Genomic DNA, 142,043 nt, shown 5'->3' with positions numbered 1-142,043 from the left:
AATTAAAAATTTATGTGGTCCAAGTGCTAAAAAAAAAGGTGCCTATTGAAAATAAACCACATGAGGAAGAGGATAAACAGAAGAAAAGAGATAGAGAGGTTAGGAGCTGGCACTAGGGAATCCATTCCCAGATGGGTTTATCCAAGGCTCCCGGAAATGACACAGTGCACGGGCATCTCGCATGTGAATGGTTTTAGAACGAGCTACTCTTATTTTTAATAAAACTACTGCAATATGTTGACACCAATAATAGACTAACCTTAACTACAAGCAGTTCATGCTGTCATATAAGTACATGTATCTAGTTAGTTGCGGTAATAAGAGCATAGAAAGTCGTGCAGTCGTCCAGGCAATAGCACACCTTTGTGCAGAGTACGCCAGCCACTGAGAAAGCACGCTCTGCCTCCAATGAAGTAGGCAGCACACTCACGCAAAAAATGCTGCCAAACTCCATCGTTTTTAAACTCGACAAACTCGGCCATTCGTACGAGGCTTTCAACACAAACAACTGATGTTCTGATTGCCGACTGGACCCGAACTCTGCTCCAGTTGGAAACTTGACACCAGCCTGCACTGTCAATAACACGTGCCACAGACATCAATGAAGTCTGCCCCGTCTTGGCATTCATGAGCTGCAGAATGAAGACTCCTCCCAGTCCACTGTGCTAAGTCTTAGTGGGAGCCGGGAGACTGACTGCTGTTGGTCTGTTGTTGACTGAATTAATCAGCTACACACTACACCGTGGGCCAAAAAACTGTGCCACTTAATTATTTTCAACTATAACTCAAGTTATTTCTTGATCGATTTGTATACTTTTACACACTATATATGCAAGAGTGGCCATTCTCGTTCACCCGGGAATTACAGCAGTTTCATTCCCGGGAATGGATTCCCTAGCTGGCACTGATACAGGGTGTTATTAGAAGAGATTATTAGATTATTAGAACAATCTAGACGAGAACAGGCCATTCAGCCCAACAAAGCTCGCCAGTCCTATGCACTTGTTTCCTCCAAGAAAACATCAAGTCGAGTTTTGAAAGTCCCTAACGTCTTACTGTCTACCACACTACTTGGTAGCTTATTCCAAGTGTCTATCGTTCTTTGTGTAAAGAAAAACTTCCTAATGTTTGTGTGAAATTTACCCTTAACAAGTTTCCAACTGTGTCCCCGTGTTCTTGATGAACTCATTTTAAAATATAAGTCTCGATCCTCTGTACTAATTCCCTTCATAATTTTAAACACTTCAATCATGTCACCTCTTAATCTTCACCTCTGGTTTCCGCAGCCACCACATGATGAACCACCACCCAAATTACCACACCTGTTCGAATGGACTTGAGCAGTGGGAGGTTTATTTTACGGTGGCTGGAGTTCCAATCCTGCCACCAACCCCCAAGTTTGAGGACCTGCTTGCAGGTTAACATTGTACCCAGGATGGAGCCATTGCGTGGTTAAGGGCCTTACTCAAGAACCCAACAGAGTAGAGTCACTTCTGCCATTTACTGGATTCAAACCGGTTAGCCTCATAACGTGTCACACAGTACAGGGCCATGTCCCCCTCAACTAGGAAAGGTACAAAACGGTGATGTGGTAAATAAATAACAGCAATAATAATAATCTCTTCCTAAGTGAAAAATAAAAATTACAGAAAACAAACGGAAAGAAATGTATTAAGGAAAAAACATTATTCCTCACAAGCAAAACTATTATTAATTTCAAGAGGGAAGGGAAATACATTTTACAAACTGAGATTTCTGAATAATGCCAAGCCAGGGATCTCCTCCAGGTAGAAACTACTGATTACTTTTGGGGTTCAAAATGTCTTCTGGAACTCCTGGGTCCATCATCTGAGCAATAGCATCACAAGTGTGGTAACCAAGATCAGGTTACGACCCCCACAGGCCCCTGGGTGACTTGATGAACAGAGCATCTTAACAGAGAGTAGATCATACTTTAGCAATGTTCAACATGGACACCCAGCCATTTAAAGCAGCACGGTAATCCCTACTATTAATGATGCATAGACACTCAATCATTTCATCGAGCGAGGAGAGGGGTCCCCTCAGTGGTTTCCCCCTGAAGCACTGCACAGACATTTTATAGGCAGTCATTTGGGTGTCATTCCCCCTCTGATGGTGTCACCTGGTACACCCTGCTACTGACACCACTGCCTCTGAGAGCACCACCTTCAGGCCTGTGAGGTTCCTGCAGCACTGACCTCCAGCTCATGCATAAAGGAACAGGCATTACTAATATTACTCTTGTAATTCTAGAGGATACTTATGTGACAGGGTGAAGATAAGAGCACCTGATCTGAATTACAATCTGATTATTTAGGTGGTACCCTACCAGGTAATGCATGTGGTTGATCAGCCAGTCAGCAAACATCCACCATGCCCTCTCAGTTGTGAAAAGCCACTCACTCAATTAATATCTATCTATCTATCTATCTATCTATCTATCTATCTATCTATCTATCTATCTATAAACATAAATAGTTATAGGTTTAATTCCATGGCTTTCTAATCCTCTGAAATTTTATATATGTCCAATTTAATATAGATTTACACATTTTTCAATGGACGAATGAATAGATGTGCTGTCCAAAATTTAAATATGAATCTGTACCTACAGATACAAATTTGTTCTTAAGTCTTGTATTTGCAAGCATTGATATGACTTTCCTTATCCAATAGATGGCACCAGATAGCAAATATAATATAACAATATTCACATTTTTTTGCCTGATGCCCCCTTGTGGCTACTTCTGTTCATTCTACTTAGTTTCTCATCAGACATGAATTATTGTGTGATTTTGTATCTTTGTTTAGCAAGAATAATTCATTTTCTCTATTTGTCAATTAAATTTTAGGGAAATGTCTGTGACTAGAATTTGTTCTTGAATATACATTTTGTCAATGTTTTAAATCAGTGGTTCTCAATGTTCAGTCCTGGTGGCCCCCTGTAACTGCAGGTTTTTGTCTCTCCTATTGGACCTTTACCTCCATTAAGTAAGTCTTTATTTCTGTATTTTTTTTTTTAAACTATCAGGAAGTTACAAACTGGTGATGCTATATTTGTACTGCATTAAGCGGAAATTTAGATGTTTTATATAGAAAAAGATGATCCGGTGTGGCAACCCCTAACGGGAAAAGAAGAAGAAGAAGAAAAAGAAGCTGATATTTAGATGTGTTCGATGTATAAAAATTCATTCTTTTTCCTTACATTATTTTTCCCATTTGTTAAAATTCTGGTTCTTTAGACAAACAGTGAGCACACAAGTGGATGACACTGAGGTAGCTGCTCCTTTCAGAGTATTCTCTGCTGGTATCTGCTCTGCTTGACATCAGTTGTCTGTATTCAGATACAATTAAGAAAGCAAACTCCACAGAAAAAGTTAATTAAAAAATAAACAAAGTAAGCATTTAAAGATACAGAAACCATTCAAATATGTCTTAATTTTAGATAAGTGTAATTCTGAGACCACTACACTTTTTGAAATGCAAAATAAAAACACGAAACGGGTGGGCACATCTCTCTATATAAAATCTAATGTCTGTCTGTCTGTAGTCTGTCCACTTTTCACAAGAAAACTACTTAACAGATTTAGATCGGGTTTTTTCTATAATTTGCTTGAACATTCCGGTTGATTCTGCGAGTTCCCTCATTGTGCTAAGTATCAGAGTTCGCTTGTGGTACCGAATAATTTGCGAGAATCCGAGAGACACGCAGTGGGCTGAGGGTCCTCCTCACTCAGGCACCAGCCTTGGGGCATAACTTACAACTGCTTAGCTAGCGAACGAGAGAACTACTTAATGGATTTAGATAAGGTTTTTTTCTACAATTTGCTTGAACATTTTGGTTGATTTTGCGACTTCTCTCATTCCACTAAGAATCATAGTTTACTTGCAGGAGCGATATATTCGTGCTAATCCGAGAGACATGTAGCGGACCGAGGGGAGAGGGTGAGGCCAGCCAGCCTCAGGGCGTATCTTGCATCCGCTTAGCTAGTGAATGAGAGAATTACTTAATGGATTTAGATCTGTTTTTTTTTCTATAATTTGCTTGAACATTCTGGTTGATTTTGCGACTTCCCTCATTGTGCTAAGAATCATAGTTCCCACCTCAATCACGTGCCAGCCTTGGGGCATACATTACATCCGCTTAGCTAGTGAACGAGAGAATTACTTAATGGATTTAGATCTGCTTTTTTTCTATAATTTGCTTGAACATTTTGCAGCTTCTCTCATCGTGCTAAGAATCATAGTTTGCTTGCAGGAGTGATATATTCGCGCTTATCCAAGACAGAGGCTGCGGGGAGGGGGAAGCATGACATCAGGAGTGGGGAGCCAGGCAGGGCCTTCCTCACTGTCCTGTTTTACTACTATGGAGGCAGAGACGCGGGGGACTGCTAGTAAATATATATATATATATATGTGTGTGTGTGTGTGTGTGTGTGTGTGCATGCCATATGACTACCTCTTCAGTTTAGGGCCAGGCTGCTAAATATGCTGAGGCCCAATAAAGTTTCCAAGTGAAACCCAGAAGACCTGGGGCCTCATGTATAATGCCGTGCGTAGAATTCACACTATAACATGGCGTAAGCACAAAAGCCGAAATGTGCTTACGCACAGAAAAATCCAGATGCAGGAATCTGTGCGTACTCCAACTTCCACGTTCTTCTGCTACATAAATCCTGATCAACGTGAAAAGTAACGCTTGCGCACATGCTTTATGTAACACCCCAACTACTCCCAGAATTATGCCTCTTTGAATATGCAAATGAATATAAATCGCCCTTAAACTCAGCATTCTGTGAAAAGACAATGGGCAAAGCAAGGGGGAAAATATAAGAATTTCAGCGAATACCAAGTGGAGGCAAATGAAAAACATACTATTTGTTCAAATAAGCCGTGGTATGATCAACAAAAATAAGTTGATCGAGTGACATAGCGTGTTGGAGAAACTTGAAAGCTCACTTTCACAAAATCGCACAGTGCCGGAAATAAAAAAGAAGTCACATATCAAAGTCGCCGTGAAAAGGCGAGTTGTAGCCCACTGTCTGAGTGTCATATGAAAGCTTATTAGGGTACAGAGAAAAAAGGCAAACGGTTGGGAAAAAGCACAAAATGTCAACTTCAATCTCGACATTTCCACTTTAATCACGTAGTTTATTTTGTCATTAAAGTAGAACATCATAAACTTCATCTTAAAATCGTTTAATTAACCAGTTTCTCAAATCACATCGTAATTAAAGTAGCACGTTAAATGCTTTGTTTTGTATTTGATCTTCTACTCGTATGTGATCTATGTGTGTGAATCACTACTTGCTTCTTAAACCAGCTCTCTTCCTCCAACTGGACACAGAGTCCATTACATTCGTGATATTACAGCTCTCTGAATAACTAAAATACTGAGATGTATACGTGATATCATTTTTATGATAATAGGAGTTAAAGCACGTTATTAAACATGGGTTTCACTTCGATTAAATAATTTATTGCAGCAGTACTCAGGGGCGGCTCTAGGCTTGTGGTGGCACTGGGCAGAGGAAGAATCGGTGGCTCCTTCCCCCGCCCGTCAGTAAGGTAGCTTATGCACGGTGGATGGCCACATCCGTTGCAGACACTGCACAGCCGCCTTGTGCTCATGACACAAGCATTTAACTTTTGCCGAAATTTGTCGCTGCGTTTTTAGCTGTGTTTTTATTTTCTCTTTCTGTTTTATATTCAATATATATTGGCATAGCCACTGCAATCCTTGCTTTTCTTTCCCCAAGTAACCGATCGCCACACAATTAGCTCTGTAATAAAAAATTAAGCCATCTGTAAGCTTAGCGCAGATTCTTCAAAACGTTTAAGGAACATTGAAATATCTTCGTAATACATGTTTAATTATTCTATCCTTCACGACACTCCCAGTGAAGGATATAGATTATTTAAATGAAGTTAAAGTTTTATCTGTGTTTTATCTGTATAATTTAAGAAACATATTTTGCTGCATTTCATCTTAAAAATGATATCATCATCATATGTAAATACGCGCTTAATAAAGTGGCTCAGGTTGTGCGATATTATAACTATAGTGCAAGTTTACTTTGGGTTGATTGTACCTTATAAGTACTAACAGTTCTACAAGGTGCAATTGATTGAGTGCGTTTAAAGTTCTTGGGATGAAACTGTTTCTGAACCGCAAGGTCCGTACAGGAAAGGCTTTAAAACGTTTTGCAGTGGCTGAGACAGCGTGTCCTTGAAGCTGTATACCGATAATTCTTTTTCTGATCAGCTGCTGCTGTGATTTACACTCAGATACAGTGATATAAATACTCCGAGTCGTGCAGTGAGAGTAATATGGAAAAAGATGATCCGCTGTGGCAACTACTAACTGGAGGAGCTGAAAGAAGAAGAAGGTGCAGTAAGAGTAACAACGCTAAAGCAGTTATGGTATTTGGAATACTATGGCTGTTCCCTGGACCATTATATTGTTACAAGTTAATTACAATCAGATTTGTTACACTAATAAACAATATGCGGTTAGTTTCAGTATATTTATAAAACCGCGTCAGGAAAATAAGGTGTAACCGAGCGGAGAACTTGCGTACAACAAGGTATGAGGTACCGTGGAAAAGTGCGTGGCTTTACGCCAAGTGTAGGTTTTATACATCGCGATTTGAACGTGGAAAAGTTCTTACGCAACATTTCTGTGTGTACGCACCGTTCATACATGAGGCCCCAGATGATGAGACACAGAAGTGTAAACAAACAGAGCAGAGGGTGTTTTGGATATCTGCTGAGTTGTCTGCATGACCGTCTGGCTGTTACGCTTAAATAATTCAGTAGCTTTCTAATGCTATATAAACACAGTTTTCATCCAGCCATTTGTACTTGGTAACAATAGCTGAGTAAATAAAGAAATACCACAGGTGACCAGCTGGAAACACACAACTATTAATAACAAAAATAAAAATTAGGGTTGCCTAGATAGCTCTTTTTAATGGTAGTGATTTATTACATAAATACTCATAGGACAGATAGAGTGGATTTAAAAATTATTCAGACCCTTTTTTTGTTTCAGCACGCTCTATTGTGTTGTAGATTTTATTTTAAACTAGCCATCCCCCGCATCTCCACCCGCATAGTAGTAAAAAAGGACAGTGAGGAGGGCCCCACCTGGCTGCCTACTCCTGACATCATGCTTCCCCCTCTCCTCAGCCTGCTGCCTCTGTCTTGGATTAGTGCAAATATATTATATGATTCTTAGCGCGATGAGAGAAGTCGCAAAATGCTCAATCAAATTATAGAAAAAAACTCAATCTAAGTAGTTCTCTTGTTTGCTAGCTAAGCAGATGTAATGTATTCCCCAAGGCTGGCACGTGAGTGAGGAGAGCCCTGCCCACCTCCCCTCGGCCTGCTGTGTCTATCTTGGATTCGTGCAAATAAATCGATACCGCAAGCGAACTGTGATTCTTAGCACAATGAGAGAAGTCGCAAAATAAACCAGAATGTTCAAGCAAATTATAGATAAAAACCCGATCTAAATCCATTAATTCTCTCGTTCGCTAGCTAAGCGGATGCAAGATACGCCCCTCGGCTGGCTGGCTGGCTGGCCCCGCCCCCTCCCCTCGGCCTGCTACATGTCTCTCAGATTAGTGCGAATATATGGCTCCTGCAAGTGAACTATGATTTTAAGCACAATGAGAGAAGTTGCAAAATCAACTGGAATGTTCAAGCAAATTATAGAAATAAATCCGATCTAAATCCGTTAAGTAGTTCTCTCATGAAAAGCGGGCAGATATACAGACAGACAGACAGGTGTTGGATTTTTACATACTGTATATAGAGATAGATAAGTTTGACACTTGTACCCGTGTGTTTATAACTTGATTAAGATGTGTCTAGAGCTTGATTGGAGTCCAATGAACTGATCCAGCAACATCCCTTCATCTTAACGGTGAATCTCGTATTCGAGGACACCAGTGGGAATTAAGGGGAAGTCCATTTAGAACTGAAGCCAGGAAGAGTTGTGGGAGTCTGAAACAAACTACTGAGACATGGAGTTGAAGAGCAGAAACCTTGGCAAACTTTATAAAGAATCTGAATGAGATATTAGGACAGCTTAAATATTAGCTAAATAAATGGGCTTGATGGATTGAATGTCCTCCTCTCATTTGTCTCTTATGCACATTGATTAGAAAGGCACATGTGTGTCTTTATATAGGAAGTCCTACAATTCACACTCTATAATAAGACAAAAAAACAGCCCATGAAGTCCAAGGAATGTTCTGTAGACACCCAAAATCCACAAAAGAGAGACAAACTTCTTCATAATTGCTTCCGCGACCTTTTGAGGTGTTTTATAATCACCTGTGTTTTGAACCCGTGATTGTGTTTGTGTTGATTGTGTCCAGGGATTGGGCACAATCTATCACACCAGGTATGTCAGCTCAGGACCACAAAGCACTGAGGAGTGTGGTGAATTTCGAAAGAGTTCTACTGGTACCCAACCACATTCTGTGTGGGATATGGACATCATGTGCCGCCTTATAAACCTGTTTTGGGGTGAATCATAACTCTGATAAATTTCAACCAATCAGATCAGTCCATTTACAAAGCCATATATGTACCAAGAAGATCACACATGTCGTTCATTTCTTCTGTAGTACAGCCTAAAAACCTGGGTGTTCCCTTTCTGTTCCCCCAAATTCATGGTTGTGCTGCGAGTAAAGCTTGAGGCCCGGCTGCAGAGCCAATTGCTTGTTTAAAATGCTAAGAAAGCATTGCTGTTTGCCATCATCTCCTTATTCCTCCCATAGCAGCTACTTTGTGCTTACATATTCTATTTTTTTATTTTAAATTGTGACTTTCTCAGATTGACCTTGACACCGGATATATTAATGAAAAACAAGCCCTATTGTCTATAACAAGGTTTGACTTCCCTGCCATGTAAATTTAGGATGTACAAGAACAACCCGGTAAATGGAGAATGTATTATAAAGAAAGGTCAATGTGTCCTTACACTTTGACACCACAAGGGGGCACTATAACATCAGGAAGAGGAGCTGATTTCACGTTGCAGCCAGCTTCTTGTACGTATATAGCTGGAGAGGCTGAGGGATATAATTGTGAAAACGTACAGTGTGTTCCTTTTGAGTGAAACAATTAGCCTGGCCACATACATTGAAATGATTCTCAATCAAAGAATTTTCTTCTTTTCTTGTTTTAATGAGGCAGTTCACTTTAGAAATCATCTGCAGGGATCGTTTGGATCCTGACCATACAAAAATGTCTCATTTCAAAATTTTTGGAGTGCAGAGATGTATGTGGCTCTTGGAGAAATAAAGTAGGAAAGTATGGCATGAAGACAGAAAGATATTAATAAAATGTAATACCAGTCTAGAAAATGAAAGGTAGAGGGAGAAAAGTCACAGGACGGCAGAAGTGCTTGGAAAATAAATAAGAAAAGGAAAACAAACAAAAAAAAAAAAACAAATGTGCGCTTCTCAGAACAATATTATAGAAGGTTACATTTCTAAACAGATCTTGTAGAAGAAGAATGTAATGAGAACACATGACAATGATAAAGAGCTGGGAACACCACCCGGTGACCCTGTGTAATTGCAGAATAAAAAATTGGGAGTGGTCTCCCTTCGGCTTTCTCGTATACTCAGATATGGGGATGGATATATGAAGAGTAAGCCGCAAGGCAATGATTATATTTTTATATTATGTGCATTAAAGAACCATCAACAACAAATCAAATCAAATTAATAATATATTGAACAATTATTCTAAAAGTAAAGTTGAATAAATCGGACCCTGCAGCTGCATGAATAAAATGTAAAGTACCACTTCCAGTTAATGGAAGTAGCCCAAAAGTTGATAGAAATCTACGTGGTGTACCTAATACTTGTATGCAAAATTTGGTTGACCAAAGTGAAAGCATCCTCAAGTTATCGTGTTTACATACACACACACAGACACACGGACTAATTTCAAAAATTATATTTTCGGACTAAAACATCGAGATTCATCAAAATCTCGAAATTGAACTTTTGGAGGATTCCAATACTTTCCCAAAACTTTGTATGCAAGAAAGTAAGGGAGGTCTGAAATGTCGAGATTAATCAAAATCTTGACATCGAATCTTTGGACGATTTCAAAACTTTCCCTATACTTCGTATACGAGAAAGTAAGAACAACCAACTTTCAACAGAAACTGAAAGAACGACTTTTCAGACATGAGTCCACAAAAGAATTGAATTAAAGATGGCCGTGCTCTGGTCTTATGAGTTCCTGGGCAGGAAGGGCGAAAATCAGAAATGATGTCAATGGTGGAATGGCAGTTACTCCTCCGTTCCGTAGAGGGAGGAAGAGAAAGAACATTGGACAACAGCGCCACCACCTGGTTATGTTTACATACAAACATTCTAATGAACCATTCTGATTTACGTTATCATCACACCACTTTTAAACTTGTCTTGTCTAGATTGTGCTGCCTTCCACGCTTTGCAGGGTACCATGTTGTGCTACAGCATTACCACTAGAAACCTGTAGGCAGCTGTAGTCAGCTTATACGCCTTATAGAGAGTTTTCTTTTAACTATAGCATCTTTGTAAAAGTGTTGCCAATCAACAGCACTGCATAAATTGTAATTAACAGCTTTGGACTGTAAAAGCTCATTCGTTTGGAGTGAAACATCCATATAATACAAAACTAAAAGTGAAGCCCTCTACCGGTTCTATTTGGAAGCTAAAGTGCAGCTTCAGCATCACATAACTGAGTATCAGACATCTCTCTATATATAAAATCCAACATCTGTCTGTCTGTGTGTATGTCTGTCCACTTTCACGAGAGAACTACTTAACGGATTTACGGATAACGGATTTCACATACTGACCTCTAAGGATTTTGACACTCTTGATATCCTTATGCTATGAAACATTCTGACCTGTCATTGTTTACACACGTCTTAAACAACTATTATCATACACTGATAATTTCTGTATTATCTATATCTATTATTTATTTATTTATTATATTACATATCTTACATATCAATATTGCTGCTACTTCTTTGTCCTATCTTTGCACAATGTCTTGTCTTGTTTGTGTTTTAATTTTTAAATTTTTATTCTATTTTTAATTTACTATTTGCACTTCATGTTGTTACACTGTGGACCCTGAGCTTCGCAATTTCGTCTGTATGTATACTTGTATATGGTTTAGATGACAATAAAGTTCACTTTGACTTTGAGATCTGCTTTTTTTCTAGAAATTGCTTGAACATTCCAGTTGATTTTGTGACTTCATAGTATCATAGTTCGCTTGCAGTACCGATTTATTTGCACAAATCTGAGAAACTCACAGCGGGCCGAAGGGAGGGGGACGGGGCCCTCCTCACTCACGCCCCAGCCTCAGGGCGTACCTTACCTCCGCTTAGCTAGCAAACAACAGAATAACTTAACGGATTTAGACCGGGTTTTTTTCTAGAATTTGCTTGAGCATTGCGGTTGATTTTGAGTCTTCTTTCATTGCACTAAGTATCATAGTTCACTTGTGGTATCGATTTATTTGTGTGAATCCGAGAGAGATGCAGCAGGTCAAGGGGAGGGGAGCGAGGCCCTCCTCACTTACGCGCCAACCTCGGCGGGGTGTGTATCTTACCTCCGCTTAGCTAGTGTCAGGGATGCCAGGGGCCATGATCCGGCCGGGACGCCAGGAGGGACCGGAAGAGGGTCAGAGCCCTGCCTGGATCACGTGGGGTTTGCCTTTCAGGTTGCTTTGGGGGCCACGGGTCAAGGGTATGGAAGCCTTTCCCTGTAGGGGCCCGTTGTCACCGCCAGGAGGTGCCCCGATGTCTTGGAGACTTGTTGCCTCAGCACTTCCACCACACCAGGAAGTGCTGGGGGGAAGATTAATGATGGCGCCCGGAGAGCAGCCAGGAGGACAGCCGGCACTTCCGCCATGCTGGGGCGTGGCCAACGGAGGAATGCCGGGAACACCTGGGACTCATCCGGGTCCTCTATAAAAGGGGCCGTCTCCATTCATTCGAGGCTAAAGTCGGGTGGAAGGAGGACGAGGCAAGAGGAACTGTGGAGGCGGCCCGAAGACAAGGCATTGTGGCCAGGACTGTGACTGTTTGGGGTTTGTGCACGTGACTGAGGTCTGAGTGACCATTGGCTGGGGTCTTTGTGACCATATTATTGTAAATAATTGTGTTTAATAAACGTGTGGTGGTTTTAAGACAACATGTCCGCCTGTCTGTGTCCGGGCCAAGTTCACACTAGCAAACAACAGAATAACTTAATGGATTTAGATCGGGTTTTTTTCTAGAATTTGCTTGAGCATTGCGGTTGATTTTGAGTCTTCTTTCATTGCGCTAAGTATCATAGTTCACTTGTGGTATCGATTTATTTGTGTGAATCCGAGAGAGATGCAGCAGGTCAAGGGGAGGGGAGCGAGGCCCTCCTCACTTACGCGCCAACCTTGGCGGGGTGTGTATCTTACCTCCGCTTAGCTAGCAAACAACAAAACTACTTAACGGATTTAGACCGTTTTTTTTTCTATAATTTGCTTGAGCATTGCGGTTGATTTTGCGATTTCTCTCATCATGCTAAGAATAATAGTTCGCTTTCAGGAGTGATATATACACGCCAATCCATGACAGAGGCTGCAGGCCGGGGGGTAGGAATGGTGATGTCAGGGGTCCTCACTGTCCTGTTTTACTTCTACATGGGTGGAGCCGTGGGGTACGGCTAATAAAGAATAATCAAGTTACGCCATAACCCAGGCGAAATCATTAAGGTTTCTGTAAATTGATGAATATGACATTTATTGTCTGAGAACAGAGCCCTATAGTAACTTGGCCTAAAGATCAGTGGATTCAGAAAGTATTCAGACTCCTTCACTTCCTGAGCACATCATTGTATAGTAGATTTCATTTTAAATGGATTCATTGGTCGTTTTTCTCCACTCAACAGCCCATAATGACAAGCTAAAAACCATGTTTTCAGAAAGGTTTGCAAATTTAATAAAATTCAAAAACTGAAATCTCTCATTCATGTAAGTGTTCAGATCCTTTGCTAATGGTGGGCAGGTGCATCCTGTTTGCTTTTATTCTCTTTGAGATGCATCCACAACTTGACTGGAGCCCACCTGCGACAAACTGAATTCATTGGACATCATTTAGAAAGGCGCACACCTGGCTATATAAGATCCCACAATTCACACTGCATGTCAGGACAAAAAAACAAGCCATGAAATCCAAGGAACTCTTTTGTAGACCTCCTGGGTCAAATTGTGGTGAGGCATAGATCAGGACAAGGGAATTAAACCATTTATGAAGCTTTGAGTGTTCCCAGGAGCACCGTGGCCTCAATTATTCAAATTCAAAATAATTCAAAAGAAGTGAATTAGCAGTAAAAACAGGACACTAATTAAGAAAAAGGTTAGAAAGAAAACTTGCCACCACAGCGGCCCTCCAGGACCGGAGTTGGGGACTCCTGGTTTAAAGGGTTTTGGGATATGCTGAAGATAACTTGACCTAATTTGTAACATATTGTTATGAAGATCACAAATATGCATTCATTCTACAGATTGAGCTGACGTCATATTAATTAATGCTTCAGCCTGTAGAAGCTGAAGCTAGAAGCTACATTACTCTCCAGTGAAACCAGTACAACGGGCAAGTTTCCCAGCATCTAAGCACTCTGCTCCCTAATGGTCGTTAACCCAGTCCTGACAAACAGACTACAAAACAGCCCAAACATATCTCTATGCTTGCATTTTTTATGTGCACCAGTTTAAGAAAGACGATTGCCTTGCCAAAAAGACTTTTCACTTCCTCTTTTGTTGCAGCCACCACAACATGCAACAAAGATCACACCCAAAACTGCAAAAAAAAAAAAAAGATGTAAAGCACAACAGAAGAATTTGAATTTACTTACACCATCTCAAGGCAGGAAGGAACGACACACGCTAGCTAAGGTTCTGATGTGGTTTTAGCAAACCTGGCCTGCAGAATGTTTGTTGAACTCGATAAAGGAACCCTTTTGTAAAAAGACCAAGTTGTACAAATTATCTTGAATGATTTAGTCAGAAGCTCAAATATATGCCAATACTGGAATAATTAATAGTGACTCCCAATATTTTTATTCAGGCAAAGACTGAGCCTCTGATTAGTGTAGAATTTCTTTGAAATAAAAGGCTGCACGGTTACTCTTCCTAATTCAAAACTCCTGCTGTTCATACATGTAAGCAGCAATTACATTGTCTCCCTGGGCAATATGTATCATTAATCATCTATCTATCTATCTATCTATCTATCTATCTATCTATCTATCTATCTATCTATCTATCTATCTATCTATCTATCTATCTATCTATCTATCTATCTATCTCTTATACAGTGCCTTTCACATCTATCTATCTATCTATCTATCTATCTATCTATCTATCGTCAAGCATGTGCACTTAGGTAACAGCTTCACAATTCTGAAAAAGTGAAGCAATACCACCCCAACAGAGAGGAGGCGCTACCAATAGTACCGTCTCCTTTTCCATCCTCAGTTCAAATGCTTGCCAGCCAAAAGACATTTGACCCAACTTACAACTTAATCAAAAAGTCAATGCCAGTTTAAGAGCATTTGGACACCTAGGCAGGGTTGACAGACATGGCCAATTGCCTTCTGAGTGCATGCCCCTTCAATAGCACAGATGGTGCACACTTTTTGCATATTTTGTGGACTCTAAGGAGCATATGCCCCTTGATGTATGCAGCATGCCAACTTTCAATATTATAAATGGTGCCCTGTGTGTAACATCCACTCAATATCATCAGAGTTTGATGATCTTTGTCCCCTCTCGGGTTTATTTTCATTAACTGCAGCTACTCATTATCATCATAGTTTGATGACCTTCATCTCAGTGAATGGAACAAGGGCCCCTTATGTCACCTAATGGGTTGACCGGCTCTGGTCAGCACTAAGAACCCATAAAAGCCACTGGAATCCTGCATTCATTTGAAGACCAGCAATTAAGTTGGAAGGATGAATACCTTGTCTTTTCTTTTTGTTGTGGCGGATATCAGTTGTTTTCACAGTTGAGTGCACATTTCTTTGCCCCTTCTTCTTGACGTCTACAAACCATGCCACATAAAAAAAGGGTGGGAAAATGGGAAGTGCATGCATACACTCTTAAAATTAAAGGTGCCAGAGCAGATCTTCAGAGCGATGCCATAGGGGAAACATTTTTTGGTTCCCAAAGGACCCATCCACATGAAGGTTCAAGAAAGAACTTTAATTTGCTTAGATCCATATCATGCTCTATACAGTAAATAACTATGAACAGACAGAATTATGAAATACCAATGGGTTTCTGATTTTAAAAGAACTCTTGCTGCATGTAATCACACAAGCTCAAGTTCAGGTGTTCTTAAAATTATAGTGTACTATTATACTATCTATCTATCTATCTATCTATCTATCTATCTATCTATTGAAAGTCAAATTACAAATTGAAAGTCATAGCAGACAGGGCCCACTACTCAGTTCACTGGAAAAAATTCATGTGTCCTCATTTTAATGACTGTGCCAACAGACAGACAGAATTTACTTAAACTTATTTAGTGCAAGTGAAGGCAGAGTTTAGAAAAAAATAAAGGCCTGAAATAAAAATGTTATATGTAGCCTTTTAAACAACTGATGAGGTCTGCTTCTTCACTTCTTGACATGTTGGACAGTGCAGAGGGGTGAGGGTCTGTAACATCCGTGCAAATGACAGCATTGTAATAACGTTAGCCTAAATGATTCCTCTGGTTCTTGTTATTTCTATAAATGACTTGAGCCTGTTGATATATATATATATATATATATATATATATATATATATATATATATATATATATATATATATATATATATATATATATACACACACTCACACACATATACATATGTTTATATATAATATATATATATATATATATATATATATATATATATATATATATATATGTATGTAATACCTTCGCTTTAGACAATAGTGGGTGTACAGTGGATGTCACATTATTCTTTTGTTTTTTTTAAGCGGTCACCTTTTGTTACAACCCTTTCTTGCGGTATTGGATTATCAAGTTGGCAGATTTACTGTGCTGAAGAACACAACTCTAACTTAAACCCAATTGCATTTATAGGTGGCACCTTGCCAGACATTCCTGGGCCAAGAACACAGCCTTAAAGAGTTTGATTGCTTGATGATATGGAATGAAAGAAAAAAAAAATAAAAAACCTTAAAAACTTAATTTAGAAGACCCTCAGCTACTTGGAATCGAGTCCATATAGAGGCAGAATCTGGGTAATGGATACTTCTAGAGCCCTATGGCGTTATGTACAGCAAGTTTCTGAAGGGGCAGTTTTTCATTGCTTGCTTTCACCTTCCATTAGTAAATTATAAGTAGGAAGGTCAGTTCAAAGATGGGTTTAAATTACTAATATGGTGCTTTGGAATAAGAATAAAAAAATAAAAGAGTGAAGATAGTTGTGTTTTCTGTTTCTGAGTTCATCCGACACTGTATCAATGTTCAGTTCTTGACAAAGTGTTTTGGGAACACCCCAAGGTTGAAAGGTGATCCATAAATGCCATCTCTTTATCTTACAATACATAATACCCTTGCTGAAAGGTTTGAAGTAAGTTGAAGTGCACACAAGCTGAGGTGCAGAGTGGTGCAGCAGTTAGCAGTAATGCTTCATAACTCTAGGGACCTGAGTTCAGTTACCAGCCTAGTCCATGTCTGTGTGGATTATTCCTGTTCTTTCAGTGTCCAAGTGGATATTCTGGTTTCCTCCTGGATTCCATAGTTTTACATTAGTTAAGGCATTTGATCATATCCAACATGATCTCCTCATAGAAACCCTTTCCAAAAAAAATGTCAAGTCTCATAGCCATCAAGTGTAAGAAACAGCAAGGGTTTATGAAGACAGATATCAAACGAGAACATGCATTATCAGCACAAAGAGACTTGTGCCAAGGCCGTGTTCCGTCCTCACTGCTATACAACACCTATGCAGTTGACGTTTTAAGAATATTTGCAAAAATGTTAGAATTTGTAGCAGAAGATCTTTATGGAACATTTTTTTTGTGTTAAGCTTTTTAGTTATGTTTAGTTTAGTTAGGTTCACTCAAGTATCCAGCTGAAGGTTGATAATAACTTGGGGTGAAGGGTCAGGTTCCTCTATATAACCTAATACAAGATGATCAACTGCTCCATTTATGGACCTGTTTGTAATAGATTCACATGTCACTATGCCAAATATTCTCTTGTGTATTCATACTCTATAATGGCTTGTCAGCATTCCTGTGACCACAATGGAGTGCTCCAATGATATCTTTGTTTAAATAAATGTCTTATACATTGCTAAAGTATAAAGCTGGCACAAGAGATTTTTCCTTTTCAGATTCCCAAATATAAATCTAAGATCATGCATAAACTATGCAGATGAAACAGTTTTGCTTGCTGAATCAGAGGAAGACCTCAACTGCGTACTTAATGAAGTAGCAACAAAAAAAAACAGAAAGGAAGTCTCGGTCCAAATATACACAGACAGACAAAAAGGTATGGTTGCAACAAATAAATGGAACAAAGAAGTAAAAAATAATGCCAGAAAATGAAAGAATAAAGTAAGTAACCAACTGTCGATATCTTGGAATATGGATCAGTAAAAACCTAAAGAAAGATGTCACAACAGGAATCACCACGGCCATGCAAAGTTCCTGGAGAAATAAAGATGCAGATACAGAAGCAACCTCCTTCAAACTCAAAGAAAACGTTGCTACAAACACAAGTCTCATCCTTTCTCAGCATGGAAACATTTACAATATCAATAAAAAAAGAAGATCATAAGTTTTGAACTACTGTAAGGTGCTACGGGAGGATCTCGAAAATGAGTTGAATGGACATAGTCATGAATGAGAAGGTGCTGCAAAGAGTCATTCAAGTGTAACCATGTTTGTTGGAAGGAATATTGAAGAGAAAGTGGCAGTTCATCCAACACATTGCAAGAGTTAAGCAAGATAGGCAAACAAAACTGAAATAAACGAGTGACTGTGACACTCAGTCAGAAGGTTTCTTTTTTCTTATTTTCTTTCATTCTGCTGTGTATACAATATAATGTGTGTGTGTGTGTATATATATACCTATATAATATATCATTATATTGTGACAACTATAGGGGTGTGCCAGCCACCCAATCCAACACTGACAAATACCAGAGGCACACTGACAAAAACACAAATGTTTTTTTTATTTTTCATCACCTCGTGGGAAACACCTTCCTCATTTCTCACAGGCACAACACAGTCCAAAGCACAAAACACTTCTGTTGGCTCCTTTTATACTGTACGTTACCTGGGTGTGGTGAAAGGATCACCCATATGGGCTCAGGAGCAGCTGCAACGCCCCCTGGCAACATCCCTGGATCCCAACAGGGCTGTAGACAACTCCATCTCCCATGAGGCCCTGAGGGAGTCTAAGGCACCGCTGCAACCAATGGGGGCTGCCATCTAGCATCCCGGGAGAGGTACTGTTGTGACCACGCTTGCTCCCCCTGTCCTTTTGACGATGAGGACACAAACAGGCAGACACCGAATGTCCCAAAACACGCGTGTTTATATACAGGCCACAATAATAATAAAGCTCCTTTCACTCTCTCTTCTGCCGCCTCCAACTCCTCCCTCACAAGCTCCGTCCTCTTCCACCCGACTCTGGCTCCTTGAAGGGAGTGAATCAGCCTCTTTTAATACAGCACCCGGAAGTGCTCCAGGTGCTCCCCAATTCACATCTGCCACATTCCGGGTGTGGTGGAAGTGCTGCAGTTTCAGAGCTGCCCAGGCGTTTCCTGGTGGTGGGTGGAGCTCCCCAGGTCCGTGGCCCCCATACAATCCAGGGTGACTGCCCTCTTCCATTCCAGGGGAGACACTGCCCTTCTCTCCGTCTTTCCCTTCTCACGGCGTCCTGGTGGGGCAAGGTCTCTGGACGTCTGTCACAATATACAGTACATATATTTAGTTATTTATTTTTTTAAAGAGCTTCTGTAAAAAGCCTATCTATCTATCTATCTATCTATCTATCTATCTATCTATCTATCTATCTATCTATCTATCTATCTATCTATCTATCTATCTATCTATCTATCTAAGATTATGGATTCAGCCCTTCTCAGACATCTGGTGGAGTAGATGGTATACATAGTAGCTGTGTAAAGTCAGCCGTAATGATTTTAGAGCAATCCGGACAATCCTTTGGAGGAGTTTGTGATCCTGGAAAGTCATGCTACCCAATCACACCGTGATGCGTCTGGATACTTTCAATAGTGCATTGGTAGAAGTTCACCAGTATTTTGGTTTCCATCCCAAAGCTCTTTAGCATTCTAAGGAACAAAGAGTCTTTCCTGAGTTTTCTTTTTTTAGGATGCAGGTGGTTATGACATCTACCAAAGGCAGTCAGTGATCTGGACAACCTGGAACCTGAAGCTGCTAACTGTCTGGACAGTGGAGTCTGATGTGGAGTGGAGTGTGACTGCCCTTGTTCTTGCTGAAGTCAATGGCTCCCTTTTTTTTTCGAAACATTCAGGGAGAGGTTATTGTTATGGCACCATACAGTCAGACTTTTTACGTTCGTGTTGTAGGCAGACTCATCACTATTTTTCACAAGGCCACTCATGGTGGAGTAATCTGTGAACTTGATGGTGCTGTTTCCCCTCATGATTTGCTGCACAGTCATATTTGAAAAAACTGCAGAGCAGTGTGAAGACCTTGTGGAACATCAATGTTGGTATACAGCATGGATGAGTTATTGTTACCAATTCACACTGACTGGGGCCTATTTGTTAGAAGGTCAGACAACAAGCCATAGAATGGAGCTGTTCAGGCCAAGCTTCAGACTGAGCTTCAACAACAGTAATAGTTTTTACTTAAGAGTAGCTTCTGTCTGATTTTTAGACTGCTGCTGAGATGATCGTCCTTCCAACAGTTTCTTAGTAGAGGACTGTGTCAAAATGACCATAAGGTTCTTGGTTCCATCTCCTATCAAGTCCTTCTTGACCAGTTAATAAGTTTGGCCGGATGTCCAACTCTGGGAAGAGTCCCAGTGGTTCCAAACTTCTTCTAGTTTCACAGTTATTTAAGCCACAGTGCTCCTTGTAATTCCAAAAGCTTTATAAATAGTTTTATACCCTGCCATGATCTATGCCTCACCACAATTTGATCGTGGATATTTACAGAGGGTTCTTTGGACTCCATGATTTGGATTTTAACCAAACACAAAGTGTGAATTGCGGGACCTTATATACAAAGGTGTGTGTCTTTATAAACGATGCCAAATCAATTCAGTGTGCCATAGGTGGACTCCAAGGAAGTTGTAGACATATTCATGGAATACTGAAGCAAACAGGATGCACCTGACCACAATTTGGAGTGCAACAGTAAATGGTCTGAACTGTGCCGGACCTGCATTTTTGAACCGCTATGGGGTCCCCTTCACAACCATCAACGGGGTCTGGTTAACCACTGCTATCTTCTTCAGTGGGGTTGTTCCACAACAAATCACCACAAAATTTTAAAAAATGTATCTCAGACTTTGATTAGAATTGCTGTACTGAAACACACTATATTATTATTTCTTAAAAACCCCTTCTCATACAGTGGACACCCAACTAAAGTCACTTCTGGCATCCCTCATGGATTAGGCTTCATTAGTTTTATAGTAGATTTGCTCCTGGGTCTTAATGCATATACTGTATAAATGAGAGATTTAAGTTTTCAGTTTTTAATAAATTTGCATACCTTTCTGAAAATATATTTTCACTTTGTTTTTCTTTGATGGAATCTTTTAGAACATCAGAATATTCGAACAATCCAGATGAGAACAGGCCATTCAGCCCAACAAGTCCTATCTACTGAATTCTTGTAAAATAATATCAAGTCGAGTTTTAAAAGTCTCTAAAGTCCGACTGTCTACCACAATACTCCAAGCGTCTATGGTTCCCTGTGCGAAGAAAAACTTTGTAATGTTTGTGTGAAATTTACCCTCAACAAGACTCCAACTGTGTCACCGTGTTCTTGTTGAACTCATTTTAAAAGAAGAGTCTTGATCCTTCTGTGCTAATTCTCTTCATTGAACTAATTCCCTGAATATTTCCAGAATTCATTGTAAACAGAATATGTAATATAATATTCCAAATATCAAAGATATTTACCTGGATTATTATGACCCAAACAGTTATCTCAGTTTCTGTTGTTGTGGGTATCCTCTCATTTCCAGAAGACATGTCTGTTCGGTCAAGTGGTGACTCTAAACAAGCCAGATTTTAGTGAGCCCCTTAACACTATGACAGAGTTTGGTTCCAAACAACCTAAAACGGAATTAAACAAGTCCAGTAAAGCAATGCTATGCTGCATGTCCATGATTATGATGAAAAATATGCATCCATCCATGTTTTAGCCTGCGTACTAAGTTTAGAATCATGGAGAACTGATTTTTAACCCAGTAATGCTAATCTCGAGGTGGAAGCCAACCCTGCATGAAAAGCTGAAAAAACGTACGTGAAGATTAAACTCATTTATACTTAGCTTACACTGAATTTTGAGTGCACGATTATTATATAAATAAGGATGATGGTATGGATACAGGCCGATAGCACTCCTTTTCTTTAACATTAACATTTTGTGAAGCAAAGATACGTAACATTTCACGCGCTAACTACAATACTTACAAAAACTACAATCAAGTTCAGATGTTTTGCTTATAAAATTTATATTTTTTACATACATATTTTTGCCCTTGCTTTGATTTTTACAGACCCCTTTTTCCCTGCTGATGTGACAAGTACCTTCTATTCACTTGAAGCATTTTCAGATGCCCTAAGAATGTTATATAGCAAAATGACTCCGCTAAGGTGATAGACGCTCAGTTTTCCTGTGAGAGACACATTCAGGAATGCTGACTTCAAAGATGTCTGTAAATAACATTAGCTACCCCTTAGAAATATACCAGCCTTCTGAAGTTTCCCTTTGTTGCCCACAAATGGGAGTCCATAGAATTTTGCTTGGTTGGCTGTCATGATTCACAGTTAAACTGAAATCAGTTCATAAAAGGTCCACCGCTATGATGCATTGTGTCTTCTTTAGCGCCGTCTCACAATCCAATGACATCAGATGAACATGTACCGTCGTTCACATAAAGCCATGAAAAAATAAACATGATAGCCCTTAGAGCCCAACGTTGTGAAATATCCCAGAGGCAAAAGGAGCTTCTATTATCCATTATTACTAGGAAAATTACTGAATGTAAACACGATTGCAATACAAGTCTAAAGATTTGTGTTTAATGCACAAGAATAGAATTGCAGATTGGTTGACTTACAACTGAACCACTGATTGAATGGGTAAAGTGTCCAAAATTGTAAGGGTGTGATCCTCAGAGTGCATTTAGACCGTCATATAACACTGCAATTCCTATGGCTGAAATCATCCTGAAGGTTAGAAATGTATTGTCCCGTAAAATCAAATGGCCATAGAATTCCACCTAGGAAAGAAAACATTTCTCCCCATTCTTCGATTCAGTTATGGTTGTGTATATAGTGAGCAAGATCATCATTGAATCAAAAGTAATGATTGTCCTTTGTCATTTTTTTCTCAATTGAGGTACCGTGATAGAAGTGTTAGACCTTCTGGGGAAGTCCATCGTGCCCTTCCATACTAGTAACAGATGTATGGCGGGTCACCTCATAACCCTCATTCTTACAAAGAGAGAGTGATTAGAACAGCCGAAGTTCTAACAGAATTTTTGATTTCCTAATCTTCTATTTACAAGCTATTCTTCAAGTATGACACTGACACAGAGTTAATCCCATCACCCCAACATGTTTCATCCCACTATCAGGTAATGATGCGCCATAGAATAATCCCAACATTCCCAAAGTCATTCCAGTCAGTTAACTCTTCCACACCTGGTCGGCTTTTCCATGTTAGCTTCCTGAAGTTCCAGGTGTCTTAGAAGATCGTCCTTTGGAGAGTGGGGTTATTTTTAAAAACTCATTATTACTTCAGTTTCATTACCTCAGCCACAAGAATGCCATCACTCTGGAATGGACTGTTTGTTTGTGGCAATGTTCATTTCAACTGAATTGCTTTCTTTATGAGAAAAGAATACTGAACTCTTCCCACCACACTTATTCATCATATGTAATAAACAACTGGCCACATTTAATGACCACATTTTAAAAATGACCAAAAAATCTACTTTTCCTTGAAGAATTGGCAACGGCTGAATGTGTTTTCTGGGACATTCCAAACCATGAGTACATCACTTCATTTTTTTCTTGCATGTTTTTTACATTTTTGCCATTATTATTACTTTTTTTTTCACTTGTCTCAAGACATGATGCAATCCTTCTTTCCCTTCTTGTGGTCCTTGGATCTGCTTGGACTTGGACTTTCCTTTCCTGTAGAGTAAGAGAAAAGAGATGGATGAAAGTCTGAAAAATGAAGATTCAACAGCAGTGACCACATGTCATTCACACCTACAAATAACTCGCAACTTATTACTAGGGGATAAAATGATCAATTTTATATCACTAACAAATCTAACATTCTATCTTGTTTTTATTTTATTGTTTTTGCAAGAAGCAATGTTTGTGTGACTGACTCAGACGTATTTAAATAAGAATGGAATAAGGAGACAGATTGTGGTTTTACTAACAGGCAAAAATTGAAACAAGGAAAACATCCCAATCACAGAAAAGACTTTTATTACCATTAGAGAAACCAGGACATGGTCTCTGAAAAACCAGGCAAATACACGTAGTGAAGCCAGCACTGTATGATGGATTAACACTAGAATTACCTAAACCTACGAAAAAACTTGTAATCCCAGCCCACCTTAAATCCCTTTGCACCTCTCCGTCAGCGTCTTTTGTGTTGTAAATGTGTTGATCAGCACAAGCACCAAGCAGCCTGCTATCCCACCTACCCACCAACGCAGAAAGGGTAGAAAGTTCTCTCAGCTCAAGTTTGTTTACTTGCGTGTGAGTTGCCTATAGTTGTAGAGGGTAAATAATAGATCATTATTTGGAATACATACATTTCATGTGTGTTCTGTGTCTACAATAATCTATGTAAACACATTGTTGAAACAGAAATGTTTTTCATGTTTTAGAAATAATCGACAAAATATTGACATGAAGTGTATAATATGTGAGGCCTGAAGTCCAAATATCAAATAATCACTTTAACAAAAGGTACAAGTAAAACAAAACAAGTGCACTTTTATTCAAGAATATAACTGCACAAAAAGAACCCGCGTTAGGGTGCGATATTGACACACCCTTAATACGACCGCTTTGGTAGTGCAGCGGTAAGAACTGCTGACTGGTAATCAAAAGGTTGCCGGTTCAATCCAGATGCCTCCATTTTGAGAAGTGAGCTGCTCTTATTCTTACTGTTATAGAATATAAACATACATTTCATTCGAGTCTGTAACTGCTGGTGTAAATTTATAGTACTTGTAAAGGTTAGCATTTTTTAATTTTTTTTATTCAGTTTTATTCTACCAGTCATGCTCACGCTCTCCCCTATCTGACACTGCTGTTTTCACATAAAAACATGCTTTCACTGAGGTGAACTCAGATGATGATGAGGGTTCTACATTGGAGAAAGAATGCACGTCGCACTTTTGCCATCACTGTACTTTGTATATAAAAGACAGATTAAATGCTATTTACCTTGATTTATTTACTTTACAGCGTAAAGTCACAAGTAGAGTCCAGAGCTTCCTCTGTCTGATCGACGCGGGTATGTTCAAAAAATGCATGTGTAATGCCATGAAAAGTGCATGCTGACACTTCAGTACACAAGCAATGCAGTCAGACTTCTTTTTTGGGCACATAAACCACCCTGATCTAAACACTAGTGTGGAGAGTCGCTCACATACTGAAGAGTCTATTGCTGCAGGTGGAAGCTGCCAACTCATTTGTGCCTTCACTGTATTTTGTCAGCATGCCCGTGTTGATCAAACACAGGATGCTCTGCAGTCTGCTTGTGACTTTAAGCTGTAGTAAGATAAGTAAATAAATCAAGGTAAATAGGTAATTAACATTCGATCTGGCTTTTTTATACAAAGTACAGAGACGGCAAAAGTGCGACGTGCATTCTTTCTCTAATGTAGAACCCTCGTCCCTATCTGAGTTCATCTCTACTATAGCATTTCTTTATGTGAAAACAGCAGTGTCAGATCAGTGGGAGCATGAAAATGACTGGGAGAATAAAACTGAATAAAACAAAAAAAAAACACTAGCCTTTACAAGTACCATAAATTTACACCGGCGGTTACAGACTCAAATCAAATGTATGTTTTTATTCAAATAGAAAGAATAACAGCAGCTCACTTCTCAAAACAGAGGCATCCAGGGTCGAACCTTTTTGATCACCAGTTATAGTTCTTACCACTGTGCCACCAAAGCGTTCGTATTAAGGTTGTGTCAATGTCGCACCTTAACGCGGGTTCTTTTAATGCAGTTATATTCTTGAATAAAAGTGCATTTGTTTTGTTATGCGTGTACCTTTTGTGAAAGTTATTATTTGATATTTGGACTTCAGGCTTCACATATTATACACTTCATGTCAACATTTTGTCAATTATTACTAAAACATGAAAAAAGTTTCTGTTTTAACAATGTGTTAACATAGATTGTTGTAGACACGGAAAACACACATGAAATGCATGTGTTCCAAATAATGATATATTATTTACCTTATAGAACTCTAGGCAACTAACACGCAGGTAAACAGACTTGAGCTGAGAGAACTTTCTACCCTTTCTACGTTGGTGGGTGGATGGGACAGCAGGCTACTTGCTGCTTGTGCTGATGGACACATTTACAACACAAAAGACACCGATGGAGAGGTGCAAAGGGATTTAAGGTGGGCCAGGTTTACAGATTTTTTTGTAGGCTTAGGTAATTCTAGTGTTAACGGGTATGGTGAGTTCAGCCACCCGCTGACTCTGCCCTTTTTTTTTTCTTTTTTCTATTTTGTTTTGTGAGACATCACAAAGAAGAGACGCTCTTCGGTTACAAAGTCCAAAACACCCACCCACATTTCTTATTCTTTATCACTGCATTCTGTGCATTGTACTCACGTATGGGCATTCATTGGATGTCAGCTCTCACATACTCAGAGCCCATCCCTACAACTAAAGACAAAAATCAAGCCAGTAGTTTCAGTGAGTTGCTGGGTATATCAAAGTACGTGACTTGGCTTCACGGGTTGGCACCTTTAACTCACTAAGATTATGTAAATGAAGGCTATAGCCTGTCCACATGTACCAAGATATTTTTTAAAATGGGAGTTTTCCTCCTTCGTTTTTTAAAAATGTCCCATTCACACGCGAACCATTTAAAAAAATCTCCATCCACATGAAAACGTAAAAATCCACTGTCAAGAGCAATGAAACAGGCATAGATAACAAAGGGAACGTCATTTAGATCAATGTCCATCGCTACTCATGTGATATGAGTTGCCCATGTCTGGATGAAGAATAACAAAGAGACAGAATATCTGAGAGTGATACAACAGAAGCAAAACCAGGCTGTGTGACAGTAATAAAATAATATCATCATGTATGAGTGAAAGAACACGATCAGAAGTTCTTGAACAGAAAAAACATGTGTGGGACTTTAGGGCAGAACCTGGGTGAGTGTAGATGACAGAACAGATAAATGGTAACTGAATGAGTGTGAGAGACATCAAAAAGTAATTTTTCATCCTATTTCAAATACTCTTAACTTTTGTGTTATTGTATAATGGATACAGTCCTTACCATCTTCAACCAAAGAGGTCAAAGTTTGCACTGAGCCCTCTAATGTCTTTCCAGGTTTCGCTTTGCCATCTGATTTTGGAACCTCTTCCTTCACCACATCAAGACTTTTTTGGCTTCCACTGGCCTGGCTGATGTTGATGGTGGGAGTGTTTTGGTTGTTCTTTGTGCTTTGTTTGCCGCTGAATATTTTAAGAATGAAAGACTTCTTCTTTACTGAGCTGTCCCTCCTTCCTGTTTCTGGACGTGGTGTGGCTGGCGAGGGCGGTACATTTGCAGAATTCTTCTTGGTCTCGGCCTCACTAGTCTGTGCAATTTCGGGAATCTTCTTAATGTCTGTGTCACAAAGACTGGCAGTAGTTGTTTTGCTGTCTTGCAGGAAGCGGCGCATGATGCCAGGAGAGTCAGCATTTCCGACCGATCCTCCCACTTTGGCCAGATTCTGGTAAGAGTTGCGTAAGGGATTCCCAGTGACCAAGTTGTACTTTGGGTTGTTAAATTTGTATGCCGGGGCAGCAATGTTTAAAAAGCCATTGTTGGCTGCCGCTGTCTCAAAACGAGATGTGACTTTTGTGCTGGGCTTAACATCCGCCTTGGACTCTGTTTTTACTGGTTTGGGTGGAACAGGGATTCCTAATTCATTAAATATGTGCACAGTCTTTGAAACAGCATACAATTCCCGGAAATCCCGGTTAAATACATCTGCAATTTGTCCATTCATAACTGTAATGACGTTCCGGTCAATACGAGAAGCCATCCATGTGAAACTGAAATAAAAAAGAGACATTTCATTAATTCATTCATTCAATTTCAGACCTGCATATTCCGATATAGGGCGGCACGGTGGTGCAGTGGTAGCGCTGCTGCCTCGCAGTTAGGAGACCAGGGTTCGCTTCCTGGGTCCTCCCTGCATGGAGTTTGCATGTTCTCCCCATGTCTGCATGGGTTTCCTCCCACAATCCAAAGACATGCAGGTTAGGTGGATTGGCGATTCTAAATTGGCCAAGGTGTGTGCTTGGGTGGGGTGTTTGTGTGTGTCCTGCGGTGGGTTGGCACCCTGCCCAGGATTGGTTCCTGCCTTGTGCCCTGTGTTGGCTGGGATTGGCTCCAGCAGACCCCCGTGACCCTTTAGTTCAGATTCAGCGGGTTGGAAACTGACTGCCTGACAGACTGACTGACTGAAAACACTAGGGTTGCAGTGTCTGTGAAGGCAAACATGGAAGACTGAGGGGCCCTGTTCTTGGTTACCAGCATCTCAGCAAGGAGTTCAGCCCTGTTCTTTTGGACCGTTCTGACCATCGTGAGGTTTCTCTTTAGAAGCTCCTGACCCAAGTTATAGCTTGTGAAAAATTGTCACAGGTTATGTTGTGCCCTCTGAGAGCTTGTGCCATAATAAGCATGACCCTCATACCCGATTCATTTTGGGGCTCCTCAAACCAGCTTTCCAGTGTAAACCTGCATGTTAAATGCATAGCTGGTGTTTGCATCACATGCTGCCCAGATTTTTATGCTGTATTTTAGCTGGTTTGGAAGGCATATATTGCCTAAATGGACAGCAACCTCTGAATGGCACTAATCCACTGTGACATTAGGGCCTGTGTTATACAGTAGTGGAGGTCGCTCTACCCACTTGTCCCACATTGTCCTAATAGCTTCCAGCTTGTCTCTCTCCCATCTGACAGCCCTTGTCTCTCGATTATCAAATCGGATTACTCTGGAGAAAATATGAAAAGTCTCCAGAGACATTGTGGCACTAAATATAGCCCTGCCTGTCTCTGCATCCTACAGACTGGCTTTTGATTCATCCTTTGACTTATAGATCCCAGCCACCCCAAATATGCATGTAAATGCATTTTGTCCAGTTCCTTCCACTTCTCCCCAAAACATGCCTTCCTTCTAGATTAGTCATTTCGAGAAGGATTTTTTGAGTTGGGCACAACCAGCTCAAAAGCTGACTTGATGTTTGTCACACTAGTCACTGCCATCCTAGTAGGCCATGGCACTGTGTTTATTATGTTTTCTGCAGACAGTTTTGCCTGAAGTATATTTGGGGATGAAGACCGTTGTATTTCACTATTTTTGATGTGAATGTCTTGCTTGGAGGACTATGAATAGCAGTTTCCTCATTTGGTTCATAATCAGAATCATCAGACTCACAAGTGACCTCCTCTATTTCACTGTCATGGTCAAAGATGAGTTCCAGAGCCTCCACGGCTGTCCTCCTGTTTACTTCTGCTGCTCATTTTGTTAAGCTCTGACAGAGAGGATATCATATGTATCTGCAGAGTGTAATGTTGGTAGGACTCCCTTGCAGAGAACCTTTATATGTGTTGCTCCGCCCTGCTGAGTGTCCACTCAATGTGGGCGGAGTTTGGCCACGGAACAAAAAGGTGCCCGTCAAAAGTCATAGCAACACCTGCATTCTCACACTTTACAGATGAGGTCAATTGAATAGGGAGAGTATGAGTGTGTGTGTGTGAGATTGGGGCGAAATATGTCTCACAGTTGCAAAGAAACAAATAGTATTTGACACTTCTGACCCCTTTAATCTCCACTTTGACTGCCAGGTCGAATGGACCTGAACAGTATCTATGTAATATAAACTTACAATACAATACAATGTATTTTTATATAGCCCAAAATCAGAAGTGCCGCAATGGGCTTTAACAGGCCCTGCCTCTTGACAGCCCCCCAGCCTTGACTCTCTGAGAAGACAAGGAAAAACTCCCAAAAAAAACCTTGTAGGGAAAATGGAAGAAACCTTGGGAAAGACCCCTTTCCAGGTAGGTTGGGCGTGCAGTGGGTGTCAAAAGAAGGGGTCAATACAATACACAGAACAGAACAAATCCTTAATACAGCATAATAATCAAAATTTTAGAAGCATGGAGCAGAATTTAACAGAAGATGATATCACGTAATAAGATTTGGATATTTTTAGAGTCCTGGAGACCTCATCCATGAAGCTGCCTCCCCATTTGGCCATTCCATGGCTGAAACGTTGCTCGCCAGCCAATCCGATGAAAGGACCCCTTTTCCCATAATTCCTGTGATCCTCGATCAGGGATGACTTTACCATAGGCAGGCAAACAACTTGGCAGGTGGGCCGTGGCACCAATTGCCACATTTGAGTACCGAGAACAGAAACAGAATAGGTGAAGGTTAGTAACAAATTATAACAATCATGTTACTTATGTTTTAGTGCTAATGACTAACAACAGAGATGCAGTCTGTACAGTTAATCAGCAGCTCTAGTCAGGATATGCTAAACTGAAGTAGTGAGTCTTCAGCCGAGATTTAAAGGCTGAGACCGAGGGGCATCTCTTATGAAGCAGGAAGACCATTCCACAATTTAGGGGCCCTGTAACTAAAAGCTCAACCTCCCACTGTTATTTTATTAATCCTTGGAATCATAAGCAGACCAGCATCCATCCATTCATTATCCAACCCGCTATATCCTAACTACAGGGTCACTGGGGTCTGCTGGAGCCCATCCCAGCCAACACAGAGCAAGGCAGGAAACAAACCCTGGCAGGGCCAACCCACCGCAGTAATATAAACATGTGCTTTGCAAATATATGAAATGAGCCGTTTCATTTTATATGTTGTTTACACTTATTAAGCCAAGCAGAAGAAGTTTCATACTGAAAAATACTTTTACCTATTCTTTGTAGATTTTTAACATTAAAATGGGTCAATTTGACCTGCAACATAACAGGAGGGTTAAGGACATTCTGGATACAGTCATTGAGTTAGCAGGCCACACTTTGCACCGGCAGGACAGGATGGATTATACCTGAATGTCAATAAAAGCTGTTGAACTAACACTGAACACCACAGTTGACATTTTCACTCACTGCATAAGCGTCACCTGTTGCTGCATTTTTTCACTGCGCATAGTTCAAGCATAAGAGCATCGTTCAACTCTGGATCATATTTCTCTCAAATTTAGCTTTTGAACACTAGAACGTCTGCAGTGGGTTGGCGCCTGCCCGGCTTTGTTCCTGCCTTGCGCCTGTGTTGGCTGGGATTGGCTCCAGCAGATCCCCGTGATCCTGTGTTAGGATATAGCGGGTTGGACAATGACTGACTGACACTAGAACATTCAAAGTTAGAACTGTTCAAGTACGAGGCACCACTGCATGTGCTTCTCTTCAGCATGGTCTTGAAAGTTTGTCAGGGTAAAATGAATGCAAGATAATAGTGGATGGATGAGAACTACTTATCTTTAAACACCGATAAAACAGAGATAATTGTTGAGGGAATGACGCTGATCACAACAATATTCTGTCATCATTTAACTCAGTTGGAATCCCCATTAACTCTTTGAGGGCTGAATATTTTTTCAAAAAACAGTTTCTGAAAAGCAATGGTTTCACACAGAAATCAAGATAAAACGTCTGTTGCCGCATGCTGTGGCAGCCAGTTTGACAAGAATGTGCAGCAGGCTTGCTGCCAAGCTGTCTTCACGTGGCTGAGGCAGCAGCAGCAATGATCATGGTCACAGTGCATTGCAATGTAGTTTCTACCTCTTATCATTGTTAAGTGGCACTTCTCCATGGCGAACATTGCCATAGGTGCATCAGCTACATGAACCCGTTCAGCACCATAATTAGCTGGGGACCAGTCAACTGAAGCTGGAACCTCACATTCATTTTCGATCACTTGTATCGAAAGTCATAGTCATAGTCCAGTTCAGAGATAATAGGCAAAACGTCGTCTATGCAGTAGTTTGCATTATGCAATCATTTTGATCTCTTGCCAGATGTCAGTGCCATTTTTGCTGTTGTTTGCACCTTGCTACTCACACGAGCGTAGGAAATCTTGGTCAACCCAATGAAGCTAACTTTCCATCTAGCAACAAGAGTCCAACTAAAACATAACGGTTGGTTTTTTACAGTGTACAGTTGATTACCATCATCAACTCCTCCTTTTGACAAAAGTCAACATCAGCCCTGAAAGAGTTAATTTTACTGAATCAGTCCATAATCTAGGAGTTCTCTTTGACTCTAGCATGTCATTTAAAATGCACATTACAAAGTTGTCCAAATCATATTTCTTCCATCTTAAAAATGTTGGGAAATTAAGGCTGCTTTCTAAATAACAGGATTCTGAGAAATTAATTCATGCATTCATTTCTAGTAGGATTGACTACTGCAATGCAGAGATCACTGAATGTTCAAATTGTTCTTTCATGCAGCGTCCAGTTAACCCAAAATGCTGCTGCAAGAATTATTACAAGAACAAGAAAATACGAACACATAACCCCAGTTCTTAAATCTTTACACTGGCTCCCGGTTTAAGTTTAGGGCAGATTTCAAAATCCTCCTATTAACGTATAAAATCTTAAATGGCTGAGGTTTGGCTTACTCATCTGAACTTATCATGACTCACAAACAAGAGCGCATTAAGATCTCAAGATTCCAGTCTGCTTAGGATTCCAAGGATTAATAAAATAACAGTGGGAGGTCGAGCTTTTAGTTACAGTACCCCTAAAGTGTGGAATGGTCTGCCTGCTACTATAAGAGATGCCCTTTCGGTATCAGCTTTTAAATCCCGGCTGAAGACTCACCACTTCATTTTAGTACACCCTGACTAGAGCTGCTGATTAACTGTACAGACTGCATCTCTGTTGTTAGTCATTAGCACTAAAACATAAGTAACATGATTGTTATAATTTGATACTAACCCTCACCTATTCTGTACTCAAATGTGGCACTTGGTGCCACAGCCCACCTGCTAAGATGTTTTGCCTGTCTAAGGTAAAGTCTTCACTGATGGATGATTGCAGGAATCAGCGGGTAATGGCGTCCTTTCATTGGATTGGCTGGCCCACCGCTGTCTGAGGTCTCTAGGACTCTAAACAAATCTAAATCATATTATGTGATATCATTTACTGTTAAATTCTGCTCCGTACTTGTAATTTTTCTATTTTTACACTGTATTGAGGATTACTCGTGTTCTGTTCTGTGTATTGTATTGATCCCCTTCTTTTTGACACCCACTGCACACCCAACCTACCTGGAAAGGGGTCTCTTTTTGAACTGCCTTTCCCAAGGTTTCTTCCATTTTTTCCCTACAAAGGTTTTTTTGGGAGTTTTTCCTTGTCTTCTTAGAGAGTCAAGGCTGGGGGGCTGTCAAGAGGCAGGGTCTGTTAAAGCCCATTGTGGCACTTCTTGTGTGATTTTGGGCAATACAAAAATAAATTGTATTGTATTGTATTGTATAATACAGGGAAATTATAGTGGAAAATGTAATGCAGTCTACACAAAACCTGCACCTTGGGAGAAGATTTGTTTTCCCACAACACAACAACCCCAAGCATAAAGCCAAAGCTACACAGGAATGGCTTCAGAAGAACAATGTTAATGTCCTGGAGTGGCCAAGTCAGAGCCCAGATGTCAATCCAACTGAGAATTTGTGGATGGACTTAAGAAAAGCTGTTCACTCCTGATCCCCATGCAACCTGACAGAGCTTTAAAGCCCAAAAATGTCAGAGTCCAGATGTGCAAAGAGACTGGCTCAAGGCCTCCACTAAATGCTGAGGAAACGACATGAATATGTATGCGACCAGTTATTTTGTGCTTTATATTTATAATTAGTCAATGACTAATAATATAATATATATACAATACCTCTATATATAAAATCCAACATCTGTCTGTCTATAAGTCTGTTTGCTTTTCATGAGAGAACTACTTAAAGGAATTAGATTGGGTTTTTTACTATAATTTGGTTGAACATTCTGGTTGATTTTGCGACCTCTCTCATCACACTAAGTATCAATTTATTTGTGTGACTCTGAGACAGAGGCTGCGGGCCAGGGTGAGGGAGCATGATGTCAGACGTGATGAGCCGGACGGGGCCCACCTCACTCACACACCAGCCTCCGATCGAATCGCTCTTTCTCTAGCTACATTTTGGAGCGGACCTTGACTCCGCTTAGCTAGCAATACCTGCTTGCTTATTGATTTTTAAACTTTGTCCTGTTTCACTCCTACGCAGATGTAGCCACGGGGAACAGTTAGTATATAATATAATAATGATGAATAATAATCAGTAATTAGAGTCATTGGAGGCTTTGATTGGGGAGGAGTCTGAGTGTCTGGGCTTGTGAGTAACCAAGATCCAGGCCTTTAATGACCTCCTGGGCACAGCTGTCAGCAGTGTCTGTCTGTGGAGAGAGTGTGGACCACGTCAAGAGGTTTACTTACCTCATCAGTGACATTCATGTCTCTGGTGACTCTTCCTATCAAGTCAGTAGACAGATTGGGAGAGCATGGCGGGGTTATGATGTCACTGGGAAGGAGTATGTAGTGCTCCCGATATCTATGCAAAAGGACGAAGGTCCAAGTCCTTAGAGTCCTGGTGCTTCCTGTGTTCCTATATGGTTGTGAGACGTGGACGCTATCCAGTGACCTAAGACGAAGACTGGACTCCTTTGGTACTGGTCTCTTCAGAGAATCCTTGGGTACTGCTGGTTGATCATGGAATTCTAAATGAGGCACATTACATACATTGTGAGGGAGGATCAGTTACGGCACTATGGCCATGTGGTGCGATTCCCCAAGGGTGGTCCGGCTCACTGGATCCTCATTGTTGAGGACCTGAGTGGCTGGACCAGGCCAAGGGGACACCTAAGTAACACCTGGCTGCGGCAGATAGAGGATCATTTCCGGAGGGTGGAACTGGACCATGTATCTGCCATCTGGGGGGTTGCCAACCAGGATCCAGAGCTGTTTTGTCATGTGGTGGGTACGGCAACACGCTGTACCAGTGCATGCTCTCCAACCTGACCTGACCTGACCTTAGACCACTTTATGAAAAAATTCAAAGTGGGGGTACTTTATATAGGCATTGTATCAAACCCAGGCTCCTTGTGTAGGTTATATGTTTGATGTATCTCATTGTTTGGGGTAATTTTTTTAACTGGATTTAATTTCATTTCACTTTAGGACTGAGGGGGTCTAATTTATTTTTTGCTCCAAGGTCCTTCAAATTGTAGTTGTGCCACTGATTCTGTTTATTACAGCATGCAGTAATGAAAAGAAAAGGGAAGTGAAAGATAATAAGAGAGGATTTCGTGAACAGGCTGTTCAAATGCACTTTCTCACAGGCGGGGAAAAGAAAAGTAATGTGTCACAAAACAAAAGTAAATGACCAAAAAGTTGTCGTATAAAGAAATGCAATTTCATTTCAGGGTCATATTTCTTAACCTTTGTTTCTGCCGTTTTGTTTTGCCTTTCCATAAAAATCTTTTGTGATCACTGAAAAACTCATCAAGATAGTACATTACAGGGATGAGTAAAGAAATGAAAGAATAACAAAGCAGTGGTGGAGATAATGGAGTCCGGTCATTACCTGTATGTTCCGGTCATGACCTTGTCACAGTCCACCAGCATGAATTTGCTTGATATTTTTCCTGGCACTTTCCCACAGGAGAGGTACATCCCAAAACCTTCAACTTTCCTGACCCGGATGTTCTGCAGAGGAAAGAGAATGAGAAACTAATAAAGAGGGAAATAAAGACAATAAAATGTTTACTTTAGACAAGAATCAGGTACTGCAGTGGGCTGGTACCCTGCCCAGGGTTTGTTTCCTGCCTTGCGCCCTGTGTTGGCTGGGATTGGCTCCAGCAGACCCCCGTGACCCTGTAGTTAGGATATAGTGGGTTGGATAATGGATGGATGGAACAATCAGGTAATGCAGTCTCAGATGCAGGTCTTAGAAGCAAATGTCTAATGGGGAGCTCACAGCTGTTCAAATCTTGTCACAAAAACCGCTGTCAGGTATGTGTTGGCTAACGGCATGCACGACATGTTCACTCAGTGCCAGCTTTTCTTCAGAAAAAGCCATACTGCTGAACCACACTTTGTCACTTGTCACACACGTTGCGCATGGGAGGCAGCTAAAGGGCCTGAATAATGGCAGTTTTATGCCAGACCAGGGAGTGGTGTGGTGCACTGACTTTCTCTCTTGATCCTCTGCAGACCATCTACAGGATATCCCACATGGCCAAATTACATAGTATAATCTCTCAACTGAAACCCTCCACCTGCGTCCTTGATCCAATACCAACCAGGTTTTTCAAAGAAATATCAGGCGTGCTAATTGACAATATTCTGGACATAGTTAATTCGTCATTACATACGGGGGTCTTTCCAGACTGTCTTAAGACTGCTGTAGTTAAACCCCTGCTCAAGAAAAATAATCTTGACCCCTCTGCCTTTGAAAATTTTAGACCCATTTCTAACCTACCCTTCTTAAGTAAAATTCTAGAGAAGGCAGTCATTATGCAGTTAAATGACCACCTCAATAAACATGCTATTCTTGATACTTTTCAGTCAGGCTTCAGAACAAATCACAGCACAGAAACTGCACTTGTTAAAGTAGTAAATGACTTGCGGGTAAATGCAGACAGAGGCCATTTATCTGTTCTCATCCTCTTAGATCTGAGTGCTGCATTTGACACCATTGATCATAATATTCTTAGAAATCGCCTTAGTCAATGGGTGGGCCTCTCTGGCAGGGTCTTAAATTGGTTTGAATCCTACCTGGCAGGTAGAAAATTCTTTGTGAGTTGTGGTAATCAAATCTCAAAGACACATGATATCCAATATGGTGTTCCACAAGGCTCTATCCTGGGTCCGCTGTTATTCTCAATCTACATGCTTCCGTTAGGTCAGATTATCTCAGGTTACAACGTGAGCTACCACAGCTATGCTGATGACACACAGCTGTACTTATCTATAGCACCTGATGACTCCGACTCTTTGATACACTAACACAATGTCTTACTGGTATTTCTGAATGGATGAATAGTAATTTTCTCAAACTAAATAAAGAGAAACTGAAATTTTAGTAATTGGCAATAATGGATTCAGCGAGGTTATCAGAAATAAACTTGATGCACTAGGATTAAAAGTTAAGACGGAAGTAAAAAATTTAGGGGTAACCGTTGACTGTAATCTGAATTTTAAATCGCATATTCATCAGACCACTAGGACAGCATTTTTTCACTTAAGAAACATAGCTAAAGTTAGACCTCTTATATCATTGAAAGATGCTGAGAAATTAATTCACGCTTTTGTTTTCAGTAGACTAGATTACTGTAACGCACTCCTCTCAGGACTACCCAAAAAAGACATAAATCGTTTGCAACGAGTGCAGAATGCAGCTGCTAGAATCCTAACTGGGAAAAGAAAATCCGAACACATTTCTCCAGTTTTGATGTCACTACACTGGTTACCTGTGTCATTCAGGATTGACTTTAAAATACTGCTTATGGTTTATAAAGCCTTAAATAATCTCGCTCCATCTTATATATCGGAATGCCTGACGTTATATTCCAAATCGTAACCTTAGATCTTCAAATGAGTGTCTCCTTATAATTCCAAAAGCTAAACTTAAAAGAAGTGGTGAGGCGGCCTTCTGCTGTTATGCACCTAAAATCTGGAATAGCCTGCCAATAGGAATTCGCCAGGCAAATACAGTAGAGCACTTTAAAACACTGCTGAAAACACATTACTTTAACATGGCCTTTTATAACTTCACTTTAACTTAATACTGATACTCTGTATGTTCAATTCTTCATAATAACTATTCACAGTGGCTCCAAAATCCATACTGACCCCTACTCTCTCTTCTGTTTCTTTTTCCGGTTTCTTTGTGGTGGCGGCCTGCGCCACCACCACCTACTCAAAGCATCATGATGCTCCAACATTGATGGACTGAAAGCCAGAAGTCTACGTGACCATCATCATCAGGTCCTTCCATGAAAACCCTAAATACAAAGAGGACTGTTTGACTTATGTTAGGTAGAATGCCCAGAGGGACTGGGCGGTCTCTTGGTCTGGAACCCCTACAGATTTTATTTTTTCTCCAGCCTTTGGAGTTTTTTGTTTTTCTGTCCACCCTGGCCATCGGACCTTACTCTTATTCTATGTTAATTAATGTTGACTTATGTTTATCTTTTATTGTGTCTTCTATATCTCTATTCATTTTGTAAAGCACTTTGAGCTACATTTTTTTGTATGAATACGTGCTATATAAATAAATGTTGATTGATTGAATGTTGATGGCTCCGGTGCCAATGATGATGTCACTTCCGGTTCCGGTGCCAGCGATGATGTCACTTCTGGTCTCGGCCTTCAAAGCCACCATCTTCACACCTCTCAATCAGTTCTGTTTTGGACTCTGGCCGAATAACATTTCCACAGACTTACCCATTTGCAGACAGGGCATAATATATGGGTGGCTGCCCCAAACCTTTTGATGTTTCTTGGTGATTCTTGTGACACGCTGTACCTCATATAAAGCAGTGTAGATCAGGGGGATGCTACTGAGACACATACGTGGCGACATGGCACTTAAAGCCGCTTTAATGACAATGTCAATTAATATGCAAAAGTATTACCCAGAAGGTGATACACAATAAATCAGTAGGAATTCGGCAAAAACTGTCAAAGTGCAAGTCCAAAGAAAGTCTCTGAAAAGATACAGAAGATCAAAATACATGAATGGCCCAATTACCCTAAACTAAAAAATTAAGTCAAACCACACACACATAGTAATAAATAAAAAAACTCTTAGTTACACAAAGAGAGCTCTAGGTACTGGCTATCACAAAGGCTAGGAAGCAAATGGTCAAGCACTGCCTAACAAACTTTGCTAGGACCCTAGTCTCATGGGGTCAGATGTGATTCCCAAATGAGAATACACGTCTGGGGACAACCCATTAAAAAGTGTGTCATGAATAGCAGCAAAATCCTGCACTGCAAAGGCTTCAAACACAGGGCTTCTTCCTATAACATCTGCCCCCCAATTCCTCCAGTCCATGCATTTTAAACTACTGCTGAGGTATCATGAAGAAAGTTCAAAAGAAACTGAACAATAACTGCCCTTTCCACAGCCAACTTTGTCAAATCATATTGTGGGACCCCAAGGTGTTCCCAGGCCATCTGGTAAATATAATCCTCTCTGCAAGCCCAGGGTCTCTTTACTCTCAGTTGTGCCTGGAATACCTCAACAGGGATGCGTCCGGGAGGCATCCACATCAGGTTCAAGTCCTCTGCCTTCGACTGCTGCCCAGGTCACATTACAATTGGCCAATGTTTCTTATGCAGTTGGTAGGCCCACAGGAGGAAAATCCCATGATGCAATATTGGGTTGAGCTTGACCAGGCCCTGTGGCAGGACAGGACACAAGGTGCTCACCCACAGGCACTCCCCCAGGCATGGCTCCAGTAACAAGCCCCGAAAAACCCGTACTGGGCGAGGTACTATCTTTACATTTGTGCCTCAGCTTCATTAGGGGCTTTGAATCACTCTTTGTCTGACCCCTCTGCTGGGGCCAATTTGCTTCTGCTCACAGCGTCACACAAACCTCTCCAACACTATGAGGTAGCGATTCCCAGAGAAGTATATAGAGTGTGAACTGTGCTAATTGGATATTCAGGACTTAAATGTTAAAGCTCTGATTTAGCATTAATGCTAATAAAGACCTCCTTTCGTTAAATTAAAATACTGTAGTTTTTTGTTTCCACAGCTAATAACTGGAGGAGCTGCCTGTTCTCAGTAAAGTGGACCTGCTTTAGTGTCATATTCTTTCTTTATGGGGAGGTTGGGACTGGCAGGGGATAAGATTTCTATTCACCTCATGCACACAACAAGAAGGAAACCCAAGAATCTATTGAAGGACCCCACAGACACTCCACAAAGACAGCGACTCCATTACAGCACTGCTGCTTTTGCCGTATTAATATATTACAATAAATTCCTATCCATTTAAGTCTCTTTTGGATAAATTCATAATTTTGAAGTTGTGATTTCAGCTTCTCTTCGGGAAATGGTGTATGGAAAAAAACATAGGTGGGTAATTTATATTGTGAACTCAGCCTTGCATTTATTTTCTTATTTTCTTTCAGTTACCTTCAAGTTCTTATATATCTATTCTCACTTTAAAGGATCCAAATACTTTTTGTCTTCTCCTTTATTCATTTCAGGATATTATATAACAAAATGACGGGATAATTGATCGTACAATAAGCAATATACTATTTCATATCAACTTAAAATTTGAAATTTTCCCTAACCCATTTTCAGATAACCCTCTGAGGAATCTAAGTACTCAGCAGAGGCCTAGTGTACCTACTTAAGAACAACATTCAGAAAATCCAGCCCAGTTCTAAACAAGTGTTTTTTGGTCCCTCAAATGGGAAATTCATTTTTTTCCTAATTTACAATAAAGTAGGACATTTCTTTCCTGGCTGAAGCTGGTGGGTCACCTGTTGCAATTGCTTATAATAGGAGCCATACAACATGCACTTCAGAAAAGGCCATCCAGCTGAAGGTGAGCATGCTTCCTTGGATAGGAGACCATCTAGGAAAAGCATGTGTTGCTGCTGGAAGAGGTGTTGGTGACGCCAGGAGAGGGCGCTTACCCTGTGGTCAGAATGTGGATCCCAATGCCGCTGTGCAGTAATGAGGACACTGTGCTGTACAAATGACATCATCATTCGGATGAGGCGTAAAATCGAGGTCCTAACTCTCTGTGGTCATTACAGGTTCCTGGGTATCCTTCATAAAGAGTAGGGTGCATGTCGATGTAAATTGCCTACCACAGCCTAGTGGTTCTCTGTGTCTAATTGGCTATCTATCACCACTTCACCACTAGCAACTCATGTGTGGTGAGCATATTGGTGCAAAAATGGCTGACGTCCCATCATCCAGATGGATGCTGCACATTAGTGGCGGTTGAAGTGGCTTCCTGCTCACCATGTAAATTTCTTTGAGTAGTGAGAAAAGTGCCACATAAATATAAAGAATGAATGAATAAATAATAGTGGTCGATCAGGGTCAGTCAAAGCAGGTTACAAGATTGCTGCTCTGACAGTCGTGATGAACCCCAACCTCTACTCTGACACAACAGACCATGGGAGAAATTGGAACACAACACAAGGAAAGTTGAGAAACACTGGTCTGATTCATGGGTGCCACTTTAAATTTCACAAATTTAAATCTTGTACATAAATTCCTAAATGTGTTATATCGTAAAACAACAGCGTATCAGAAAAGGAATTCAGTGAGTATGCAGAAAGTAATAAACACAACCAGAAACTCCCATTTGGACATCCAACATACTGAATACAGATTTGAAAGCTGATGCAAATATACAGTGCATCCAGAAAGTATTCACACTTTTCCACATTTTGTTATGTTATAGCCTTATTCTAAAATGGATTAAATTCATTTTTTTCCTCACAATTCTACACACAACACCCCATAATAACAACGTGAAAAACATTTACTTGAGGCTTTTGCAAATTTATTAAAAATAAAAAAAACTGAGAAATCATATGTACATAAGTATTCACAGCCTTTGCTCAATACTTTGTCGATGCACCTTTGGCAGCAATTACAGCCTCAAGTCTTTTTGAATATGATGCCACAAGCTTGGCACACCTATCCTTGGCCAGTTTCACCCATTCATCTTTGCAGCACCTCTCAAGCTCCATCAGGTTGGATGGAAAGCATCGGTGCATTTTAAGATCTCTCCAGAGATGTTCAATCAGATTCAAGTCTGGGCTCTGGCTGGGCCACTCAAGGACATTCACAGAGTTGTCCTGAAGTCACTCCTTTGATATCTTGGCTGTGTGCTTAGGGTCGTTGTCCTGCTGAAAGATAAACCGTCGCCCCAGTCTGAGGTCAAGAGCGCTCTGGAGCAGGTTTTCATCAAGGATGTCTCTGTACATTGCTGCAGTCATCTTTCCCTTTATCCTGACTAGTCTCCCAGTTCCTGCCACTGAAAAACATCCCCACAGCATGATGCTGTCACCACCATGCTTCACTGTAGGGATGGTATTGGCCTGGTGATGAGCGATGCCTGGTTTCCTCCAAACGTGACGCCTGGCATTCACACCAAACAGTTCAATCTTTGTCTCATCATACCAGAGAATTTTGTTTCTCATGGTCTGAGAGTCCTTCAGGTGCCTTTTGGCAAACTCCAGGCGGGCTGCCATGTGCCTTTTAATGAGTAATGGCTTCCGTCTGGTCACTCTACTATACAGGCCTGATTGGTGGATTGCTGCAGAGAAGGTTGTCCTTCTGGAAGGTTCTCCTCTCTCCATAGAGGACCTCTGGAGTTCTGACAGAGTGAGCATCGGGTTCTTGGTCACCTCCCTGACTAAGGCCCTTCTCCCCCGATCGCTCAGTTTAGATGGCCGGCCAGCTCTAGGAAGAGTCCTGGTGGTTTCGAACTTCTTCCACTTACGGAAGATGGAGGCCACGGTGCTCATTGGGACCTTCAAAGCAGTAGAAATTTTTCTGTAACCTTCCCCAGATTTGTGCCTCGAGACAATCCTGCCTCAAAGGTCTACAGACAATTCCTTTGACTTCATGCTTGGTTTGTGCTCTGACATGAACTGTCAACTGTGGGACCTTCTATAGACAGGTGTGTGCCTTTCCAAATCACGTCCAATCAACTGAATTTACGACAGGTGGACTCCAATTAAGCTGCAGAAACATCTCAAGGATGATCAGGGGAACCAGGATGCACCTGAGCACAATTTTGAGTTTCATGGCAAAGGCTGTGAATACTTATGTACATGTGCTTTCTCAGTTTTTTTATTTTTAATAAATTTGCAAAAACCTCAAGTAAACTTTTTTCACGTTGTTATTATGGGGTGTTGTGTGTAGAATTATGAGAAAAAAATTAAGTTAATCCATTTTGGAATAAGGCTGTAACATAACAAAATGTGGAAAAAGTGATGCGCTGTGAATACTTTCCGGATGCACTGTACGTGCTTAAAATATTATTACTGCCTTTATCGTCGTACTCTATTTTGGTGAATAAATGTGGACAATTTTCTCCACCTTTATTGTGTGACAAGCTTTACTTTTTTTGAATGCTTTTTACATATAGCTAACCATATGTCATTTGCTAAGAACCATCAGCGAGTGCAAAATTTAAGGTAAATGTTCTTGATACAGAAAAGCAAGATGAAGTGTTTGCTCAAAATATTGTCTATAAGGTAGCATTTTCTGGTTAAATACGTTGTTCAATACAATAACAAGTTACACAAGCATGTAAGCATACTTTATATACAACAAACATTTAAGTCATGTTGCCTCCTGTCTCACCCCTTTTGGTCCAGCCACAATTTAAACAAACCAGCAACCGGTAATCAGTGTTGACTCTTGAACTGGCTTCAGTCTAGGACCAATCTCTACCAGTTGAAGCTGTCACAGCCATGGATCCTAGACGTATCACTTGTTAACCATGTTTGTGCTCCTCCTTTTTTCCCCCAGAAACCATTATTAAACGGGGGCATCCTTTGGGATCCTTTGTTGTGGTTTTGTTGTATCTTGTTGCAGTATACATAGAAGTATGTAAGCGTGAAGGTTGTTTATCCATTTTCTCATCCTTCTTTTGTGATTACAGCTGTGCACCCATCCATATAGAAAATAACATCATAGCCATAATTTGAAGCATGAAAACATTAGAAAATTAGTTAGCCTCCCACCGTCACACTAACGATGCTACCCAACGCGACTTTAGAAGACACAACCCCAACAACTAGCAACTCACCACTGCATCGGAAGCACAACATAACAGCAAATGATTCCCCAAATAAACAGAAATAATTATCAAAACAACAACGCAATAATTTATAAGTAAATAATACACAAACAACAATATTCAATAATGGAGGAAGTAGCACACTCATAATACACTGTATTCTTTGCTTGCCATTCCCTTCGAATTGGTCTTTCCTGTTTCGTACAGATGATGCAGAGCACATACATGCACACACCAAGCACCTTGTGGGAATGTGCCCAATATCGTCTCTGTCATATCCAATCATGCATGTTTCAAATGCATATCAAAGCACAAAAAACATGTGGAAAACACAAGTCTCTGCATATGCATGTATCAGGCTGTGAATTCAAAATATATACAAAAATAAAAATTCTTGTTTTGTACAGATCATGCTGAGCACATATACAACTGTAACAACTGGCAAAGTGGGCATCATACTAAATGAACATACAGCTTATCAGAGTTTCTGTATGTGACAGGAAATGATTCCAGTGATTTTTTCTTTTATCTTTAGAGTACTTTATTCAAACACAAAATGACAGGCTGAAACATGCAGAATTAGAGCATGAAAAAAAACATAAACATAATGCATGCATTAATGCATGTTTAAAATGCACTTCAATTCACAAAAAACACACAGAAAATACACGTGCTAATGTGCATCTCCGGATATGCATAGGTGTGAATCAGGCTGAAAGTTCAAAATATATTTAGAACAAAATTCTGTGAGCCAGTGGTCATACTGCTATAGGAAAACTCCATAGCGAGCAAGCATGGACAAGGAAATTGAGTAGTTAACTTTTCAGCTAATTTCTTTAGACTGAAATGTAAAAAAAAAAACCTACAAATTAAATTAAAAATTTTAATAAAGAGTGGTTCTTTTATTCTCATAAAGTTTGTACTTGGGCATGTCTATTTGTAAAGAACATTCTCATGTTCAGTCACCTGCAGGTGATATTCAAATTTAGGAACAGCAGAGACCAGCAGGACTGAAAACTACTTGTGCAAATAGAAGTGCTAAAGAGGCCAAGGATACAGCTTGGCACTCAGGTTAGTACCTCATTAATTAAAGCAGCTCTTTAAATTTGCAGTGGTAAACAAAAAGATTAAACTATTATGCAATCTGTCATAACAGTGTAACATTACAAGGATCAAGTAAAGAAATGCTACTTAATAATAATAATAATAATAATAATAATAATAATAATAATAATAATAATAATAATAATTATTATTATTATTATTAGCGCAATGTAGCACTGCTGCCTCGCAGTTAGGAGACCTGGGTTCGCTTCCCGGGTCCTCCCTGCGTGGAGTTTGCATGTTCTCCCTGTGTCCTCCGGGTGCTCCGGTTTCCTCCCACAGTCCAAAGACATGCAGGTTAGGTGGATTGGCGATTCAAAATTGGCCCTAGTGTGTGCTTGGTGTGTTTGTGTGTGTCCTGCGGTGGGTTGGCACCCTGCCCAGGATTGGTTCCTTCCTTGTGCCCTGTGTTGGCTGGGATTGGCTCCAGCAGACCCTGTGTTCGGATTCAGTGGGTTGGAAAATGGATGGATGGATTATTATTATTATTATTATTATTATTATTATTATTATTATTATCACAATTCTCGGCCACTGTAGTATTGGGATTATCATGATATAATCTAACAAAAAAATAACATTCTGACACCCAGTAAATCCAATTTAAGGTGGCATAATAATAACCCTAATAATAACAATAATAATAATGATAATAATAATAATAAAAAGGGCATCATGGCTTGCTTCATTTAGTCAGTAAAGAAAGACACACACTGCTCTATAAAAAAGCACACTCTGGCATTTGAATGAGGTTAATGGTACCTAAACTGGTTGCTTGGTTATTCTGCTCAGGAAGTCATGGAGCTGAAATCAAGTGATCCAGAAGAGCAGCAATTCACCCAGTTTTCAGAAGGTGAAGCTGATTTCTCACTCAGCTCACACAGTGGGACCAAAATAAAAATAAAAAAAAATCCTCACGATCTCAGCTAGTAAAGAATGTGGTAGAATAATAATTCTAGAATGGAGGTGTCTATGCAGTCATTATTTTTTTTTAGATGGTATACACAAGGGGAGGCAGCAGCAATCTTGCCTCTGGGAGACTGGGCTTGAATCTCTGCAATATCTGTGGGGATTTTGTTTTTCCCTGTATTTACTTAAAAAAATCTGTACTTCGAAAATGTGCACGTTTATGTTTACTGGCATCTAAACTGGCCACGTGTGATTTAGTTTGCATCTGCAGAGTGAATTCTAATGATGATTTCCATGTTGCACCCAGAGCTGCTAGTTTAAGTTTGTGTCTACTAAGGCACTGTATTTTGATTAAGCATGTCTGGAACGGGGTGGATGGAGAGGTGGATTCTCAAGGGGGAAGTACACATGGCAAAAAAACAAAAAATGCATATGCAAAAACTAGAAAAACAAAATGAAACAGTTGTTTTACTTTAATTTAGGGAAAAGAAACCTAATTATAGCTTGAGCAAAATTTACTTAACAGGATTTCTTAAAACAAGCTAAATAAGTTTAATTACAAATATTTAGAAAATTCAATAAATCTTTAATGATAAGGAAACTAAGATGTAATGACTTTTCACATGCTTAGATTTGAAGGCTGTCATCAAAAGAGACAAACTGAGCGAGTATCCTCCTGGATTCTAGCGTCACATTCCCAAAATATAAAGCCTTGAAGAGTAAAGTCAAATAAAGTCTGGTGCCAAAAATAATTCACAATTATTGAATATGGTCCTACAATAAGTATATATGGCAGCTCAGTGTTTAGTGATGCTACCCAATAGTCTTGTAGCCAAGACTCAAATTCTTCACTTGTTTGCTGTGTGTGTGTGGAGAGTGCATGTACACCCCATAATGTTTTATATATATATATATATATATATATATATATATATATATATATATATATATATATATATATATATATATATATATATATATGTGTGTATTTTGGAACCCTGGGGCACATACAGCTGCCCTAACCCAACACAAACAGGCAGAGACACGAGTTTGCCACATAGCACACGTTTATTCACGTCAGGAAGTGCTTTTTCCCTGCTCCCCACAGCACAGTACACAAAGCAGCAAACGCACTGTCCAACACAATAGCATTTCCTTCTTCTTCTTCTTCTTTCTCCACCTCCACTCCTCTCCTAACAAGCTTCGTCCACTCCTTGTGACTCTGGGTCTCCAAGTAATGGTGGTTGGCTCCTTTCACAGGGCATTTAGAAGGATTCCAGGTGTGTGAGCAGCTTCTTTCGGCAGCATTTCCAGGTGTGGCAGAAGTGATGCTAGATAGCTGCAAGCCAGGAGGCTGCCCTCTAGCGTTCCAGGGGAGATAGTGTCCGGAATGAGCTGTCTCCCTGGGTCCTTCCATGATCAAGGTGTTCTGGCTGGGTAAGGGCCCCGGTTATCTGCCACTATATAGGCCGAGCATGAGAGCAAGAGTGGCCAGAGCGTTAGGGATGCTAGATGGCAACCCCTTTGGGTTGCAGTGGTGCCTCGGACTCCCGCAGGGCTTCATGGGAGCTGGAGTTTGGTGCAGCCCTGTTGGGATCCACAGGCTCCGCCAGGGGGTGCTGCAGCAGGAGCTGCTGAGCCCTTATGGGCAGTTCTTCTGTCACACCCGGAAGTCAAGCACCTGGAGTACTACCGGGTGCTTTATAAAAGGAGCCAGCAGCCACTACTTGGAGAGCTAGAGTTGGGAGGAGGACGAAGCTCGACCAGAGTGGTGAAAAGAAGAAGAGAAAGAGAAACAGAAAAAAAAGTATTGTGTTTGTGCTGTGCCTTGGACTGTGTTGTGCCTGCGGAGAATAGGAAAGGCGTTTCCCACAAGGAAAAAGAGAAAAAATAAAACGTGTGTGCCTTGAACTTGTGTCTCATGTTCGTCTGTGTCGGGTTCAGCTGGCAGTTCCAGCCTGGGTGGTCCACAATATATATACCTGCACGTCTTTTGGAACCTGCAAGAAGAGTGTAATACTCCAGAAATTTCATATGGAAAGTGGCCAGGATAGGAATTAACCCTGGGTTCTTAAAACTATGTGGCTATGGCTTGAGTTTAACTTAAGTTCATTTATGATAGAATGTAACAGAGAAATTCTTGTATGTCTGATTAACACATAACATGTCGCCAGTGCCACCCCTAATCAATTCAAAATTTCACATTCCTGCTACAAAATCTTTAAAGGAATGACAACACATTGCTCCCACGAGATTTTATCCGACAGGTGGCTGAATTCTGAGGATTGTTACCTAACTCTCGCTTTGGGGACTCTGTTGGGAGAGTTAGACAGGTCATGTCTTTCATGTATGAGCAACAGAAAACAAAATACTGTATTTACTTCTGTACCACACACCCTCATGTAAGACACGTACCCTAATTTTTACAAAGAAAATCGTGAAAAAATCTTTTACCTCATGTACGACACGCATTGTGATTGTATAGGAAGTGAGTGAGGTTGGAGTAAGACACCGACGTGAATGACTGTAATGGAGAATAATTATGTCTTGTTTAATTCTTTCTGCACATGATACAGTATATTGTACTAACTGTAAGCAGTACCCCTGATGCAGAACGTTCAGTGTTTGACGCACCATGCTGCGAAAGGTGGGAATGACAAATAGCCCTGTGAAATGAGAAAAGAAAGAACCGTATAGAGACAATCGGTAAAGGACTGTAACGGCAAGTGGAAAATTATTATGCTCACCAGAATATTCCAGTTTAATCATCATCTTCCGATTCGCTGCTGGATTCGCACACCGCTACTGACGTCCCATACGGTACACGGTACACCGCTGCTTCTCTCTGCCTTTCGTACGACACTCTTGTCTCCGACTGCATTAACAGTAGTTTTTTTATTTTCTCAAAATAAATTGCCGTTTGATCAGCATTACCGATTTGCCCCATTAAATACATTTTCTGCTGCCTCAACTGAATAACGTATTTTTGGAAAGCTAGTAGCTTTTCTTCATATGCGTCTGGTAGACACTGCGAAATGGTCGTGCAGCGTCTTATTGATAAGTCATTCCTTCTCATGAAGCGCGTAACCCATCCGCGGCTTGCTTTGAACTGAGTGATGGGTATTCCACGTTCTTTCGCTATATCACAAGCTTTCACCTGAATCATTTCCGTAGACACTGCATATCCAAGCTGACGCCTGCCTTGAATGTAATCAGAGAGTGCAACTTCAACTTGTGTGAACTGGGCATGTTTTCCGCGAAATGCCCGTCTGTTTATGTTGCATGCCGAAAGTTTTTCTTTCCTCTGTCGCCCATCGCGAACACATGACTCTGGAATACCGTACTTACGACCTGCTGCCCGATTTCCTATCTTCTCTGTTTCCAAAATCACTTTTAGTTTCTCTCCCGTCGTGAAGGAGCGTAAACGCTTACTATCCATGCTGAATGACGATGCCAAACTCATTCAAAAACAAACCTACCTCCCTACCGTATTCCTTGTGTATGATGAGCACCATTTCCTTGTGTATGACACGCACCTGATGTTCTAATGCTCATTTTCGGGAAAAAATGTGCGTGTGGTACACGAGTAAATACGGTACATGGACAAGATGGCAACATCCCAGTGCTGGGTGCTCCAGGAATATGCCCAGCTTGGACTAAACAAGGCCCGCTCTTACACCTCATACCCCATGTCCTGATAAGAGAACTTACTCTCAGTTGTAGTTCACTCAGCTCAAGTTGCCGACATGTCTGGATGAAAGATGAGACATTTTCCATGTCAAGGAGGATGTAGACTGGCACTTTTCTTTTAGAACTGGCATCCACAAGGTCCTTCAGGATGTGAATATCTGTAAACTCATCCATTACTATGGCCACCACCTGTAAAAGACAGAACAATCACATTTAATTCCAATGTTAAAATTTTGTTCTTAGAAGGGCCTTGCTAAATATTCTTGTGATTCTGCTCTATGAAACAGAGTAATCATTTTTATATCTCTCGGGGATGTGAAAAACAGAGCAGTTAGAATGCCCATCTGTAGAAAACACTTCCATGGCTCCACTGCAATCAGATCATTTTTATTTTTGAATTTAGATAATGACACCCTGCACACCATACAGTGATCTGCTCCCTTGCTGTGAACTGAATGGCTTGACGGCAGGCCTTTATTTATTTATTACTCACTGTGACAAGTACTGGATTGGCCAAGTAAATGTCAGGTAAACAGTCTTCTGACACAAAGCCAGGATAAATGCTCTTAAGGCATCAAACGATGAAGAAGAGGCGGGGATGACACCGGTTTCCCAGGACTGACAGCATGCATGAGGTTCTATAGGGAGCATGTGAAATGTAAAGACGTCAAACTAGTTTGTGTTTATGTTAGCATTAGGCTTTTGGGGCTGTAGAGTGGATCCGAATAGACTCGTTGAATGGTTTAGCTTCACCCGTTCCTGCGCTAGACATCAACTGACGTAAGGGACAATGAAAAACAGAAGGGGGTTGCCTAGTCAGTTAATGTGTGTGGGCTAGCGTTACCTGCAAAACGACTTATGACTTCTCTGTCTTAACACTGTAAAGAGTTACAATGAAATACAGTAAAAACAAATATATGCATATACATTAAAATTAAGCAAATATATATTACTAGGAATAGCTGGTAATTTGCAGTTTATTATTCTTCAGGCAAAATAAGGTGTACGCAGGGTATCTGAGGCAGCTGGATGACAAATACCTAAAAACTTGGCAATAACAAAGAGTGACACCCTACATATAGGACAAGGTAGCAGGCTGCAGCATGTGCTAATTAATTAATGCAGGTTTTCATGCATGACTGTTATAGCTGGAAGATGTATAGTACATTATGAAATTGTGCTGTAGGAATAGCAAGAACATCTTGTTGGGCTTAAAGGGGCTGCTCTTAACTGGTTCAGGTCATATTTAACTGGTAGGCACTTTTCAATGACTATAAATTCCTCTTTTTCATCTACTGCTCCTCTTAAATATGGTGTTCCTCAGGGATCCAATTTGGGTCCTATCTTATTCTCTATATACCTTCACCCTATTGGAGCTATATTTAGGAAATTTAACATTTCTTTTCACTGCTATGCTGATGATACTCGGGTTTATATTCCTGTCTGCAACTCTGTAATAAATTAACTGCACAACTGCCTGTCTGAACTAAGATCCTGGATGGATAATAATTTTCTTGATCTGAATCAAAATAAAATGGAGGTGCTTATAGTGGGTCCATCAGCTAAAGTCCAAACTGGTCTTGGACTTCTGGGCTCTTTCTCTGTCTTTTGCAAACCTCAAGTCCACAATTTACGTGTTACTTGAGACAGTAACCTTTCTTTTGAGAAACAAGTAAATTCTGTAGTCAAGAGTTTCTTTTTCCAGCTTCGTCTGTTAGGCCTTGTTCACACGGGCTTTAAGTTTTTGGATAAGCGAACTTGCTCTGAACGTCCTAGATGTTTATGTTGCATTTTGTGGTGGCGATCGATTGACTTCTACACCGGCATTCGTTTGTCTCTGTCTAACGCCAGCCTGCAGCCCAAATTGTAGTTTGTGTGTTAACCTGTGGAGGCAGTGTCAGGAACTGGATATGAAAGCCCTTGTCGTTTTATTTGAGGTGCCTCCTTTCAATATGGACCATTTTGCTATGTTAGATATTAATCTTCTTGTTTTAAAAATACTCGTAATACGGCGACGTAGGGAGAGAGAAAATTTCCGCCGCTACTGGGTTCATCCTCTGACTGCACAACGTCGGGTTAAAGGAAGTTTTTTTGTGCTTTATGAAGAAATGCGAAAATTTCTGCGCAAGTTTTTTAATTACTGTCAGATGTCGGTTTCCACTTTTGATTGTCTGCTGCAGCTGGTGCAATGCCACATTGCACGCCGATCAACCAATATGCGACTTGGTGTTAGCCCCGAAGAGAGACTACTTGTCACTTTGAGGTAAGGAAACAGTAGTCGAGTGTGCGCTTACACCGGTGTAATGCACTGAAATGCCCCCTCCCCACTCCTCCGAAGCGTAAAATAAACGCACAGAAAACGAACTAGAAGCGGTTTCCTTGTTCGTTGGGTTTTGAACGCCAAGAAAAGTTGCATGCAACGTTTTTGATGCCGTATAAACGCGCAGCCGGACAAACGCACGTCACCAAAGCCCGTGTGAGCACTCTCATTGACTCCTACGTGTAGAAAACACTCGGCGCTTGATCTGCGCTCACCGGACGCTACGAACGCAAAAAAACTCTCGATTTTAACGCCCGTGTGAACAAGGCCTTAGGTAAGATCAAGCCTTTTTCATCTTCTAGGGATCTTGAGAAAGCTACTCATGCTTTTATTTTTTCTCGCCTCGATTACTGCAACCCGCTGTATTCTAGGATTAGCAAATCTCTGATACACAGGTTACAGTTGGTCCAGAATGTTGCCGCTCACTTTCTGGTTGGGGCAAGAAAGTCTGATTCTGTTTCTCCTATTTTAGCTTCTTTACACTGGTTGCCTGTCAGTTTTCGAATTGATTTTAAAATCTTGTTGCTAGTTTTTTACATGGACTTGCTCCTGCCTATTTATCTGAATTGTGTGTTTTACACCAGCCATCTAGAGTGCTTAGATCTTCTGGTCAGTTGTCTCTTGTTGTTGCTTGTACCAAATGTAAAACCAAGAGGGACAGGGCTAATGCAGCTGCTGCTCCTCACCTATGGAACTCTTTACCTCATCAAATAAAGGAGTCGTCTACAATTGAACTGTTCAAAACGAGATTAAAGACTCATTTCTATTCATTTGCATTCCGTGACCTTCAGTAATACTGGTGGTTTTCTCATTGTGATTATGCAACATTACTTCTATTTATTATGTATTTTATTTTATGTTCATATATTTTATTTCTATTTATGTTATTTGTTTATTTTCTTTTATTCTGTTATTGTAAAACACTTTGGCCACAGCATTTCTATGTTGTTTTAAATGTGCTATAGAAATAAATTGACATTGACAGATCACCAGATAGCAGAATTCTGAGCAGCAAACTATAATATATGCTGTTCCTTATACAATTTCAGCAAGGGAATCTGTACCAGGATGGGTTAAAACACTCCAGACATACAAAGGATTACCAGCTCTACAGAGTCTAGTTCACCTCATGGCTGCCGATGTCACATCACAAAGCATTCCAGCATTCTCGTTGCTCGTGCTAATCCTAGTACTGTACTAGTAAAAGCAGCCCACTTTCTCTGCGGTAAGCAATAGGAGTTCACGTATACTAATGCACTCCGGGATGTCCTCTAAGCATTGCATGTGGAGTGCTTCCTGGTGATATCAGCTGAGCACTTTCTTACTCTACCCGCCCTTTATGTGCAACACTGCCACTACACTCCACCCTTCCACAGTGTAAATCCCGCTGACTACGCCAAGTGTTTTGTTGTAGGAGACACTCAACATTCTTGCTAGTCGAAGAACTAAAAAAAACTTTTTTTGTCATTCATTAAAATCTGCTCTCATTTAAATTTCTAGGGTAAGGAGATTTTAGAACATTATTTAAATATGTGATATACAGTACATACTCTACCTGTTGCATGAATCAGTGGCTACCTTTACAGTTGATTGGTTGAATAAAAAATAACTGTTTTTGATGCACTTCTAGGAACAACAAAAGTTCAGCAGAATTCACTGCATCCATTACTGGCAAAAACAATTAAACTAGAAACCTGATGCTGTTGGGTTAGACTCCTGTTCCCCTCTGCTATGTGCTGGTTTGTCTGGATTTATATTACTTTAAATTTTACACTCAACTATCACAGGGGTTTATTTTTGTTTTGGCACGGAACACACCACAATCCTTCCCATTTGGGACATTTGTACTGTGATAACTGTTGGTGCCTGGCCTCAAATTCAGGATGTCTATATTACAAAGACCCCCAGAAGCAGCTCAATAAGAGTTCACATACACTCATGCACACAGGGACTTCTTCTAAGCACTGTATGTGGAGTGCTTCCTGGTGATATCAGCTGAGCACTCTCTTACTCTGCCCCCACTTTGTGGGAGTCACTGCTACTACACTCCACCCATCCACAGCGTAAAATCCTGACCACTACGACAAGTGATCTGTCCTGGAATCACAGTATGATCCATATCATTTTTGACATTAGCACTGTGGTAGCAACCAGTGGCCAGCTGCAAACACGCAATGCCTGGCATATAAAGGCTTTGGTGGAACTGAACTTATGGAACGCTTAGCATCAAATCTTAAACTTTCCATGCTGGAAGGACCGGGGAAGAGAGCATATCCAGAGCATTACCTCCCCTGGGGTGCTAGATGGCAGCCCCCCTGGGTTGCAGCGGTGCCTCAGACTCCCGCAGGGCTCCATGGGAGTTGGAGTTGGCTACAGCCATGTTGGGATCTGTACGCATTGCGAGAGGGTGGTGTAGCTGCTACTGAGCACTCATGGGCAGTTCTTCTGTCAGACTCGGAAGTGCTGCCGGAAGCAGAACATCGAGCACCTGGAGCACTTCCAGGTGCCTCATAAAAGGAGCCAACAGCCACTATTCCGGGAACCAGAGCCGGGAGTAGGTGGACGAAGCTTGCCAGGAGGAGTGGAGGAGAAAGGAGAAACAGAAAAGGAAGAAATTGTGTTGTTTCATGCTTGGTGACTGTGCTAGACTTCTGGGAAACGGGGGAAGGTGTTTCCCACAAGGTAAAAAGAACAATAAAAAACCTGTATGTGACTAGAACTTGTGTTCCACGCTAATCTGTGTCAGGTTGGGGTGGCGGTGCCCGTGTGGTGGTCCGTGACATATTGGTACAGATTAATGAATCCATTTGTGGCTTTCATGGATAGGATCTTAAGGTCCAGCCAATGATGTGAGGGTGGAGAGGCTAGAGGTAGCAGGTGATATTGTCCTCTTTGCCTCATCTGGCTGTGATCTTTGGCTCGCACTTGAATAATTTTCACCTGAGTATATAGCGACTTGTATAAGGATTATCACTTCCAAGTCTGAGGTCATGGTTCTCTCTTGGTAAAGAGTGGATGGCTCTCTCTGGGTGAGGGGGAAACAACTGCCCTTAGAGGGGGAGTCTTAGTATCTCAAGTTGTTGTTGACAGGTGACGATCAAAGGATCAAAGATCAACAAGTGGACAGGAGTGGTGTTAGCTGTCCTACCGGCGCTGTACCAGTCTGTGGTGGTGAAGCGAGAGCTGAGTCTAAGAACAAAACTCTTGGTTTACCAGTAGATATACCTTCTTGTCATCATCTATAGACATAAGCAGTAGGTAATGACTAAAAGAAGGAGATTGTGAGTGCAAGGTTTCTTTGCAGAGTGGCTGGGCTGACACTCCATGATAGAGTAAGTAGCTCATGTGACTGGGGAGAGTCTCAGAATAGAGTCCAGATCAAGAGGAGTCAGTTGAGATGGTTTGGGCACATCATAAGGATACCCCTTGGCCATCTCACCCTTGGGCTGCTCCAGGCACAGCCCACTGTGCATAACCCCTGAGGCAGGCCCAGGACACACTAGAAGGATCGTATCTCTTGTCTGGCTTGCAAATGCCTGGAAATTCCCCAGGAAGAACTGGTCAGGGAGGTTGGTGCTAACCTGTTTGGCCTGCTACCACAGCAACCCTCACCCTGAAAAGAGGTTTCAGAAAATGAGATAAAAAATAATGGAACCCAGAGGAGTTGAAGCCTTTCCCAGGAGCACATCTCACAGTCCAAGGCAAATCAATGCTCAGAAAATCCTTGGCTCATACTAGGCCAGATCAGAGTCCCTAAGTAACCAGACGTGCCTGTTTTTGGAATTAGGAAGTTAGACTGAAGTACTGGGGAAAACTGACACGGGCATAGGGAAAGCATTTAATCTCTTCACAGACACTACAAGTCATGTCTGATTTATACATAAAAGAGCATATATAAAAATCCAGTTAATCCTGATAAATGTCATCACCCCATGTGAAGGAAGTGGCTGGTCATTGTTGGGACTCCTTTGACAGGTCATCCATTAATTTCTTGCTGTTTGGTGCTCAAATGTTTATAGTTCACAAGCCCGGGACTAGTTAATGTCACCTAACTGGAATGACAGGTCCCCTTCGTCTCACTGCTCTTCGATTTCAGAAAATGCCAAAAGGCAATTCATTGTTTCCTTCTGCAGTTCTTTGTTCAGTTGTTAGCAAAAAGAAGCAAAATGTTTGAATTTCCTGAAGAAGGAAACAGTGAAAGCACAAATCATCACAGCGGCGCTTATCAGTAGCGACATCTCATCACCACCACCCTTCATTTTTTAAGTAGCCCCGCCTACCACACCCTGCCCTTCTAAGATACCTAAAGGGAATATCTAAAAACAAAGAGAAATTTCCATTGTATACATTGGCTTGCAGAACTAAATCTAGTATGTGAGAGTTTAAAATGTCTCAACCAACCTTGACAGCACAAGCACTCTGTCAGTAAGCACAAGCTGAATGGTCACCATTTTACAAAAACAGTATTGAACAGTAAACATGAGGTGATTGCTGCAGTGGTCAGTGCTGTGGTCACGCAGCTCCAAACTATTGGGTTTGAATTCCAGACCTTATCCTGTCTCTGTGGTGTCTGTTTGTTCTGCTTTGGTTTTTTCCTCCCATAAACCAAAGACAAGCAGGTCAGGTTTTCTTAGCAACTCTAAACTGGCACTATCTGAGGGTGTGTGGGTAGGTGCGCCCTGTGATGGATCAAAACACATGTTCTTCATATGAGTATGCTTGTGAGTGTTTATCTTTCTCTTTTCCCTTTTTGACTCTCTATAATTATTTAACGTCCCTCCCAGTTGGGTCATCTAACTGGAACTGGTGGAGTGGTGGCTCTATGGCAATCAGAAGGTTGCCGGTTCAAATCCCGTAAAATGCCAGAAATGACTCTACCTCTTTGGGCCCCTGGGCAAGGCCATTAACCTGCAATTGCTCTGTCCTGAGTATGACGTTAATGTACATCCAGCCCTACAAGCAGGTCCTCCAACTTACAGGGGAACCTTGAGAGTTGGTAGCAGGATTGGCACTTTGGTCACCAAAAAGAAAAACCTCACACTTTGCAATATGGTGCTGGGGTGTCACTCGTTGTATGGCTGCACTCAGGTCCTAATCCAGGTGGTCTGGTGTGTGTGGCAATGTGCTGTAATCAGTGCAGGCTCCAAAACTCTAACTGGCATTGTTATTGTACAGCTGACGTTAATGGCTGGACCTGTGAGTGGTGTAGTCGGAGGGATTTAATAGCCTGCACACTTTCCGCTTCTCCGTGGATGGAAGTATGAGACAAGTTATACTTTTGATGTGAGTCTCCAACAAATTCTGTGCTTATTTGGAAACACTTGTCAAACGAAAGAAGCACTAACTATTCATATTGTTTACCCATCCTTCTATTATTGAACCTGCTTAATCCAACAGATAGAGATTGATCAAATAAAAGTATTTGCTACCAAATTACGATGGTCTTAACACCATCACCAGACAACTGAAGACGCGTACAAATGGAATGACAAACGTAAACAGCAACAGGTTAGTAATGTTATAAGTAACACGTTTTTGTATTTTAATTGTTGTTAGGTTTTTCATCATCAGGACTCCATTTCTGAGGATTCTTTTTTAATTTCAGGGGTGGACTTAAACCATTAGGCAAAGGTAGGGCCCCAAAGTAGCTCAGGACCCCATGATAAAATGCATTTATGCACTTTTTTCTGTAATTTTAAACATACTTTATTAAACTTGCAGTTATGGCTTTTACTTTCTACGGCCTTCTGTCAATTTTGGACTCCCCTATTCAGAACAGACTACAATGGACTATCCATGTTAAGGCCACAATTAACCTGCAATTGCTCTGTCCTGAGTATGACGTTAATGTACATCCAGCCCTACAAGCAGGTCCTCCAACTTACACTTGGCACTTCGGCCACCAAAAAGAAAAACCTCACACTTTGCAAGAGTGGCTCTAAGAGTTGGAGTAGTGGCTCTGAGGGGGCGGAGTAGTGGCTCTGATTGTGTGGAGTGCTGGCCCTGAGGGGGTGGAGTAGTGGCTACTGTGCAGTTGGAAGGGAAGCCTGAAAGAGTAAACGTATAGCATGGCTAAGAAAAGAGGCTTGTAAGTGTAGCAGGGTCAATGACATACCAGTGTGTTCTACAAATAAACAAGGTAATAACTAGAAAACGGAACAAAAATACTCAAGTGGAGCAGAAAAATTAAAACAAGGAAGAAAGCCAAAACAAATGTTGCAAAGTTCCCAAATATAATTTCTTTCTCTCTTAAAATAAGTAAGCTGTTGCTCTGAGGGGCGGAGTTGTGGCCCTGAAGGGCAGAGTGGTGGCTCTGAGAGGGTGGAGTGCTGGCCCTGAGGGGGTGGAGTAGTGGCTCTGAGAAGGTGGAGTAGTAGCTCTGAGTGGGTGGAGTAGTGGCTTTGACGGGGCGGAGTGGTGACTCTGAGGGGACGGAGTAGTGGCTCTGAGAGGGTGGAGTGCTGGCCCTGAGGGGGCGGAGTGGTGGTTTTGAGGCAATCAGAAGGTTGCCAATTTGAATCCTATGAACACCAGAAGTGAGTCTACTGCTGGACCCCTGATCAAGGCCCTTAACCTGCAATTGCTCCATCCTGGGTATGATGTTAATCTGTATCTGGTCCTCCAACTTGCAGGGAAAACTTGAAGGTTGGTGGCAGAACTGGCACTCCAGTCACCATAAAAAATCTCTACCTTTACAAGATGTTCAGTGTGGCGCTGAGGTGTCACCCGTTGCATGGCTGTGCTGACAGTACTCCATCATTATACACAGGTTGATCTCAATCCAGGTGGTCTCACCATGTGGTGGTTATACCTTTCATTTAAATCAAATGAAGTTTCTCCGCCATGAGCTGTTAATTGTTGGAGTGCATGCTTCTAACCACTTAATTTTACTGAATCAGCCCGCAATCTCTTTGACTCTCTTAAAATAACATGCAGCTTGATACTAAATATATATATATTTATCTCTAGTAGGATACTACTGCAATGCGGTGTTCATATATATATATAAAATGCCGCTGCAAGAATTATTACAAGAACAAGAAAATATGATAACCCCAGTTCTTAAATCTTTACACTGGCTCCCAGTTAAATATTTCAAAATCCTCCTTTTAACATATAAAGCATTAAACGGCCAAGGTCCAGCTTACTTGTCTGAACTTATCATGACTTACAAACCTATTAAGATATATAAGGATTAATAAAATAACTCGAGCTTTTAGTTACAGGGCCCCTAAACTGTGGAATGGTCTTCCTGCTTCCATAAGAGATGCCCCTCGGTCTCAGCCTTTAAATCCCGATCACTACTTCAGTTTAGCATATCCTGACTAGAGCTGCTGATTAACTGTACAACTGCATCTCTGTTGTTAGTCATTAGCACTATAACATAAGTAACATGACTAACCCTCACCTATTCTGTTTCTTTTCTCGGTACCCAAATGTGGCCAGTGTCAAACACCCACCATCACCATGTCATCCACTTCTAAGAGTAATAAAGAGGGCCTGTTAAAGTACTTCCTGTGTGATTTTGGGCTATACAAAAATAAACTGTATGTTGCCTACATTTAGGGGTGGGCAAAGGAGTGCAAACAGCCCGCCGGCTGCCATGTAGACATATCCTAATATTTCGTACCTCGTGATGTGTTTTGTTTTTTTTTTAAAAGCATTTTATTAAAATTAAAATAACATTTCATACAAGCGAGCCAAGTTTAACAAAACTAGGTTTGAAACAAATCAACCCCCACCCATGACAAAAGAGAGATAGGCCAATGGAGTAAAATTTTAAACTACTAAAAATAAGTAATATAGATAAATTAATAAAAATAAATAGATTAAAAATGAGGGGAGAGAGTATCCGTTTCCTCAGTTTAAATGCTTATTTTAAAATGTTATTGATTATGATCCTGCCAGGTTTTGAGAACGTTTTGTGCAAATCCTCTAAGTGAGAATTAGATTTTTTCCAATTTTAGATAATATCTAACATCGGGTACCCACTGACTTAAAAGAGGTGAGTTAGGATTCTTCCAGTTGAACAAGATGAGTCTACGTGCCAACAGTGAAGTGAAAGCAAATACAGTTTGTTTGTCCTTCTCTGCTTTAAGCCCCTCTGTGAGTCCACCAAACACAGCTGTTAGTGGATTAGCAGGGATTGTGACCCCAAGGCTGTCTGATAGGCATTTAAAGATTTTGTTCCAAGATAATGTTAAACACGTGGCCCAATGAGGCTGGAGCTCGATCGCAACGTTCACAGGTTGGATCTCGCCCTGGAAACATTTTGGACAATTTTAAACGAGGCAGATGCACTTGATAAACAATTTTAAGTTGAATAATTGTATGCTTTGCGCATATGGAGCGCGAGTGAATTCTGTGCATTGCTGCCTTCCATCCCTTTTCTGAAATGTTGAGTAAGAGATCCTTTTCCCACTGAACTCTGGGATATTTGAAAGAGAGAGATTGTATAATGTTTTTATATGTTACAGAGATGCTGTATGAGTCCTCAAGACTAATCAGTATTTTTTCCAGCATAGAGGGAGGTGGAAGGTGAGGAAATTTGGGTAGGTTCTGTTTAACAATGTTTCTGATTTGGAGGTAGTGAAAGAAATGTGTTTCTGGAAGGTTACATTTTGAGTGTAATTGTTTGTAGGATGCGAAGACGCTGTCTATGTACAGATCTCTAAGTGATTTAATCCCAAATGTTTTCCAGATATTAAAAACTGCATATGTTTGAGAGGGGTGGGTTATTATTATGATGTGTTATTAACAAAATATTGCTGCAGTTTGCTGGGGTAAGCGTAATAAGGAGCCAAGCAGTGTAATCCAAAGAAACCAAGCGTTTACCTTAGGAAGTCTGCTCAGGGATAAATGTCGATGTTTTCAGCTGGTTGCTTGCCGTTGTCTTACATGCTCATTTTTAAAGAGTATTATTTTGTGTAGGGTGATTTTATCAACGCCGGATTTTTATCGGTTGCAGCACCCTGAAAGCAAAACTTTCGAGTGTCACTGTAACTCTGTACATAACACAAATGTAAATGTGTGCAGGTTAGAAGCAGATCTATAGAAATGGATTATTCCTACACTTTCCAGACATGGAGCTCAGATTGCCATCCTTCATCATGAAATTGAATTTTTGATCTCAGGGCTTTGTGGGCTGCGAGACGAGTTTTTCCATTTTTTTTTGAGCTTTTTTTTACTGTTAATGTGTATAACATGTCAAACGTTTTGCAGCTGAAAGTAACATCTGGGCAAAGGAGCAAATTCAAAATAAGCTCACCAAAGTTTTTTCGCTTGATTTTTACACACTGCACATTGCTTAGGCTTTGTTTGTTTTTTTCATACTAGCATGCCATCATTGCGAGGCATCGATTTCAATTGTGTGCAGGTCACTGAACAAATGAAATTACTTATAAGCAGGTATAAAAGCGCACTAACAGATAACCATCTTTGTAATAAATTATCACAAAAACCAACATTTCATTTGATATTTGTGCCAACGGAAGCAGCTTCACGTTCATGACCAGAACAGCAGCATGAAATTATCTTTAAGTGTTTTACCATTGCCCTTAATACCTTAAAAATAACTTTTATAATTAAAACTATTTTTAAAATCAATGTTTGAGATTAAAAAATATGATAGTTTGCCAGGGCTCATAGACACACCCAGACACACTGCATGAGTCATTATTAACAATTTGTCACACTACTAGAAAACCTTGTCCACCCCTGCTTTACGTTAATAAGCATGAGATTTATTGAAGGCCCCATTGCTATTTTTCCCTTAGGTCCCCAAGTCATTAAATCTGCCTCTTTTTAATTTGGATGATGTTTAAACAAAGTTCTTTTTTAGTTCTTTCTTATTATTCTTCATGTTTGGAAGCGTCTCATGACTGAGATCTAAATGGTGAAATATAAAAATGGCGGCAGGTTCTGTTTATGTTATCCCTCCTTCACCAAACAACATATTGAAATCTCTAGCGTAATTACCTTTATTTCCAAGTAGACCTTGGTGTTAAGTTGTGTTTAAGGCTACAAGTATCTTGTTGGCTCCCTCACTCGATTCTGGTTTTGCCTTCTTGTTTTTGGTTGCTTTTCCTTTACGATCTGCTGGCTCTGACTCTCTGCTTGTGCTACTGTAAGTACAGTATAATTATGGCTGTATTTATTAATTATTTATTGCTTTAGCAGATAGCTTTATCCAAGGCAACTTACAAAGCAAATTATTCTGCATATAAGAATGAAGGTGCAAGCATCAGAATATATAAAATTGAGTACAAGGGAGAAGAACTACTACATAATTACGCCTACTGTACAACTAGACTAAGACAAAAACAAAAATATCAGCATCTTAAACTCTTTGTTAGCACAACAGTAGCTATTCAGCTGGAGAGAAGAAAAGCAGGTCCAAAATATTTAATGAAAATGTGTGTTTTCAAAAGATGTCTATACACAAGTAAATTGGGTGCAGTTTGAATAGATAATGGGAGTTCGTTCCACAGCTTTGGAGCGAGAATGGAGAAGCACTATTCAGTTTTGGCACATTTGGCAGGAAAAGAGACATTCAGTAGACAGGCAGAGGGAGAATGGGGACTTCGTGAAAGTCTCTGCCTCTTATTATCTCCTGGTCCTTGTCTATACTTGCTGTATGGTTATGAGACATGGACGCTATGCAGTGACTTTTGATGAAGACTGGACTCCTTCGGTACTGTGTCTCTTCAGAGAATCCTTGGGTACTGCTGGTTTGACTTTGTGTCGATTGAGTGGTTGCTCATGGAGTCCCAAATGAGGCACATTACCTGCATTGTGAGGGAGCATCGGTTACGGCACTACAATCATGTGGCTCGATTCCCCCAAGGGTGATCTGGCTTGCAGGGTCTTTATTTTTGAGGACCTGAGTGGCTGGACCAGGCCAAGGGGATACTAATGTAACACCTAGCTGTGGCAGATAGAGGGTCGTTTCTGGAGGGTGAGATAGACAGCATATCTGCCTCTTTGTCAACCGGGATCCCGAGCTGTTTTGTTGTGCATGCTCCTCAACCTGACTTGACCTGACCTTGTCTATCTCATAGAAATCCTGGGACATTGTGTGTCTTTTAATAAGTAAAAAAAATAAAAATAAGTAGATAAACCCTAAATGTGAAGTAATAAGTAAGTGGACATTGTATACAATGTTCATAGACAGACAGACAGATAGATAGATAGATAGATAGATAGATAGATAGATAGATAGATAGATAGATAGATAGATAGATAGATAGATAGATAGATAGATAGATAGACTTGATCAGGGATGGGACCAAGAACCTGATGGTCATTTTGACACAGTCCTCTACTAAGAAACTGCTGGAAGGACAATCATCTCAGCAGCAGTCCAACAATCAGACAGAAGCCACTATCAGATAAAAACGATTTTTGCAGTTAAAGCTCAGAGACCTTCATCTGAATAGCTCCATCTACGGCTTGGTGTCTGAATTCCTAACAAATAGGCCCCAGTCAGTGTGAAATGGTAACAAGAACTTCTCCACGCTGTTCACCAACATTGATGTTCCACAAGGTCTTCACAGTGCTATGCAGTTTATTCACCTACTTGCAAAATACCCGCGCTTTGCAGCAAAGTAGTTATGAAGAAGTTATGAAAAAGAAAAGGAAACATTTTAAAAATAACATAACATGATTGTCAATTTAATTGTTTTGTCACTGTTATGAGTGTTGCTGTCATCAAGGATTTGATTATCATTATTTCTTTCAATCAGGTTTGTATTTGGAGGATGTGTTGTGTTCAAGTTATATTCCGTGTTTGTCAACCATTTTAAAGATAACAGGCTTAATTCATCGAAGTGTTCACTACCCAAATCGGTACTCGTGAATCTAAGATGTTTAACAGGCATTCCCGGTATTAAGTTGTGGATTTGCCTGCAAATATTTAGCGGTAGCGTGTCTATGAACTTAATTTAAACTTAAGCTTTACACCTTGCTTTCCTATTGATATGTCTACAAAGGCTTGTTCAGCTTCAGAGGGTTGTTCATTTCTTACTGCATCAATAAACAGCTTGTCTTCCTCTTTATCTGAGACATCACACACTGCATGGACGGGTTTACCTTTCCCAGTCCTGCAAATTTTAGCAAAGTGGTTCAATTTACTACATTTTTTACACTGTCTTCCTTTAGCTGGACATCGACTTTTTCCACTGTGTGCTTTGTTTCTGTAGTACCTGCACTTATGAATATGCTTGTATGCGTCACTCGCTTCATATTCTTTTGCTGCCTTCTCAATTGTGTAATGCGTTTTTTGTTCAGCGCTCTTTGGAGCTTTTGCTTGTTGTCTGCAAACTGCGTTCACAGTCAGTTCACGTGAGCCACTCGGAGTACATGCATCGAAGGTTTGCTATCTCGTGCGATCTTGCGATGTCCACGGCTTTATTTAATGTTAGCTCAGACCCGGCACTTAAAAGTTTGTACCAAACACTATTCTATCCCTGACCATCTCATCTTCGTTTGCATAAGCACAGTCCTTCACCAGCAATTTTAACTCCGTTACAAAGTGATCAAAAGTCTCGTTTATACCCTGCATCTTCTCATTAAACTTGTATCTTGTGAATATCGTATTCGTCTTAGGCATGACAAACTCCTCGTAGCGGCAGCATGTCTATTGGATTGCTGGTGATGGATGGCCTTATATGGGCAGGCACTCAGTTACGTGGGTGGTGTGGGTAAGGGGGACGCAATATAGGCTGGCAGCCATCTATGTGGGAGGTGTGGTGATGGGGGACGCAACTCCGTCTCACACGGCGACCGAGCTGCAGGCTATGGCCGTATATATGTGTGTAAGTAGGATTCAGTTATGACCGTTATGTGTAGAATTTCAAATAGAAACCTGCTTAACTTTTGTAAGTAAGCTGTAAGGAATGAGCCTGCCAAATTTCAGCCTTCTACCTACACGGGAAGTTGGAGAATTAGTGATGAGTCAGTCAGTGAGGGCTTTGCCTTTTATTAGTATAGATGACTGTGCAGCAAATCATGAGGGAAACAGCACCATCAAGTTCACAGACTACTCCATCCTGATTGGTCTCATGAACAATAGTGAAGAGTCTGCCTACAACACAAAAGTAAAACATCTGACTGTATGGTGTCATAACAATAGCCTCTCCCTGAATGTTAAGAAAGCAAAGGGAGCCATTGACTTCAGCAAGAACAAGGGCAGACATGCTCCACTCCACAACAGACTCCACTGTCCAGACAGTTAGCAGCTTCAGGTTCCAGGTTGTCCAGATCACTGGCTGCCTTTAGTGGTCTGTCATAAGCACCTGCATCCTCAAAAAAGAAACTTAGGCAAGACTCTTTTTCCTTAGAATGCTAAAGAGCTTCTACCCTATTGTTCTAAAATCATTAGGGCTGGCCTTCTACAGCTACTGTGTATACCATCTACTCTACCAGATGTCTGAGAAGTGCTGAATCCATCATCTTAGATAGATAGATAGATAGATAGATAGATAGATAGATAGATAGATAGATAGATAGATAATTCAAATCATGAAATTATTCTGTTTATTTGATCAAAACTCCAGTAAATTCTATTATAATGTAGTGTAGGACCAGAACCTAAATAGCCACCCTTAAATGAAATTAAATTTTAAAATGTATGGAAATTCAAATAACAGAACTATGCCAGTAATTTAAAAGGGCATAAAATGACAGATGCAGGTAGTTTTAAGCTTATGGTTTGTGAATCAGAAGTCCTCTTCCACGCATAAATATTAATGCTAAGTTGGAATCTACTGAGATCAGTGGTGTTCCTGCGGTGCTCAGCCACACGCGATGCGAGCAAAATAAGTAATACGCTCCTCTGTAATTTAACTTATTATTAAAATATTAATAATAACTATCAGCTTTGTCTTTTTATGCATTTTATTTTTCAAATTTTTATCAAATGCTCAATGTAATTGCTTATCTTGAAAAAAATTCTTCTTTTAGAATGTGAAATTGTCTTCCTGCTGGGTGCTGCAAGTCTGAATGTCTGGGCTGATTAGCCCTGCGGAGTTCCCTGTACCTTCAGGTTTGTGTGTGCGCATGTGTAGCTTGACTTCAGGGCATCATGGACACCAGGCATGGTCTGATGTTCTGGCCAGGATGGGTCAAGGTTCCTGGCATGCCTGGAAAGCCAGTTTTACAGAAGGACAGGGCGAGACCACTCTCCTGGATTATTTGCTCAGCCAATATAAAAGATGGCAGTTTCCCTGGGCTACAGTACTTGCATGAAGGCTAGAAATTGCTAAGTTCCATGGGTGCCACCAGGGGGAGCTTCAGGGACTGATCATCACTACTTTAAGGAACTTCCACCTGACCTGGAAGAGCTTCCAACATATAGTGCTGTAAGAGCAGAAGTACTCCTGGGTCATGCATAAAATGACTCCAACACCTCACCTCAGGGAATCAGGGAGTAGGGAGGCAAAGGACAAAGCTCACCTGAAGGAGTGGAAGGAGTAGAAGAAAGAGGGAACTATACTCGGATGATTCTATTGTGAAGACAAAGAAATTTGTAAAAAGTATTGTAAAAATGAAATTCACTTGCGGCGGCATGGTGGCGCAGTGGTAGCGCTGCTGCCTCGCAGCTAGTTAGTTCGCTTCCCGGGTCTTCCCTGCGTGGAGTTTGCATGTTCTCCCCGTGTCTGCGTGGGTTTTCTCCGGGCGCTCTGGTTTCCTCCCACAGTCCAAAGACATACAGGTTAGGTGGACTGGTGAATCTAAATTGGCCCTAGTTTGTGTGCTTGGTGTGTGGGTGTGTTTGCGTGTGTCCTGCGGTGGGTTGGCACCCTGCCCGGGATTGGTTCCTGCCTTGTGCCCTGTGTTGGCTGGGATTAGCTCCAGCAGACCCCCGTGACCCTGTGTTCAGATTCAGCGGGTTGGAAAATGGATGGATGGATGGAAATTCACTTGCTTGAACTCAACACTTGTGTTGATATTGGTGTGTTTGAGGTTTTGGGTGCTCAGTGGCACCTCCTACAGGTCACAAGGGTCATCACTCATATTAAAATAAGGACCATTTGCTGTTTTCTTCTATTTAATTTTTTTTTTATTGCATGCTTGCACTTGTAGTTCGTGCTTTTCCCAGTCAAGACCATGCACCACATACTAACAAGGAGGCACAAAAAATCTAGTAGAGTTTTTTGTATCAATTAAAGATAAAAGAGATCAGTATCAGGAATGCATTATTCACATTATCGTTCATCTTGATTTCCTCTCACCACTCAGAAGATCCACCCTAAATTTGAAAAAGTCACCAAGAAGGCCTATGTCTGCTCCTGTTTCAAAGAGGCGCAGAATCCTGGTGCAGAAACAACAGGCAGGTATGTGACAACTGAGAATTCAATAGTTTGCAGGCCTTGCGGAAGCCCCTGGCTGTGGGATGCTTAGCGTTGCTACCGGACATGAAGTGTGTAGTTTGAGTTGTACAATGTGTATGTTCTTTTGATTTTATCGTGGCTTGCCCTTTTCCACCTCCAATCAATTCTTAATTTCAGGTATTGCCATTTCAATTTAGGTAATTCATCACCAGTGGATTTTCCCGAGCAATAAGTGGTTGTGAGGCACTCACTTTACTTAATGTTGAAGTCTATAATGCTGTCTTTTGTCGGATGCTAATGATATCAAAGATCTGATGCCAATTGAGACAGACCAGGCACCAGCACCCCAGTGTTTGATTGACGTTTTGTGATGTGAATGGTATGTAAACTTGCATGTTTTGATATTTATTGGCAAATAAGAGGCAGACATGATTAGTTTGGTAGGTTAATGTTTATGTTGGGGGAAGTCTGCACACATATTGGAAGATTCTAGTATGACCCTTCCAAGGGTAAATCTTAGTTTGGGATACCGGTCATTAAACCGCCCACATGACCCCCTAGTAGTTCATAACTGAGATGAGAGAACGACTAGTTTTGAATAATCAAAGTGTACAGTGAAAGCTTCTTAAAACAAAGTCAAACTAATAAGGTGCAGTGCTGAAAGTAATAAATAAGACATTAAATAATCCAACTAAAAGTAAGTGCTCATTTGAGATTAAGAATTGAACAATAAATGCGTTAAAATCCCAAAGTGGAATACTCCCAAGCATCTGATAAGAAACTCCTCTCATCTCTCTTTCTCTGTCTCTCCCACTCACACTGGTGGGTCTGCTCAACGTCAATCGACTCCCATCCCGCCTGCCCACTTCAGCTTCAGCCGAGCCAGTCCTTCATTATCCCATACACTGTATCGCCCTACCTGTATCTCGGGAGGATCAATCCAAGTCCCCCGCTCTTACACAAAAGCTCAGCAGGGACACCCCTCGGAGTGCCAATGCCTTCACTACCTCACAGAGGCCCGACCGCCCTGCCTCCCCCAGCTCGTCCATGCCTACTTGCTCTCCTGATCTTTCCCTGAGGTTCCCTTTCTTTATTCTTCAGTCTTCCTCACTATACTTGTACTTTAAGATATTGGCGGGTGTAAGTGCTTAATTACGCACCCCAGGGTGATAACAAGGAAACTGGCCAGAGTTTTTCTGCATGTGAATGTCAGCAAGCTATTTCCTCCTTCAGCAGCCCTGGGGCTGCTCCACCATGCTATCATACACCTGAACTAAACCACACTACTTCTTTTAGAAACCAGACTCACCACGGACCTCATTTCATGACAGCCACAACCAGAAGTTTTAAGGCCTAAAATATCAATGAAAAGTATGAATCCATATCAAGGGCTTTTTCTTTAAAAAGAATTTCCTGCTATAGTTAATTTTATGGGTCTCCAAGGAGTAGTGTGACTACCTCTCAGCTTAAACATTCTCCCCTTTCTGGTTACACTGGTTTCCCTTCCACCTACTAAAGACATGAAGGTTACGTTAGCTGACCGTCTAACTAGGCCTCATTTGAATGAGTGTTACTGATGCATGGCTTCTGTTTTATACTGGCAGAAAGAATTCTGGCCTTGCCATTGTGAACTGAGATTAATAAAAAGATAATCAATTATACACATAAAATCTACTTCTTATTATACTTCAGTTTTTTCAGGTGTGACAGATAGCCGGGACGCCTCTTTGACACTGGATCCGGGGGAGCAGCCAAGGGATGCATACTACGTTCCCTCGGGACACTTGGTGGCAGCCCCCCTGGGTTGCATCGGGGCCACTATTGTGGAACACCGGAGCTCATCCATGTTGGGCTTCGTGGCCACCACCAGGGGGAGCTGCACAGCTTCCTGAGCCCGTATGGGCTGTAACGCAGCCACACCCGGAAGTGCAGCCTAATTAGGTCACTTATCACCTGAAGCACTTCCGGGTAGGCGATAAAAGGAACCTACGGCCACTATTTAACATGCCAGAGTCGGGAGGAGGAGGACAAAGCTGCATGGGAGGAGTGGAGGAAGAGGAGTGATTTTTGGGTGTTTTTGGTGTTTTTTGGGACTATGTTGTGGCTGAGGGACATGGGGAAGACATGATCCCCAGCAGAAGAAAAATAGAATCTTTTTGCTTTATTTTCACCTGTGCCTCGGGTGTCAGTCTGTGTCGGGGTTGGCGGCAACCAAGCACTTCTGTGACAGAGGGTTTGAAACATATACGAGGGGGGACCCAAAAATAATAAGAATTTTTTTCTGGAGGCTGGAGAGGCATTAATTCCGATGTTTGATGCTAGATGTGTGTACCAGACTGCCTGCTGCATCATTTGGCCAAGCAGCGTCCATGAAGCGCTCAAGCGATTGCGTGATACAGTGTGGACAAAATGACCCGAAATGCGGCGATCAGGTGAGTGAGTGGCTTCTGCATCACAATAACGTTCCCAGCAAAAAACAGCATTGAGTGTGCGGCAGTTTCTCACAAAAAAAGCAGGGTGACAAATGTTTCCGATCCTCTCCACCCCTTCACTATCCGGACCTTGCAGCCTGCGATTTTTTCTTAAGTCTAAAAATGAAGAGGGACCTTAAAGGAAAGTGTTTTCAGGATGTAGAGGAGGTCGAGAAGCAAATGATGGAGGCGCTGAATCACTTTGCAGGAGTTTTTGAACAGTTTTGAACCACTGAAAAAGCAGTGGGACAAGTGTAATGCGTCTAAGGGTTGAATATTTTGAGGGGATCTTATTTCAACATGATAGGACATATGATTTCAATATGACCAATAATTTAGACCTGTAGTTTGTTCTGTCAGTGCTATGCTGATGATACTCAGCTACTGTATACCTGCAATTCCCTCCAGAAGACCACATGATATCACTTGGAATCTCAGTATGTCTCACCGATATTGCAAACTGACAAAAGAACACAATGTCCAGCTCAACCTGTCAATGACTCCTTCTTTTTATCCCAGGTTATCTGTCTATTCAGCATCTCATCTCACTTCAGCTTAGCTCACTTTTACTAACACCTGCCATGTCATTACACAACCTTGGTGTGGTGATTGATGACCAGCTGTCCTTCAGGGACCATTTTGCTATGGACTCTCGGTCTTGCAGACGTACTCTGTACAATATCAGCAAGATCAGGTTGAATCTGACAGAATATGTGGCACAACTCCTGATCTAAACTTTGGTGTTGTCACAGCTGGACTAATGTAGTTCTCTACTGGCATGTGTTACCAAGCAGATGATTCAAAACACAGTCACACATCTGGTGTTTAAGCAACCAAGGTGGACACATGTCACTTCTCTCTTCAGGTCACTACATTGGTGTCCTGTAGCAGCATACATGAAGGTCAAATCCTTGATGACCACCTACAGAATAGTCAATGGGGTCATACTGTATATCTATATGTATGAAGGCACTTCTGAGGTTCTATGCTTCTTCTCGGCCACTCAGGTCTGCTGTTGAATGACCTATGGGGTTAACATCCCTGTTTGGTATCTCTTTCCATGTGTAACTCTTGGCTGGTGGAACAGGCTCTCTGCCTACATTCACACTTATGACTTCCTCAATGCGTTCAAGAAGCATTTGAAGACTCTGTATTGATGAATTTCCTGCTAAATAAATATAAGCAGTTAGGCGCTTGCACCCTAAGAAGTGTAAATAGCTTGTATTTTGTCCTGAGCTCTTCACCTGTGATGATCAATTCTGTAACCTCGACCTGTAACGCTTGTTCCCAAAGAGTCCAGTTTGATGTTTAATTGATTTTTATGTGAGCTCTTTGGATAAAAGTGTCTACTAACCAAATAACGGTAAATATAATTATGATTTGTACAATGCACATAAGGGGAGGAGAGCCAGTTGGCATTGGCCATCAGAACAGCACAACTGCATGTAACAAATAACTTTTGACTTCCCTAATGGTGTATTTTATCCAATAATGTTGTCAACAGGAATGTTTGCTTTTCTCTATTCCAATGTTAATTGACCATATCTCAATTATTATCTTTAGATGAGTTTTTATTGCCATTATTTATTAATGATAATTACTGAGATCTGTATTTTTAAAATATTTCATGTTTTTTGTGAACATAGACATATGGTTAAGTAATTTACCATTACCATATTATATTTTTAAACATGTGTAGGCACTGACTCTGAACACAGAGAACACTGTTATACAAGTATAAACTGATTTGAAAATTAATATTTAAATATTTTGATACACGTGTGCTTAAGCAATCAGCACAATGAACAGAAACGAATTGGCATTAAATGAAGGTGATTGCAAAAGAGCATCTGGGTGGCTGTCTCTTTGGCATGTGAAGGAATGTGCTGGCAGCTAAATGTCTCTAAGACAAAGGATGTGGATGTAGATTTCGGTGTTTCCCACTTCCTGCTCAAGCTACAATCTTAAAAAGAGGAGAGTGTGAACAAGGTGGAGTACTACAAATATCTGGGTAAGATAATAGGCTAAACTTTCATCTCAATGCAGAATGAATATGTAGGAATGGACAGAAATGGCTGTTCTTTCTTATGGAACTCAACCATAATGACACTTGTCAGTTATTGAGTCTGCTGTTACACTGGCTTATATAAGATGGTTTGGGAACCTCAGCCTTAAGAGTATAAACTCTATTTAACAACATCGTAACAATTAGCAATAAAATTATTGGTTTGAAGCTGACCTTTGTCACTGAGCTATTTTACAAACAAGTTAGAAAGAAGAACAACTCAATTCTATCAAGCAGTACCCATCCATTTTTCCTTATATTTCATTTATTGCCATCAGGCTACAGATTTAAGGTTCTAGAGGGTAAAAGAGCAACAGATGAAAGAACTCTCTTATTCCTAGAGCTATAAACATTTTGAATTATGTTACCTGTGAGGATGCTCCTGATTTCTGAATTATTGTTATTACTGTAAAGGTAATTATTCTTTGTTGTACTAATTTCGAGCATGTGTACCTAAGTAAGAACAGTTGTCAGTTATTATGTGTTGGCTTATGTTCTTGTATCTGTATATCAATGTTCTACGTTACTCATACTCTTCTGATGCACACAGAGTTCCCTCTGGGACAATCAAGTCTACTTAACTTAACCTAAACTCGCACCTTCTGGGTTGGTTGCTCTCTTTCTGTGCATGCTGCTAGGAAAATGGAAAACTGGCAAAGAAAATGGACAGAAGGATGGTCTTGTGTACATCTATGTTTTATGATGTAAGGGCTATGGTGTTAACTGTAAGGTACTGAATGAATACACTGGACAACTGTGTGTAGTTTTTCCACATATCTTCAACATGAGTCTGATCTTACAAAGGGTTACAGCTGTATAGAAAACATCTTGTGTGGTGCCAGTATCCAAGTCTTCAATGGCTACTGATGTTCTTCATTGATTGAATGGTGATATTACCTTCTTTACATATGTTGGTGACTGAACAGGAATCATGAGTAAATGTTTAAAGACTAGACTAGGCTAAATTAGGTTAGATTAGATTAAATTAGATTATATTACATTTTATTTGTCCCCAAAGTGAAACTATAATTTTAGAGATGCTTGGATAAGATGATCATTATAGTTCAGTTTGTGATTAAATTAGGATAGTCGGTGTTTTCTGGCACTTAAATGTGATCGATGTGTTTGTGATTTAGGGAGCTGCATGATATCTTCATGATTGGGTCGGGGTAACCTTCCATTTTTTCCTAAAGGGTAGACAGATTAGTTTAGACAAATCTAAAGGTAAAATATCCCTTACATCTTTACAGAGGAGCATGCCACACAGTGGGAGACCAACTTGCAGAAGTGGAAGCATTTATGGGCTGTTCTTCATGTATTCCTGTTTCTGTGTGTTTATCTAAATGACACGTGCCTGATAATAACCTTGAAAATAAACTGAAGTACTACCTTAAGAGAATTGTTTAGCTTTATGCATCATCATTTCAGCGTCTTATGAATCGGTAACTTGCAATAAACTCTGTGCATGTTAGGTTAAGCCCTGGTGGTAGTTTGTTAGCTTTGGGCAGAGATTTTAGGATTGTATTCACACATAACAAAATTATTCATTTCTTAGAAATTGCTGAGTAAGGTTCTCCTGGAATATCAAGCCTAACTTTGTTCACACAAGCCCACAACTTGGCAATGTAGAGATAAATTCTGGCAAAAGATTACGTGCATGAAACAAACTAATGATTCTAGCCTCCTGGGCTACAAAGGTTCTTCACTAACTTCATTAGCTTAACTGGTTAGGTTGCTTATGTGCTTACTTGTATTGAAACTCCCTAACATATTGGCCGGTGTTCAATCCTAGGAGGACAAGTGACAACAAGGTCTGGTCATGGTCACAGCGGTATAAGAAGCAATTGTTGTTAAACAAAAGTAAGTGGTGATAGTGTAACAGCAATTTGATTGGTGGCATCTTTCCATCAAATCAGTTTTGTACTTTTTGTACAGCTAGACTCAAAATATAAAATTAGGCTTAAATACCAGGTGTCAACAAAAATGACGAGGGTGCAATGAAAACTGGTAGCTATATATGTTTCTCAACTCTACACTCAAAGAACACTAGTGGGTATCACAATTCATGTGACTTACAACAAAAAAGTGTTTATATTGTGAAAGCTAAGAAACCTGCCACTGATTAATCTTAGGTTTGTAAAGAAGCAAGGTTAATTTAGTAAATTACACTTCAGCACTCAACATTTTCCTAAGGAAAAGGAGCTTAAAAACTGTGAAAAGCCCACAAGGACTTACTTTCTTCACCCATCTGATCTTGTGCAGCCAGTGTGAGCACCTGCCTACCACCAACTAGCCTTAAATGAGCACAATCAACTCTGTATTGCAAGAAGAACAAGAACAATGTCACACATGTGCGGTTAGGAGGAAGCTGAGTGGACAAAGTGGAGGTAATCATCCGCCAGGCCAGGGGGTGAAAGGGTGGGCTAATCCTACTTCTGTTGTCTCTGCAGGCCAAATACGGGAAAACCTGAAATCTGATTCAACATCAACAATGTCACTTCTGGTTCTGGCACCAAGACTGACGTCATGTCTGGTTCTGATGCCAAGACCGATGTCACTTCTGATTTGGGTGCCTAGAAGAACGTCACTTCTGGTTCGGGCATCAAGATTGACATTGCATATGGTTCCGGCACCAAGACTGACATCACCTCTGGTTCCAGCCTTAGATGACATCACTTCCAGTTTTGGCTTTTAATGCCACCATCATTTCACCCCTCTAGTCCGTTCAATCTGGAACTCAACGAGCACACTTCAATACTGTTTTCAATACCCTTTTGGATAATATATGGGTGGCTGCCCCAAACTTTGTTTGTGTGTTGAGACTGATTCTATCAACAGCAAGAACCACTAGTAGTACTACTAAATTATAATGTGAAAAAGTATAAGCAAAAAAGATTTTTAACACAAAAAGCAAAATAATGGAATCTAGGTTTTCCAAAAATTATGATCCCACATGTTAACTCACTTGACCACGTCAGCTTTAAAATTGTCCTGACTTGGCAGGAAAACATATAACTGGTTTCTTGAGATAAGCCAGGAGATGCATCCAAAAGGCAAAACAAAACAAATAAAATAAAATGAAGTGACATTAATAAATCATTCTTTAGGCAATTAGATTCAACAATAACCTCATTTATTTGGAATTCAAAACATCCACGCATCAAAAGAGCGACCCTACAAAGACAAAAGGCAGAAGGCGGCATGGCTCTACCTAACTTCCAGTTTTATTACTGGGCAGCAAATATACAGTCGATAAAAACCTGGACACAAATAGAACATACACAGGCTTGGACCGCAATAGAAGTAAAATCTTGTAGTACTTCTTTGTATTCCTTGCTCTGCGCTCCAATAAACACACGTTATCAGCAATACACTAATAACCCAATTGTGCTCCACTCACTTAGAATCTGGAACCAATGTAGAAAGCATTTTAAGACGGAGAAGCTTCTATCTGTGGCACCTCTGCAAGAGAACCACCTCTTTCAACCTTTGCAAACATACGCAGTTTTTAATATCTGGAAAAAATTTGGAATTAACTTGCTTAGAGATCTTTATATAGACAACGTCTTTGCATCCTATGAACAATTACATTCCAAATTTAACATTCCAGCTACACATTTCTTTCACTATCTTCAAATCAGGAACTTTGTTAAACAGAACCTTCCCAATTTTCCTCATCTTGCATCCTCATTAATGCTGGAAAAAATATTGCTTAATCTCAAGGACTTAGACACCATCTCTACAATATATAAAATCATTTTACAATCCCTTCCTTTCAAAGATCCAAGAGGACACTGGGAAAAAGATCTCTCAATTAATATATCAGAAAAGGAGTGGAAAGTTGCAATGCAGACAATTCGCTTGAGCTCCATATGCGCAAAGCATACAATTATAATACTTAAAATTATATATCGAGCACATCTGTCTCGACTAAAACTCTCCAAAATGTTTCCAGGGCATGATCCAACCTGCGAACGTTGCAACCAAATATATCGGTGACAAACACTACTTCTCTAATAATCTCACATCAGTGTACAGAAAAAAATGGCAAAAATGATGATAATTGAAAAGTATGAATATATACTGCTCAAAAGAATTAAAGGAACACTTTTTAATCAGAGTATAGCATAAAGTCAATGAAACTTATGGGATATTAATCTGGTCAGTTAAGTAGCAGAGGGGGTTGTTAATCAGTTTCAGCTGCTGTGGTGTTAATGAAATTAACAACAGATGCACTAGAGGGGCAACAATGAGATGACCCCCAAAACAGGAATGGTTTAACAGGTGGAGGCCACTGACATTTTTCCCTCCTCATCTTTTCTGACTGTTTCTTCACTAGTTTTGCATTTGGCTACAGTCAGTGTCACTACTGGTAGCATGAGGCGATACCTGGACCCTACAGAGGTTGCACAGGTAGTCCAACTTCTCCAGGATGGCACATCAATATGTGTCATTGCCAGAAGGTTTGCTGTGTCTCCCTGCACAGTCTCAAGGGCATGGAGGAGATTCTAGGAGACAAGCAGTTACTCTAGGAGAGCTGGAGAGGGCCATAGAAGATCCATAACCCATCAGCAGGACCAGTATCTGCTCCTTTGGGCAAGGAGGAACAGGATGAGCACTGCCAGAGCCCTACAAAATGACCTCCAGCAGGCCACTGGTGTGAATGTCTCTGACCAAACAACCAGAAAGACTTCATGAGGGTGACCCAAGGGCCCCATGTCCTCTAATGGGCCCTGAGCTCACTGCCCAGCAGCATGCAGCTCGATTGGCATTCGCCATAGAATACCAGAATTGGCAGATGCACCACTGGTGCCCTGTGCTTTTTACAGATGAGAGCAGGTTCACCCTGAGCACGTGACAGAAGTGAAAGGGTCTGGAGAAGCCATGGAGAACATTATGCTGCTGGTCCAGATCTGGGAGGAGATCCCCCACAACACCATCTGTCATCTCATTAGAAGCATGCACCGATGTTGTCAGGCATGTATACAAGAACACAGGGGCCATACAAAGTGCTGCGTACAATTTTGAGTTGCTGCAATTAAATTTTGGCAAAATGGACTAGCCTGCCACATAATTTTTCACTCTGATTTTTGGGCGTCTTTGAATTCAGGGCTCTGTAGGTTGATCATTTTCATTTCCATCAAACGATGTGGCATCCTTTCGTTCCTAACACATTACCCAGTCTATATCAGTATAGATATCCAGGAGGATTTCTTTTTCCCATTGAGATCTGATGTGTTTTCAAAGTGTTCCTTTAATTTTTTTGAGCAGTTTATATATAATTATATATATGTATATATACTCAGCAAAAAAAGAAACGTCCCTTTTTCAGGACTGTGTATTTCAACAATAATGTTTTAAAAATCCAAATAACTTTACAGATCTTCATTGTAAAGGGTTTAAACAATGTTTTCCATGCATGTTCAATTAACCATAATCAATTAATTAACATGCACCTGTATATATATATATATATATATATAGTGGTAGCATTGCTGCCTCATAATAAGGAGACCTGGGTTCACTTCCTGGGTCCTCTCTGCGTGGAGTTTACATGTTCTCGCCATGTCTTCATGGGTTTCCACCCACAGTCCAAAGACATGCAGGTTAGGTGCATTGGCGATCCTAAATTGTCCCTAGTGTGTGTGTGTGCCCTGCCGTGGGCTGGCGCCCTGCCCAGGATTTGTTCCTGCCTTGCGCCCTGTGCTGGCTGGTATTGGCTCTAGCAGAACCCCGTGACCCTGTGTTAGGATATAGTGGGTTGTACAATGACTGACTGACTATATATATTATATATATATACATATTATATATATATACATATTATATATATATATATATATATATATATATATATATATATATATATATATATATATATATATATATATATATATATATATATATATATATATATATATATATATATATATATATATTGTGGTCCCTGGCCGGGACGCCCAGGAGGACCAGAGGAGGGCTTGTGCCTCCTCCAGACCGCGAGGGGCGTCTGTCCTGGTTATGTTGGGGGCCACGGGTAGAGGGCTTGGAAGCCCAGCGCTGTAGGGACCCGTGGCCACCACCAGGCGGCGCCCAGGTGCCTGAGGAACCCTGGAGGCCAGCACTTCCGCCACACCAGGAAGTGCTGGGGGGAAGACGACAGGGGACACCCGGATGGCTTCCGGGTGCGCAGATGGCACTTCCGCCACACTGGGATGTGGCTAAGACTGATTGCCGGGAAGCAGCTGGAGCCCATCCGGGTTCCTATAAGAGGGACCGCCTCTCTCCAGTCATTGGTGGATGTCAGGCGGTAGTAGACAGAGCTGGAGAGAGGACTGGAGGCGGCCAGGAGAACGGCACAAGGACTGTGAGGCCTGGACTTTTGGGGGAACGGTGCAGAAGGCACTGGGTGGTGCACTGAAAATATAATTGTAAATATTGTAAATAAAAGTGTGTTGGGTGAACTTACGATGTCCGTCTGTCTGTGTCCGGGCCAGCGTTCACAATATATATATATCAATATATACAGGTGGTCCTCAGGTTAGAACATCTCCACATACAACGTTTCGAGTTTACAACGCTCACTCCCATAAAAACTTAAAAATATTGAGACGTGAGAAGGAATAAAGGTAAGGATTTTTTTTTTCACACTCATTTTTTCTGTTACTACAGTACAGTGTACAGTACAGTATATGTATGTCCTTTTCCTTTTTCTGTGCCTTAGTTGTGTTTTTATGTTCTAGATTATGATTTTGCAAATATGTTAGGACAAGTAAGTGACTTAGGCTAGGGTGTGTTTTGACTTGCACCAAAATTCGGGTTACATCAATGTTGTAGGAACGGAACTGTGTCTTAACCCAAGGACCCCCTGTATATGAAAATATATTTGAAAAAAAAATCAATTATAAGAAAAAAAATGCAATCTCAAATCCCTATTTACAAACTTACCCAGAACCCTTCCCAAAAGGATCTGTGAATATTATCCATACATATAATAAAAAAACAAAGATGATAATAACAGCACATGACTGGAAGTCTCACAACAGCAAGGTATTTTAAATGGATATATTCCTTATCAATATCACCACAAGAAGACCGTCTGAATTAGAAAAAATGGATGATAGCATGGATGGCAGAGCGCTCTACTAATGGTTAAGCACGGCTTGAGTTGTCTACCAGATGTTCCGTTTGTGCACTCTACAAGCTGCATCTGCTCTACCCAAATATTAAATATAAACCTGTGGTAGAATCTCAGCAGTTCTCTGTTATCCAAGCCAGAAGTGTGTATGTTCATTGAGGGGTATGGGGGAATTATTGTTTGCTTATATTACATTCATTTTGGGGGGGTGGGAGTCTTCTGTAAAATTTTTATTTCTCCCTGGGGACAAATAAAGTCTAATCTAATCTAATCTAATCTAATGTCTTCAGGAACCATCTATATCTACTCTCAGCACTGTCATCTTCCAGAACATTTACAGTTTTTGGTTTGCCAGAGTGTCCTGGAGGAGGTCATCAAAGTTACGTCCCATGCCCCTTGATCTTCCTCCTTTAAATTGCCACTTTCTCTTTCTTCATCTGGCTCATTCTTTTAGAAGAGAGTGTCCCAGGTGAACTCTACTCCTTCCTTTTCTTGACCATTTCCATTCAGACCCCTTTCAGACTCTTTAAGCTGCAACACCTTTTTTTAAACTCCAGCAACACCATGGATTCTTAGCTATTCATAAAAAGACAGTATTACACTAACAGAGAAACAACAAGGATGTGGACATTCCTGACTCATTACAATGGACCCAAACACTCTGTCATGGACATCTTGGATCTTGGAACAGTGAAAGTTCACCACCAGGATGAAACACAGCAAAAACCAAAGCAAAAAAGCAGCATTATGGAAACATGTCCAGCCAGCTGTAGCATCTAATCACATGTAATAGTAGTTAATTACCTATACATTTCACTTTTAAATCAGGTGATGCCTTATAAACTAGTAGGACAATAGACCACTCTGTCTTCCAGTGGTTCCTGGTTTCTCTTGGTAGTCTCTTTAATTTAAAATATTCATTTATCATAATAACTCTGCAAAAACAAGCAGAACACAATCCTTCTTTGTTGGGTTCATCTGCTGTTACTTGCTTGGAAAATTAATGCCTGCTTCTTGCTATCTTTAACCTCTGAAGAACTTACATCTGTAGCATTCACCGCACATATAAGAGATATCAGGAGGACAAGGTAGGCCACAACGTGTGCAGCAAAGCAACTCAGTGCTGCCTTCTCCACAGAAAAAGCCAAGCTGCTCGACAGCATGCCACCCTGTTAGGGTGATTGGTGGAGGACACAACCTGGGTGTGCACATCAAGACTGGCCAGAACAAAAAAGCTTGATGAGGTACAACTAAGTAGCAATATTACAATGGAAAGCTATCATCCAAAGGCTTTAAATAGCAAAAATCAGAAAAGCAGACATGCTGACCACTGCAGTGATTAGCCCTGAAGCTGATGTTTCTCTATTCTTACTAAATCCTGCTTTGTTGGTTTTTAGTATTCTATTCTTTCACTATTTTTAACTGTATAATAATTTTTATAATGTTTTATAAACATATTATAAAAATACTGTAAATATTTGAGCCCTTGCCAAGTAAAGAGACTCACAGTGTCAGTACTGGGACAGGCCCTGGACCTTTGTGAATGCAAATGACTAACCAGGAAATAGTGCCAATGCTTGTAAAATCAGCAAACATGAGGAATAATGTAAAAGATTTGAAGAATGTGATTCTGCCTGCTTGTCTGTCTAATACTGTATTTAATTATTGAAGCAAATATTCCCAATAGGTTATGGGACACAACTAAAATGTGTTGCTGTGTCATCAATATCATTAACCAAAGAAGAAGGCATGGAAATGTAGCAGTAAATGCTTAATTTGGTTATATTTGATGGACTAGTGCCTTGGGGTTCGTTCTTGACTTAGGCCAGATAGATAGATAGACTTCAAGGGGGTGTACAGTTACATGCATCGATAATCTAGATAGATAGATAGATAGATAGATAGATAGATAGATAGATAGATAGATAGATAGATAGATAGATAGATAGATAGATAGATAGATAGATATGAAAGCTGCTATATTACAGATAGATGTTCATCTTAGTATAGATAGATAGATAGATAGATAGATAGATAGATAGATAGATAGATAGATAGTGTCAGGGATGCCAGGGGCCATGACCCGGCCGGGACGCCAGGAGGGACCGGAAGAGGGTCAGAGCCCTGCCTGGACCACGTGGGGTTTGCCTTCCGGGTTGCTTTGGGGGCCACGGGTCAAGGGCATGGAAGCCCTTCCCTGTAGGGGCCCGTGGTCACCGCCAGGAGGCGCCCCAATGCCTTGGGGACTTGTTTCCCCAGCACTCCTGCCACACCAGGAAGTGCTGGGGGGAAGATTTATGACGGCGCCCGGAGAGCAGCCGGGAGGACAGCCGGCACTTCCGCCACGCTGGGGCGTGGCCAACGAAGGTATGCCGGGAACACCAGGTGCTCATCCGGGTCAGCTATAAAAGGGGCCGCCTCCCTTCATTCAGAGCTGGAGTCGGGTGGAAGGAGGACGAAGCAGTGGAGAGTGGAGGCGGCCCGAAGAAAGGCATTGTGGCCAGGACTTTGTGTTTGGATTTGGGGTTTGTGCACGTGACTGGGTCTGTGTGACCAATGAACTGGGGTCTTTGTGACCATAATTATTCTTGTAAATATTGTAAATAAACGTGTGGTGGTTGAAAAACAACATGTCCGCCTGTCTGTGCCCGGGTGCCGTTCACAATAGATAGATAGATAGATAGATAGATAGATCGTGTAAATGCCACATGGGTTGGTCGGGATGGTTCCTTATCCGGATGGTAGTCTCCGAGCAGGCAGATAGGCATCCTGGCCAGGAGAAAGGAAGGAGCCAGAACCATAAGAGATGGACTGACAGCCCATCAGATATAAAAGATGCCGCAGGGGATACATTATTTCCGCAGGACATGAGATGGCAGCAGCCCTCCGTATTGACGCCCATTTGAGAATCTGCAGGCAATGCTGGGAGATGTAGTCCAGCAACAAATCCCTGCTGGGGACCATGGGTACCGCAATGGGACGTTGTAGGGAGATGCACTCCCCAGTGTATGGGATTTTGGGTAGCAGCCCTGGCACAGGAAGTCCTAAAAGGGGCCTTACTCCCTTATCCAGGTGACTCAGAGCTGGGATGACGTAGAGGAACACTTGACTGGAGGAGGGTAGTGCAGTCGTGAGAAATGGGGAAAGATATTGTGGAGAGAAAAACTACTTGTGCTTTGTGCTTGCAACTTGCAATCTTTATTTGAACCTGGGACTCTTTGTGTGATTGTGTTTGGGGATTTGGGGCTCTCTGACTCTGATTAACAAAAAATATATACATTTATGTAACAGTGAAAACAGATCTATGCAAACTGGTCTAAATGAATTACAAATGTAAAGCGCAAAATCATTGGTCTCATAAGTATTCACCCCCTTTAATATGACACATCTGAAGCCATTTGGTTTAGTTAGTTGAACAGAGATCACATGTCTGCAGTCAAAGGGTTTCAGCCAATTGTAATATACATGCTCCAGTGTCTGAAAGGGCCAGCTTGGGTGAATAGGTATGGTGGCTTAAACTACACAATGAAGAATAAAGAACTACTTCAAGCAACTCCATGAAAAGCACAAGTCAGGGGATGGAGACAAGAAAATATGTCATTGAATATACCTTGGAGTCCAGTTAAATCAGTCTTGAAGAAATGGAAAGAGTATGGCGTAGCTGTAAATCTGCCTAGAGAAGGCTGTGCACAAAAACTGAGTGGGTGTGCAAGAAGAAAACTAGTGAGAGTGGCCACCAGGAGGGATATTAGAACTCAAAATAAATTTCAAGCTACAGAGGCCGAGACTGAGGAGACTGTGCAGACAACAATTTTTAGGAGTGCTTCACTGGTCCCAGCTTTGTAATAGAACATTAACACTTTTAGAGCTAATTATTTTTTTCCCCTTTTGTTAAAGGGTAAATATTAGTAATGAGCGAGCATGCATTCGGCTCGAACATCGCTATGCTCGGAGCATGGCGCTACTCGAACGCTTTCGTTTCGCGGGTTGGAGACAGCCAATCAAGGGGCAGGTAAGTACTGCCCTCACTGTAATGCCAGTAGCCATGTCAGGTGCTGGCATTACAGTGATTGGCTGGCCGGAACACGTCATCGGGTGCTATATATGCAGGCACTGTCATATAATGTTTTAGAGCGTCAGCTCACCTGCAGGCACTGGCATATAATGTTTTAGAGCGTCAGCTCACCTGCAGGCACTGTCATATAATGTTTTAGAGCGTCAGCTCACCTGCAGGCACTGTCATATAATGTTTTAGAGCGTCAGCTCACCTGCAGGCACTGGCATATACTGTAATGTTTTAGAGCGTCATTTTCCCTGTAAAATTGATTTTTTGGGGGGTTTTGGACGTGTTTTTGTCAATCTGTAAAAGTGGCGTACAACTCAGACAAACTGGTTCCCAGCAGCGACTTGGGAGTCCAAGATGCATCCAGACATTGTCCCCATGCTGTTCCCGGTCAATTTGAGTGGTGTTTCTGTCACTTTCTGACCTTTTCCAATGGACCAGGCACCCTCCCCTCTTCAGAGCAGGGGGTGCCTGGTTGTCTCCCATTGACTTACATTATACTCGGGTGCTCGGTAGAGCACATGAACATCGCGATGTGTTCGGACCGAACACCCAAACACCCGAACACTTTGGTGCTCGCTCATCACTAGTAAATATATTTCCAAAAAACTACGTTTTCTGAAAAGCACACAAAGCAATGGTTTCACACATAAATCAACATAAATTACTTATTGATAACAAATGTCACTCTGTTTTATGTTCCATGAGCCACTACAGTATGTCAATTCACATACTTATTACATCACTCATAAGGTGAAAGGCACTCTCTGGGAAAAACAAAACAGCTTGAAGTAGTCGAGTGGCTGGTAATTCATAGTGTCCACTAACACACCATGTCATTGGGTGAAATCCAGTAGCCATCTTGCCTCCCACGGCTGCATGTCTGTGTAATTCTCTCAGGCGAATGTTGCTGTAAGTGAGTCAGCTGCGCGATCAGCTGGGGACCAATCAGCAGATGCAGGTACCCGACATTCGTTTTCAATCTCCAGTTCAATTGCATTAAAATTGGACTTCGATAAGTCAGAGTCTGATTCAGATAATAATACACAAAAAATAAATAATTAATACTCACAGAGTATGTGTGTGCTTGGTGTGTGGGTGTGTTTGTGTGTGTCCTGCGGTGGGTTGGCACCCTGCCCAGGATTGGTTCCTGCCTTGTGCCCTGTGTTGGCTGGGATTGGCTCCAGCAGACCCCCGTGACCCTATTCGGATTCAGCGGGTTAGAAAATGGATGGATGGATGGAGTATTTTGCTTTGCGCATTCGCTTTGCTGCATTGCCCGATGTCGATGCCAGTCTAGATATTGTTTACTCTACGCTACTCACACAGGGATTCGATGTCAAGTCAACGAGTCTAACAGCCCTCCCAGCAAAGAGGGTCTACCTATAATGTAACAGTTGGTTTTATCGATATTTACAGCTTTTTTTTTCCGGTCTCTGCCCCCGAATTGTGACTTTAGTCACCCTCCGCCTTTGACCCCTTGAGTCAAGAAAAGTCAACATCCACCCTAAAAGAGTTAAATAGAAAGCCACTGTTTATAGAACATGTAACATCTCAGAGTTTGTGAGAAGGAAGACTCTGAAGTCAACTGGAAGAAGGTTCTATGGTCTCATGAGTCTAAAATTTCAGCTTTTTGGCCATCAGACTAAATGCCATATTTAATATAAGCATGCTGATCACAGCAGAATGTTTTGAGGATGCTTATCTGCAGCAGGCCCTGGAAGGCTTGTGAGAGTGAAGAGTAAAATGAATGCAGCTAAATCCAGGAAATTGCTGGAGGAAACCCTGATGCAGTCTGCAAGAAACCTGCACCTTTGGAGAAGACTTGTTTACTAGCAAAACAACAACCCCAAGCATAAAGCCAAAACACACACAGGAATGGCTCCAAAACACCAATGACACTCAATGTCCTAGAGTAGCCAAGCTAAAGTCCAGGTCTCAATCAAATTCAGAATTTCTGGTTGGACTTGGAGAAGGCCTGGGAAAGTTCATAGATACTAGAAATGGAAACTATAATAAAATACTTTAAAATGATTTGCTATCACTTGCCCAATGTGTATCTTCAGCACCTTTCCTCACTATTTGCGTGTGTGTAAAGATCTCATTACTGCCACTCCCTCTTTCAAGTGGATTCCCGTAAAGCCTGCTTCTCCAACTCTGCTATTATTTTCAAAGTACCTTTCTTGTTTCCTGTTCGGTTTTAAACTTTCCGTCTTTGAAGGCAACTCTCTCAGCATGTGCCTTTACTACTACTCGCACGTCTCATACTAACACTTCCTCTTTCTTTGTACCACTGGACTGGACACACAGACCTTAGTGTTTTATTATATAGTAGACACTGCATATGTTGTATATAATTGTGTATGTACAGTGGTGTGAAAAACTATTTGCCCCCTTCCTGATTTCTTATTCTTTTGCATGTTTGTCACACAAAATGTTTCTGATCATCAAACACATTTAACCATTAGTCAAATATAACACAAGTAAACACAAAATGCAGTTTTTAAATGATGGTTTTATTATTTAGGGAGAAAAAAAATCCAAACCTACATGGCCCTGTGTGAAAAAGTAATTGCCCCTGAACCTAATAACTGGTAGTCCACCCTTAGCAGCAATAACTGCAATCAAGCGTTTGCGATAACTTGCAATGAGTCTTTTACAGCGCTCTGGAGGAATTTTGGCCCACTCATCTTTGCAGAATTGTTGTAATTCAGATTTATTTGAGGGTTTTCTAGCATGAACCGCCTTTTTAAGATCATGCCATAGCATCTCAATTGGATTCAGGTCAGGACTTTGACTAGGCCACTCCAAAGTCTTCATTTTGTTTTTCTTCAGTTATTCAGAGGTGGATTTGCTGGTGTGTTTTGGGTCATTGTCCTGTTGCAGCACCCAAGATCGCTTCACCTTGAGTTGACGAACAGATGGCTGGACATTCTCCTTCAGGATTTTTTGGTAGACAGTAGAATTCATGGTTCCATCTATCACAGCAAGCCTTCCAGGTCCTGAAGCAGCAAAAAAACCCCAGACCATCACACTACCACCACCATATTTTACTGTTGGTATGATGTTCTTTTTCTGAAATGCTGTGTTCCTTTTACGCCAGATGTAACGGGACATTTGCCTTCCAAAAAGTTCAACTTTTGTCTCATCAGTCCACAAGGTATTTTCCCAAAAGTTTTGGCAATCATTGAGATGTTTCTTAGCAAAATTGAGACAAGCCCTAATGTTCTTTTTGCTTAACAGTGGTTTGCGTCTTGGAAATCTGCCATGCAGGCCGTTTTTGCCCAGTCTCTTTCTTATGGTGGAGTCGTGAACACTGACCTTAATTGAGGCAAGTGAGGCCTGCAGTTCTTTAGATGTTGTCCTGGGGTCTTTTGTGACCTCTCGGATGAGTTGTCTCTGCGCTCTTGGGGTAATTTTGGTCGGCCGGCCACTCCTGGGAAGGTTCACCACTGTTCCATGTTTTTGCCATTTGTGGATAATGGCTCTCACTGTGGTTCGCTGGAGTCCCAAAGCTTTAGAAATGGCTTTATAACCTTTACCAGACTGATAGATCTCAATTACTTCTGTTCTCATTTGTTCCTGAATTTCTTTGGATCTTGGCATGATGTCTAGCTTTTGAGGTTCTTTTGGTCTACTTCTCTGTGTCAGGCAGCTCCTATTTAAGTGATTTCTTGATTGAAACAGGTGTGGCAGTAATCAGGCCTGGGGGTGGCTACGGAAATTGAACTCAGGTGGGATACACCACAGTTAGGTTATTTTTTAACAAGGGGCAATTACTTTTTCACACAGGGCCATGTAGGTTTGGATTTTTTTCTCCTAAATAATAAAAACCATCATTTAAAAACTGCATTTTGTGTTTACTTGTGTTATATTTGACTAATGGTTAAATGTGTTTGATGATCAGAAACATTTTGTGTGACAAACATGCAAAAGAATAAGAAATCAGGAAGGGGGCAAATAGTTTTTCACACCACTGTATATGTATAAATACAGCCATGTTACATTCTATGTATACTCTTTTATGCACCTTTTGTTGGTATTGTATTATTGATAATTTTATGAAGAGACACACAAGTAAGAATTTCACTGAACTATGTTCACTATGTAATACACGTGACATTAAACTTTAACCTGAAACTTAAATAATTATCAGTTACTGGACTGAACTGTTTGCTTACAAAACAACCAGCCATAACAAAAGTGAAAGTGAAAATATTCTGTTTTTACAACTACTAATGACTGAAGAATGCAGACTGGACTGCTGACACCTGCTAACATCTGAGATATAAAAAATTAGTTTGCAATTCTGGTTTAACATGTGACTACCAGTTTTCTGTGAAATAATTGAAATAAGTCAGTCAGTCAGGCAGTCATTGTCCAACCTGCTATATCCTAACTAAAGGGTCACGAGGGGTCTGCTGAAGGTAATCCCAGCCAACACAGGGCGCAAGACAGGAACAAATCCCGGGCCGGGCACCAGCCCACCGCAAGATTAAACTAAGTTTTTTATATTAATTTAATGTTAAATGAATGACAATGTAAAAGCAGAATCTCATTTAAATATGTTTGTTCAATTACATATATATATATTGTCATACATGCATTTCAGTGTGCCGCCTCCCAGGCTCTGCTGAAAGATGTAGTACCACCCCGAAGCAAAAGGGGGCACTGTCGCTAACTTTGTTACCTGTTTCTGTCTGGACAGGTGAGAGACAAGGCCCACTCAGAGCATTCCTGGAGGGAGGCATTTAACTCTGAATCGAGCTAATGTAACCTAGAAGAATAGAGCGCCATGAAAAGCAAGGACCCACTCAGCTCAGCAACGACAACATGTTTTCTGTTTTGCAGTCCCATCGTGTATTTATTTTATTTTCTGTTAAAAAGACTTAAATGGGAAAACCCAGGTGGTGTTTATCTACATTTCATCCTTGAACTCGGGTTTCACTACTGTTTGACCATAATGCCACAGTACCACAGCTATGCAGATGACACAGAGCTTTACATATCTACAGTACCTGATGACTCTGATGCTTTGGACTCTCTGGTCCAATGTCTGCCTTGTATTTATGAATGAATGGAGTTTTCATTATCTCAAACTAAATAAGAAAAAAGCTGAAATCCTATTAATAAAAATGGAAATATTGAGGGTATTCCAAATAACCTTGACCCCTTAGCATTAAAAGTCAAGGCAGAAGTAAAGAATTTAAGTGTTATCTTGGACTCTGACCTAAACCGTAGCTCACATATTAACTACTGCATATCACTAGGATGGCATTTTCCCTTTTAAGGAATTTTGTAAAAGTTAGATCTCTTATAACACTAAAAGATGTTGAGAAATGAGTCCATGCTTTTGTTTGTAGTCGGCTAGATTACTGTAACACACTCCTAACAGAACTACATAAGAAAGACATCAATCGGTTACAGTCAACAAGAATCTTAACCAGAAAAAGAAAATCTGAGCAAATCTTGCCAGTCCTAGCATTGTTACATTGGTTACAATGGACTTTAAAATACTGGTGTATGAATCCTTAAAAAATCTCGCTCCTTTCCATATCTTGGAGAGCCTGTCTCCCTACACTCCATGTAATAACCTTACATCATCTAACAGTGGCCTGCTTATAATTCCAGGTGCTAAGCATAAAATAAGTGGTGAGGCGGCCTTTTGCTATTACGCACTAAAAATCTGGAATATGTTACCAATTGAGATGTGCCAGGCTAATACTGTGGAATACTTTAAAAACCTTAACTTTTTTAATTTTTCTTTTTCATAGCTTCAGTTTAGCTCTACTGTTAATAAACATAGAATTATCATTCTCTTCAGTGAATTTGCAATCCATATTAATCTTTACTATTCTCTATTTTCGATTCCAGTTCTTCTGTGGTGGTGTTCTATGCTACCACCACCTGAGCAAAGTCCTGTGCGGCCACCTGTGATGTCTGAGTGAAAGCAGATACCTCAACTTGTTACAAGACCCACTGCACACAATCCTCATGAAGCCTAATAAGAATAGATAAGAATGAATTCTTCCCAAAACAGCAATGATTCTTTTGTCTTTTATTTTCTCCTCCATGCCACCTAGGTGAGCTTCACCTGACTCCTCTCCCGATTCTGACTGTCCTAGGGAAGGTGAAGCATTCCTTTTCAACTTGATCCCAGAAGTACTTCAGGTGCAACAAGATTGCCCCCTGGAAGCACTCCCAGACCAGATGGAACTTCTCCATGACAGGGGAGCCTGCCCTCCGCAGCTCCCTCCAGCAGCACCCACAGACTCCTACAGGGCTACCCACCACAACTACAACTCTCATGCTGTTCTGCGGGTGTCTGTGTGGGAGCCTACCAGAGGGATGCTGTCACCAAGTATATTGGAGTAATACTTAGTTTTGTATGGCAGTCTCTGTCTTTCCATTCCAATGGTCTTCCAAACAGAAAAGACACAATTAACCAACCTGGCCCATAAGCCCTTCTGTCAACAAGTTTCTTTACAACTGCAAAGTTGACTGACTGACAAACTGACTGACTGACTCACTCACTCACTCACTTATCAATAAAAGCAACATTTCACATTTAGTTAAAAAGCTCAAATTTGGCAGGATTGTACATATAGGCTGTTACTGTAGGTATCCACCAAGAAAGGGCACCCGAGGTATGAGCCAGTGGATGAGGACACAACACACAAAACAAAGGGGTAGGTGCAAAAGTGCTCCAGTGGTTTTATTAGAAGCAATCCATCAAAACGAATCAAGTGTCTAAATAAATAGTGCAGTGAAAGCAATCCACAATAAATAAATAATCAATTACAAGTCCATGCTGGTGGAGGTTAAACTCCAATAAAAGAAGGTGTTCAGAGGAGGTTAAAATCAATCAAATAAATATAATCTAACCTAATAACCAAATTAAATATAACAGTCTTCTAAAAATTGCCCGAGCCCAGGTGCAACCCTTTAAAACAGACGCCCCTCCAGCTTATCCTGTGTGGACCTCGCAGTACGGAGAGACGTCAGCCAACAGGTGCAGACAAGTTTCAGTTCCGGCTTGTGTCTCTGCCATCTCTGGCACTGAAGAAAAGTCCCTCTGGAGTACTCTGATTGCTCCTGCACCCAAGCTCAGCAGTAGCAACCTTCAGCCTCCTCTTGAGCACCGGTCACTCACTCCATCCCTAAGGGCTTCAATCCCGTCTGCCTGCTTCTTCCCATCTTGCATTGGCTCTCACTCACTCACTCCTGCACTCCTTTCAATCTTCTCCTTCAACCGCCCTTTCTTTCCTTCCTTCCTTTCTGTCTTGTTCCCCCTTTTCCTGTGCCAGCTCTCCCTTATATGTGTCCGTGGGTGAAGTGCCTCAATCGCACACTGCAGAAAGCCTTCAGCTCTCGCATTATTTATTTATTTATTTATTACAATGGGCTGCTGATTGTTAAGCTGTGAACCTGCTCTTCCACAATCTCTTCTACCTTTACTTCTCTCTCCCTCCTGTTTTGCTTTCCATTTTACACCTCATTGTACAAACCAAATGTGATCATGTCTCTTTTTTCCTGTCCAGTACACCACCCTTTCTTCAGTCATCGACTCTTCAATTCCACCCGGGGGAGTAAATGCGAACATTAATTTTATTTTAATTCTTTTCATTTTTATTATTATTTAATTTAATATTGTTTCTTTGTATCAGTATACTGCTGCTGGATTATGTGAATTTCCCCTTGGGATTAATAAAGTATCTATCTATCTATCTATCTATCTATCTATCTATCTATCTATCTATCTATCTATCTATCTATCTATACCAGGGATCGCCAACTCCAGTCCTGGAGGACCACCATGGCTGCAGGTTTTCATTCTAACCCTTTTCTTAATGAGTGACCTGTTTTTGGTGTTAATTAACTTCTTTTGAACTTTAATGGACTTGTTCTTGAAGACTCAGACCCCTTAATTGTTTCTTTTTCCTTAATTAGCAGCCAAACAATAATAAGATACAAAATGAGCCCAAACAACTGGTGTCCATAATACAATATCTGAAAATAAAGAAAGATGAAGGTCTCAGGAATGCTGATCTGCTCAGGTCCCCAAAACATTTTAACAGAAAAGAGAAAATCAAAAATTTCAGAAATGTCTGCTAATGCACCACGAGAGCAGCAACAAAGCCACAAAATTAAAGAACTGGTTTAATTAATGACAAGAATTGGCATCTCATTAAAAAACTGGTTGGAGTGAAATTGATTGGAGTTTGAGGCCCTCACTTAGTTGGTCTTCTGTTAGCTTTCTCTCTTCACATTTCATTTCTGTTTCGGTGCCATTTAAGGAAAGAAATGAAGCAAATCAGAGGAACAATGAAGAAATTCAGGGGGACAAATCTTAAAAAAACAAGTCAACTAAAATTAGTTCAGAAGAAGTTAATTAATAGCACAAAGAGGGCAAAGGGTTAGAATGAAAACATTTAGCCAAGGTGGTCCTCCTGGACTGGACTTAGTGACCCCTAATCTGTATACCCTATTGGTTAGTGCTGCTGTGGGCTTGGCCAGTAAATCACTTGTGCTTCTGCTTAGTGCTGTGCAGAGCATGTAAGTTAGCATAATATTAATAAACATTGACAAATAAATTAAAAAGTTTATCAACCAAAACAAAAAAAATACTACAGGTCAGCTAATTTTTTTGTTTTCATATAGCATTACTGTGGGCAGAGTGGTTGCTGTGAGGCCAGAAGTAGCTCTACTCTGTCGGGCCCTTGAGCAAGGACCTTAACCTGCAATTGTTCCACCCTGGGCATGCAAGCAAGTCCTCTAACTTACTGGGAAATCTTGGGAATTGGCACTCCAGCCACCATAAAAATCCTTTACACTGGTCCAGTGTGCTGCTGAGGTGTCACCCACTGCACTCAGGTACCAAGCCAAGTGGCTATCAGCGCAGGCTCCCAACCTCTATAACATTACCAAATTTTTCAGAGCAGCAAAAGGGACATGAGTTAAAATCTCATGCGCACAAGAAAGTATATATGGGCAACATATACAGGGTGGATCATATTTATGCATATGACGTTTCACAGGCTGCAGCATTTAAACTACTGCGTAAAAAAGTATAGAAAATGGCATCACTGTGTAGCCTGAGAATGAGAATAATGATGTGCTGGACAGGACAACCCCTGTTGTGTTTGAATACAGAATAACGGTGAAACTACGCCGTACCAATGTGATAGTGGTTGAACAAAATGCTGGATCAGCCGAAGAGGGCCTGTTGAATGGCTGGCTTGGTCTCCTGATTTGACCCCACCAGGCTTTTTCCTGTGGGGTTAACTCAAAGACAAGATGTATCAACATCGCATCCACAATGTGACTGAGCTACGTGCAGCTATCACAGAAGAATTTCACAGGATACCAGTGTAGATGTGCCAAGCCACCTGTGACAACATTGCTCTTCATCTTCAGGTGTTTATCGATCTGGATGGTGCATCGGTGGACCATGTCATGGAGAACAGGGGTTGAAAAAACATTTAAGGTTCTTAATATTAATGTTCCTTTATGTTACTTGATAATAGCATTGGTCGTTTCCTGACAATAACGCCTTTTCAATCAAATACATAAATATGGGCCACCCTGTAGATTGCATTCTGATGTAAGTGCACCCCTGTTATACAAGTAGGATGGAGTTGCATGGGTTAATTTTTTATACAGTAAGATAAACATGAACGCAACTTTCACAGAAATAAGTTCACAGGAAGCGTTTTGCGCAAACATCAAAAAGAAAAAAATGCCTTTATGCATGCATTAATGAATTACATCCTAAAATTGAAACTTCACGTAGGCGTTTCATGAAGCCGTATTGACTAGACAAGTTTCAGCTTTACAATGCAAGATGCAATGACAGCTCCAATATAGAAAAGAAAAAAAAAATCACTCCTTCAGAGTGACATTAAATTGCACTACATAAGCGTTAGGTGAGAAAAAACACACACAAAAAAAAAAATAAACGAGATTGTTTGCGGACGACGTCCAAATACTCTTTATATTAAATCAGAACCACAGTCATTTCTACCTAAATCCATTGAAATCTTGAAACATGGCTCCTCTGTTTTCTACATGAAACACACCAGGCCATACACACACACAGATCCAAGCCGTGAATGTTTCTTGTTCAGATTTATTTTTTATTAAAAATAAAAAATAGAGGCATTTTGCAAAGATGCAGCATCGAATGTAATGAGTTTTGGCAAATTGCAATGTACACCTGTGAAATTATTATGGGTAATCCTATTTACTGGGCGTAAAATGAAACTGGATAATGAATGAAGGTGTTAAAGCTCACACTCTGCTCCTATTTTCCCAGTAGGAGTTTTAACCTGTTGAGGAATCGAACCTTCTAATGTGGATTATTGTCTCACTGCTGGTCCTGACCGGCATCCATGAGAAAAACACACTTGAATGCTTTAGTGCAAGGGTCTCCAAGTCCAATTCTAACCCTTTCTGAGTGACCTGTTCTTGCTGCTAATTAACTTCTTTTGAACTAATTTTATATTTTTTTCCTGAATTAGCAGCCAAACAATAAAGAGATAAAAAAATGAACAACTGGTGTCCATCATACAATATCTGAAAATAAAGAAAGGTGAAGGTCTCAGCAATGCTGATCTGCTCAGATCTACAAAACATTCTATCAGAGCTCTTAGAAACACTTTCAGAAATGTCTGCTAATGCACCACGAGAGCAGCAACAAGCCACAAAATTAAAGAATGAGTTTAATTAGCGACAAGAACCGACACCTCATTATACAGCAGGTTGGAGTGAAATTGGTTAGAGTTTGAGGCCCTGACTTAGTTGGTCTTCTGTTGGCTCCCTCACTTTACATTTCATTTCGGTTTGGCTGACATTTAAGGAAAGAAATGAACAAATTCAGAGAAACGAATATTAAACAAGCAATTCAATTAAAATGAATTCACAAGAAGTTAATTAACAGCACAAACGGGGCACTCATTAAAAAAAATGGTTAGAATGAAAACCCGCAGCCACGGTGGTCCTCCAGGACCGGACATGGCGACTCCTGCTTTAGTGTCAGCTTTCCAGGGGCTGATTGTGATTGATCATTTTACTGGGGTTAGTTTGTCGAAACAGATACATTTAAATGAACATGCGGCTTAAAATGGCGTTTCTCTAACCTTTATTTGATATTGTAGCTCTTTGTATTGCTTTTAAATTACAGTTTTGTAACACACGGGGGGTCCGACTCCGATCCAGGAGGGCCACAGTGGCTGCAGGTTTTCCTTCCAGCCACTTTCTTAATCAGTGACCAATTTCAGCTTGTAATCGCCTTCTCTTCTGTTCATTCCCTTTGGTTTTTAAGATTCAGGGCTCTGAATTGCATCTTTTTCCCTTAACAGGCAGCCAAACAATATCCCTCGGTGATTAATTAAGCATATCAAATAAAAATCAAAAATCAAAGAAAAATGAGATTTGAAGTGAGCCAACAGACTATCCAACTAAGTCAGGGCCTCAAACTCCAAATGATTTCACTCCAACAAATTAGAAACACGATTTTTAATTCTGTGACTTGTTGGTGCTGCCATTCTGCCACAGCAGACATTTCCAAAACTGTTGATTTTCTTTTCTTTTTTAAGGGCACTGCCAAAATGTTTTGTGGACCTGAGCAGATCAGCATTATCGAGATGTTCACCGTTCTGTACATGATAATATTGAACGAAGGACACAGGTTAGATGACTCATTTTGTATCTCATTTTTGAGATATGGCTGCTAATTATAAGTTGGAGTCTTAAACAGCAAAATAGCAGAAAGAAGTTAAATAACATCAAAACACTGGTGACTAATTGAGAAAATAGCTAGAATTAAAAATTGCGGCCACTACGGCCCTCTAGGATCAGGAATCGCTGAAAATCGGGCAAGTGAGCGTGGCTAAACCCGTCTTTCGATCAATTCTGACATTTTATGTTTATTTATTGATGTATTTTGCTCATTTCTACTTAGTGTGCATTCCTTATTTTTGCAAAATAATTAAATTATGAAAAACGCAGTAATGTGCTTCTTTGTCTGTTCAGCTTAAAAATGACAAATATGCTCGACTCCTGTGCTCTTAAGAGTAGCGGTTCTTTAATGGGACTTTACTGGGTTGTGTGGTTCTGTTTCTTGACAAAAAAACATTTTGTTCTGGGAACGGTTCTTTCCCAATCAGAATATCAAGGTAGTCAAGATTAACTCCAGAGGAACAATCAAGGAATGTGTGGAAGCAGAAGGCAGACAAAGACCTGAGAGATGAACAGAAGGATATCGGGTGGCCCACGGTACATGAAGTGCCACCTACTTAGGTAGTAATGTCTAAAAGAAGTGTGTTGTAAGAGCCGTTCGTTAGTTAGTTAGTTTGGTTATGGTAAGTTAATAGAAGTATTTCCTTGGTTATGTTAAAATGTTTGCCTGTATATTAGTGTATAGTCAATGGAAGGTTCTCTTATAACCCCTACAAGCTAAATCGTAAATTTAATATTCTATTTCTTGTCATTCTGACTACAGACTAGTTCAGTTTATGATTTTCCTTGCATTTGGTAAGTCATGGAAGGCAAAGCGTTTTAAACCGTTGTGACGCCCAGGGTACATACAGCCACCCTAACCCCGACATAGACTGGCAGGACACAACTTTGCCATACAGCATACAGTTTATTTGTTTAAACAGCACAAGCCCATATCACACTCCCTTTTGCTTCCACTCCTTCCGCCTCCACTCCTCCTCAAGAGCTTTGTCCACTTCCTCCTCCCGACTTAGGCCATTGAGTGGTGGTGACTGGCTGCTTTTATACAGCACCCAGAAGGAGTCCAGTTGCCCAATGAGCTTCTTCTGGTAGCACTTCCAGGAATGGCCAAATAGAGCCCTGTAAACAACTAGGGGCTCCCTGGGGGTGGCCACATGCTCATAACCCAAACCAAGGAGGCTGTCCTCTGTTGGTCCGGGGGAAAAACAGTCTGGAAAATACTTTCTCCCGTGGTCCTTCCATACTCAGGGTGTCGCAGCCAGGTAAGGGCTCTGGCTGTCCGCCACACCGTGTTGAACGTACTGAGCATACTGACATACTAAAGTGAAGCCTATGTAAGTTTACCATAGAAAAATAATAACTTTCAAGTATACAAAGTACCGTATATACTCGCGTATAAGTCGGGTCTTGAAATCAAAAAATCGATCATACAATCAGATCCCGATGTATACGCCCGTTCAAAAATACGACACTTAATTTCTCATCAGTTTCTTTTGTTGCAGCAGTGCAGTTACCAATTTCCTTTTGCCACTTCAACAACTTTTAATTTAAAACCAGCTTCATATTTTCTTCTAATCAAATGCTCCATCGTAGATCAGGGATGCTCTTATGATAAAGGTGTATGAGGGTGTGAGATACAAAAAACACAAATCAGTGCAATCGTTACTTCAGAATAAATTGGGTATTACCGTGTGGTCACATAGGCACAATACATAGAGAAAAAGGCAGTGTGCTCTATGGTTACTCTCTCAGATGGTTGTTAGCATATCATAATCTCTTAGACCAGGGGTCCTCAATCCCAGTCCTGGAGAGCCGCAGTGGCTGCAGGTTTTTGTTCTGACCTGGTTGCTTAATTAGAAAGCAATTCTTGCCAATAAAGCACTAACAAGCTATGAAATTAAATTAACTCTGCTATGTCAGGTCATTCTCATATCCTAGATTTTCTTTCCCTTTCTATCATGCAAATGATTTGAAGGCTAAAATGGACGAGTAATTCTCAGTCCTTCACTTTTTTCTCTTCATTTTTCTTCCAAGTATTTAATTAAACCCAATAGTGCAGATAAATACACACAGGTGTAAATGTAAATAAGCTAAATGGAGAAATGCTGCTCTCTCTTGTCATTTGCATGTTATTGATAATAAGGAGCAATTAAAATAGCTGTTTAAGAAAAAATTAAGCAATAAAGGCTCAAAATCACTAAAGTGAAGCAGAAGTGTTACTTTAGCAATAAGTGCTTTTTATTAAGCAACTGGGTTGGAGCAAAAACCTGCAGCCACTGCGGCTCTCCAGGACCGTGATTGAGGACCCCTGTCTTAGACTAATAGCATGAGTTTTCTACTTTCGACTTATACGACTGACATTCTAAAATACAGGAAATTATATGGTAAAATCAAGCAACGACTTGAACTTAAACAACAGTACATACGGTAATTCAAAATTAATAAGAGAAAGCTTGTAATGAAACAGAGAAGAAACCTTTTTTTCCCTTTTATTCTGTGTGTGCAATAACCTTTGAAAAAAAATGGTGTGATTCGTTCCTTTTTTAATTTTCACTAAACTTTTAAAACAAACTTTTTTGACTGAGAAATTTCTTTTATTACGTGTTGGACTCATGCTCGATCCTGCCTTGCCCACTCAGTAGCTGGATGACTTTGGGAACCTGGAAAACGGTTTGCCTTCCATGCCTTATGAATTGCAAGGCGGATCATAAACTGGGACTAATCTGTAGTCAGAGTGACAAGAAATCATTAGAATATTCTATTTTCAGCTTAGCTTGTGGGGATTATACAGAGACTTCCATCTATATTATGTAAAAGTCTTTTTGCGTTTGAAACGGAAATTACGTATGACCACAGAACATATAATGCATTCGCATACTCGCGTTTGAAATGGAAATTACGTTTGACCACAGGAGTCACCACAGAACATATAATGCATCAGCGTATCGACAATCACAAATGAGGGCCTCACAAACACCGCAACGTGCTGAAATGGAAATTTGAAATGGAAATTACGTATGACCACAGGAGTCAGGTTACACAGACAAAGTGAGACAGAAACAGATCGAGAGAGAAGGCTCGCAGGCTCGCTGATCAACGTATACGACAATCACAAATGAGGGCCTCACAAATACCCGAACAACGTGCTGAACAGAATCGAATTTGATGGATGCAATATTCACAGGCTACCATGTCACACAGGCGTCAGGGTCTGTATATGCAGGGATTGAATTATAACATTGAAAAAGATTATTGCCTACATCCAAAAGTTACAATAGGAAAAATGGACATCATCTATGAGTACTGCCAAGCACAGAGGGTAAAATTTGAATCACGTGGGATGTGTTGTTCAGACGGCAGGGTGAAATTAACACCTTTAAGCCATCCACCTGAACCGTTGTTGTCTCTTATTTCTGGCGCAATTCCACATTCAACTAATTTTCTACAGAACATTAGGAAATACATGTTTTCAGATGACATCGTTTGGCACCACGGCTGCTACTGAGGAGTCTGGCTGTATGCCGACATTTAAAAGGCGGGGGCAAATCTATCATAAAATTGGGTCATTAATGCCGTTGCTTCATGAGAGCCACAAATTTTTCCCTTCCACTCAGTGAGCGAAGCCACTGAGTAATCTGCTAGTTAATAATAATATTTTAACGTAAGTATAAGATCCAATCATAGAACGCTAATATTTGATGTTAAACTCACGTAGTTTTTGCTTAATTTTAATAACAGAATATCAGTTTCTTACAGCTACCTAGAATATGGTATAGCCTCCTACCCCTGTAAGTGAACGTGAGATAGACCTTTCTTAGGTATGTGTGTAGATTAATTAAGCCAGTTAGGAAATTGTCTTACTGTGCCACGCACGTGCGCTTAGGGGGCTGCGTAAGGACCCAAACTGTAGTGTGAAATTGTATGCCAGAAGGGAATGGCGGGGTACTAACCTCTCTCTTCTTTGTTCCTGCAGAAAGAAAGACGCACCACCTCCATGAATCTGCCAGACTCTCTGACCACGCATTACCACTTCCGTCTTCCCTCTGTCAACTTCTGATGACGTCAGTGCTCCCAGCATCCATCTCGGCTCTTTCCCAGCACTCCTCTCTATCTACGTCCGGTCTCTCTCCATAAATGCTCCCCACTCCGCCATTTTGACTGTCTGTTATATATGGAAACTCTTACACTGACTAACTGTGCATCTATTTCTTACAGTATACGGGGCCGGAAAACCCCAAACCTTGATGACTTGTGTGCCTTTCTTTTACAACTGTTAAATACGAGGGATGTTCGAAAGGTTTCCACAAGTTTATATTTTCGTTGAAAATGGTGACAGCAGGAGGAATAGTAATTGGTTGTGACAGGGAAAATTACATCGCAAAGGAAGATTGTTTTTGAAATTCTTAATAAACAGAGTTAAAAAAAAGTGCAGAAAGATTTTGAACGCCCCTCCTATGTTAAATGTCAAATAGGAGATGGCATGAAGTTTTCTGACCGTGTCTATCGTACCTCACGTACGACTGTATGACCAAACTTAGAGAAATGGAACAAGAGGTTTACAAGCCTTCAATAGCACTTTTCATTTCTTTGCTATATTATTATTTTCTCTATTATTGTGTGAATTGTTTTGCCTTAAAATTTTACTAAAACTTTTAAAACAAAGATATTTGTCTGTGAAATTATTTGATCATGCATCACACTGGTGCTTGAATCATCCCATGAAGCAAACTAAAAGCTACAGAACTTTGGTAATTTTGGATAAACGCAGCTACAATAACCAAAAAATCCTTCTATCAACTTAACATAATCTACTGTAAATAACTAACTAACGGCTCTTACACCACACTTCTTTTAGACATTACTGCCTGAGTTGGCAGCACTTCGTGTACTGCGAGCCACCCGATATCCTTCTGTTTATCTCTCAGGTCTTTGTCTGCATTCTGCCTCTAGTCTGTTCTTGATTGTTCTTCCAGAGTTAATCTTGTAAAAATCCAATAGTAGTGAGAAAAGCGCTATATAAATGCAAAGAATTATTATCTATATATATATAATTCACTAAGGCAAGACAACCATGAAAAGCACGCCGGAAGGGGCGTGGATTCACTAAGCCGCCGATAAGTGAGACACCTATGGCGCACACAGGAAGGAGCCACGCCCACCAACTCCAAGACCATTGGATACGACGACAACTTGCAGGGCCACACCCACCAACTCGGACGCGACGACACAGAAAAAATGGCGTCATTTATGTTCGTCTGTCGTAGAGGCCACATGCAGTGCAGGTCAGGTTAATGTCATGTACCTCCGAGCTACGTTGACTGTTCATAGAGGCATGTTTCTCGCGGAGGTGAATCGCCATATGCAGCGTGTGAAACGGTTTGCGAGGGGTATCCCATGGGATCCTTAAAACAATCCTTTAAAACTGAGGTTAAAGCACAATGAAGGAATCAGTCTTTAAAAACCAATAAGCCCTGTGCCTCTGTTTCATTACCGTCTCACCTGCTTCACCAATGCAGGCCCTGCAACAGTCAAGACGCTCTGCCAGCAGCTGACCTTCTCTGTGCCTGACCGGTTCACACAGAGGCAGCGCAAGAGAAAGCTGTGCCAGAGACAGACAGAGGCACACACACAGGCAGCTGGTGGGCAGCTCTCCGTGAGTTTCTCTTGCGAGCGGACACATGACCAGGCGGTGTGTATGCTTCGAGAACGAGGCTGGATGCGGCTTGCGACCGGGCACATGAGCAGGCAGTGTGTATGCTTCGAGTGCGAGGGTGGACGCGACAGGACCATCTAGGAAAAATCATGTTGCGGATGTGATTCGCTGTATGCAGTGTGTAAAACAGTTTGTTTGTCGCAGATGTGAGTCGCTGTATGCACCATGTAGAACAGTTTGCAAGGGGTGTCCCTGTGTCTTTCCAGAAGTGTTCAACCATCAAAAAATAATTATGTTTGTTATGCCGGGGTTCACTATTGTGTTGTATTTTGCTCTTTCCAGAGTTCCATCTTTTCATTCACTTACTGTTGTATTCTCACACTAACCTGTTTTAGACAACCGTGTCTTTCCAGAAGTGTTTACCATTCAATAAATAATTATGCATGAGATTGAGCGTGTCTAGGCGTGGGTAAGCCGTTGAACCCCATTCGGGCTGCAAACCGTGGAATTGCCACTAAGTGCGACTCATACGCTCCCACTGTTTTCGTCCCTACCCTTTGTACACACCCCCCTCCCACACGTTGACTGTGAATAATAGAGGCATGTTTCTCGCAGAGATGAATCGCCATATGCAGCGTGTAAAACTATTTGCGAGGGGTATCCCATGGGATCATTAAAACATTCCTTTACAACTGAGGGTAAAACACAATGAAGTGAGCAGTCTTTAAAAAACGAGTTTTCGGTTACGAGGCACGACCGCGTGCAGCATAGCAAAGTGTTGTACACGCTACATACAGCAATTTGCATCCACGACAAACATGTGTCTTCTTAGATGCTCCTGCACTTCGTACACACCCACCTCGCTACGCCACACGGACGATTGTGTGTTGGTTCGTTCCTTGCATTGTTACAATGTTGCTTTTCTTGCTGATTTATTACATTACCGATTTTGCAAATGTTAAATTTTCTCCCTGTGCTTAAAAATGATTAAAAAACCGGCCTGATTATGCGGCATATGGTACGCCGCGGGTTGGCTAGTTATTATTATTATTATGTCTAGGAGAAAATTGTACAGTTCTGGAAATGGCAGCTCATTTTTTTTTTTTGGTATTATGAAAAAGCACAAGAAGTGTGGACTGTAGTGGTTAATAAGTGGAAGGAGATCCTAGGAGTAAATCAGATGATACAAGGAAATGGTCCTGTATGGGTTAGTGGAAAAGGGGACACATGAAAAAATGGCAAAAAGGCCATGGAAACTAATGACTGTACAAGGGGGAGTGATGCTAAAGTTAGAAAATTAGATTTATTAGAAAATGGAACGCACCTTAACAAAACTAATAATGCAATTTCTCAATGGAGTCTCCACATTTCTCAATGCACTTGCGCCACCTGCCTGGAAGAATAAAAGGTTTTATCTTGTACTCGTAACCAGTCATGCACCGCTTTCTTCATGTTGTCGTCATCTGTCTTGAATCAACGACCACCCAGATGTTTTTTAACTTTCCGAAAAGGTGGAAATCACACTGTACCAAATCTGGCGAATAAGGAGGAGGTGGCAATACCCCAAACTTCAGTTTCTCCAGACAAGCCTTGGGGTTCTTAGCAGTGTGTCATTGCCTGGCAGCAAAAGGACCCCTTGAGACAGCAATCCCCACCACTTGGATCGAATAGCAGCCTTCACATTGACCTCCAGCAAGTCACAGTAACTTGCACTAGTGACTGTAGTACCCCTCGACTTGTAGTGTTCGACAATAACTCGGATGCACGAGTGGTGGTGAGGACAAGACCAGACTTTTTATTCTGCTGGCACTTCTAGGCAGGGTGACACAAGTGCACTGAGAAGGGTGGAGAAATGACGTGATCAGTTATGTTAATATTCATTCCATTTTCTGATAAATCCCATTTTCTAACTTTCGCTTGATTCCCCCTCGTAATAAAAAAAAAATCGTGGTGGGAGAGGAATGAACTGCAATACATAATAAGTGAATAACCATTGAGAGACTTCTGCAGAAATGTGAAGAACTGTGAATTTTGTAATGTGCAATCAGAGAAAGGAGGAAGAAAAAGAGGGTCAAATAATAGATAAAGAGATGAATGGATGCTAAGAGAAGAGCAAGTAGATAAATGTATTGTGGACTATAAACACCACCATATTAGCAGAAGAAACGTATTTCGTTTTCAAGGCACTTAAAAGTACTAGGGTATTGTACTGCGTTAGCCATTATGAATGTAGTGAAAAGTCAAGCAAAATAACACCTTTAATTGGCTAACTAAATAAGATCAGAATATTCAAGCTTTTGAGGCAACTCAGACCCCTTCTTCAGACAAGATGCTTGCATATTGTAATCTTTTTAGTTAGCCAATAAAAGGTGTAATTTTGCTTGACTTCTCAAGGCACTTAAAATTAAATCAAAAGAAAAAATCATTGATAGTGAAACGGTGATGGGAGGCAGCGGATCTTCTGTCAGAGTAGACTTGTGTGGCCAGAAGGCGAAATGCTCCACACTAAAACTAAATGCAAGTGAAAATGGTCAAACAATATAATGTTTAGTCTAAATAATTAAAGCAAAGTGAACCACTATACGCTTATTCAACTTTTGGTGTTCTATGCATTTATTAAATTACTATGCACAATTTTCATTCATATGAAGTGAAAAATGTTAATTTGTTTAGTAAACATTTGCAGCTTAAGTTTAACGAAAGGGATTCAGTTATTCATTCTACATTCAGTTAATTTACCTAAATTGGGTTATGTTTCCTAAACACAAAATTAATGCATCGCCTTAAAGAGAATGTTTCGTTTTACAACTACTCAAAAAATTGTGTTGAATCCACATGGCTGAATTAAGTTCACTTAACAAATCATTTTCTGCCTGTAAAATACACAAATACAAAAATGCCTTTGTAAGAGCAGTCAAGGCCAGGGTGGAGATTGGGGTAATTCCGTAGTCACAGCTATTTATTACAATTGGAAATTTACATGCAATGATCCAAATGCGAGTGCAGTCTCTGTATTTCCGTAAACTTGGGCTCCCTGTTGTCAAACATGAAATCTCCAGGTAATGAACCTTCTGTACACAGCAGGCACTTTCTGCTTTACTCGCAAGGGGCTGATCGCAGCTGATAAAGCTCATTCAATGGCTGGCAGCAACAGACCGGCTCACTGGAAACAGGCTGGAGGTTTTAAATTAGAAAACTGCACTGTAAAGAATTGTATTTGGTGAGTTAAGCATATCTTATTATCATGCTCCCAAATCCGAAATTATCTTTATTGTAGACTCCACGCTGTGTGTTAACATTATTGGGTATATATAGGCGATAGAATATAATATCCCCGAATCCTGATGAATGACAAAATAATTCGAGCCGGGAATCATGATAAATGGATCGATTTCTTCTACAAACTCCAAGTGAAATAATTATCAGTAAGTACAGATAAAAAAAAAGCTCCTTCAAAATCGATTCGATTTATTGACAGAAACACGGAATAGTGTCTGCGGTTTCTGCCTCACGTCTCCAAGTTTCGAACCCTAACCTGTCACACAACCTTTTAGGGGGCGGGTGGCACTCTGAGCTCCAGAATTCAAGTTTTTCACATAAATCAGCGTCTCCGAAAGTATATGTGTGAACTTTTGTGGATGGAGTGGCAGGTCCACCCGATGTGGCTTATCCACCCGCGGTTCTGTACCAGGATTGTTTTCCGCCGCCATACGAATCTGTACTTCAAAACGCAGCTTCGGAAAAATGAATCGATGACTGTGTGGCTTAGAGGTGAGTGTCACATCATCACTGTCTGCACAAATACTTGTTTTATACTGACATTTTGAACTTCCTGTACCGGTGGTTTTTTGATCAGGACTTTAGTATTGATTTGGAACTGCTGTAGGCCTATATGTAAACTTTCATTATGTCACGACATTACGACATCAGCCTTCCGAGCTTTAGTCAGACTACTTTTTTTTTTTTTAAGGACACATGACAATCATAATTCTCTGTTGTTGCCCTGACTGTTGAGAGTGGAATCGAAGCACGCTATATGATTAAACAGACGCACACAGATACTGCATCGGCTTCGGGTGGAGCATAAGTAAGAATGAGGTTAAGTTTCTAGTTACACCAAGCATGTGAATATATCGTTAGCATTACTTTAAAAGATTAGAAATAATAATAATAATAATAATAATAATAATAATAATAATAATAATAAAACATCAGTAATAATAATAATAATAATAATAATATACATATATTAACCTTAATGTTTAGTTTGAAAGCGTCTAGTAACTGATGAATGTAATTAAGACATTTTTTAGCAATTATTAATAAATATCATATTGGTGCTATAGCGCGTGCAACAATTGACAGATTCGTTGCCGTCTCTAGCTTTGATCACTTTTAACTTTATCCTACCTTCTGTGCCCCCTGAATCATCTGTCGGACCACTTGCTTGATGTGCGGCCCGTCGTCCTTAGGAGGGTGGGTATGAACTGTCACTCGTGTTGCCCCCTTGTAATAAAGCGCCTCTGGCCAGCCGATATCCAGTTCAGGTATTTTTGTGTCGGACTGCGCCGGCCAGTAAGTTGAGTGCGCCTCCGACTCACTTTTGGCTTTCTTCGAGCCTTTCGTTTGAATCGGACTTTCCTCCTTGTCCAGATCATATTTCTGGAAAGTTTGAAGAATTTTCTCTCTCTCCTTGGCTGAAACAAAGTGCCGGATCTTGTCTTGTTTCGTGCTGTTCAGGTAACCCGTTTCTCCATGTTGCAGCAGCTGATCGAGGGCTATCCGTTGCTCCTCACTGTAGTAAAACTCGGGTTTTGTCTCGGGAATTTTCTCGTTGACATGATTGTCCTCCAAACACACCACTTGAGACTGAGCCATTACAAAACCCTGCAGCTTTAAGGAAATAAAGTGTCCTGTAAGGAAACTTACTTACCTGTGTGACGTCACTGCAGGTGAGACGTACAAGAGTTGGGTGTGTGGGCGGAGCCAGGCTCTCGTTCACCAATAGCAGAGCTGGACAGAATTCTTTTTTATGTGAAAGCTGCAAAGAACACACGCGACTGCTCAGCTTAAAACCAAAAGAAATCCAAAGTTTAAAAACTGTATAGTCGCATTCACATTTACGCCATTTATTAATTAAACACAAAATGTGTGTTCATATTATACACTGATATCTCAGTGTTAAAGAGCCCCCAGATATCCAATTGGGCACCCGTCTTCTCACTTTCTGGCAAAACAAGACTAAAAAAATCAGTAAAGACAGTAAAGTGTAATGTAAGGTCGGGAGTGCTGTAATGCCAAAAAGAAAATAAATCATTGAATGAACTTTTATTAATTATGCCACACATTTCTATTCAAACAAATAATATTAATTTAACAAATACAGGAGGCTTAAGTCAACATAAAGTACAATTGTTGATTCAACCACATTTTCACTCATATATATATTTTTTTGCTTAGAATAGAGTTACTTTCAATACAATTCATAGGGATTTATTAAATATATCCAGACATATTTTATATAATCAATATTTAAATGATTGTTTAAACTTCATCAACACAAACAGCAATCCCATTTTCCATTTATTTTGGGTGATAATGGTTTCTGTGTAGATCTTATCATTACTTGTTCTGCTGTATACAAGGCAAAGAAAAAGATACTTTTGTGATTCTAGGTAGGCTAAATTTGCTATTATCAAAATATCTATCTAGCTAGCTATATACTGTGTATATATATTATATTATATATGTACAAAAACTATATATATGGGCTCTAGCAAATGGTGAATGCTGAGCCGTCCTGTTTTTTGACCCTTTCTCTATTTCTTCCTCTGCAGACCAAGTGAGTGACGGCCCTTCCATCACTGATGTCATCTCCGCTGTCCTGCTAGACCCGCCCCTTCCTGCTATCTGTCTTCATAACCTGGAAAACCAACTGCCTGCTTAAGTTCTATTTTGGACCTGTGTCTGCAAAGACATTACTGTAATTAATTGAGTAATTTATGTTCCTGAAACCTTTCATATTATACAGAGTCACCAAGGCGGTACCCTAACTCTTTTTATTTAATCTATCTATCTATCTATCTATCTATCTATCTATCTATCTATCTATCTATCTATCTATCTATCTATCTATCTATCTATCTATCTATCTATCTATCTGTTTGTCTGCCAGTCTGTCTATGAACATTGTATACAATGTCCATTTACTTATTACTTCACATTTAGGGCTTATCTACTTATTTTTTATCTTTTTTTACTTATTAAAAGACACACAATGTCCCAGTATTTCTATGAGATAGACAAGGTCATGTCAAGTCAGCTTGAGGAGCATGCACAACAAAACAGCTCAGGATCCCGGTTGACAAAGAGGCAGATATGCTGTCTATCTCACCCTCCAGAAATGACCCTCTATCTGCCACAGCTAGGTGTTACATTAGTATCCCCTTGGCCTGGTCCAGCCATTCGGGTCCTCAAAAATAAAGACCCTGCAAGCCAGATCACCCTTCGGGGAATCGAGCCACATGATTGTAGTGCCGTAACCGATGCTCCCTATCAATGCAGGTAATGTGCCTCATTTGGGACTCCATGAGCAACCACTCAATCGACACAAAGTCAAACCAGCAGTACCCAAGGATTCTCTGAAGAGACTATCTATCTATCTATCTATCTATCTATCTATCTATCTATCTATCTATCTATCTATCTATCTATCTATCTATCTATCTATCTAAGCAGGGCCGGCGCTACTATTAAGGAAAATTAGGCATTCATCTATGGCGCATATTATAAAGGGGTGGGGGAATGGGACCCAGCTGCTACCAAATGGGTGGCACATAAATAAGTTTGGCCAAGGGCACAGAATAAGCAAGCACTGGCACTGAATATATTGGGGCAGCACGGTGGCACAGTGGGTAGTGCTGCCCGGGTCCTCCCTGCATGGAGTTTGCATGTTCTCCCCATGTCTGCGTGGGTTTCCTCCCACAGTCCAAAGACATGCAGGTTAGGTGCATTGGTGATCCTAAATTGTCCCTAATGTGCTGTGTGTGTGGGTGTGTGCGCCCTGTGGTGGGCTGGTGCCCTGCCCGGGGTTTGTTGCCTGCCTTGCGCCCTGCCTTGGCTGGACCCCTGTGACCATATAATTAAGATATAGAGGGTTGGATAATGGATGGATATATATATATATATATATATATATATATATATATATATATATATATATATATATATATATATATATATATATATCTGTGTGTTTGTAATGGCCAACCCCTTTTACCAGAATGGCATCTACACAACCAAGACTATTGACTTGGCCAACCTGAGGATTCTCCAGATAATAAAAAGACACTAGTGAAAAATTCTATATACATATATATATGTCCTATTTACCCCGAGCTCACAAATATACAGTAATAAAAAACTACAAAGCCCTCCCTTGTCCCCAAACAATAAATGAATACACAAGGAACACAAAACACAAAGACAGATCAAAACAAATGGCAATTGGAGTGGATGTGGTATATGAGTCCAGACTTAATAAAGTCCAGAATTAAATGAAAACTGACTGAAATGACATTTTGCTCCTTCCCAAAAAAATACAAAACATGTGAATCCTCGGCAATGGCTAAATGAAGTCCGAACCCCGGGGTTTCTCTGCACTGGCTGTCGTTATGATAATTAAAAAAGCAAATGGTAAAATTGCGCACTGATTGCATATATATATATATATATATATATATATATATATATATATATATATATATATATATATATATATATATATATATATATATATATATATATATATATATATATCAGATTAGCGTGACTATATTGCCCCTGCAAGTGAACTCTCTGCAACACTCTCGGATTTGCTCAAAGAAATCGGTACCGCAAGCATACTGTGATTCTTAGTTCAATGACAGAAGTTGCAAAATCAACTGGAATGTTCAAGCAAATTTCAGAAAAAAAAAACAATCTAAATCCATGAAGTAGTTCTCTTCTGAAAAGTGGAAAGACATACAGACAGATGTTGGATTATATATATATATATATATATATATTTATATATATATATATATATATATATATATATATATATATATATATATATATATATACAGTACAGGTCAAAAGTTTGGACACACCTCCTCATTCAATGTGTTTTCTTTATTTTCATGACCATTTACATTGGTAGATTCTCACTGAAGGCATCAAAACTATGAATGAACACATGTGGAGTTATGTACTTAACAAAAAAAGGTGAAATAACTGAAAACATGTTTTATATTCTAGTTTCTTCACAACAGCCACCCTTTGCTCTGATTACTGCTTTGCACACTCACTTTGACATTCTCTCGATGAGCTTCAACAGGTAGTCACCTGAAATGGTTTTCACTTCACAGGTGTGCCTTATCAGGGTTATTTAGTGGAATTTCTTGCTTTATCAATGGGGTTGGGACCAGCAGTTGTGTTGTGCAGAAGTCAGGTTAGTTGGACGATCATTTACTTTTCAACAGGACAAGGACCCCAAACACACCTCCAGGCTGTTGAAGATGTGATGAAAAACATTTTGGTGTGTTTTTTTTCCACTCACAGTATATATATATATACACACTGTATATGTGTACCTGTATATATAAATCAGTTTCCACAATCACACAAAATCTGCAGCATTCAGAATAAACCAGTTCACTAAAAGTAAAGACAACAATTCCCAAGCTGTTATTCTTCTGCTAAAAGAAAATAATTAAAAGGATTTGTTTCAACATGATTTTATTCTGTTATTATGACATCTAAGATAATTATGTTGACATAATTAGAGAAAGCTATGGAATATCAACACACACGACTATTTTAAATTATATTAACTTAAATCAGTTACACAAAGTGAACTACCCTGTTGGTTTATTTTTATTTTTTGAGTGTCACATTTTTATTCATCAGTATCTTCTTTAGGCATTTACAGTATGGATTTCGTAGTAAATGAACATGAAATATTGCATAAAATCACAAGTGGTAAAACAGAGAGACTGGATAACAAAAGAATCATTTCAAGAATCGTATCAGAGAGGGCTCAGTGTATTCTCCATCATGATCTCTACCATGCTACTCCATTAAAGTAAATGTTTAGTCAGTCTAACCCAATAAATCTACTTTATGTGGTAACAAGTAATCTAACTGGGTTTATTCAAGTCAAAGAAAATATTTCAATAAAGTTAATCAAACAGAGCTGAAATACCAAGAAATGCAAAGGTTTACAAAAGGATTGTTTAAGTTTGCTCCAATCTAATTTTTTTTTTTTAGTTCAAACCAAATTGCCATTATGATGCAACAATTGATCTATTTTTCCGGTTAACTGCCACCCAAACATTCTACGAGTATCCATTCTGAAGTTCTTAAGTGAATTTTCCCAACTGCTGCATTTCAAGTGTTAACATCCAACTGCTGTATTTGAAAAGCACACATTGTTTTCAAATCCATATTAGTTTATGAAAGCTTGTTCGGCACAAGCGAAATGTATCTATATTTTATAACTTGCCAACTTATAACAAAATGAGATAAAAAAAACTACAATAACATAGTGGTACAAAGTGGTCCATTTGTCTTAATAATTCAATTATTAACAATTTTTACACACAAAAATTTTATATATAATATCAAGATTTTCTGTAGTGCTATGCTTTCTTCTTGATTTTTGTAACAAAATGGTGGGGATTTACAATGTCTCTAGAGAGCCACACCTGGCAATGACATTTATTAAATATTTATGATGAGGGGGAATATTAACTCAGAAATTTCTTTTTTGTGCAAAGTACATAAACCAGAGTGATTTTATGTTGAATAAATCTCACTTTATTAAGTTGCCACAATGAAAGGAAGAATTCTTCAAAATAACTTTCTACCCACATTCACATTTTTTCAGTGCTTTATGCCGGGTACCTTTATCACTATTAAATAGTTTGTTCCTCAAATGAAAAAGTATTATATAAACTACTTCATGTGAAATATTTAACTAAAAATAAAGCAGATTGAAGTTTGGCAGTGTTTTCAGAAAGCACTCAGATCCTTTCACTTTCTGCACATTTCATTGTGCTGTAGATTTAATATTAAATTGATACATTTGTCAGGTTTTCCCATCAAATTACATTCAATAACTCCCAACAACAAAGTGAAAGCATACTTTAACAAAGGTTTACAGATTTAATAAAAAAAATAAAAACTGTAATCTCTCATTCATATCAGTATTCAGACCCAGTACTTTGTGGCAGCTCCCTTGGTAGGAATTCCAGCTTTGAGTCTTCCTGGGTTAGTCTCTACAAGCTCTGCACCCCAGGATTTGGGCAGTTTATCTCGTTCTTCCTGGCAGATCCTCTCAAGCTCATTTAGATTGGATGGGAAGCATCTGTATACTGCCATCTTCAGGTCTCTCCGCAGATGTTCTAAGGGGTTTCATTCTGGCCTTTGTCTTGACCATTTGAAGATAGTCAGGGGCTCGTCCTGAAGAGTCCCTCCAGTGTTGTCTTTGCAGTATTCTTCAGTTCACTGAGCTGATGCCCCAAACTGAAGTCTCATTTTTTTCAAGAGGCTTTCTGTATTTGGCTGCATTCATCCTTCCCTCAGTTCTGACCAGTGTCTGAGCCCCTGCCACTGAGGAGCACCTCCTAGCATGATGCTGCTACCACCATACTTCATCGTAGAGATGGTATCAGACAGGCAAAGATGTCTGGTCGTCATCAGGCATGGTGCTTGGAGTACTGCCCAAAAGAATTTCATTTTTGTCTCATCACAACACCAAATCTTTTTAAATCAAGCTCTCAGAGCCTAAGTGGGATGTCGTTTGCTTTTTACTCGAGATTAGTTTCTGTCTACTTTGACTAGCATAAATATCTAATATTTAGATGCTGCTGAGATGGTTGCCCTTCCAACAGGTTCTCCTATCTCAGCAGAGGACTTCTTAAGCTTTGTCAGAGTAACCACTCTCAACCAAGGTTCTTCTTGTCTGATTACACAGTTTGGTCAACACTAGGAAGAATCCCGGTGGTTCCAAATGTTTTCCAATTCACAAGTTTTAAGTCCACTGTGCTCCTGGGAATACTCAAAGCCTCTGAAATTATTTTATCCCCTTGCCCTGATCTACACGTCACTCACCACAGTTTTATTGCGGTGGTCTGCTAAAAGTTCCTTGGACTTCATGGCTTGACTTGCAGTGTGAATCGTGGGTCCTTCAATACACAGGTCTGTGGAATACTAAATGATATCCAATCGATTCAGTTTCCCACAGGTGGGCTCCTTTCCAGTTTTAGACACATCCATCAATCCATTTCCAAACCTGCTTTTGCTGAGCAGGGTTTTGGTAGAGCTGGAGCCTATCCCAACAAACTGAGAACAATTAAAGCAAACAGGATGCACCTGACCAGAGTAAGAGGTCTGAGCATTTCTATGAATAACATTTCAGTTTCTGATTTTTGGTAAAGCTGCAGATCTTTCTGAAAACATTTTCACTTTGCCATGAAGGGTTATTGAGCTTAGGGTGATGGGCAAAAAACGCAAATACGTTCATTAAAAATTAAAAAAATCTAAAACACATGGAGGTTTGATGGGGTCTGAATACTTTCTCATTCCATTTTAGGCAAGTCTGGACCACTCCAACTGGCCGTGAAGACCCAAATTGAAAACAATCTACTATAATGGCCATTAGCGCTTTGTGTGAATTTGACTCGATAAGAATCTGCTGTGTGTTTTGTGTGACGCACAACAGTTTACTCAATAAATAGTGATAAGGTTTCCAAGTGGCTGCTGTTTATGTTCTCCTGTAACGTCTTCATAGAGTTTTCTTAGTTGGTTGCATGCAGTGTGAAGTGCACATGTTTTCGCTGTGCTATTTATACAGGGATTTCCTGACTGGACCTCCTTCTCTGTGGTAAATGCATGTCTCCCCATGTTCTCTAGGACAGTGGTTCTCAATCTGGGGGCTGGGATGGGGGCTCAGTAAACTTCCAGAGGGAACCACAACATGCAGCAAAATATCCAAATAACTAAAAATCAAGCAACAGCAGGCATGCCCAACTTGCATTTTTAAGCCCTTGTTACCTAAATTTATTTAGAGTTATATATAAAAAAAAAAATATTTGTGTTTTTGCTGTCAAACAGATGCTAAATTAAGGAGAAGGGTCTAGCTGCAGCCTGCAATACCTAGTCAAGTAATGCCCACAACATCATTCACAAAACACCCTTTAAGTCAGATAACCCTCCTACAGCCCTAATCTTAACCATAGTTTAATGGAGCCCTAATGCTAATAATAGTCTAATGTGATGAGTGTTATGTGACGGATGTTGAGGGCGTTTTTTGATGTTGGAGCATTACATGACTGACCTCATAGGTACTGCGGTCTGCAAGTACACTTTGTTGAAATTAAGTGGAGATTGTTAATTTGAATATAGCACGCAAGCAAACAATAAGCTGGTACATATTTTTATCTTACCGCAATTTACCTCAAATTTGGACAATTTCACGAAATTAGTAGCCAAAATTCATGTGCATAGCCACGCCAATACTTCACTTCCATCAGGCAGATGTACAAAACCGGATTCCAAAAAAGTTGGGACACTAAACAAATTGTGAATAAAAACTGAATGCAATGATGTGGAGATGGCAAATGTCAATACTTTATTTGTAATAGAACGTAGATGACAGATCAGGTGCTTCTCGTCCCAATTACCTCACCAACCTCCCACAGCTGTGAGAGCACACACACCCCCAGAGATCGAGCCGGCTAGTAACTTATTTATTTCTTTCAAAATGGGCCACTAAAATGTTAAGCCACTATATGTCAGGACTGCTTGAAATGAACCAACAAGAAAAAGTGAAAAGAAGTTGATGCACCACCCTGCCCTGATATAATGTAGTGTGTTAGCAAAGACATCACCGTCTCATGAAGGATATGGTAGGTTGACTTTACTAGCGCCACTAAGGCCACCCTACTCAGTTTGTAAAGCTGCACAGGTGTTGTTATGATGGCCCAGATTAGCTCCATGATTCCTGGCACCTACTGAACCCGGAACTGTCGATAAGCCAGTATAATGATGACACTTGAACAAGAGTGATGATACAAACTTGTGAAAAAAGCTTTTATTCCAAACAATGAAAAAATTGCAATGCATAATCCCAATAAATAAGTCAATAGATACCCCCCACCCCCGGAAAAAAGATAGAGCTCACATCCATAAATAATTTAAAATCCAAATCGGAAGCCAGGTCTCCAGAGGTAATCACCAATAAGGTCAGAGCGGCTCTGTTTCTCCAGCTTACCACATGGATCTTCTGAGCCAGTGGAGTCACCAACAGTTATGGCCCCTTTCTCCTGACTCCCATCCTGTCTGCCTCTTCAGGCATCAGCCCAGAAGGATGGAGCCAGACCTCCATCATCCCTTGATAGCCCATGGATACCTGGAATACCTCATTTATAAATCCCTGGTCCACTGTCACTAATTGGTGGGGACACCCCTCAGAATGCCCTTAGATTGCTCTTATACACACACCTAACCCCACTGCCTCCTCACTTCCCTGCTCGCTTGCTCTTTCTATCTTGACTCACTGGTTTCCCTTTCAAAGTGAATGCCAGGGGGCATTAATGAGACAATTGGCTGTGAATGCTTAGCCAATGCATCACCTGCACCCTGTAGCCCCTTCACCACACTGCCCTTGACTACACCACACTCCGAATATAAATTCACTGTTTTATAAAAACATGCCCAAATACAGGCCTCTCCTTATCACAGCCATGGTTGACCACCAGTCTTCCCATGGCTCCGAACTGCAGCAACTGCCCTGCATGATTCCTTTGTCATTTCTGTTGTATGTGGAGAGAAAATGCGCTTGCATTTCCACTTGTGTTAAATGTACTTTTTGCTCATATTGTTCTTATGGTGCACTGGGGGAGGATTTTTGGAGAACTTGTGATCTAGGAGGTCCACTGCATGCTGTAGCTGGAGGTTTCTGTCGGGAGGACACACTGAACATTAGAATAATCGAGATGAGAACAGGCCATGCAGCCAAATAAAGCTCGCCAGTCCAATCCACTTATTTCTTCCAAAAAAACATCAAGTTGAATTTTAAAAGTCCCTAACGTCTTACTGTTTACCACACTATTTGGTAGTGTAACAGTAGGGGGCGCTAGCGCTCCCTTGAACCCTCAGGCACCACTCCAAACACCAAGTAAAAGTCCAACAATAATTATTTTTATTATAATAATTATGTGCAATAAGCACCCTCCACTCCACACTACTCATAAATAACCACAATACTCCAATAATAATAACAACAAACAATCCTCCACTCCCAGATGCGTTGCCCTCCTACCACCCAGCTCAGCTCGCCGTCTTGGAGCTCCCATAGTCCTTTTATAGTTCCTGACCCGGAAGCGTTTCTCATCCTTCAGTCCATAATTCATTAACACTTCCGGGTCAGATAAAAGTCCTTTTTTTCACCCCGGAAGTACATCATCTCTTCCACTCATGTGACTTGGAAGTACACCCGGGGCATAGGGCAAATAGCATTCCCTGGTTCTCCCTGGAGCGACCCCTGGCGGCCCCAACGTTATCCAGCAGGGCTGTGCACTACAACTCCACAGTCCATGATGCCCTTCTGGAATTCGGGGCATCTCCACATTGCAAGGAGGGCTCCATCTAGCGGCTTGGGGGTCTTGACCGGGATAAACAGCCGGGCATAGTCCACAGGTGCTTATTCCAAGTGTCTATCGTTCTTTGTGTAAATAATAATGTTTGTGCGAAATTTACCCTTTAACAAGTTTCCAACTCTGTTCCTGTGTTCTTGATGAACTCATTTTAAAGTCACTGTCTCGATCCACTGGACTAATTCCCTTCATAATTTTGAACACTTCAATCATGTCACCTCTTAATCTTCTTGTACTTAAACAGTAAATGCTCAGCTCTTTTAATCTTTCCTCATAACTCATCACCTGTAACCCTGGAATCAGCTTAGTCGCTCTTCTCTGGACCTTTTCTGCTGCTGTGTCCTTTTTGTAACCTGGAGACCAAAACTGCACACAGGACTCCAGATGAGGCCTCACCAGTGCATTATAAAGGTTGAGCAGAACCTCCTGTGACTTGTACTCCACACATCAAGGCGCTATATAACCTGACATTCTGTTAGCCTTCTTAATGGCTTCTGAACACTGTCGGGAAGTCGATAGCTTAGAGTCCACTATGACTCCTATATCCTTCTCATAAGATGTCCTCTCGATTTCTGATGTCTGCATGTTCTACCTGTGTTCGTGGGAAGCCCCCTCATGAGATCCCAAAGTTCAGTTGGGCTGTTTGGTGCATTGTGTCTGCATGTGTGAGTCAGCCTTGTCACTTGCAAGCAGATTCCTCCACGGTCAGGTACTGCTTTGTGTTGAATGCTGCTGAGGCCTTTATTCCCTTGAGACCCTGACCATTATAAAGCCGTATAAAGAAAATGGATTCTGTAGTTTTTTTTTTTTTTTAATTAACTATCAAAACCTTTTCAGAAATCTGTACTCAATGTTTCATTGAGCAAATTCATCTGATTGTTTGGACGGCCATGCAAATGGATTTGCATTCAACTTCTGTTTCCTCATAAGTGAATGTGTAGGTGGGAGGATGTTTTGCATTTTTTTGTTCCATTCAATTAATTTTTCTAAACATAGGTCACCATCCTGTACACCACTAAAATAAAACACAAAAATCACACAGTGATGAATATAAAAACTGATGGGATTAGGCGTGTGTGCTGTATGTACGGACCTTTTAAAATACAATCAGCATGTAAAATGATACAACATCCTCAAACCTGATTCGACTAATTCGGGGTTGTGAGGTGAGCAGAGCCTGATCCCAGCAGTTGATGAGCTGAGAATTCATTGCAGGGCCAACATTTTATTAATTAGTCAAGTCAATAGATTCTTTGAGGAATTGGGAGAAAAAGCAGAAAAAAAAAATTAATAAATCCAAGCGGACGTGGGGAGAATGTGCACATTCCACACAGACTACAAGCAGGCTCATATTTTGAACTTGGGATGCCTTTCTCCCAGTGGTAAAACAGTTACTACTGCATAAGTACTGTATTCTACTTGGAATAGAATAAAATTTATTTTAGTAGCCATAATTAAGCAAAAATTATTTCTTCCATTAATCTAATAATTATTTTCTATAGAAGCTGCAATGCGAAAATCTATCCTCTAAACACACTAAAACCTTCTAACTTCTGCAGAGGTGCTACCTATGAGGAGTTGCCATGCTCTTCCTCTGTTCTTGTGTCTTTTCTCCAGGTACTTCCCTTTCTTCTAACATCCCAACAAAGTGCCAGTTAGGTTCCTTGGTGACCTTCCAAAGTGACAGTGCCAATCATTGGACTGGCATTCTTTTCAGGCTTTGCTACTCTTGCACCCTTTGCACCCTACTGATGGATGAATGCATTGGAAGTGTTAATTGCTTGTTGAACAGTGCTGGAGTGAAGAACGTCACCCATAGGTTATCTCTAAAGATAGGCTGAAGGTCACTTTCTCCTCCAGTCACAATAATTTCCAGTTTGGCTGTTAGGGCCTCAGGAGACTTCACCAAAACAGCAACCCTGAGATATTGTGGAAAAAATTAAATTTAGACATATTAATAAAATCGTATCTTAAAATTACAAACTCTTACTGTTAGAAAACTAGGCAGGAGAAAACCGTTCTATGCGTCTTTAATAGCACTTCATGAACAGGGAGCATTCCTCACAAGCAGTCTATTACAGTATGGTCAGAATGGTCAAAACATTAAGGGTAGAGGTCTGTTTTATAAGCTGTGGACGCTAGGGGTCACTGTTGCCCCTTAAACCCATCAGACAGATACGCAGGACACCAGGTAAAAGCACTTAAAATGTTTAGATCTTGTTCTTTCTTACACAGTGCTGCCTTGGCACCACAGTCACAGTAAACAAGCACAAAAAAACTCAAATCTTCTCTCTCTCTACCTCCTCCTCCACACCTCCCAGCAAGTGTTGTCCACCTCCTCCTGACTCGGGCTCCCTGGCTGGGTTCCCAGTAGTCCTTTATATAGTCTCTGACTCGGAAGTACTTCTGCTCTTCCATTCACGTGACCTGCCAGCAATTCAACCCAGAAGTACTTTGGGGCTTCCATCCTCATGACTTGCTAGTACTTCTGGGCTAGGTGAGAACCGTGATTCCCAATGTCTTCCCACCGTGTCCCCTCGCATCACCCATTGTACCCAGCAAGGCTGTCATAGTGAACTCCATGTCCCATGATGAAGCCTCGCTACAGTCCAGGGAAGCTGCCATCTAGCATTTTGGGGGAGGCAGTGTCCCCTTCCCCCATCCTTCCAATCTCAGGGCAACCTGTCCAGGTTGAGCTACCAGCCGTCCCTTACAAAGCAAATGAATTTACATAACAATGCCCCATTTATTCTGGTTGATTCATCAACTTATACCATCCATCCATTTTCCAACCCGCTGAATCTGAATACAGGGTCACGGGGGTCTGCTGGAGCCAATCCCAGCCAACACATGGCACAAGGCAGGAACCAATCCTGGGCAGGGTGCCAACCCACCGCAGGACACACACAAACACACCCACACACCAGGGCCAATTTAGAATCGCCAATCCACCTAACCTGCATGTCTTTGGATTGTGGGAGGAAACCGGAGCACACGGAGGAAACACAAGCAGACACGGGGAGAACATGCAGACTCCACGCAGGGAGGACCCAGGAAGCGAACCCGGGTCTCCTAACTGCGAGGCAACAGCGCTACCACTGCGCCACCATGCCGCCTCAACTTATACCCAAATTACAAATACAATAAGAGTCAATTCTATTATTGGTCTGGTGGTCTGGTTCTTCTTATGCCTTTCAGTTGAGCCACCACCCTTGAAATTTCTCTGGATATAACAACTGTCCATTCTGGTGGTTACAGGACATCTGCTGACTTCTTCGTCATCTCTTAGTCATCCTCCAGTACATCTTTCTATATAATACGCTACCATGGCTGTCCGTTTGTCTGTCCAGGATTTTAAATCACCTGTAGCTCGCAAACCGTTTGACTGATTGACCTGAAATTTGGTACACATATACTACATGACCTCTACTATTCGCTTTCAGGGTGATGATTGACCTCCAAGGTTATTCATCTTTTTATTTTTATTTTATTTAATTGTTGAATCAACAGTTGGCAGCGGGCAGCAGGGTGGTTGTGTGGCTCATGTGTACGGGCGCCGTTCTCATTTCTACCACCTTCGCCATCACTTCCCCTACCTCTTCATATCTTAAATCATTCTTGAGGCAGATTGAAGAATTAAGTGCCAACATAAGTCAAAAATTAAAGAAAACGTACTAAGTAACGCAACACAAACACTGACTTAATCAGTTCTAACACGAAAAGATGTCAACAAAGAAGAAAAGAAGCGGGCTACTATGGTGGATTAAAGAAGAGCTGCTCAGGAAGCAACAAGCACATCAACCTCTGAGCCAACAAATGCTAAATGTACAGAGAAAGAGGATGAAAACTATGAAGAGCGCACTCAGCATTTTCGACGGGCTGACACAGAGCAAAAGAGAATTGTTTGAGCAATGGAGAGCAAAGAACTGACCATATAATGAAGACAAGCCGACATTGAGTGAAGGAGAATCACAAGAGCAACTGAGACTGAAGAAGAGGCTAATCGACGTCGGCAATCAGTGGTCAAATGGGTCAGAATTGCGAAGGCAAATGAGACAGAACAAAACGCCATCCAGCGATGACAATATGGTCAACGAAGGTCAAGCTCAACGGTCAATGGAGTATGCTCAGGTCAAGTGTATTCACTGCACGTTATCATGCAGTGCACTGTTACTGGCTTTGTATGTTACATCATCCTTTCTTCTGGTACATTTTTTATTTACTTGAACATCCCAGTAGTTTTCCTAAACCAGTTTTTATATTTCAATGTACACACTGCAAACCAAAACACTTACTGTTACATCTAAATTATATTACGCTACATCTAACTTATTCTTCCACAATATCCCCTTCGCTCCTCTCTTCTTGTCCTAATCTTCTAAGCTGCCCCGCGCTCTCCTACCATTCCTTCTTTACACCAATTGTGTTCCATCTCCTGGCCTTTCTGCACTCCTTCAGACTTCCCACTCAAGCTGATGCACTGCACGTCCTGCTGCTCATTGCATTCACCAGCAGACACCATTAGTGAAGCTCATCTTCTGTGGTTCCTCTGTCTTGCTCGTTACATTGTTAGGCACTGAAAAGAAGCCAGCTCTGCACTTTTCTGGCACCTCAGAAGACATGAATATAGAATGGCTTCTCCAATGAGAAATTGCTCAAGGCCCAGACGTTTTCTGTTTCACGGTGTCACATGGAAACTTAGAGTGACAGCAAATTATTCTCATTGGAGGAGTTTAAGTGGTGGCAATGGGGTTCCAGGCTGATCAATTAATGCAACATCCATCCACCCATTTTACAACCCACTGAATCTGAACACAGGGTCACGGGGCTCTGCTGGAGCCAAACCAGCCAACACAGGGCACAAGGCAGGAACCAATCTTGGGCAGGGTGCCAACCCACCGCAGGACACACACAAACACACACTAGGGCCAATTTAGAATCGCCAGTCCACCTAACCTGCATGTTTTTGGACTGTGGGAGGAAACCCACGCAGACATGGGGAGAACATGCAAACTCCACGCAGGGAGGACCCGGGAAGCGAACCCGGGTCTCCTAACTGCGAGGCAGCAGCACTACCACTGCACCACCGTGCCGCCCAATGCAACGTGTTAGTAAAATAAATCTTCAATAAAAGGTACTTTTTTCAGCTTGGAAGAGACGATATGGATTGGCTAGCATCCTGGCCATGATAGATGGAACTGTATCCAGCTGGTAAGGCCTTTATATTAAAAGGAGCTAAAGGACAGATGGATGTCCTGCCTAGGAGCAATGGTCTGTACCCAGCCTGGATCCCATTATAATGGATTATCCTAGTGAAGGGATGGACATCCTGCACAGGAGGGATAATTCCTTACACTGTAGTAACAAATGGATAGAAGGAAACTGCTTCCCAGAGTCATTTACACCTCCATCCAGATGGGTGGCATTATCTCACCGGTGGCCCTCCCATGTACAACACCTGCAGGGCAACATGGGAGATGTTGTCCCACCTGATGTATCCCTGCTTATTTTCATGGAAGCTGCCAGTAGGACTTGCAAGGAGGATGATCTCTTATTTTAGGGAGGTTCCACGTGACCCAGAAGTGCTTCTTGGAAGTGAAAGCTGCTGTCCTCCTCAGAAATCAGGAAGTATACATAAAGAAGTGCATATCTGAGCCTGGGACTGAGTTGGTGCAATTTTGTTTGGGGCTCTGCTAAACACCCTACAGGCCACAACCACAAAATATTGTTTGTGAAAAGTTGTGTAAAAATGTTAATAATCAAGAAGCACAATAATTAAATCCATCCTACCCCAAGCAACTCTTTCTTGCATGTCGTCTACACTTTAAACAAACAGAGAATCATTCTGTATGACCGCATTGTTTTTGAACAACTCTTTTCAGAGAGTCACACAATTTGATTTGACCACAAAACAAATGAACTCAGCAGAGCTCCTCGTGTCATCAGCGTCTTTTGTTTCTTTTGTGTGCAAGTGCTGCCCATCTTATTCATGATTCTTGTTCACTACACTTATGATTCTTTTGAATCAGAACTGAATCATCACCAGCAAACGAAAATTCTCAGTGATGAATCTGTCATTCATCATGCAAGAGCAACATGACAACAACATGTTAAAATGTATCAGCTGTTTCTTTGTACATTTGGTTATTGGAACTCTCCTAAACAGCAGGCAGTGTGGTATAGTGGTTAAGGCTTTGGACTTCAATCTCTGACGTTGTGGGTTCACATCCTGCTATTGACACTGTGTGGCCATGAACACGTCACTTCAAATGCCTGTGCTCCAGTTGGAAATGCAAAAGAAATGGAGTCATCTGTTGTAAGTCACCTTGGATAAAGGGGAGGTGTCAACCAAATAAGAAGCAATTGTTAAGTTGAAATGATACATTTTGTCCCTTTTTAAAAATCAATCACAAAAAAGAAACCTCACAAAGACGTAATTTAAATTTCAAACATTTATGTACTCTCAACTTCACTTTAACACACATTTTTTGCACGTCATTGACTGCACCAGCATGTGTCATTCACTAAGTTCAAAATGAATATGTCCCATGATTCTCATTCATTTGATTAAAGAATGAACCATTAAACGAGAATGAGTCTCCATTCTTGTTCATTTGATTCATGAACATGCCAGTACCCATGAAAAAATCTCACAAGTCTTTTTTTTTAATTTGAATATGAACAAACCATTACTCAAGGATGAGTCTTAAAGTTCTTGCTTGCTTGATTCATGAACGAACCATTAGCCAAGTACAAGTTTCACAATTCTTGTTCATTTGATTTATGAACAAACCATTACCTGAGTACCAGTCTCACAATTCTTGTTCATTTGAGTCATACCTGGGCGTGTGCTTAAAGCCCGAACTGCGCAACTGTCTTGAGGTCTTCAGTAACATCTTCAATCTGTCTTTGATCCAGGTTGTTGTTCCTGAATGCATTAAGTCCATGACAATTGTACCAGTTCCTAAACTATCCATTCCAGGGGCCCTGAATGACTACCACCCTGTTGAACTTACTCCCATCATCACCAAGTACTTTGAGAGACTGGTTCTGGCCCTCACAAATCCAGTGTACCTCCCACACTAGATCCCTTCCACTTTGTCTATCATCAGAATAGGTCAATGGAGGATGCCATACCCTTGCTTCTTCACTCTGTTCACACATGTGCACTTAGGAGGCAGTCAACAAGCCAGGAGGTGGTGACTGAAATATTGGGAGATGAAGGGGTGATTTGTGGTATTAACGCCTCTCTCTCTCTTTTATCAGAACCAAAGAAGAGAAATAATGATCCCATTTACTCATGTTCACCACTTCCAAGTTCACAGAATGGCAGCTCAACGTCACTTCCACTTCCGGCTCCTGATGATGACATCACATGCGTCCACATCTCTTGGACAATAAACACTTCCAGTCAAGTTAAAAAGAGTAAGAATAACTAAACAAAGCCTGCCTGTCTCCTCAGATTCTGTTGAACTTTTACTGCTGCACTGCTGAGACCATTTTGACTAAATGCATTACCATTTGGTATGGCAACTGCTCCGTAGCCGACAGGAAGGCTCCTCAATGGGTGATGAAAACTACCCAGTACATCACTGGCATCCCACGGCCAACTACTGCTGATCTGCAACATACTCGATGTCAATGATGGGCTCACTGCATCATCAAGGATGCTTCACACCCCAACCATGGACTGTTTACCCTGTTTACATCAGGACAGCACTACAGGAGCATTTGATCCAACACCAGTTCTGAACCCTCAACCCTTACCACTCATTGACTGATCTGTCTAAATATGAATAACTTCTGACTGCAATCAATGAATTGTTTCACCTGTTTACATATATCTATTCTATACATAAAATATTTAATATATCTATATTTATTATCATGAATCTTTACTTACAGATCAGTATTACATACTTATTATATACTTTTCCTTGTATATGCTAGTACTTGTAAATTATACTCTCATTTGTATGCTGCCTTATTGCACCTTACTGTCTCTTAGACCTTACTCTACTATTTGCACTTTCTGGTTAGATGCAAACTGCATTTTGTTGGACCTGTACAATGACAATAAAGTTGAATCTAATCTAATCTAATAAATGAACCATTACCTAAGAACAAGTTGCACAATTCTAATTCATTTTTGATTTTCTGATGTTTTTGTCTTATTTTAATTATGCATTTTAACTGTGTTGTCATGCTTTGTGTGCCGAAACCAGTATGGAAGTAATCCCTGAGGAAGACGGGAATAATTCAATCAATTAGTCTTTATTCAGTCACAGATGAGTACATGGATTCCACGTTGCAAGACAGAAAGTTCCCCTGTTTTAATTGCTTTTAATATTTTTCCTCCCTTCCCCTTACTTATCAATAACCACAATATGTTTATCTAAGCATTTTATCTTGCATTGCGTGAATCAGCTAACCATTTTTATTTTGTGTATATTGCAAAAGGAGTCCTGAAGAAGGAAAAGTCATCTTTCCTGTGTCTAACGGATGAGTTCCATAAAAAGAAATTGTTCTAGGTCAGCTTATTGAACCTTGTCTTATGACAGACGTCTGTATGAATAACCTGCCATTATAACAAAAATAGCTTTTTACCCTAAGTAGCTTGCAAGAAGTTACAGAAAATTTTCTTTCGCACCAGACTATATAATATGAGGTATTCAGATGTTAAATATTAAGTATACAGTAATTTAATTATATATAATACTGCATGAATTAATTAAATGATATATTTGTAATGCTATCAAGGGACCCTCAACCTACCCTGCACTACCTATATGAGCCAGAATTAAATCCTATTGATGAGTCACATAACTCAAATAAATCAAAAGAATTGATTCACTTGAAAGATAGCTCGAAAGAATCAAATCAGTCAAGCAAATCGAAATACTCATCACTAGAACAGAAGGTGCTGTCAAAGAGTAGACAAATGCCACAAAAAGGTTTGGGGTAGCCACGCCATATAATGTAAGTTGTTTTCAAAATGTAAAGATTTGAGAGATTGTGGTCACACTGAGTTCAAGACAGAAGAGATTTGTGGTATACAAAATGGCCGGGCAAAGGAAGTGAGGTCAGCTGAGTCAGAACTGAAAATGAGGTCATTGGGTCGCGGAAATCCGGAAGTGATGTCATAAGTGCCGGGCAGAATTTCTCGCAACTGGTCTGCAGAGGAAAGAGAGGTTAGTGCACTCTGCCACCCCCTGGTCTGAATTATCCTCATTCGAGCTCCTTAGCTGCCTGCCATGCGCATGTGTGTGACAGCGCATAACACTTATGATTAATGAAACAACGGGGGAAATGTAGACAATAAATGAAAAAATACACAATACATATTGTTTAAAATTATTTTCTCATGAACTAGACTGAACATAATCTCTCTATTATAAAAAAAAATCTTGGGGAGGCAGACGAGACGTGATCTTCTCAGAAGACAATTTGAAGTCCCACGAGAGACACTTTAACTTGCTCCCAGCTCTTAAAACAATGACAAGTGACAAGCAAAACACAGAGCACGCCATAGATGATTCAACCACTTCTCCTTGCATGCGTTCAGCCACCCTAACCCTCCCTCTTCACAATGCAAGCAGCAGAGACACGAAGTGGCAAAAAGGACAGCGGCTGTACAGGCTTTAAAATGATCGACGGGCAGCGCAACAACAGCTGCCCCCCCTTCACAACATGAGCAGCGTTATACGTCCTGCGAGAAAGAGATTTATCCACGCCCGGGAATAAAGAACAAGTATTGTTTTTACAACGTCACGCAGCACGATGGCAGTGAGCCATCATTTAAAACAAGTCTGCGGACATCTAACCTAGCAGTTGTTGGATTGCTTTTGGGAGACACGCATCATGTGCTCCCAGCTCTTAAAACAACGGCATGCGACAAGCAGAACAGGTAGCTCGCCAGCAGCAGAAAGACAGCAGATGATCCGTGGGCATCTCCTTAGCGTATGTTCAGCTTCCCCTCCCCCCTTCACAATGTAATCAGCGTTATACATCCTGCGAGAAAGAGATGTAAGCCCACCCGGGGCTCGAAATAAAGGACAACTATTGTTTTTACAAAAGTTTTTAAAGTAAAAGTGAAAATAATGCATGTGTAACAATTCTCATGAAAATAACAATCTCTTTAAATTGATTATCCGGTAAACCAAACACGGGGGCGGGCGAGCGAAGCAAGCAGGGGGCGGAGCCCCCTAGTTAGTCTTTAAACAAATGAGTGATTTTGGGCGACATTAAACAAATGTTAAATAAAACCCCACTATACAGGCAGACAGCATCTGTGTACTAATATTGTATGATACCCTTGTAGTTGAAGCAGAAGGTCGAAGCCTGCTTGCTCAGTTGGGTGTGGAGAGTTTAGCTCAGCCGTTTCTGACTCAGAAGCTCCTGGCCAGCTATTCTGTGTGAGGATGTGAACATGGAGAAGGGTGGGACCCTAAGCACTTGCTTACTTGTGACACGTAGTCTTACCCCGTTGGCCTACGCCTTTCAGCTGTGATTTGTTCTATTAATCTAATGGGTCGTTCCTTCTCGTGTTTCACTCCACCTTGAGCCCTGAATTGCTGCATCTTCAACAATAACAAATAGTGATATGAAGGCTTGTATTTCCCGCTGTGGTGCTGATTGATAGATTTTATTTAAGTTTTGATGGGTGCGTGACTGATGATGTGAAATAAGAACATTTATAACTCTCTTAGTTGATCAATGAGTTGAAAATGAGCATCTTTTGTTGTGTCAGGACCACCGCTTCTTCAGATCTGTATCAATCAGCTGAAAACTAGCTTCATGCACTGCCGGATATCAATCAAGTGATGGGTCGATTCAGGTAATTTGCAATTTATGTAGCATATACAGGAAAGGTAAGTCTATTAGTTGTTTAAAGAAATGACTTTTCTCGTCCATGAGCTTTTGTTGAAACATTAATAGTTCAATTTTCAGTCAAATTCCCTTTGATTTTGATGCAAAGCAGGCAGAGAGTGTAAACGCACATATTATAGTAAATGCACATTTTTTGGTACTTCAACTGGTGTTTTAATCATTTAACTTTTTTAGTGCTAATTATTATTGCTCATCAATTAAATTATTAAATTGCTCTTAATATTATTTATGAGATATTCTGCCATGTTAACTGGTGTTAAAGTATCATTAAAGGGAAGTGCATAAGAGCCTAACAGGCCTAGAATTCCACATTGCAATCCCACCCAAATATTGTCTGTTTGCAAATTCTTGCCATTTTCTCAGGAGTTTGCCTACCGGATCCCAAAGGTACGCGTGTTAAGTTAATTGGTTACTCTAACCCAGCAAAGAAAGAGTGAATGTACAACATGCTATATTGCCACCATGCCTAGAGTTCATCCCAGCCTTGTACCCTTGGATGCTTTCGATAGGCTGCAGCCCATTGTGACCCTGAACTAGACGTTCAAAACATGGGCATTTGACCATGAACAGTGACCAAGAGTGCGTATGGACATGTCATCACCATCAACTGCCAGACAGTGTTGAAAGGCCATTAAGAAGACTAACAGAATATTAAGTTATATAGCGCCCTGATGTGTGGAGTACAAGGCCAAGGAGGTTCTGCTCAAGCTTTAAAACACACTGATGAGGCCTCATCTGGAGTCCTGTGTGCAGTTTTGGTCAAAAAAGACATGGAGAAAGTGCAGAGAAGAATAACTAGGCAGATTCCAGGACTACAGGGAATGAGTTATGAGGAAAGATTGCAAGAGCTGTGCCTTTTCAGTTTAATCAAAAATTAAGACTGTGACTTTAAAGTGAGTTCAACAAGAATCCAGGGACACAAACGTCAACTTGTTAAAGGTACATTTCACACAGACATTAGGATGTTTTTCTTTACACAGAGAACCACAGACATGTGGAATAAGCTACCAAGTAGTGTGGTAGGCAGTAGGACTTTAGGAACTTTCAAAACTTGACTCGATGCCACTTTGGAGGAAGTAAGTGGATAAGATTGTTGAGCTTTAGGCTGAATAGTCTGTTCTCATCAAACTTTTTTTTAATGTTATAATCAAGGTGTTTGTGTAAGAATACATTGTAAGGAACTAATTTCCATCTACAACAGATGGTTTCATTAGAGCAAGTAACTGATTTCAATATTAATTTCATTATTACCAGTGATGCCAGTTCCATCCCAACCACCATTCTACTTCTTCTCCTAGTGAACCGTGAGAAGCCTTTCTGGTAGGTTTTCTCTGTTGTTTCTTTTTTGATAATGAACACGTTCACTTTCTCGTTTACAATTCAATTTATTTTGTATTTACTGCATACGGGTTCAGATCACTTCCACATGTCTGAACATGGTTTTTTTAGATAGATAGATAGATAGATAGATAGATAGATAGATAGATAGATAGATAGATAGATAGATAGATAGATAGATAGTGTAAATGCCACATGGGTTGGTCGGGATCGTTCCTTACCATTTGTCCCAGGGTGAAATTTGGCTTTTTAGAGAATCTCTTTAAATCAATAAATACATAAATAGACAGCTGACTAAGTAAGCAAATAAATATACACACACAATTTGGTATGAAAACATAGAGGAATGACTATAAAGCAAAAAGGTTCAAAAATGTTCTGACTTGGCAGTCACAGTCACAGTATAGCATTTTACAGGTGTACTGCTGTTGGAATAAGGGACCCCCAGTCATTTTTCTTGACACATATCTGCTGTATAATTTGCTGTAAGTCCTCAGTGTTTGTGTGTCACAGCAAGGATGTGCAGAATTGTTCATAATGGCACTCGGTTTTGTTTTCATTCTCTCTTTTGCTACAACCTTCAGGGGGTCCAGAGTTTGTCCTGTAACTGAGTTTGCCCTCTAATTAGCTTGTTGATTTGGTGGGCCTTTCCTGAAATGATGTTGCCAGCTCAACACACCACAGCATAGAAAATTGCACTGGCCAGCACAGAGTTGTAGAAGATGCGAAGGACGTCACTTCCCACATTAAAGAAATGGAAGAAGAGTCTGCTCCGAACTTTCTAATATAGTTCATGTGTTATGTGTTTTGAGACCAGTCCAACCTACCATTAATGTGGACCCCTAAGTACCTGTATAGTGGCCACCACTACATTCACTCCTTGAATATAGACTGAACACAGAGGTTCTTTATGGTGGTGCAAATCAGTAACCAGTTGGTTGGCTTTGCTGAAGTTTAAGTTGCAGACAATTCTCTTTGCACCAAGAAACATATTCCTCCACCTGACTCCTCTTTTGTGTCTCAATACTCCCCATAAGTGCAGAATCATCTGAGAAGTTTTGCAAGTGACATGACCTGTTGTTATATTTGTAATGGAGTCGTGCCTGTTCCTTGTGGTGCTCCAGTGTTGCTCACATCCATATCAGACACACAGTCCTTGAGTCTCACAAACTACGTTCTGACCAACATTATCCAGGACACTACAGGCTCATCCACCATCATATCTCTGAGTTTACCCCTTAACAGGGATGGCTGGAGGGCTCCATATTGGCTTCAGAACTCCTCTGCTAAGATGTGAAGACCCATCAGAAGGACGACCATCTATTCTCAGAGGCACGCCATCTATCAGGAGTTTATGATAGAGTTGGTACACCTGAAGTGACTCTTGAGTTAAAGGCATATGACACTGGGGCTCTTAGAGCATGAGGGAAAAGAGTGTCAGGTTTGACTTTCTGGACAGAACTCCAACAAGCACTATGTCGGGTGAAGGTCATGCACAGCTCATCATCTGCCTCACACCATCCCTACAGTGAAGTGTAGTGGAGGCAGCATTATGCTATAGGGCTGCTTCTCAGTGACAGGGATAGGACAACTGGTCAGAATTGAGGGAAAGATGAATGCAGCGAAATACAGAGAGGTCCTTGAAGAAAATCTGTTCCAAAGTACATGCAACATCAGACTGGGGTGAGAGTTCATGTTTCGGCATCACAATGACCCAAAGCATACAGCCAAGAGAATATTGGAGTGTCTTCGTAACAAAGACCATGCACTCTATGGTGCAGAATTGGATTGTGCAGATTGTGTAAAGTACAAGGGTCTACGAGCTTGGGGGGCACACTTGGGCCATATAGATTTTTAAAAACATTTTTTAATAACTTAACTAAAACAATGGTTTCATAGTATCGATACAGTGGCTCCAACATTAGATGTCTTCTTACCATCAACTCTGACTTCGATGGATGATGACTAATTGTATGCTACAGCCAATCTTCTCGTTGAATGCTATAGCACCGACATTTCACTGGCATTTTTCACTCAGTTGTTGTCATTTCTTTTGTGTTTTCAATGCATCCTGTCAAACAAGTCGACTGTTTTTGAAGTAGTTGAACTGTTGCTAATAGATCACTGTGCACTGTTGTCTACTTCCAGTGATGTTTGCTTACATGTTACTGCTGACTACGCCAGTGACTGTTACTGCGTGTGAACGATCGTTCTCCAAGTTAAAACTCAAACTTAGTGGCTTGGCTGTACTCTCAATCAAAAACAAGCATGCCAGACAACTCAATATGTCAAACATTGTTGAGACTTTGGCGCAACAGAAGGCACGCAAGCGAGTGTTTTAAGGTATTAGTGATATCATAAGTAATATGATTTGTGACTTGTCAAGTCAGTTCCATTTCTGTACGCTTTAATAGTTTAACATGTCTGTAATCTGTCTTATTGTGTCCCTTAGTGTGGCTTAAGTGCATTAGTGTCACTACTATGAGGATTTGTGAGCGTGACCACTTTATGCGATGTCAGTTTTCTCAGAACTTGTGTAAAACGGGTCGATTGTGTAGTACTATCCTGTCAGCCAGTTTGTCGTTTTCATTTGTTACAAATTGAAATTGCTTTGTTTTATAGCACAGGACAGTTTCTACTTTCTAGCTTACGTTACATTTTAATAATTTTCCTTCACAAAGTTGTCTTGGAAAAGTAAGCAGGTCCACATTTTACATATATTTATGTACTGCTACTACTACTACCCACACCTCTCACATTTCATTCCCACAATTTATTTCATTTTTGCTAACTTACAATGGCTGTAATAAAACGATTAAAAAACTCATTACAAATTCCAGTTAGAGAGCCAGTTTGTTTGATACCAGTGTGTGATTGTGATAGTGACGTGGTGGCAGATGCCACTGCCCAGTCAGCCCCTAGGATCTAGCTGCGAATAAATTGCTAACAGTTAAGCTAGACAGGAGGGGCCCACCTGAGGGCGCTGCACAGAGGCCTTCAGCAAGCTAGCTACGCCACTCCATGCACTGCGTACTCAACTGTCTAATTCCATCCCTATAGTGGAGGCATCATCATGTTATATAAGTGCTTCTCAACATCGGGAATAGGAGGGATGAATGCAACAAAATACCAAGAGGTCCTTGTAGTAAACCTGCTCCAGGGTGCAAGCGACCACAGACTGAGGCGAAGGTTCACCTTTCAAAATGACAATGACCTGAAGCCTACAGCTAAGACAACACAGGAGAAGTTTTGGGGCAAATTTCTGACTCTTGTTTCCAGACGTAAACCCCATTAAACATCTATGAAGAGACCTGAAGATGGCCGTTTAGAGACGCTTCCCATCCAATCTAACAGAACTGCCTTTAAGAATGGGATAAACTGCCCAAATCGAGGTGTAGGTAGAGACTTACCTAAGAAGACTTGACGCTGCTACAGGGGCTTCTACAAACTACTGAATTAAGTGTCTGAATACGTCATATGAATGATTCCAAAAAGTTTGATTTTTAATGAATTTGCAAACCTTTTTGAGAATAATTATCATTATATGTTATTAAGTTTAGATTTAGGAGCAAAAATTGCAAATTTATATGGTGCCCTGAAATGGAGGGACCCTGTAGAAACAGTGTTATCATTTCTACTCTGCATGGTGTGACTGAAATGTATGCAAATCCCATTACAATGAAAGTCTCCAATGTATAATTTCATCACGTCTAAATTGCTTAATTTGTAATTTTAAACTGTGGAGCAGACAGGTAAATTAGGACAAATGTCTCTTTGCACCAAAAATTATGGAGGGCACTGTATTTCTTTTTTATTCACTTAGAGCACTGGTTTGATGTCAGGGTCACACTGTGAAATGAAGACGGGCTGTAATTTGAAGGCCATGTGATCATATCTGTTAACCAACCTGTAATGAGAAAAGTTCTTAAAACATAACACTTTCATATTGTTTTTTTAATTAATATTAATTTCATAAGGTTTCGTTTTACATATAAAGAAAACAAACCTTTGGATGACTTCCTTAGTCTGTGCAGCTGGAAAAGTCATGGCCAGATCTGGAAAGTCCACTTTGCAAATTATTTCCAGCTTCCTCATTACCCAAACACACCTCCTCATTCATTTGAACAGTACGTAAGAATGTCGCACTCGGGACGTCTGTAATGAGTTTCAAACAGCTGGGACGTGCAGGACACGCCTAGCAAACTGCCTTCAACAAACTGTCGGCTCACCTGTTCTCTCCATGATGACGACATGTTGTTTGTTTAGGCAAGATGAGCTTCTGTTAGGCTTTAGAAAGTGAAAGCCACCTGCCGAAAGACACGTTTAAAATTAGATCTGACCCATCAGGTCTTACCTCCGGGCAAAGTAGTGAGCTTGGGGCGAAACAGAAACATATATTGGCATCAGAAACATCGTGGGGCCCTATGCTCCCAGTACCCATTGTACCCATATGTTAAGACGGCCCTGCCATCAGATTTTCAATGTGTGTGACTTTAACAAAGTAAGCCGAATTCTTCTTTTTTTACAGTAAATACATAAGATATGACTTGCATTAACAGAGAAAAATGAATCCCGCTTTTTGTTTTAAAAAGTGAACTTGCAAAGGAATCAGAATTCCAATAATCACCCCTGGCAGGCAGAAAGCAAAGAAGAACAACGGGGCTTTCAGACTAAGGCTCATTTTCTGTTAACATTCCAATACGTTCAATCAGATCAAAGCATCTGGACGCTGCCAACGTTTATATTCCGTCATTGCAATTTGTACGTGCATCTCCGTAATGACAGTAATTGGTTTAATGGAGAAAGTGAAAAAGGGCACAAAATCATGGTGAGGAATAATTTTGATACCCAGGATTAATCCATAAAAGTGAGGCGGCTTTAGTATGCCATTTGAAACTGGGCTTCCAAATTTAGAAAACGTTTTGACACTCAAATCATGATTGCTTTGGTAGAACTTTACAGAGGTTGGTGTTTCAGCTTTCAGGATGTTGACTTTACACGCTGCAAAAGATGACGAAGAAAAAGAGTTGGGGCAACACTGCCATCCTGTATATTATAATGCAAAAACAGCTCGGTGGCTGGTAGGAATGTGTGGAGGGCCGACTGCCTGACCGATCTTCACGTGGCAGTGTGATGCAATCTAGCTTGCACCTCTAGTCATTGTAAGTGGCGGTCCTCCCAGGCGAACGTTGGCGTAGGCGCATCAGCTACATGAGCGCATTCAACACCACGATCAGCTGAAGCTGGTACCTCGCTTTCATTTTCAATCTCCATCTTCAGACCAGTTGCATCAAAATCGGAGTCCGACAAGTCAATAGTCTGATTCACCAATAATATGCAAAATGTCATCCACGGACTATTTTGCTTTGCACATTCACTTCGGTCTCTCACCAGATGTCGATGCGCATGTAATTGAGGTCAACTCAACTAATCTAACTTTCCTTCTAGCAAAGAGAGCTGAACTAAAACATAGTCGCGAGTTTTATTGCAGTTTACGGCTGATTATTGTCCTCTACCCCTGTATTTCGCCGAAAGTCGACATCTGCCCTGAAAGAGCTAAGTATGAGTTGTTCAGTTTCTTCAGTCGTTAAGAGGATGAACTCTGAATGCACAGCCTTCCTTTTCCTATGAAGAGCCTCACTTAGACACCTGGCATGTTCTTGATCTATTCTAGTAATTTCGTTAATTAACTCTGATACCTTCTTGGTTTCCAATTTATTTTTATGGGAAAGATGTGAGATAATCTGTCCTCTTAAGAAGGCCTTCAAGGTTTCCCAGAGTGTTCCAGCAGAAACCTCTGAGGGTGTATTTGTCTCTAGAGAAATGGATTTGCTTGAATATAAATTCTGTGCAGTTCTCGTCGGCTAATAAAAGTGGATTAAGACGCCATCTGCGAGATGAGTATGTGGGGCTATAATGCAAAAATAATAACGGCTTTTCAGCAAAATAATGCCCCTAAGGACGCGAGATTGACAAGGATGATGACACTTCCTGTTAAGTGTAGGCCAGGTAGGAAAAGGTGGGTCCAAGGGAACTGACACTGGAAATGATGTCAGAGGTGGTCGAGCTGTCAATCATCCGGTCTGTAGAGGGTGGAACACTGCCACCTTGTGGACTGGCATTGAATTATCACCACCAGAGCCTTTATGCTGTCCCAAAGGCGCACGTGTGTGACAACATAAAATGTGTGAAAACTGTGAGATTCTGGGCGGCACGGTGGCAGTGCAGTGGGTAGCGCTGCTGCCTCGCAGTTAGGGGACCTGGGTTTGCTTCCGGAGTCCTTCCTGGATGGAGTTTGCATGTTCTTCCAGTGTCTGAGTGGGTTTCCTTCCACAGTCCAAAGACATGCAGGTTAGGTGCATTGGCGATTCAAAATTCTCCCTAGTGTGTGCTTAGTGTGTGGGTGTATGTGTTTGGGTGTGCCCTGCCCAGGGTTTGTTTCCTGCCTTGTGCCCTGTGTTGGCTGGGATTGGCTCCAGCAGACCCCCGTGACCCTATAGTTAGGATATAGCAGGTTGGATAATGGATGGATGGATAACTGTGAGATTCTGTGTAAATTATAAACATTGTAGATGCGTACAATTCCACTGCTTTCCTGCTGGTGGTTCCTTTGTTCAACTCCCCAAGGTTATTGTGCTCATGAAATCTGCCACCCATAAATGAAATAACTTGCAGTAGGCCATCGAATCGACTGGTGAGAGGAGAGTGAATCGGCATCTTCAGTGTGTTCATTTCTGCTTTTGGAAAATGCTGTTATTCTTTTTTTTTTATCATTGTTTTGTGTTTGTTTGCTTATTACTTATTAGCGGGTCCTCCCTGAGTTGAGTTTACATGTTCTCCCGTGTCTGCGTGGGTTTCCTCTGAGTGCTCCCGTTTCCTCCCAAAGTCCAAAGACATGCAGGTTAGGTGCATTGGCAATTCTAAATTGTCCCAAGTGTGTGCTTGGTGTGTGTGTGTGTGTGCCCTGCCTGAGGTTTGTTCCTGCCTTGAGCCCTGTGTTGGCTGGGATTGGCTCCAGCAGACCCTCGTGTCCCTGTGTTAGGATATAGCAGGTTGGAAAATGACTGACTGACTGACTATTACTTATTATTGGTCATGCATCGGTGGTGTCACCAGATATCCTCTGCTCTTATAATCTTTGTTAGGGTGCTGCCAGGATCCTTTAGTGTTATGATAACCATCTTATTTAACCCTTTAAACCCTGCCCTCTCCTGCATTTTGGCACTATAACCCTAGCCCTAGCAATTTTCTGAAAAACCAAAATGTTGATTTATGAAAATAAAATGTTATTATCATATGATAATATGATGATAAACCACAATGTTATAACAACAGATCGATAGCATAGATCAAATTTTCATCATTTTCTACCATCCATTGTAAGGGCCAACCTTTGAGTAGTATGCTACAGAACAGTTTCTAGTGCCAGCAGCAATGCAGAAGAACACCTCACCAACTTCCAGTCCATCGTCTCACATCTCATCCTTCTCATTTCTGGTGTCAAGTGCATGAATTCCCTCTTGTGCAGTGCAGTTCTGCTCTGGGGACAGTGACAGGTGTGGGACTTTGATTCGGGTGGTACACTTGTCACATCCTAACACAGATGTCCTAAGGTGAGCTCATGGAGGAAAGAAACCTCCCATAGAGCAAAAGCCTGCTTGAATTTGCTTGTACACACTGAGCGTCTGTTGTTTTGAGTTGTTTTTGAGATCCCATGCTAAAGTACAACTGAAATCCTTCCCATTTTCTTCATGAAGCCAATGAGAAAAAAAAACTGACCTGCGGTTAAAAAAACAGCAGCGTAACTTGCATAAGTAGCGGAACAGCATCATTCGTTATATTATGTGCGTAGTCTAATATAGCGAAGGACAGAAATTTCAGCCAGACAAGTTATGACAGCAGAGAGGTGTAGCGGCCTTTCGATAATATGTCTCTACAGCAGCGGACTGTAAGATTTGAAGGGTAGAGTAGCATAACAGTAGCGTAGCGTAACAGAGATATGTAAGTCATAATAGTTGGAGTGCCAACTAGGAAAGCTTAGTTTAATCTGAAATTAAAACCAAGACTGAACTTAACAGGCACACAATGGCACTTGAAAACAAAAACAGGCAATAGCCTCTTATCACCCTCTGGGTAAGACTAATCTGGAGTCACTCACAGCAGTTAGGCTCGCAGATCCAAATGAGACGCCACCTTTTATATCGGTCAGACTGGAATGGGCAGGGCTGCTCTAATTCTGTTGTACTCAAGGGACAGTTACTTGGGGCTGTGAAGGGCCACCTCATTCTGGGGTGGTACCACATACCTTAGGTGAGCCTGGAAGGTGACCCTATGGCCTGCATGAGTGACCCTATATAAAACCAAATCATGACAGTTTGTTAGCTTTCAGGTAAAAGATTATTGTGCTTTCTCATTTTGATAACAAGAGTTGGTTTAATCTTTTGGCTTGATTATTTAGTATATCTGACCTTTTGATTTTCAATTTTGGCCCGTTATTATAACGGCGTTTCATTTTCTGATCCCAATTCTAATCTAAACTGCCTTCTGGGCAATCTGAGCAGGACTCTGTGTGTGCGTGTGTGTGTGTGTGTTATTTATCAGGCCATGTTAACATTTTGTTTACTTTTACTTTACCATGTTATCTAACTACTTTGCATGAATATTACCATGCTCCCATATCTGGAGGAAGAGATTTTTGCTCCTGGCACTGTAACATTTAATGATATATGACAGGACTTTATCTACTAAATCTTAGGATTCAAGCGTCCTTAAAGGAGCTGCATATTGAATTACTAGATGTATATTACTGTTAGGTCAGGCTTTAGAAAATTTTCTTTTTGACACTTCAACATAAATTAAGAGTCTGTCAATAGGAAAATTGTGTTTGCGGTTCAGGACCTCCTTCCAAAATAGATAAAATGTGTCAATATATAATTACTCTTTTAATTATGAAAAATATCTGAAAAACATGTTCAGGAAATCTAGGATGTTATCTGATCTCTCCTTGAATAAAACAACAACAAAACAGGGCAGCCTCACGGGACTACAGATCCCAGCATACCCTGTGGCCATCCATATGGGAATCCTAATCAAAGGTGACTGGCACCTAACATATTGGAGCAGATAATATGCAACAGTGCTCATCTCCCTCAGTGCCATAATACTGACCTTCTGGCTGAATAAGAGTCCTTTTTCAACCCTGGATGCCATTCCATGTGTGCTGCCCATTACACATTACATATCTATCTATCTATCTATCTATCTATCTATCTATCTATCTATCTATTGTGGAACGGGACCAGGACACAGACAGACAGACATCGTTTGTTCACCCAGCACACTTTTATTTCCACCACAACTATTCACAATATTTACAGTTTTAGTGCCTCCAGCACCAATCCCCCAAAAGTCCGGGCCTTTCACAGTCTTTTGTGCCTTTCTTCTGTCCACCTCCAGTCCTATCTCCAGCTCCGTCCTCTTCCACCCGACTTCTGCTCTCGAATGCAGGGAGGCGGCCCCTTTTATACCACCCCGGATGGGCTCCATCTGTTTCCTGGCACTCCTCCTTGGACACACCCCTGTGTGGCGGAAGTGCCGGCTGCGCACCTGGAAGCCCTCTGGGTGTCCCCATTCTTCTTCCCCCCAGCACTTCCGGATGTGGCAAAAGTGCTGGGCTCCAGGGTTCTTCAGGCACCGGGGTGCTGCTTGGCGGTGGCCACAGGCCCCTACAGGGTTGGGCTTCCAAGCCCCCTACCCGAGGCCACCAACAAAACCAAGGCGGTCGCCCCCTCGTGGTCCCCTTGGGCGTCCCGGCTGGGCTCCACCCCCAGCCGCCTGTGACACTATCTATCTATCTATCTATCTATCTATCTATCTATCTATCTATCTATCTATCATTGTATCCTGCCTACTATACTAAAATCTATCTATCTATCTATCTATCTATCTATCTATCTATCTATCTATCTATCTATCTATCTAATAAACCCATGTTCTAACATGTGGAAGTGATCTGAAGCCGTATACAGTAAATATAAAGTAAATTGAATTGTAAAGAAGAAAGTGGACGTGTTCCCTATCAAAAGAGAAACAACAGAGAAAACCTACCAGAAAGGGTTATCATGGTTCACTGGGAGAAGAAGTACAATGGTGGTTGGGATGGAACTGGCAACATTGGGTTCTAGGCAGGATAATAATGCTATTAACAAATATTGATGTCAGTTACTTCCTTTAATGAAACCATCTGTTGTAGATAGAAATTACTTCCTTACAGTGTATTCTTACACAAACTCATAGATTAGAACATTAGAAAAACTTTGATGAGAACAGACCATTCAGTAAAAAGCTTGCCAATCTTATCCACTTAGTTCCTCCGAAATGACATCAAGTCCTGCTGTCGACCACACTTCTTGGTAGCGTATTCCAAGTGTCTGTGGTTCTTTGTGTTTACCCATAACAAGTTGACATTTGTGAACCCCCTTCTGGCTGGATAAGACTGCTTGTTTAATTCTGGATGCCAATCCATGTGTGCTGTCCATTACACATTACACATCTATCTATCTATCTATCTATCTATCTATCTATCTATCTATCTATCTATCTATCTATCTATCTATCTGACTGTCTACCTAATATGACTACAAAAAAAGGGATTATATGCTAGAAAGTTGCTATTTGTTATGAAGTACAACCAGGAATATGGAACAGTTAAAAAAGACAGACAGGCTCTTAATTAAAAAAAAAACAGTGAGGGAAGCAGAAATACTGGTATGACAGTCAGAAAAGAATTGTCAAAGCCAGAAATTCAAAACACAGAAAATACAGCCAAACTTTATTCATAGCAATAGGAGCTAGCTGTAGAAGTTGAACATCTAATAATTGCTAAAATTATTGTTATTTGATAGGGACTCCAAAGTTTGGACACAAAGCCATATTTTATACAGTGTAATAGATTAAGGCGCTTCTCGCACCCTTGTACCCTCAGACTATACGTCAGACACCAGGTAAAAGTCCAATGATTATATTTATTATAATAATAAAGTGCACAAAGCACGCTCCTCTCCACAATTCTCAATAAACAATACAATAATTAATAAACCAATCCTCCACTCCCAGACGCTTAGCCACCCTGCCTCCCAACTCAGCTCATCGTCTGGGAGCTCCCACAGTCCTTTTATATTCCCTGACCCGGAGGTGTTCCTGCCCAACAGTCCACAAGTCCTTATTCCTTCCGGGTCAGGGTAGTCCTTTTCTTCAACCCGGGAGCACATCGTTTCTTCCTGTCACGTGACCGTGACGCACTCCCGGGTCATAGGGCACATAAGAGCCTACGAGCCCCCCTACAGCGACGCCTGGTGGCCCCCAAGGTATCCAGCAGGGCTGTGTACAAACACTACATAGTCCATGATGCCCTGCTGGAACTCGGGGCATGATCATGCTGTCAGGAGAGCTCTTCCTGGCGGCCTGGGGGTGAGGGCCGGAGTGAAATGCCGGCAATCCACCACAACAGAAAATAAGATGATGTCACAGATTAGAAATGACATGACTAGGAACAGAGGCTCTATTGTCTATTGTTGTTGATCAATGTCAAAAATGACAAATTAAATCCACTATGATTCAATGTTGTATAAAAATTAAAAGTGAAAACTTCCAAGGAGGCTAAATCATTTTCACAGGCATTAAGTATATGTACAGACAGTTAAATGCAAACCATTTTGTGTGAAGCATTGAGAAGAAAATATGAAAAAGTAGTAAAGTCAAAAATAATGGGAGTGAAATGATGTATAAAATCTTCAAATGTGCTAAAGTGGACAGCCTGTCTTTGACTTTACAGGCTATTGTGTATTGTGTGCCGTTAATATGGCCGTTTTTTTAACCTTTGATATTAATGTGTCTCTCAACTCTGCTGCTATTCTTTATTCTGGTTTAGGGTCACAGTGAATATTTGAAATTCTTTTGTATGTTTTAATGCTATTCACAGGTTAGAAGAAGAATAAAGTGGAGTTCAAGCCAGCTTTTCATTACATTGTTACATGAGTAACTTCGCTTATTTATTTATTTTTGTAAAGTACTCCCTCTTTCTTCCTCGTTTCCTTTGCCAGTATATTTTACAATTGAAAATGAAATCAAAAATCCTTCATGGCTGTTTTTCTATTGTTTTTCTGTCTTGGACAAGCCTGGATCTGTCTACACTGTCAGAGAACCTCGAAGAACTAACATTTATCAAGTCCCACAGAAAAGGAATGCAGTTTAAGGAGGTTAAGAGTCATTTCAGTGATTGATTGTTGATGACAGTTTTGTTACAAATTAACCCCTGAAAATGAGATTGCCTGTTATTTTGCTTATTAGGTTTTAGTGTGGCCTGGAATTTGAAATTTCTGATGCACAAAAATAATTCTTATTTCTTTAAATGATGCTAAGTCATCCTCAAATTAATTTACCTTGGTATCACAACCTTTCCTTAGCAGGGGTGTCAAATTCAGGCCCTGCAGTGGCTGCTGTTTTCCTTCTACTCATTTTCTTAATTAGTAACCAATTATTGATGCTCAGTAACAAGAAGCCAAACAATAATGAGACACAATGGGAGCTAACAAATGTCCAGCTAACATTATCACATTTGAACCTATTTATTCATCATACAATATCAGTAAAATATTTTAAAAGAAAAAAGTGAAGGTCTGAGAAGTACTGATCTACCTTGGTCCACAAAACAAATGCATGCTACTCTTAGAAAAAGAAAATGAATAACTTTGGAAATGTCTGGTATGACACAATAATTTTGCACTAATGTGGGGTGCATTCACAAGAAGGATGAAACAGAGTATAGGAGTGTCACACACATGCATATAGGGGACATTTTAAGGACTCTGGTGGCGGTAATTATCCACTGCTCCGGTGGTAGGCACTCTAAGAAAATGCCTTTTTTTTTCTTTTGCTCTTACGTCACTTTGGGTGTCCATCTGCCTGGACCCGCCTCTTGCTTTCCCAATAATTCATATCCCTGGGAGCAACAAGCCTGGTCTGGCCAGTAAAGCCTTTTGCAGGCCTAACACCCCAAACTGGTCATGTTTGTGTCTCTACTGCACAACATCTATCGTATAGTTGAGCATTTAACACAATAAACCCCTCTAAGCTCATCACCAAGCTTAGAAACCTCTGTCCAAGCATAAGTGAGTGTCCACACCTCATCATCTATTACTCTCAACACAGGCGCTCCACAGGGCTGTGTTCTGAGTCCTCTGTTGTACTCCCTCTCCACCATACGGCTGCATGGCAGCACATGACATGACTTGCTGATGACACAGCTCTGGTAGGCCTGATATCGAACAACAATGAGCAAGCTTACTTGGATGAAGTGGAGAGTCTGTCACACTGGTGTCAGGCCATCAGTCTTCTCCTGAATGCCAGCCAGATAAAGAAACTGAATTTTGAGAGAAAGCAGCAGAAGCACTACCCCCAAACCCCCCAGTATTAAAAGTACTCGGTGGACAGATTGGAGAGTTTTGGATACTTCGATGTCCACACCACAAAGGACCCGACCTGGTCCAAGCCCCTTGACACCTTGGAGAAGAAGGCACGGCAATGTCTTTACCATCTCAGATGTCTCAGGGATTTCAGGCTGTCCTCCCAGATATTAAAGAACTTCTATACATTCATGATCGAAAGTATCACCACCTTGTTTGGAAACATTACCCAACAGGACCGCAAGACTCTGAAGACAATGGTACAGTCAGCTGAACACATCCCTGGGTGTTCACACCCTAAATTCCAGAACATCTTTGCCAAGCAATGTCAGACCAAGGCAAAGAAAATTATCAACAATACCAGCCATCTGAACACTGGCCTCTTTTCTGAGCTGTGGTCAGGAAAACAATTTGGCTTTCTGAAGTCCACAGCCCATACGCATTTTGAAGAAGGAATGTGTCTACAGTTACATGATATCCTATTGGAAACTATCAAACATTGAGTTATTTAAGTTATTTATTAAGTAATTATTTATTATTAAAGAAACAGACAATTTAGTTGAGCAACTAAGAACTTCATCGCATATTGTACAGTATATACACTCACCTAAAGGATTATTAGGAACACCAGTTCAATTTCTCATTAATGCAATTATCTAATCAACCAATCACATGGCAGTTGCTTCAATGCATTTAGGGGTGTGGTCCTGGTCAAGACAATCTCCTGAACTCCAAACTGAATGTCAGAATGGGAAAGAAATGTGATTTAAGCAATTTTGAGCGTGGCGAGGTTGTTGGGCCGGTCTGAGTATTTCACAATCTGCTCAATTCTTGGGATTTTCACGCACAACCATTTCTAGGGTTTACAAAGAATGGTGTGAAAAGGTAAAAACATCCAGTATGCGGCAGTCCTGTGGGCGAAAATGCCTTGTTGATGCTAGAGGTCAGAGGAGAATGGGCCGACTGATTCAAGCTGATAGAAGAGCAACATTGACTGAAATAACTACTCGTTACAACCGAGGTATGCAGCAAAGCATTTGTGACGCCACAACACGCACAACCTTGAGGCAGATGGGCTACAACAGCAGAAGACCCCACCGGGTACCACTCATCTCCACTACAAATAGGAAAAAGAGGCTACAATTTGCACGAGCTCACCAAAATTGGACAGTTGAAGACTGGAAAAATCTTGCCTGGTCTGATGAATTTCGATTTCTGTTGAGACATTCAAATGGTAGAATCAGAATTTGGCATAAACAGAATGAGAACATGGATCCATCATGCCTTGTTACCACTGTGCAGGCTGGTGGTGGTGCTGTAATGGTGTGGGGGATGTTTTCTTGGCACACTTTAGGCCCCTTAGTGCCAATTGGGCATCGTTTAAATGCCACGGGCTACCTAAGCATTGTTTATGATCATGTCCATCCCTTCATGACCACCATGTACCCATCCTCTGATGGCTACTTCCAGCAGGATAATGCACCATGTCACAAAGCTCGAATCATTTCAAATTGGTTTCTTGAACATGACAATGAGTTCACTGTACTAAAATGGCCCCCACAGTCACCAGATCTCAACCCAATAGAGCATCTTTGGGATGTGGTAGAAGGGGAGCTTCGTGCCCTGGATGTGCATCCCACAAATCTTCATCAACTGCAAGATGCTATTCTATCAATATGGGCCAACATTTCTAAAGAATGCATTCAGCACCTTGTTGAATCAATG

The 142,043-nt window shown here is 40.9% G+C and overlaps 1 protein-coding gene and 1 long non-coding RNA gene across 2 annotated transcripts; one reads left to right on the top strand and one right to left on the bottom strand.

Moving 5' to 3' along the window:
- Positions 1 to 21,804: 21,804 nt before the first annotated feature.
- Positions 21,805 to 104,851, bottom strand: fam83fa (family with sequence similarity 83 member Fa). The gene is made up of 5 exons (XM_039765548.1): positions 104,339 to 104,851; positions 49,169 to 49,336; positions 35,228 to 35,349; positions 26,873 to 27,636; positions 21,805 to 23,498 (listed from the first exon to the last, which is right to left on the bottom strand). Exons 1-5 carry the CDS (start codon positions 104,804 to 104,806, stop codon positions 23,428 to 23,430), a joined length of 1,593 nt encoding a protein of 530 aa, XP_039621482.1. The 5' UTR covers positions 104,807 to 104,851; the 3' UTR covers positions 21,805 to 23,427.
- Positions 103,065 to 105,969, top strand: LOC120536968. The gene is made up of 2 exons (XR_005635239.1): positions 103,065 to 103,148; positions 105,766 to 105,969. It is a non-coding gene; the product is annotated as an uncharacterized LOC120536968 (long non-coding RNA).
- The last annotated feature ends 36,074 nt before the right edge of the window (positions 105,970 to 142,043 follow it).

The sequence above is a fragment of the Polypterus senegalus genome, chromosome 10 (genome assembly GCF_016835505.1).
Source record: "Polypterus senegalus isolate Bchr_013 chromosome 10, ASM1683550v1, whole genome shotgun sequence".
NCBI lineage: Eukaryota > Metazoa > Chordata > Cladistia > Polypteriformes > Polypteridae > Polypterus > Polypterus senegalus.
This window is presented reverse-complemented; position numbering and strand designations above follow the sequence as displayed.

What these genes read in the sequence shown, in the direction of transcription:
- fam83fa (XM_039765548.1), bottom strand. Translation starts at nt 104,806, where the DNA reads ATGGCTCAGTCTCAAGTGGTGTGTTTGGAGGACAATCATGTCAACGAG. An exon ending in TGATTCAGGGGGCACAGAAG is followed by an intron (nt 49,337 to 104,338) that starts GTAGGATAAAGT and finishes TGTCTTTTACAG; the next exon opens with GTGGTGGCCATAGTAATGGA. An exon ending in GTCATGACCGGAACATACAG is followed by an intron (nt 27,637 to 35,227) that starts GTAATGACCGGA and finishes TTTTTATTTCAG; the next exon opens with TTTCACATGGATGGCTTCTC.